Source organism: Cupressus sempervirens, chromosome 7, assembly GCF_028749045.1.
Source record: "Cupressus sempervirens isolate cs-2001-9-10 chromosome 7, ASM2874904v1, whole genome shotgun sequence".
In the NCBI taxonomy this organism is placed as follows: Eukaryota; Viridiplantae; Streptophyta; class Pinopsida; order Cupressales; family Cupressaceae; genus Cupressus; species Cupressus sempervirens.
The window spans coordinates 920,618,555-920,762,733 of record NC_143124.1 but is presented as its reverse complement, the minus strand read 5'-3'; the positions used below and the strand labels follow the sequence as shown (position 1 = coordinate 920,762,733).

At 35.7% G+C, this 144,179-nt stretch overlaps 2 protein-coding genes and 1 pseudogene across 2 annotated transcripts; 1 reads left to right on the top strand and 2 right to left on the bottom strand.

Moving 5' to 3' along the window:
* Window positions 1-788: 788 nt before the first annotated feature.
* On the top strand, window positions 789-5,166 carry LOC149550546 (pectinesterase-like). The gene is made up of 2 exons (XM_089793544.1): window positions 789-1,825; window positions 4,276-5,166. Exons 1-2 carry the CDS (start codon window positions 859-861, stop codon window positions 4,965-4,967), a joined length of 1,659 nt encoding a protein of 552 aa, XP_089649670.1. The 5' UTR covers window positions 789-858; the 3' UTR covers window positions 4,968-5,166.
* A 25,154-nt stretch (window positions 5,167-30,320) lies between these two features.
* On the bottom strand, window positions 30,321-35,782 carry LOC149550545 (pyruvate decarboxylase 2-like). The gene is made up of 7 exons (XM_089793543.1): window positions 35,126-35,782; window positions 34,893-35,056; window positions 32,926-33,487; window positions 32,473-32,561; window positions 32,077-32,194; window positions 31,659-31,847; window positions 30,321-30,853 (listed from the first exon to the last, which is right to left on the bottom strand). The coding sequence occupies exons 1-7, from the start codon at window positions 35,642-35,644 to the stop codon at window positions 30,683-30,685; spliced, it is 1,812 nt and encodes a 603-aa protein (XP_089649669.1). The 5' UTR covers window positions 35,645-35,782; the 3' UTR covers window positions 30,321-30,682.
* A 65-nt stretch (window positions 35,783-35,847) lies between these two features.
* On the bottom strand, window positions 35,848-98,044 carry LOC149550544 (DNA replication licensing factor MCM3-like; annotated as a pseudogene).
* Window positions 98,045-144,179: the final 46,135 nt, after the last annotated feature.

Genomic DNA, 144,179 nt, shown 5'->3' with positions numbered 1-144,179 from the left:
AATCTAATAATCCCTTGTTTTAAGCTTGACACTTTTAATATTCTTCTGACATTCTAATCTTCTTAAAATCTAATAATTCTTGATTTAAAAGATATCTTTATTCTTATTTTACTTGAAGAATTCTTAAACTTGACCACTTTAATATTCTTTCACCTTTATTTAGAGCATGATCCTAGAAGTTTTACAAATAAGCCTCTCCCATGTCTTATTTCTTCATTTTTATATTCTACTATATTTTATTATTCAACAAGGTTATAAGTGTACAAAATTATAGAAAAGTCATCCACAAAGCCTAAGAAAGCTTGTAGTTTATATACATGCTTACTTTATAAAAATAATAACAATATGACATTTCTATATTTAGACAAAATAATGATAGAAAATGCCATCAATCAAAGTCCAATCTCTAGAAGCATGTTTGGACTAAGTTTGATCGATATACCAAGCCTAAAGAGACCTCTAGTTTATATATATATATATATATATGGTTGCCCAAATTACTATATAAAAATAGTTTTAAAAACACTATCATTTATATACTCGGACAAGTTTCCATTAAAAATAAATATTCTCTTAAAATATACATTATCATTATCCGCAACAAGGCCAGCTTAAATTTTAGAGTTGTCTTCCTCGGAACTGAAGCTTAAACAATTTCATGGGACCCTCAGTCCCACCACAATCATGGTAATGCCGCGTGGCAGAGACTTTTAACTCTCTTATTTTCATGAACGTACATCGACTCTATGCTAGATGCTAGATGGACACGCGCCAAAACAAGTACCAGTGAAGCCAAACCATTTACCAGGCCTTTCCTCTGCACTTCTCTGCCATACTCACTCCCTGTTTTCAGCCTCCATGGTACCTTCAAAACCAGCTTTATTCACCACAACAATGGCGTCTCTTCTCCTTCCCCTGATAATACTCATAATTTCTCATCCTCTGCTATGCAGCAATTCCAAAACCCACCATGGCAGAAAGCTCTTCTCCTCAACCCCTGCAATAAACTCTGCCTGCCGAGCAACTCAACTCCCGCAGCTCTGCAAATCCTCTCTCTCAAATCTTCCACCAGACGCCACACCCCAACAGATTATAACATCAGCAATGGAGCTCTCATCTGATGCAGTGAAAAATAGCCATCTTCTGTCAACAGACCTACTCACAGCTTCTAGGGCAAACGCCAATGTGACGGCCGCAGCCAACAATTGTGTAGAATTCATGGAGTATTCCATTGAACTGATTGACAAGAGCAAAAATGGGGAAATAAAGCAGGGGATTAAGGATGTGAAAGCCTGGATGAGCGCCGCAGTGGCATACGCATATGACTGTGCCTCGGACCTCAGGTATGTTAACTACTCGGACGGCATAAATAGCGTCATTCGGAGTGTTGATTATGCCACCAATTTGAGCAGTAATGCTCTGAGCATGGTGGACGCCATGGATATCTATGGCGCCAACATGGCTCTCTGGAAGCCCCCTTCAACAGAGAGATCTTCAAGTGCTCATGGCAGGGTATTGTTGGAGTTTAATGGTTTAGAGGGGAATGAAGAGATAGATGTTGTACATCCTCATGTGACCGTGTCCAAGGGAGAAGGGGGCTCTGTTTCCAGCATTCAGGCGGCGGTGGATGCTGCGCCGGATTACTCTGCAAGGAAATTTGTGATTCATATTAGGGCTGGGGTTTATGAGGAAATTGTTCGGATACCTCGTAGCAAGACGAATTTGGCTTTTATTGGTGAAGGAATGGAGAAAACGGTCATCAGGGGCTCCAGATATGTGCCCTCTTTGCCCGGAGCAGTCACTGTTTATGACTCTGCAACTGTTGGTAAGAGCTCTTTTTTTCCCATATCTGTGTTCTACTTTACAGCCTAGTTTTCTAAGTTTCCTAAGAATTACATGTGTTTCGTTATCAGGTGCCAAGCCTTCCTTAATAACTTAGTATGCTGTTCACATTTTTGGTTCTGCTAAACAGATCTACAGGTCCCCAAAAACAATTCCTTGCAAAAGGGCCCATACTTCGTGTGATCGTTTCTCTTTAGTCAGATGATTTGTGTGGAATTGATAGTATCGGCACTCGAACTTGTGGCTATGCTTTTCCATATCTTAGTCTAGTACTCAATACCCTGCTCCTCAAGTTAAAAATGGTGTCCCTGTGCTTTCCTTCATTAGCAGCCGATAACCACCCAATCCCTGCATCTCTGTTCTTGAACTTTATAGCTTTCCCAATGAATGCACAGACGCTAGTTACACAAAGCTTCCTCCTAGAAAGTTCGTAGCTTGCTAAAAGGGGGCAATCCCGAACTTTTCAGCGAGTTCTGCTATTCAGTATCTTCTGCTTAAGTGCATGTGCAACTATGGTTGCATAGCAGCCACACAACCATTTAGAAAAAGTTGGAAAATTATTAAATTTGAGAATGTACAGTGTGCCAACGAAAAGTAATGCTCTTATGATACTGTAAACGTAAACTTCAAAAAGAAAATAATTTATCCTACATTTATAGTTCAATTGGTGCACTTGTCAGCTCTATACTGGAAACATCAACATAAACCCGTGTCCTCAATTATTCAATAGATGATATAAAATCTGGAGATAATTTCCACAGACTTTGTGTGATATTGCTATTCTGATATTACGATATAAAATATTTTATATAAAAATATCTTCACTAAAGAGTTATAATTCTGTTGGTAAAATGAAGGTATTTTTTTAATTGCACCATCTACAGAGATTCAAAATCTCAGATGTGCAATATAAGAAATGAGGCAGGTATGTATCCCCTATAATTTTGGTAAAACAGATAATCCTTAGTTCTGGTTCCTTGCCAGAAATATACCAATATAGAACCAAACCCCATTTCGAATAGTAAAACATATTCAATAGTAAATATAAAATTCTCCATTAAAATACGTCTTTAGCTTACCTGCAATTTTCTTTCTGCATTTTAGAGGAGGCATCTTTCCTTACCAGCTTATACGGATGTGCATATGTGAACCTGCTTGGGCTACTAGCAATAGCAGGTCGATGCCATTGTAGAGAGTCCGACTAACATTAAACATCCCACGGGCACAACGCATTCCACAAACATGAAAGGAATAATTGATTCCACCGAGAAGTAGTTTAAATATTGCACCCAGAGCTTATGTTACCGGTCTTTAGCAATATTTATAGTTGGTCAGTTCGGAAGAAATTCCAGCAATAGTTGTACACTCCTCATGAATCCTTGCCCTTATTTCTGCAACGATAACTTCAATGCATCCGTTGGGGTCGTTGCCTCTCCAATTCACAAACAATTTTGTTTCCTAAAATGCATTAAAATTAAATTTTGGAATTTTAGCTCAAATTAAACACTTGTGAATTTGAATTCACGCCAGATGATTAGACCGTTGTCCTTGGTAAGGAAAATCTTGTATACCAAGCAAGGCATACAAGTTGAATATCAATTTTTAGTGTAGCTTTGGTATAATCAAAATATTCACAAAATTGGATTGCACATAACAGATGGTGTCATATTGCTAGCTCAAAAACTACGCTCAAAAACTACAAAGTTAAATTCTGATAGTAATATCACAATTTAACTTGATGTAAAAAAATATCTCTTATTTATCAACTTACCAGACTACAGAATACCTTTCTAAACTATTTCCGACCACACCAATACAATACAAATACAATAGAATGGATGCAAACAAACATCAAATCCAAAAAGAATAACTTCAAATTTTTCTAAATTTTAATAAAAGAGCTTTGAAAGAAGAGGCAGCAATTGCAGTTGTACAAATTTCTTTTTCTGCTTTTCATTTGTCTTACTTCTTGCTCCAAAATTATTTGTACAAAATATATAAAAAATGAAATTTAATATAACTGCTTAAAAACACAAGCAGCAAAATTATATCAATAAGATCACCAGTTCTACAAATTCAATTCTTTTCTTCATCATCATAAGGTACAGACCTCAAATGCTTTTACCATACGCTTCAGTGGTAAAATTTCAACTAAATAACTATCCCACAGATTATAGAAAAGATTTTCAATTAGATCAAATTTGAAATTATAGAAAATTTGTACTAGTGAAAGAGATCATAAGCATCTTTCTAAATGCGTTTGTGTGTAACAACTTTTAATTTTTATAACCTTCAAGAGGGTTTACCCCCAACCAAATGTAAGTTACCTCAAATTTCCACTGTAAAATTCGTCCAAGAGTTGATGAATGCTTTCATTTTTTCAACCAAAACGTCAATGGCAGTAATCACTCACCACAGATTACCTTGGCGCAGGAGTAAACGGCGACGGCTTCGTAGCGAGGGATATAACGTTCGAGAACGCATTTCAGGGGCCACAAACTCACCAAGCCGTAGCCCTGCGAGTGGACAGCGATCTCTTGGCTTTCTACAGATGCGCATTCCTGAGCCACCAAGACACTCTGTACGCCCACACCCTCCGTCAATTTTACAAAAACTGCACAATCAAAGGCACTCACGATTTCATCTTCGGAAACGCTGCCGCCATTTTCGAAAAATGCACGATTCGTGTGCGGCCGCGGCAACTGAGATCCAAATCCGGCGAGAAAGACCCCGTCACTGCGCAGGGCCGCACAGATCCGGCTCAATCCACAGGATTTGTATTTTCGGGCTGCTCCGTCGATGGAACAGAGGATTATTTGAAGGATTTCCGTGCAAATCCCAGCGTTCATAGGGTTTATTTGGGGCGGCCATGGAAAATTTATTCGAGAACTGTTTTTCTGAATTCTTATTTGGGGAAAGTGATCCGGCCGGAGGGTTGGTTGGCTTGGAACGGGACTTTTGCTCTGGATACGCTGTTTTATGGCGAATTTGAGAATTATGGGCCTGGGGCAGACACTTCTGGAAGGGTTCCGTGGTGCAATCAGATTTCTGAGAAACGTGTAGGGATTTATTCGGTGCAGAGCTTCATACAGGGTCTACAATGGCTTCCCGCTACTCATATTTAAGTTATTGTTTTTTCACTGTTGTAAAGAAGAATTCCACCAGGCTGCCTGTGCATCTTTGGCGCCTTTGTTTCCTAGGTCGGTTAATTCTTGTAGAATTTGAACCATCTTTAAAAACTAGTTTAGATATTTTAAATAAATCTAGCTAAAAAATGTTCATAGATATCAATTATAAAATATATAAAATTTACTCTTATACAAATCATATTTTAATTTTTTATCTTTTAATAACATTTATGAAATTATTTTGTAAAGTACATTATGTTTATAACAAATATTGAAATTTTAAAATGGTCACACCATAATGTATACACTGTTTTTTAAAAAGTAGTTTTGTTAGTAATTTAATTTTATTTTTTATTAATATAATATAATATATTACAAAGTAGCTTTTTTTTAATCTAATCTTTAATGGAAGAAGGTTCATTTGTGCATCGGATATTTGAATTTGTTTTTATAAAAGATATGATTATTAAGGTATTTGTAAATAAGTGTTGGTCATATTGACAATTTCTAAGGTAGTTGTAGTGTACAATTATTAGGGTATTTTAAAGTAGATATCTCACAATATTTTGAAATGATCACCTTTTATTTCTTCTTGTGAATACAACAAATTTATTACAACAATAGCTATAAGTAGTTAAGTCACATAAAAAGACAATAAAAATTGTTCAAATTAATAGACGTGCAAAGTTAATTGTTTAATAGCTATGAATATTGAATAAAATTGAATGCTTAATTACATAATTTCAAAATGAATTTAAACATGCAAATACTAGATTTTTAGAATTAAACCAATCAAATGTCCCTCTTGTCATATTGACAAGACTGAAAATATTTATCTAAGGTTATTCTTGCATTAAAAAATAATTTAATTTTAGTATTCAAAGCTATGCCACTTTACTTGGGCAATGCTAATCAAAATAAAATTGATCTCCTTTTTGAATAGGTGATATTGTTGTTGATAGTGTTTCTTTTCCTACTCAACTCTTCTTTCCTACTTAACTCTTCTCAAGTGTTGAGTTCAAGCTTCTATAGAGCACTAGGATATGCTATTTCGCTCCTCATAATATTTATGATTGTTGAGTTGTTGGCTTTTATGGCATAGATTGTTGTAATGGCGACAATTAGAAGTGCTTCCATATATATTATTGTTAGATTGCTTTTAATTTACATCATTGATATGATATTATATGATAGATTTTAATGAAGTCCACGAGACTAAAGTAGTCTATGGGACCCATGCAATCACCCTCCCGAGTCAGGAGCAGAACTAGTCAGTTGCAAAGTTTTGGTTAACTTGTCTCTCCTTCTTTGAAGTTTGATAGTCAAATCTAATGTTCTCTTCACTTGATCTTCCTCAAATAAATAGTTGAAGTCATTGAATTGTTTCATTCATGAGAGTGTTTCTTATATGTCTATATGACACTTATATGCATATTAATTAATTGGTTGTTTTTATTTTATTTATCAATAAAATGTCTTAGAGTGTATTTTTTTTTTCCTAAAATTTAGTTATATAATTTGTAATAATTGAATATAAGAAATATAAATAAATAAGTATTTAGAGTAATAATTGAAGAATGAGACAAATTTAATATAGATTGTATTTGTTTTTTTTTTATTGGTAAGAGGTCAAAGACAAGGTTAATTATTTATTGTAATTAATTATTTCAATTATTGATTAATCTTAGATTTGAACCCAAGACCTCCTAATTAAGAGGTTCACAATTTACCATTGTGTTGTAGGCTCTTGCCTAATATAGATTATATTTGTTGGACCTAAAAATTTAGGACAATAGTTAGCAAACTAATAAATTCTTTAGCATTAGATTATTCAATTATAATTATAGAGGAGATGACTTTGATTGTTGGATGAATTTGAAACTACAAAATAGTCTTTGTTGTTTGCAAGTTACTTCAATTCATTTCATTTAGGCTACCATAATTTCTTGTGTCTGTTAGGGGAGGAAGATGATATCTTGTAAGATTTTCATAAGGTTACAATGAGTAATCGCCTAAATCAATCTTTTAAAATTGAAAAATATTTAAAACAAGAAGATTGTGTAATGTTTTTCAAATATAAAGCGACCAAAACAAGGGGGTCAGCCCTTACAAACAAAACGCTAGCAACCAGCACACTACCAGCAAAAACAAACATGAGACACCATTATAGCAGAGAACTACCCTAACAACCAAGAAACAACTAGCTAGTAGAGAATTAACCAAACTAAATTAACAGTTCTACTAACCATACTATGATTGTTCAAAGTATAATCTATTGGCATAAACAAACCAACCCATCCTAGAAACAACACACTACCATTTACATCTATTAGAGTAACATCAATTCTAGTATCAAAACCTATAATAGTTAACCTACTATTAAAGTTCAGAATGTAAAATTGTTGTCATGCAAGCCAACCCAAGTCTAAGTAACAGCTATAAACCAGCAAAACAAATAGCAACCGAAAACAAAAAACAACTAGGGACATAAAACCCCACTTTTATTTTTCATCCTTTTCCTTTCCTTTCCCAGCCAGGAGCACCCTAGCCCAGTCCTCAATAAGAAACTTATAGAGGAGCTTGTTATCCTCCATGTCCAGCCCCTTTTCGTCCTTCTCCTATGCTAGCAATTCGAGGGTTGTAGTAGCAACATGAGTAATCTTTAGTGCAAATTTAGAGGAGTAAAACCCCTCTTCTAAGGATTTGACCCTTTTTTCTAGCTGCACCTTCTTCTCGTCTTGTTCCTCCTCTTCCTTGTTTTCTTTTTCATCATTTTTATACACCTCCTTTGTCTTTGTTGAGGGTTGGTTCTCATCCTGCAAAACTTGAGGGTTAGTAAAAACATTGGTATTTTCCTTTACCAGGGAGGAGATGGTAATGGGAGAGGTGTCCACTTTGCTACTGTCCTCATAGAAGGTTATAGGTTGTAGGGTAAAGCTCGCAGACACATGTGTAGTCTTAGTGGTAATGGCATTACCAGCAAATGCTTGGGTAGTACGAGCAAACACCTAGGTCTTATCAACAGAGTTTTCACTTTGTTCTTTCTCCTTAGTCCCCTTTTCTCTCTTGGAGTTAGAATGTTCTCCTCCTCCAGTTCTCTTTCATTATTTTCAAAACTCTCCTCCTCCGCCTCATCTACCCTATATCTATTAGCTTTTTGTTTATACCTTGCTTGTGTTTTTGCAAGCCTTCCCAACCTTCTCCTACCCTTTCCACCTCCTTCCTCTTCTGACTCCTCAATTTCCACCTCCACTGGTTTTTCAATTTTAAGTTTTTTTACTACCCTTATGTTCAATGACTAGTTTAGGATTTTTCTTTTTCTTATTTTCTCTACTAGGGGAAGGGTGCGGAGTGTGGATTTTGGTACCAGTGCTGGTACTTGGCGAGAAATTCTAGTGGTGGCGTTATTTTCAACCACGACAACCCTAGGGGGCAGAGGGCAAGATGGAACTGATAGAGTCTAAAAATCAGGCCCTGGTGGATGATGGTAAAATTATTACCCTTACTCCTCTTCTCATAGATCATTAATCATATCCTCAAGGGAATGTAATAGAAAAAACAAAATAGAAATGAAGTCTCTATTTCTAAAATGGTTCAGAAGGGGGAAGTGATAATAATAATAAACTCCAAACCTGCTTTTGAATGTGAGGTACTTCATTAACACCAGATAGACATCCTCCCAAGGATTTGGTAGCTTATCCCTTTGGAAGCCTCCTCTATAGTGAACAGGTTCTTCATTTTCTACAAAAAAACTATTCATGCTAGATTGTGTAATGTTAGATTTCTTTACTTCCACCAATTTAATTAAGTAAAACGAATGGTTTCTCTATATGTGTGAATAAAATGAACATATTAAACAGAAGAAATAACAATGTATCACACAAAATAAAAAAGTGGAGAGGATAAAAGTGAGAATTCAATAATATGAGGATGATAGAATAACTACAAACTAGTCATGGAAAATAGATAGGTGTACATAATGAGAGTATGAGAAAAATAAAAAAGTGGATATGGTGAATATATGAGGACCCAATAACTACAAATTAGTCATGGAAAATAAACAAGTGACACTTAGTGGCTTATGTTTAATTGGATTTTAAGTGGAGAGGATAGAAATGAGAATTCAATAATTATGAGGATGACACAATAACTACAAACTAGTCATGGAAAATAGATAGGTGTGCATAATGAGAGTATGAGAAAAATAAATAAGTGGACAGGGTGAATATATGAGGACCCAATAACTACAAATTAGTCGCGGAAAATAAACAAGTGACACTTAGTGGCTTAGTACTTGCCATAGTATTAATTTTTGATTTTGATAGTAAATTTAATTGTATTTTTAATATATATTTATTATATGTATTAAATATATTAGTTTTTACTTGTATAAGCAACACATCAATGTCACATAAGTTTCACACAATATAATACAAATCTATATGATATAAGTGGAATAATGATTTTATTATTTCACAATATAATATTTTTCAATTATCTTTATTGTAGTAGTTGTCTTTTAGTTTATAAATCAATAGTCATTATAATATTTACTATAATGGTACTATAGTATTAAAAAAGAATGTGCTCATTTTAGTTTTAAATAAAAATAATTAATTAATAAATTTGATATGAGTAGATAAATTTGATATGGTTTTAATTTTTTAAATTTTATAAAACAATAATATATTCTAATTCATTCAAAAATAAAAATTGAATCAATTTTTGTTCCTTCTATTTAGAGATGGAGTGCAGGTTAAAAGATAGTTTATAAAATATAATATTTTACAAAGTTTTAAGAATTCAAATGATTCATCCATTAAAAGAGAGAAAAATAATTTATACAAATTATAAAGTTAAAAATTAACCATTAGAAAATATAATATTATTAATAAATGATAAAATATATAAAAAATTAATTAGTCAACTAAGTTAAGATGTGATACAATAGTACTTACAAGTGCTTATAAGTAAATATAGTGAATGCAAAGATGTGAAAGGGGATAAGTGGTAGGTGCACAAAAATGTGTGTTATGAAGTAGGTGGATATTGTATACACTAATATGTTAGCAAGAAAACACTAATCTATTGAAAGACCAAAGCATTAACCAACAACACTAATATAACCTTTAAGAGAGACAAAGAGGAAACAAACTCAAATGAAAATGTGAGCCATTGAGAGGCAGATTGTTCTCTTGATTTGGGGATAAGTCTATTATGTGGATGTGGGATGTATGCTCAAGATACTCAAACTATGCTTCAATGGAGATGGAAAATGGCAAATTGGTGTGGATGTATGTAAAAATCATGGATTTGGCTTCTCAAAAGGGCATTATAACTTTAGCTCAAAGATTGTGATGATATGGCTTGGGAGGGGATTCAATTTATAGGCTAAGGGCTTGGGGGATGGAAGGCTAAGATGTAAGGAGAGATGAAAGCTTAAGGAGGGTTAGGATGCACTCAAAGGGGAGCACATGGATTGTGCTTGTTTAGCACCAATCAGGGAGTAACACATGTCACAAGGTCAGTGGATGGAGGAAAGGGGATGGATGAGTCAACAAAGGAGGCTCAACGCCTTAAAGACCCTCATAAATGGATTGTAAGAGCAATGAATGGGCTTGTAAGAGTCTTTATGGCTTTGTAAGAGCAATGAAGGCTTGGTGGTTGGGATATTTTGGAGGGAGTTGAGATTGTTGACTTTGCTTGGCTTAGGAAAGTCTTAAGCTCACTTAGGGAATGTGACAAGGTTGGGGGGGGCGGGCGGGGGGAGGGATTAGAGGTGATTTAGGATTAGATTAAGCATGTTAGAGGGATGCAAGTGGATGTCATTCATGAGGGTGGGTGAGTTAGTGGCTAAGCTTGGTTAGCATGCGTGGATGGGGTGGATTAGGCTAACTGAATGGTTAGGGATAAGTTAGGGGCTATTAGATTTGAGGGATAGATTTATTTAATAAATGGAGATTTGAAATTAGATAGGAGAATAGGATTTAATTGATAAATAATAGGTTATTTGATTTATCAATTAGGACTATAGATGATTAATTAAATTAATCAGCTAGGGGATGGCAAAGGATTAATTAAATAAGGATTTAATTAATGATGCCTTTAGAGATAACTAAATAGGATTACCGAAGCGGTGTAATCAGATTTAGGTGTCTACAAATATGAGAGAAAGGAACCAATTCTATACAAGATTCCATCACTTGTTAAACAGGATGTATACCGAAAATAATTAACTTTATTAGTTGTTTAAAAGAGCATAAATTTTATCAATATAATATAAATATAATCATAAGATTTTTTAATTTAAATTTGAATAAATCAAAGGCATGATTGTAATCTAATATCAACCATGTAATGTCATGGGAGAGCTATATATATATATATATATATATATATATATATATATGTATATATATATATATATATGTATATATATATATATATATATGTACATATGTATATATATATATGTACATATGTATACATATATATGTACATATGTATACATATATATGTACATATATATACATATATATGTACATATATATATATATATATACATATATATATATATATATATACATATATATATATATATATACATATATATATATATATATATACATATATATATATATATATATATATATATATATATATATATATATGGGATGACATGACAAAAATAGGCTATGAAATTTCTCCCCTTCAAAAAGATATAAACATAAGAATATTTTGAGCATCTTTTGAATTGATTTTGAAGTTACAAAGATTCATTAGGTCCAATTTAGGTATTATGTCATAATTCATTTTTATCTATCAATTAACAATTTTGTCATTATAAAAATTAACAAATTTAAAAGGGTAGCAACAAAATATATTAACAATTAGAAAAATCTTATCAAATGAACAATTCTCCTCAATCTAGTAGTTTCTTTTGAGAGTAGAAGTACAACTATGTGTGTGTGTGTAGCTAGAATAATAACTATGTAATTATAATAGCTACACAAGTATAATTATTGTTAACAAATATAATATACTAACAAGTGCCACATAGTGGCTTGTATTTGTCGAATAGTTTAAGATTAAAAAATTAATAGTTAAGAAATAGCGAGTTGAGATAAGTTATAATAGTTGAAAAATAAAAATTTAATAGCGAGTTGTAATTATATTAATTAATATAATTTAATCAATATTTTTTAAGATTAAAAAAACTATCTTCATACATATTTAAATATTTGAAGAAAAATAATTTCTAAAAAAATTATAATTATAAAAAATAATCATAAAAGTGCAATGTTAGAATTAATTTATTCTCTTTAAATTATGGAGATTAAAAACAATTATCATTCAAACTACATAATAGTTTCTAATATAAAAATATTGTAAAAGTTTCTAACATAAATATAATTTTGAATTTATAATATGTAACCATTATAGCTAAAAAATTATTTCATAAGTTTTATGAGTTTGATATAAGTCTTATGTGTTTCATATTTTATATATTTCATCCTTAAATATAGCTAGTGGTTCATGATCCTATAAGACTCAAATAATATGAGCCCACTCAAACTAAATTAAAATATTTTTCATTATTTTAGAAATTAAGATTTGACATATAAACATTAAAAAAATCAAAGGATTAACTTAATTATAAAAGTACTTACATTTCATTAGTTGAAGTAGGAAGAATTAATCACTTGGGCAATAGTATGTGCCTCCAGAAAATACAATAATAGATAAGAGTTAACAAACGGAATAGCTAGTATCATAATTGATACATGTAATAACATAACAAATTATCCACCAAAGTAAGGTATTTTTATACTAACTAATGGTTTCATCTGAGTATAACATTGTATGCAGTAAACAAAAAATGTAGGGGAAACCAACTTGTATAACTAAAAGCTTCAAGGATTCGGAACAAGATGTCAATACGGACCCCCAATTATAAAAATCAAAACCTAACATAAGGAATATATAAGGAGTAAAGCAAGGATTATATTCCAAAACCCCAACAAAGTAGAGAAAGTGAAGAAATTGGGGCATGACCGTTTTAATTTTGTAATTTATTTATAAGATCTTGGTCGCATGCATGACTAAGGTTTTCTTTCTCCATTCTTTCCTACCAATGCCCCTACAACAGAGACTTTGTAATTTTCATTTATTAAAAGAATATAATCTATAATGCATGTAATAATCTATAGAATACTAATAATTGACATATAGTAACATTTTTTTGTAATATTAAGTATTATTAATGTCTACGAGTATTCATAGTAATTATTCTATGACTATTTATTATTAATGTCTACAATTATTCATAGTAATTTTTATATTGTGCATTGCATTGAAAAAGAAATTGGACAAAATTAGTTACTATTTAGATGCAAAGAAATTCAACCAATATATTTTAATTCTTCTTCTTAAATAGATTATAGCATAATTTTACACAATAGAAAATAGATTAAAATTTTTACTTAAAAATTAAATAAAATTAGAGAATTTAGTGAACATGTTTAATTATAGATATTGATTGGTTGATTGATGCTTCGAGATTTGAAATTGATTAGGTGAATGCATTAGTTGGGGAGGTAAAAATGTAAACAAACAAGCCATTTGATAGTTCTAGTTTAAAAAAAAATATTAGTACTTGTGGGTAGTGTAAATACTATTGCAATATTTTATAATTCTAATTATTTACTAGTGATTAAAATAACTACTTTGAACCAATCACAATTCACCACATTAATTTTTTTTATAAAAAAAATATCTTTAAACGGCCAAGGCCTTGATAAATTTTATTAAATTAAATTGAAATTACAATAGTTGTCCTCCATTCAAATGGGCATTGGTAGGAAAGAACGGGGAAGAAAACCTCCAGTCTAGCCCGGGACATCAGTCCTATATTATTACATTTTAAAAGGGGCATACCCCAATAAAATCTTTACAAATATTAAATTACAATGCTTATGGGAACATTCCCTTTTATATTACATCAATATCAAATAAAGGATCTTTGTTAAGCCTGCTCAATTCCACCTTTGAGCTATCCAAGCCTTTCGTGCTGAAAACATACTTCGTCTACTAAACTTATCAATCAAACATGTTAGCTATCACAAAGTTATAGGGAAATAACCAATTGTTAGCATAGGGATCATCACCCCCAAAATATCCTAAGTTAATAATTTCAACATAGAAGGAACATGCATCTAATGTTTCATAGCTAATAATACCAAAATAACATTTATTATACTGCTACCAAAAAAAGGAGTTTCTAGAGAAACTCCTCTGGAATCCTCAATGCTCATTAAATAATTAGGACGACATGCCACCTTTTAATCGAAGGAAAAATCATAAATCTTAAAATTCATAACACATAGGTAAAATCATTGCTATAAACTATAAAGCACATTTAGTCTATCATATTTAATCATCCTACAAATTTCATACTAGAAACACTTACGAATAGAGGAGCCGAATTAATCTACTTTACCAAATAAATAGAGATGTTAACTTAAAACATCAAGCTAATCTGTTGACAAACGAGCTTTAACTAATTATAGACTAACTGGAACCAAAAACAAATTCCATTCATTATATTCATCAACCAAAAAGATAAAACCTACTAAGTTGTAAATTATAAGGAAAACAAACCAATCATTCACATCTCTTAGTCAACCTATTGAATTTGCACTGGAGAGAGCCCACGAAACTCATCTTAATATAACTAGTATTATATTATCTATAAATTGCATAATTGTTTTACAGAGAGTTGATCCTATATAAAACCAGGAGTTATACAGAATATTGATCAAAATTTCTAAGCCCTATCCAACCTATTTATACAAAAAGATACAACCAAGGTTGTTATTATAACATCCAATACTGATACTGATATCTTCCATAAATACTATATTTTGACACATTTAAGCCTAAAATTATACTACAGGGCTATACCTATAAAATATACACAGAGAAAAATAGCCCTCGAACCATTTACGCTTCATAAAACTATAATGACTAAGACAACAAAAACGGCCAACTGCGTTATAGCCTCCATTACTTTTTCCAATATATCATTATCACTTCTACCACATTGCTTGGATTTTCTGCTCTAAAAAACGAAGGGAACTTGAACGATGTCTTCTCGCTACTAGTCTTCTCAATGTTTGGAGTACAAAAGTTTACTTTGTCAAGGTCTTCAAACGAAACCCCTAGATGGATATATGCCTTGTGAATTTTAAGGTAATTAACTAACCACCCATGCCCTAACACTAGAATTATCTTCCTCCACCTCATTAGAAAATGGAAACAGGGCTCCATTTTGGGCCATGCCAATTCGAAAGCTACCTTGTCTCTGATAACTAAAGCAGGACACCTCTGAATATTGACAATGATCAGACTCCTTGGGGAGTGCTTCATATACATCTCAGGGAGCAGAAGACACATATTTTCATCAATACCCATTATTGCCTCCTCTATGCCTTTACACCAAGTGGATTGAAATAAGTTTAGACACACATGAATCATAGCTTACTTTCTAAATCCAATCCTTGCCATGCAGCCTATAAAAGGTCCAATAACATCGTTGTTTGTCCTCCAAGTATGGTCATATTTGAACACTCCTCCTATTGCACGACTGACTGCAATTCTAGTCATTCCATCCACCGGTCTAAGTATGTTATTCTAGCGTTTTGGCTTCACATTCACCACATTAAATTAAATTTTATTACACTTAAATCCTATTTTTTTAGAAATTCTTTTAAAAAAAAAATTTACTCAATAATAATGAAAGTTTCCTTTATTTTTTAAAAAAATATTATCATATTCAGTTTTAATTCTATAAGTTTCTAATTTTTGAATTTAGAAATATTTTAAAATTATTTTTGAAAATTATTTTATATCATTACTTATTAGTTACTATTTTGTTTCATTATATTATTGAATTATTTGAACACTTTTTAAAAATTATGGTATCATATTGATAGATTGGAGTAACTCATATAAATGTTTTTGTATGAAATGTGATGTTTTTAAATATTTCTAAGATTTTTTTGTTAAACTTATGAGATTTGAACACTATTTAATTTTTTCAAAAGCAAGACAATATTTATAATTTATAATTTAATTAAATAACATTTATAGTAGCTACTTGTTAGTTTGGGATTTTTTAGTCCCATTTTTATTCTTTATTTTTGGTTCACTCCTACTTTCAAATGTTTATTTTGAACCATTCATTTTGCCAAGTGTCAAATACAATTTGAGGTCCGATAAACCCTTTTTTTAGTTGTCAATTTGCGTACCTCATCCTTTCAATCCTTTCTTTCCTCAAGCTTATTGTTGACCAACTCTAACCCCCATATTTCCTTGGTAAACATAGTGATTGAGGTTGTGTTCATAGATTTGATTTTTTTTAATAACTATTGAACCTCTTGTACCTGTTGTACCATTTGAACCAAGTTCAAAAGGTTCAATAGGTTCATCACTTCAACTCATTTTCGGTCTTCATGAAATATTATTAGTGGGCCCTAGCCTTACATGTCATGGAGTTCAGTTCTTAGAAGATGCACTACAATTGGATGCCTCATTGGGTCTAACGCATCCATATTTGACTTCATCATTTACAAAAGGGTAGTAAATTGAAGTAAGGAAATCATTAAATATCATGCCAATATTTATTTTTAAGAGGTAAAAGGGAAATTTAGCACATGTGGAGGCTACGTATCATTTAAGTTACTCGCTTTATATCTAATGATAGACACCATCTTGTCCCATCCTCCTTTTCCTACGACATGTGTAATTCATTGTGTCCTTCCCATGATTAATGCCCTATCTTTGATGCGAAGTGTATATGAGTAAAATTTCCCTTTTTTGAAGGCACAAATTTCTTCAGTTGGTTAAGGGAAGTCAACAACAAGAGTCTAAGGAAGGAGAATCCTCTTTCATAGTTGTCATAGTTTCTACTCTTCAGGTAACTCTTGTGTTCTTTAACTCTTTTTCTTTCACCTGTTAGCAAAAAGATTGTGTTTGCTTCTTTAATTTTCAAGCAACGAGAGGGAATTCTAAATCATGAGGCCCACTCTACACATTTTTGGGAATACTCGCAGTTATATAGTTAGTTACCCATTGTATTAGACATAGACCTTTTAAGAGTTGACCTAGGAGGAATAATAGAAAGGTTGTGTGAGAAACTTGCAGAGCCCTTTTCTACCAAAGTCGTGGATACTAATTTCCTTATGATCTCCACCTTCCCGTCAGCATACCCATGTCTAGAATTCATTCAGGAATGTATTCAAATATATGATATGCCTAGTGGAAATATTTTGAGGAAGGATAAAAGTATATTGTTGAGTATCACTAAGGAAACCATGTCCAAGTTGTTTCATCTCGAAGAGAAAGACTTTGTAGATTTGACACTTGTTTTATCACTAGCCAGATTTTCAGAAAAGTCTAATGTTTATAAAAATATCATTGCTAAGAGTTGGACTAAAACTCCTTACAAGTGTGGCTCTATGTTACCCAAAATCCTTAAGAAAGGTCAAATGACCTCACAGGTTCATGACGTAATGGTCTTGTTGCACCGAATTTGTGGTTCTCCAGATGTGTCCTCTTTTGAAGAATGGATGTACTTTTACATTCAGATCATTTTGAAAGGATCTCAATTCTTAGACTGGGTCGAATTGATTTCTAGTTCTCCGAGAAACTAGCTCTGAGGAGCTTTAAGAATGAAGAAGCATTTCTATATGTCTTCATACCTAACATATATGCTGGCCAGTACTCAAGATTTACAGTATCTATTTCATGAACCTTGGGCAAAAAATATCACTATATATAACTACTACCCTGTCTTACATAGAGACAAAGTTTTGGAAAACTTCAGGAAGGTTCATGATATTTTCTTAAGGAATTTGTGTTTTCTCCTCACCACAGATTCTCTCCTGAATCTCAGAAGTTTGTTAAAATTTTTGGTAGCATTTACATCCAATTCCCCAAGTTCACTTACGCAAGGATAGGTGGTTTTGATGAGGAACCTTTAAGACTGCCTATATTTTCCCTTGATTGTTTCATCTTGGCAGAGGTGTCATGGCAACTTATATTAGTCATAAATAAGTTTTACACTGCTGATGAAGCTTCTAATGTCATTTTTCCACTCAAGCTAGGTAAACTAACCTGTAGAATTATGGAGGATGCTACATGCATAAGTTTAGATTTAATCAATTTTCATCTTGGCTCCTATCATGCTAGATAGAACTTTGATAGCAAAGGGATAGCTCATAACTTGTTTGAATCTTGTGTGATTTTTATGCATGTTCCTAATATTGAATGCTTTTGGGAAGATTGTGGAGATGAACTGGAAGTTTGGAGGAGAGAATATAGCAGGCTCACCATTTCCCAAATTAAGCTCTTCCATTTAGATTTGGATATAGATGTTAAAGAAGACAAGAAGATTTAACATGCACCCAAATGACTGAGTCTTTGATTTCTAGAAAAGCCATTATAAACTAGGATTCTGAGGAAGAAGACAATACTCTTGAAAGAACAAAGACCGTGCTTGAGAGAACAAATTCTTGGTTAATAATGAAAAAGACCCAACATGTTGAAAAATCAATTGATTCTTGTTCTAATGGTCATTTCAAATCTGTAGTTAGTAGGAGATCCACAAGGATTAATAGGGCACAAAGCAATAACCCTCCTCTGGTGCAAAAATCTCAATCTAAGAGCCTGTTGGGCCTAGTGAAGCTATTCAGGTTAATAGTGGACCTGAAAAGGATGTAGGTGGTATACTCATTGATAATCTTGAGCATGTTCAAATGATTGTGAGAACCTCTCCTCAAAGTATAGAGAATTTGAATACTCCAGTTAAAGGCAATGACTCTCAAAAGTAAGTAATCAACAATATGTGCAAATTGCTCGAGTCTTAGAAAGAGAAGAAGAAATTGGTGAAAGACTGAGAGGTGTTCATGTGGTTCAAGAAGTTGTTGTGGTAGAGAGGTTAGCCCAAGAACTGATGAGAAATTAAATAAGAAAGGTTGAAAAAGCTGGCTGAGAGAAGATATACTAGGATAGATAGAGATAAAGGTCTAACTGATGACGACTTTGAAGCTTTGAAGTTGATTGATTTCAAACCCGATCATACTAAAAGAAGGAAAAAGAAAGTTCGATCAATTAGCAAGCCTACATCTCCACCACGTTCAATACAACCCTCTCTTGTTTTACAGGCCCTTGATATCCCTAATACGGTAGTTCCCTCCTTCATACACGTTCAACCTTTGAATGTCATCAATCCACATATGGCATTCTAGGGTCAACAAAATGCGCCTCTCCAGCTCGAAGCAAACCTTGGAGCCATGCCCAAGGGTGCTAAAGACTTCTTGCCCAAATTTAGTGGGGATGGTAAAACCTTAGCCGAAGATCATCTAAGCTCTTTCAATGCGGCTTGCGGGACTGTGGACGTCCCTATTGAAGATGTTGTTGTGTAACTCTTTGTCCAAACCTTTACTGATGCTACCACTATTTAATCATCTCCCGCATGCCTCCATAACAAATTGGGATACCAAATATCAACTAAATCTTTCTCCTACTAAAGTGGACACTTCTAAGTCCATGTCTAAGATGTGTTGCAAGCATTTAGGCATTGGTGCATTTTCTGTCGTATTCATGGTGGTTCTTTGTTTTGCAGTGTTATCAAATCCTAGTCAAGCATTCAATCTGAAACCACTGCATACTTTAAAATTTCATTCCTAACATTGTAGAGTTGTCGATTGAAGAAAAGATTATGAAATCTAGACATCAAACACTCTGTTGTTAAGATCTATGAAGAATTTGAAATTTTTGAAATCCCTACGATTTGTTAAGAAAATTATTTTCTATATTAATTCAATGAATGGTTTTCATATCCTCATCCTAAGTTCTAATAGGGTGAAGTTTATTTTCTATCATTTGCATGTCCACATACAATGGATTCATTACTAGCCACTAAACTGTAGGAGAGCACCAAACCTATATAAACTTTTCTTAAAGCTTAATTTAATTAATTTAATTAATATAGATTCTTGTTTATTTCGATTATTTACAATTCAAACTTTATTTTTTTATGTCATCAGTTAGAATAGATACAACATCTATCAAGTATAATCCTTTGATCAAAACCTCATTATTAATTATGTCATCTTTTCTTCCCCATCAAACATACCTATCAGCTTATCATTGCATGTACAAAAATTGTGTAACTTCTAGTCTTAATTATTGGAAAAATATAAAATTTAGATGATGAATTATTTTGTTTCTGGACTTGATTGTGCCTATGTTTTTGCATCAACATTTTTTATTACACTCTATGATCCATCATCAGGATGAGAGAATGCAAGAATAGTAAAATGCTTCTGAATTTGGCTGTGTCTATTTTTTTTCACTCTCATCTCGACGATGGATCATAGAGTCTAATCTGAAATGTTGATGCAAAAAAATAGACATAATCAAATCCAGAAGCATTTTATTATTCTTGCATTCACTCATCCTGATGATAGATCACAAAGTGTGATCCAAAACTTTGATAGAAAAAAGAGATAATCAAGAAACGAAAATATTCGTTTCAAATGGATTGTAGAAATCTAATAAGATTAATAAGATAGATGATAGAAAGACTAAATAGAAAACTAAAACACATTTCTTACCAAGTGAGACAGTTGAGCTTTTTTCCCCATTCTTCATTTTTTTTCCATCTCTAACTGAGTAGGTTGAAATGTGAAAAGCCAGTGGTCATTGGTACTGATATTTTCGTAAAAAATGCATCATAAAATTGTTGCCCATATATATCGACCTCTTTTTTCCATTTTGTAATATTTTTCTTAGCCATCTTCCATTCAATAATTTCCTCTTTTGTTGCCTTGGCAGTAGGTTGCAACAACATCTAAGACACTCTTTTTAGGATGCAGTCTTGTGGAAGGGTTGCAAGGAGCAAAAGATCTTATGTCATTTTTTTTTCCTTCTGCTATAGGATAAATAAGAAGCTTTTCCAAGTAAATTGGCTCCCCTATTTTGGTTTTCAGAATTAAGAGGGGTACATTGGGGTTTGGAGTGCAGATTTCCCTCAAAGATTAGAGATTTGATATTAAATTTAAATGTCCACCAATAAATTACAGAGTACTTTTTGGAGGAAAAACTCTTAGCAACCACCAAATTTTGAAAACTCAACTAATGAAAATTGACATTATATTCTACAACATCTCTCCACGATTTTAAAATTTGTGCAACCCTTGGTAACAAATGGTGACAACAATTCGACTTGGGTGAGGGAATCTCCAAAAATCTTGCTAGCCTATTCTAGATTCTGAATGCTGAAGTGAAAAGTCTTAGATAATGACAAAAATGAGGAAAAGTGACTAGATTGTGAAAGCAATCTTTCTTTATTTTAGAAAAAGAATAATTTTTATCTTCAAAAAGAAACTTTAAGTTTTTTGAAGAATAAATCTACTTTTATTCTATGTTGAGAGTTTTCTCTTTTTCTCAAGAGGTTGTATATCTTTCTTCTTTGTGAAGGCATATGATAATATTTTCAAGGGTATTATTGCAGCAACAACTGTGAAATTTGAGATGTAATTGTTTTTTCCTTTGAGAAATAAAATTACCAATACTTTCCCCGTGGATGTTTCCTTGACATATGGTCATGGTTTTACCATATATAGATGTGTATAACTTATGTTGTTTTGATTAAGTAAAAATAGGTTTTGAAAGGACCTAAAACCTTGTACAATGAGACAAGAAAGATATAACAATAAAGGATCTTAATACAACTGTGGAACACCACCTGACAAACTAGAGGGACACACCAAAGTTCCTGACAAGAGGGCTAACAACCTAGGAAGCCAAAGACCTGTGTTGTTATTGTTCATTATTTCTCTTATTATTTCTTTGCATCTAATTTATGTTGTAAGTTTATTATTTTTGGTTTATGCTTTCACTTTCATTACAAGTGGTATCAAAGCAATTTCTTTTTGTAGTAGCTATGTTAGAATTTGGTGTTGAGTTTTTGTAGCATCAACTGGAAGAGGTGTTCAAATGCAAGATTCAAGACGAAGAAATTTAATGGGAAGAATAAATTTGAGCTATGGAAGCTCAAGACACATGATGTTTTACTGCAACAGGGATTGCATAAGGCATTAGTTGGAAAGTCAAAGAAATCGATAAATATGATACACAATGATTGGGAAGATTTGGATATGAGAGCCCTAAGCACAATCCGGTTGTGTTTAGAAAATGAGGTTCTCTTTAATATTGTTGAAGAAGATGAAGTTGCATGTTTTTATGGGGTAGAATGGAGAGTCTTTATACAACAAAGTCCTTGACAAAAAGAGTCTACTTGAGCCTGCAAATGAAGGAAGGTATAAAAATTGTTGATCATTTAAATGTTTTCAATACTTTGATTTGTCAATTGGGTAGTATGGATGTAAGAATTGAAGATGAAGATGAAGTAGTTACATTGTCATGTTCTTTGCCTAAATCTTGGAATTAATTAGTTACTTTTATTAGTTTTAGCAAAATTGCCTCCCTAGAATTTGATTTTGTTGTGGGAGCTTTGTTGTCTAAAGAGGTGCGAAGGAAGTCTAATACATAAACCTCCGCACTAGAAGCAATGGTGGCTAGAGGTCGTTCCACAGAAAAAGGGGAAGGTTTGAGAGATAAATCCAAATCCAAGTCAAGAGACAAAAAGAGTAAAGGAAAATGTTGGTATCACAATAAAGCAAGGCATCTCAAGAAAGATTGTTGGAAGAGCAAGGAAGAGAATGATGAATCCATAAAGGAAGTGAGTCCAACCAAGGAAAATTCAAGTACAATTGGTGAAGTGTTATTTGTTTATAATATCTGACAACATCAAGATGAATGGACTTTAGATTCTAGTGATTTTGATCACATGTGTCCACAAATGCATTGGTTTTCTTCTTACCAGCCTATTGATGGCGGTGTTTTTTTTATGGGAAATAGTGCTTCTTGTAAGACTACTAGGATTAGGAGTATTAGAATCAAGATGTTTGATGGTACTGTAAAGATATTAACAAGGATAAGACATGTACCATAAATGAAAAAGAATTTAATTTCCTTGGGTGTTTTAGATTCTGGTGGTTATAAATTCTCTTTTCAAGGTGGAGTTCTTAAAGTGCCCAAGGGGATTTTAGTGGTAATGAAGGATACAAAATTCGGAAACCTTTATAGGCTTGAAGGAAGTGCAAATGTTATGTCATGCAACATTGGTATCTAAGGAAAGCAACGAATCTACTCATTTATGAAATCAACGATTGGGTCATATGAGCGAGAAAGGGCTAAAGGTATTGGTAAATCATAAATTGATTCCAAACTTAAAATATTTGAATTTGAATTTTTGCAAGCATTATGTCTTTGGAAAGCAATGTAGACATAAGTTAAAATTTGGTAGTCATACAAGAAAAGGTATTCTAGATTATGTCCATTCAAATGTTTGGGGTCCATCCCTTGTGATCTCTTTTGGAGGAGCATCATATTTTGACGTAGTGCAAAGAAGGAGAATCCCCAAAGGAGATGTTCTAGCCCCCAACAAATAACCACACAACGGAAACACAACAAAAATGCAAGATCTGATACCAAATCACAACTCTTTATTTATAAAACAATTCTTTACATACAATGTACCTAGCTGTAAGGCCTTCCAAGTTATGGCCAAATACATAAGCAATTACAATGACAGTCCAAAAATATCTCACAAGATCCAAACCCTAGCTAGCTTAAATTTGCAACTTGGTAGAGAACTCCAAGAAGAATCTAAACTCATGCTCACAAGCCACCAAGCAACTTCCCAAGCACACACTTAGCTACTAGCTTTGCTCCAACTTTGCTCTTCTTAGCTACTTATCTTCTCTATGATGGATGAATATTACTTAAGACTCCACAAGACCCCTTACTTATACCCAACTAAGCCACAAGTCGACCTAGCAAGTTACAAATTAAATAAACCCTTACATTAATACATGTTGAACCACAAGTCAACCTACAACAAATATTAAATACCAAATGCCTTAGAAGGGTTACAACATTCATTAAATACACCTAGGACACATAACCAAGACCCAAATAGGTCCACACAAAATCCCACGATCACTCCACATCACAATCTCAATCCTCTAGCAATAAATGCACCAAGTTAGCCAAGCGAATCCACAAAAACTCTATCCCAGAAGCCACACTATCGAGCATCAACAAAAACCACAAGTATCGTCAAGCTCACACAAGCATAGTTGTTTCCACCAACAACCAAGCTCCTTCATTAATTGAGCTACTTGGTCAATATTGCAACCAAGCATCACCGAGCTCCCAATGTATGTTGAGTTCCCATAAGCATCGATAATTACCTTCAGTGACCAAGCTCCATCAACTCCAAATCCAAAATCCCTCCAACATGCAGGATTGCTAACAACCCTAGGGTGCTCCTTCATCAAACACCCCAAGTGTGAAAAGATTTTCTCAGTAGCTGGAAGAACATCTTCTAAGATTAAACACATAAATTCCAAATTGGTTCTTTGTATGCATATCCTCCAAGTTTTTAACTTGCACATACTTTCCTTTGTTCCACTTTTGCTTCTTCACATCCATCCTCGATGTGCCACAAGTTTGCTTTCCATGCTGATATCTAACCCTCTCAAAATCCTTCAACTTAGCTCGGCTACCAATACTCAGGTTCCTTCTACCAAGTTTTTCATTCTGCAAAAGAATTAGGGAATGCTTCATGTCACCTTTCTCAATAGTAATCACATTCTTGACACAATCATGCATAGTGCTACAATCATACTACCAAGGTCTATTAGCAATATGTGACAACTACTCATGTCCACAATATCACACAACACTTGATCCTTATACTACACAATCTAAAAATCAACAAGACATTACTCCCTCACTTCTAAAACATGTTCACTTCGCAACCAGCCAATCTTATAAGGACAAGGATGTGTCGCTATTCTCAAACCAAGTTTTTGAACCATCTCCTTAGCAACAAGGTTGTTAGTACTACCACTATCCACAATCACATTGTAGACTTTACCACCAAACTTATAATGAGTCCTGAACAAATTAATCCTTTGACAAGATTCCAGTGTCCTCTGACCAACTAGTACTCGTCGAGCTAGTAAATTCTCTCCTTGCTTAGGTTCATGGATATGATTTTCAGCCTCATTCACAACAACAACTCTTCTATCACTAACCTTAGGACATTCATAAGCTCTATGTCCTTCTCCATGACATCTGAAATAAGTACCCTTAAACTCACCTCTACCTCTCCTTCTCTTATGATCAATAGGTTTTGGTTCATCTTTTGCACTCGGTTTAGCCTTTGTTGAGTAGTCCTGCTTCTCCTTCCCTCAGGAACTACCTTGATTCTTCCTCTTCAACTTGTCTTCTGCCTTCAAGGAATACTGATAAGCATCCTCAACCAAAGCAATATTCAACATACCAACCTCATCCTAAATATTGAATCTCAAACATTAATGTACTGAGCTACCTTCTCCTTAGACAATTCTCTATGTCCAAACTGAATAGTCAACTTGTAGAACTTCTCGGTATAATCCTTCACAGACATATCCTTCTGCTTTAGATTCTGCAATCTCTTAAACAACTCAAGTTCATAATCAATAGGTATGAACTTAGCCTTTAATTTTGTTGCCGTCAATCTCCATCTAGTGATCTTCATTTCACCTTCCTCTTCTCTATCTCTTTGCAATTCTTTCCACTATAAAGTTACATGTCCCTTCAACTTAGTTTGTGCCAACCTCACTCTGAGCAGATCTCCAATATCCTATAACTCAAAGTAGCCTTCCAATTCACCAATCCAGTTAAACAGGTCTTCGAGATCCAAAGTACTTGAGAAATTAGAAACACCCATCTTATGCTTCAGCTTCAAGTGGGATCTAGATCTAACCAACTGACTAGCCCTACCTCCCATTGGTCTGTCCACACAATCAGTTCTATCTTCACCACTCGATCCAGCAACCTCAAAGTCTTCAGCGACTTCCTCATAACCATTTTTAATACCCATATGCTGAGGTACACAACCTATAGCACTTATGATCTCAGTGATCATATCACTCTTCATCAACACCATCTCATATTTGAATTCTATTTTAATCTTCTCTGAGATCATCGCTTCCACAACATTGCAGAGATCTTCGATTGCCCTAGGGTCCAATTATCTCAAAGGCATCTTCCAAGATTTTTGCAAATCCTCTACAAAAAATCCACAAGATTAACTAGAGCCTTTCTCTAATGATCTTCACCCCAGGTCTTGGTGCAAATTGCCTCAACTTTGGTGATCTGTCTACACACTCAGGAAAACCTTCACTTTGATACCACTTGACGTAGTGCAAGATAGGAGAATCCTCAAAGGAGATGTTCTAGCCCCCAACAAATAACCACACAATGGAAACACAACAACAATGAAAGATTTGATACCAAATCACAACTCTTTATTTATAGATTAATTGTTTACATGCAATGTGCCCGACTATAAGGCCTTTCGGGTTACGACCAAATACATAAGCAATTACAATAAAGGTCCAACAAGATCTCGCAAGATCCAAAACCTAGCTAGCCCAAATCCACAACCTAGTAGAGAACTCCAAGAAGAATCTAAACTTGTGCTTGCGAGCCACCAAGCAACCTTCTTGTTTCCCAAGTCCACACTTAACTACTAGCTCTACTCCAACTTTTCTCTTCTCAGCTACTCATCTTCTCCATGATAGATGAATATTACTTAAGACTCCACAAGACCCCTTACTTATACCCAACTAAGCCACAAGTCGGCTTAGCAAATTACAAATTAAATAAACCCTTACATTAAATACATGTTGAGCCACAAGTCAGCCTACAACAGATATTAAATACCAAATGCCTTAGAAGGCTTACAATATTCATTAAATACACCTAGGACAAATAACCAAGACCCAAATAGGTCCACACAAACTCCCACGATTGCTCCACATCACGATCTCAATCCTCAAGCAATAAATGCACCAAGTCAGGCACGAAAATCCACAAGAACTTCATACTACAAACCACATTGTTGAGCGTCAAAAAAAACCACAAGCATCACCGAGCTTACACAAGCATAGCCAAGCATAGACAAGCATAGTGAACCACTAGTATGTGTCGATCCCACCAACAACTGAGCCCCTTCATTGACCAAGCTACTCGATCAATACTGCAACCAAACATCACCGAGTTCCCAGTGTATGCCGAGTTCCCATAAGCATCGCTAAATACCTTCAGTGACTGAGCTCCATCAACTCCAAATGCAAAATCCCTCCAACATGCAAGATTGCTAACAACCCTAGGGTGCTCCTGCATCATATTTTGTGATATTTATAGATGACTACTAAATAAAAGTATGAGTCTTTTTTATTAAAATTAAAGCTAATGTTTTTGGTATATTTAAACAATTAGAGTTTTTGTTGAAAAGAGTATTGATAGATCAAAGTATTCGAGAACAAATAATGGAGGTGAGTTCACATCTTTAGAGTTTGTGAGTTATTGCAAAGAAGTTAGGATTGTAAGACATAACACTACGGTTTACACTCTTCAACAAAATGGTGTTGTTGAATGCATGAATAGGACTCTTCTAGAGAGAGCAAGAAGTATGCTTAGCAATACCAAATTGCAGCAAGAGTTGTGGACACAAGCAATTAATACAACATGCTATATGGTAAATCAGTCACCATCAATTGCAAGATTCCTAAAGAGGTATGGACATGTCATTCATGTGATTTTTCAAATTTAAAAATATTTGGTTGTGATGCTTATGCTCTTCTTTCTAAAAAATAGTGTTCTAAGTTAGACCCCAAATCCGGGAAATACTCATTTGTTGGCTATGGTTATAGAGTTAAAGGGATATAGATTGTGAGATCCTACTACCCACAAAATCATCATTAGCAGAGATGTAGTATTTGATGAATCCTCTCTAACAAAATTAGATTTTGTAGAAAATAATTTGGAATAGGAACAAGTACCACAATATCAACAAGTTTAGTTGGAAACTCATCCTTCTACAGAGGGAAAAGGGCAAGAAGATCTCTCTAAAGAAGAAGGTGCGGATTTAGATATACATGAAACTAAAGAAATATCACAACCATCTCTTAGGAGATCTACATGAGTCAAGAATCCTTGTAAAAGGTATGATGATTTCATTTCAGTAGTTGCTTTGATTTTTAACGATGGGGAACCAAGTTGTTATCAGGAAGCAATGAATGATGCTAAACGAAAAATAACAATGAAAGAATAAATGGATGCCTTAGAGAAGAATAAGACATGGGACTTGGTAGAACTTCCAAAGGGTAGAAAAGTTGTTGGCTACAAGTGGGTCTACAAAGTAAAGAAGGGTGTTGATGATAAAATTGAAAGGTACAAGGCAAGGCTGGTAGCAAAAGAATAATCTTTTAAAAAATGTATTGATTTTCATGAGTTTTTTTCATCAGTTGTTAACCTTGTTTTATTTGAATTGTATTAGCATTAGTTGCATTACTTAATCTGGAGTTGGAGCAACTAGATGTTAAAACAACATTTCTATATGGAGATCTAGATGTGTGTGTGTGTGTGTGTGTGTGTGTGTATATAGAACAATCAAAAGGTTTTGTTCAAGATCACAACAGAGAATTTGTTTGCAAACTCAAGAAATTATTGTATCAAGAAATCATTGTATGCCCTGAAGTAGTCACTGAGGCAATGGTACAAGAAGTTTGATTCCTGCATGGTGATTCAAAACTTTGTAAGAAGTGAGTATGACCATTATGTTTACTTTAAAAGTTTAGAAAATGGAAAAGTGAGTATGACCATTGTGCGAGTTTGGAAAAGTGCAAGATAATGTGGTTATACTTTATGATAGTCAAAGTATTATCCATTTAGCTAAGAATCCAACTTATCACAATAAAACTAAGCATATTGAGATTATGAAGTACCATTTTGTAAGATATGTTATTGGAGAAGGTGGAATATCTATTGAAAAAGTCCATACACCTAATAATTGTGCATATATGTTTACTAAATCAATGTTGGTAGAGAAGCTGAAATGAAGTGTGGCTTCTCTTGGTTTGCAAAAAGGGTGATACACAGGCTTCGATAAGTATTAGGTAAATTGTTATCAAGGTGGAGATTGTTAGATAAAGACAACACTGAGGAAAAGTGGAAAGAACAAGATTGTGGAAGCAATCTTTCTTTATTTTAGAAATTTTGCAGTTTTTATGTTCAAAACGATTTTTTTTTTTTTTGAAGAATAACTCTAGTTTTATTCTATGTTGAGAGTTTTCTCTTGTTCTCAAGAGGCTGTATATCTTTCCTCTTTGTGAAGGCATATGATAATGTTTCCAAGAGTATTATTGCAGCAACTGTGTAGTTGGACATGTAATTGTTTTTTCCTTTCAACAATAAGATTACCAATACTTGCCCTGTGGACGTTTCAGGTTTTCCCACGTATATTTGTGTATAACTAGTTGAATTGTTATTGTTCATTATTTCTCTTAATATTTATTTCAATCTAATTTGTGTTTTATATTTATTTTTTCTGGTTAATACTTCCACTTTCATAAGAAAAAGAATATGCTTCCCCTTTTATAAGAAAAAGAATGTGCGAGGTCGCCCAGTTAAGTATTTTTTAATTAGTAATCTCTAATTCTTATTTATAACAGAAACTCAACTCATTGAAACAGTTATGCCCCTTGCAAAGTTTTGCTCTCTTATGCTTGTCCTCGTCTCTCGGTGTACATGTTGATTAGCACAGAAGGGCACCTAAGCACACATGCTTTGCTCTAATTTTATGCTCCGGCACATACATCCTCATCAAGAACTGCTAAATTGTTTTCTGGAGGCAAAAGGCTTTTTAAATTACAGCAAACCCCTAACTTACCGCCACATTCAACAATGCTCAAATCTCAGCTATTGTTAATCAACATAGAATGTGTGTATTTATTACATGTTATTAAGATTTGGATACCTTTCAATAATTTATCCTTAGTCAAGTTGTCATTGGTCCATTGGTCAAGTCAGATGATTAATAAAAAGCCCAGTACGCATTCCTATTAACTTTATGTCTTCCTAAGTTCGAAACATTTTGTTTTGCATATAGAAGGGTTCGATGTAACTTCGATTGTTTTGCACATAAATCTTTATCTTCAAAATTAAAACATCTAAATTACCAATATTAGTCGAAATTACACGCTTACAAACAAAAATACTAGTCATAAATCACCCTCTTCAAAGCTTCAGAAAAGAAAAGCAATTAAATTGTAGGGAATTGCTCTTTATAAAATTATATGACAGTGCCAAGTCTCACGCATGTGAATGAACGGTATCCATTATTTACTCTTATAACTTGATCTAACATTGTGAGAGTGCAAAATCTCTTGATAAATAAAGATGAAGTGGAGCAAAAGAAAAATTATTTGGAGAGCACAAAGATTCCTAGAAATGCCATTCACAGAATTTTAGTTAAGCCAGACATCTCTAGCTTGCAAACCCAGATGTCATAGAATAGTTATGTTGGACGTCCTATGTATCTTCATCAGGGTACTGCATTACCCACCTCATGTAACCCAATACTCAAATTCCACTTTTATTATTGTAAATACGAGTTTACGCCTCAGCAACAACTGGAAAATTTATACACTGTACATGTCCAATTACTCAGCTCTCCATAGTCTCTACTGAGGGTTTGGTGGCCTGCTGTTTGCTGCCGCTACCCTAGATCCCCATTCAAGCAACTCTTTGCTTGTGTCATCTTTGTGTACAATAACTTCAATGAAGCATAAACAATCCTTTTTAGGTCCCTGAGCAGTTTTAATAGCTTCAATAACCTCTTCTTCTATCTTAACCTACAAAATTAAGATAATAAAATTGATGATGAAAACCAAAAAGAGATGCGGCAAAACCTAAATTGAACTCCAATAAACTTTTGAGACTAATTACGTGCACCAAAGCGGCAACCTATGTTACAGGAAAAAATCCAACCACCCAAGGAAAACATGAAAGAGGATCTAATAATAATTACTTTCTAAATAGGGTCCGAATAAAACTGGCTGAAAAAGATATGAGTAGTTATCATTGATCAATAACTAAAATAAGTATGATAAAGATTTAGTTGATTCACTTCAACAAAGGGAAGTGAATGATTGCTCTCAATTCTCAAACTTTCTCCTTACATCAGTACCTCAACAGACCAAGTAATATGCACTCTCATTCTTTCACCAAAACAACTAATGAACAAATAAGCATTTTGCCAAAAACCAGTTTCCTCGTTAAAATAGACTCGACATTTTCTATTTCCTCACTTACCCCTCATCCACAACGTATGAGTGCCCAAGGCCAAAAAAAAGTTGAACATGGAATCAACCAACTCCAACAAAAGGTAAGATAGACCATCAACAACACAATACAATGAACAAGAGCCCCCTCAAGACATTCCATTTTAGCCTCGTTATTCATATACAATAGTAAGAGCAGTTCAAGAAGAACATTATAAGTTTTCTAGCCTCTCAAGAATTATAACAATCAAGAGAGGAAAATAAAATTGGAAAACAGGAAAATATCAGATGAAAAGTTAAAACCAAGGAATTAAAGCAATGATGAGCAGATCCATAGGACAAAGCAAACTCTAGCATTAGTACAAATAGCAAATACCTTGGTAGTCCAGCATTTTCCTTCGTCATTATGAATAGCATCTACTAAACCAGTGTAATTCCAATTCTTGATCACATTGTATGGTCCATCGTGAATTTCAACCTCTATAGTATATCCTCCATTATTAATCAGAAAAATTATACTTCTCTGCCCATATCGAATCATGGTAGAAATGTCCTGGGCTGTCACCTGAGCAATATGAGGAAAAAGGTTTATGGCGAATGCAGTCTAATTGCATTATGGAATTGCAAATTCATAGAATAATCACGAAATGAAAATAAGATATTCATTTCCAAGACAGCAGATAATCCATCATGATTCATGTTTTACAGATTTTACTAATTTTTTTTTGCAGAAACTCCTATTAAAGTTCAACGACAATTGCAGAATTATGATATAAAGGCCATTTCATCCACACCTGAAAGCTTCCATCACCAATACAGGCAATGACCCGCTTCTTTGGGGCTGCTTGAGCATATCCCAAAGTAGCACCTACAGACCAACCTATTGATCCGTACTGCATCTGGAACTCATACCTACAAAATCATCAGAGAATTATCATCTAATCATGCACTGCCCATAAAAGTCCCTAGAGTAACACTAACACTGACTGGTTCCGAGGTTGAAAAACTCTCATTTTACATCATGCAACAGGGCTTCAAAAACTAAACATGACAACTGGACATTGCAGTGAATTGTAAGCGCTATTGTCAGCGGAAAGTTAACCCCAAATCCAGAATATTAAAACTCCTCACAGTAACAAAAAGTTATCACTGTACTAATAAGCAAAATGTCAAAGGAAATATATTTTTACCCGCATTCCTCTGGCAGTTTAAGTTTCTGGCAATTGAACCAAGAGTCACCAGTTTCAGCAATTACAGCTGTATCATTTGTTAACATGGCCTGCAACCAATTAATTTTTAATAGTGAGTTTCCACAATCTGGAATTTTTTAATTACTGCTTCTGGATTCGATTGTGTAAGGATTTTTTCATCGACATTTCAAATCACACTCCATGATCCATCATCAGGATGAAAGAGAGAAAGCAAAAGGAGAAAATGATGGATGGATCATGGAGTGTGATCCAAAACATTGATGAAAAAATCCTTACACAATCGATTCTTGAACAATTCATTTTTAACTAAAAATATCATCAACAGCATATGGTGCTAGTGTACTCGTAGAATTATCAGAATCGAAACACTAATTGGATAATTCAATGATCTCAAGTCATTTTACAATTTGATGGGATTGTCTATAATCTTACCTGAATGTGTTTGAAGAGCACATTGACTCTTAGAGCCTCATGTGGAGCACCTCTCAAGGGAACGCCTTCAGGTACAAAGATACGCTGGTAATTCTCGAAGGCCGTTTTGTTGTGCTTTAACTTCTTTGCTAGGGCTTCGAAGAAATCTTTCATTAGCACGCAACCAAAAGTGGGTCCAGTTGATACCGTTACTCTATTAGGCTGTACTATTATAGCTTTCTCCTTCTTCAGGAGCAATGAATATCCCACTGAACTATAATCATTAAAACAAGGCCCTGCAAACAAATATGCATCTGCAGACTCAACTATTTCAGCACAGAACGGTGTACTGACTGCACCCCAGTAAGTCCCTATGAAATGTGGATGGGTCTCTATAACCTGCCCCTTAGCAGATGGCATCACAGCTACCGCATAACCTGAAGCATTTGCTAATTCTGCAAATGCAGATTTTGCATTTGCAGCCCTGAGCTTTGGACCTCCAACCAAGACTGGCTTAACCGCTGCATTTAGGATCTGGGCAGTCATTTCCACAGCTGCTTGCAAGCTTTGTGGATTGCTTTGCCTGCAATCCATGCGTCCGAGAGACAAAAGCACAAAATATTATTAAATATTGCAAAAGATATTGTCAAAGAAAAAATCAACTACTCAATGTTTATGAAATTAAACCAAGGCTCGGACTATATTAGAAATCTGGTGTGAACTGGAAGAAAAATAAATTAAAAACCAAGAATAATAACACAATTACGGAGAAACAGAGAGATGTCTCTGGTGTGAACTGGAAGAAAAATAAATTAAAAACCAAGAATAATAACACAATTACGGAGAAACAGAGAGATGCGCCAAGCAGAAAATGCAATAAGAGATCACAAAAGCAAATAATAACACAATTATGGATAAACAGAGAGATGTGTCAAGAAGAAAATAAAAGAAGAGATCACAAAAGTGGAGCTTCAGGAAATTTGTATGGTATCTGATGGCAAATTTCCAAGATCCTCTGATACATATATGACTAAATGGAATGATAAAAATTTACACATTTTCGATTACTTATACAAGGTATAGAACATAAGTTTGAAATATTTATAGAATGTTGAATTTCTATACTTTGATTTACAATGGTGATTTAAGTACGCCCGTGTGAGAACAATTATTTTATTTTATACTTCATTTTGTTTGTAATTTTTATATGTTATTTCATAAATCCTTAACTGAATAGCGCACCACTGTGATACAATATCTAGAAGTATTGGGTATGGTCCAATATCGAGTCATGTATGGATATGAGCCAACACACTGCTCCGACTATAATATCCGTATCTGCTAGTATCGGATCAGCTATACGGATACACAAGTATCTGGACAGGGGAGGAGAGATATCCAGCAACACAATACAAAAAGTACTTCACACAAACGTTCTTTTTATTCTAGTATGCTATAAACAAGTACTACCCCAAATTGACTAAATCCAGCAGCAAATTTCAATAGTGGTAAAATGCACTAAACCATCTTGAATAAATTTATGAAAGAATTTTAATGACATACATTAGAAAAGAATGATTAGTAGGAGATTTTGATATTGCTATCAGGATTTAACTCTGTAATTTTTGAATCGGACTCATTTGACCCATATTTCATGACTAGTGATTCGCATATACTAAACACTCATTAGATCTTATAGATCGAAGAGTAACAGTAACTGTAATCTATCCTCAAGAAATCCAACATTTTGGACAAACATTTAGAAGATAGACCTAATTTACTATTTCTAAACAGTTTAAGCCCTTAAATTCATCATTACATTTTCTGTCAACATAACCCAAACCAAAAAAAGAATCACAAAGCAGACATACCTCGACAAAAGACCTTTAAAAACAGAAAGTATAATGGTACACTTCGAAAATTATGATCACTGAAATGAGGTTAATTCAAGTTTCAGGAGAACAAAATAAAATAGAAAGAAAGCCCACCTGGGCGTCAGACTGTATGGAACAGGTTCATGAATGAACGTGTGATGGGGAATTGCAGGGAGATTACAGCTAACGCTGATGTACACTGGTTTGCTCTCCATAAGTGCCGTGGATATTGCATGATCAATCAGCTCGTTGGCATCATCCAAATTGTTCACAAGCACCTAAACAGGAAACACAGTTCACAATTGGGGAAACAAAAGATAAAAAAGACTGAAAGATCAGGGACCTACCTGAGCGCAAGTTACAGCCTGAAAGCATCGATACTCCTGGCTAAAGTCAGGAAGCCCAATGGTATGATGAAGAATACGGCTAGTGCCATAGTCGTTGGAATTAGGGCCCCCAACAATGCATATGACCGGCAGATTCTCGCTGTAAGCCCCTGCAATGGCATTTATCACAGAGAGGCCCCCAACGGTGAAGGTAACAACACAGGCTCCCACTCCTCTGGAGCGGGCATAGCCATCAGCAGCATAGCCGGCATTGAGCTCGTTGCAGCATCCCACCAAATTGAGCTCGGGCTCTGCAATGAGATGGTCCAGCAAGGTCAGATTGAAATCTCCTGGCACTGAGAAAACGTCATGAACGCCCACCTGGACAAGCCTCCGCGCCAGGTGGCGTCCCAGCGTGGCAGCCCCTACCGCATTACCAGCCCCTTGCAAACCGCCATTAACAGATTTGTTGCAGGGCGGAGACCCCACATCGTTGCTTGCAGGCCACTGCGAATTTACGTCTCCAATGCTTGAGTCCATCCAGATATAATTTGTAGGGCAAAAAATTCCAAACCCTCGGCTGAAGAACAGGCCACCTAAATTTTGATCTTGTTTATGATGTAACCGAAAATGGGATAGCTAGGAATTGTGGGAATTTTTCCAAAAACAATGTTCGACGGGGAATTGATTCGACAGGCTGAATTTAAAGAGGATAACGTTTTGGAACATGTGTCAGTAATTTTTTACTGTTTTCTAAAACCGGCGGAGCTTTGAAACCTCGGATGAATATGAAACCGCGGGAAGGTTGGAACCGTAGTTTTGTGGGGGCAATGTATAGAATATATAATTCGTGTGACTGCGTGAATGTCAAAAACAGGTTGGACGGGTTTTAATGGCAATACTTGGACAGGTTTTAATGACGGAAATTCCTCCTTGGAGAGGGGCCACTGCAGTGTTTCATTGAGTATTGTACTCTAAAAAATTGTTTCTCTGAAATGGTCTTCAAAATTTTTGGGGGCAAACTTGAGCTCTGCATTTATAGATGTCTTATAGATTGCCACATCAATCAAGCTAATAAAAGGTGTCAAAAATCCTTTTAAACAGGATAGCGATCTTTGGAAACTGACATTTGGACGCTCTTTGATCAATGGAAGGGGTGTTTAAAAGGTTCCAAGGCGATTGGTTTCAAAATCTGAGATGATAAGTTCAAGCCATGAAATTTATGCAAGTGGTCCACTTAGTCTAATATTTTAGTCAAATCAACGTTCAACGACCAGATACTAGAAGTGCACATAAATCTAATATCTTAGTCAAATCGTGGATTTTAATCATCAGTTATTATAAGCACGTATATTTATTGATTTATATTTGTTTCAATGATATAAATAAGTCGTATGATTGAAGTCCATCTAAATTTCAAATTGTTTATCAACATACCTAAGCCTTGCCAACATCTTTATGCATTTACACACAAAGAAGAGCTCCAACATCAACTCTATATAAGCCCATCTATTCCATCATTGAAATCTTCATACAGGCTTATAGGGGAAGAGACCTAATAACCATGATAGTTTGGTAGAAATAATCTTTAATTATTGTTCTCAAAATAGTTCAAAACAATAAAAACACATGTACTAACAGTGTATCATTTTTTCTAACTTTTTAAGCTTTTGGTTGATGATTGACCAATTTGTGCATTATTGTTGCGATCTATCATAAAGACTAGTGGGACATTTAACCACAAGTATTGGTGTTTTTTTAGCAAATGGCTATTGGCACAAGAACATAGTAGGTATCAATGGAGCATTTTGAAATGACACTTTTTGACCACTTTGCACTCCATGATCCCTACAGAGAGATCTGTGAATATCCAAAAGTCGAAACCTTAGCTTTAAGCTCTTCACTCACCTAAGAAGGTAGACTGAAAAATTGGCAAAATCTGACTTACAATTTAGGAGTTTTAAGTGTGCATAGTTAGCTTGGGTATAAGTTACTGGGTCATTTCCCTATACCCCATTTTCCCAATCAAAATGACCTCTAACACATATTAGCATCCCTTTGTCCCATATATCTAAGTCAACAACTAGTCACTTTAGTATGCAACAATTAGTCACTTCACTATAACTACTACATTCCATACCTATTGGTCACTTCACTTGTATCTATGACAAACGAACTATAAGGTCACCATTCTTACTATAAAAACAATTGAAAACAAAGAAAAGTGCATTTTGCCAAACCAATTAATTCATAAATTATTGGGAAAATATATCATATTTACAACTTAAGAGACCATAACCAATCAAGAATTAATGTCAAAAGTATATCATATTTGTAATTTAAGAAACATTCAAATTTGAAATTTGAAAACAACTAGACAAGAATTTATGACGCCATACCAAAAAAAACATTAAACAAATCATAATGTTTTCATATTTAAGTAAAGTAGAAATCCTTTCATTCATCATATATTTTGGATTCAATGACACAAGGAGGCATAGTTGTTTAAGAAGACTTGAAAACAACCAAAATATCTATGCAATATTCTATATTTTTTGAGTGTTTCATTTTTCATATTATCTATACAATGTAAATGTTGATCTTGGTTGCTTGTCCATATGTATGTGAATGCAATTTGCAAATGTTTTACTCATTCCAATGCGGTTCCATTTGCCCTATAGTATATCATTACTTTTAATTTGTTCGTCATTTGGTTCATAAGTTATGAGATTTGTTGGGTCATTCATTATTTTTTATCAATTTTATTTAATATTGTCCTAAATTATAAGTGTAGACACCTAAATTTGATTACAATGCTTTGGTAATCCTATTTAGTTATCTCTAAAGGCATCATTAATTAAATTCCTATTTAATTAATCCTTTGTCATCCCCTAGCTGATTAATTTAATTAATCATCTATAGTCCTAATTGATAAATCAAATAACCTATTATTTATCAATTAAATCTTATTCTCCTATCTAATTCCAAAAATCCTCATTTATTAAATAAATCTATTTGATAAATAAAATCCTCAAATCCAAAAACCCCTAACTATCCCTAATCCTCCATTTAGCCTAATCCACCCCACCCACCCATACTAACCAAGCTTAGCCACTAAATCACCCACCCTCATTAATGTCATCCACTTACACATCTCTAACATCCCTAATCTAAGCCTAAGCCCAAGCCTAATCCACCCCCTAATGTTGTTACATTCCCTAAACAAGTTTAAGACTTTCCTAAACCAAATCAAAGTCTCCCCTCAAAAATCTCAACCACCAAGTCATGAGTGCTCTTACAAACCATAAAAAGACTCTTACAAGCCCACTCATGACTCTGACATCCATCTTCCACACTCTTCCCTCTTCCACACCCATTCCTCTTACATCTCTCTTACATACTCAACCCCACTCATCATGTCTTTAACCAACCCTTTACCCTACCCTCTCACACTCATCCTCCTTGTGACAAGTGTCACCTTCCCATTGGTGCTAAACAAACACAATCCATGTGCTCTCCTTTGAGTGCATCCTAGCCCGCCTTAAGCTTTCATCTCTCCTTGCATCTTAGCCCTCCATCCCTCAAGCCCTTAGCCTATAAATTGGATCCCCTCCCAAGCCATATCATCACAATCCTTGAGTTAAAGTTATCATGCCCTTTTGAGAGCCAAAATCCATACCCATACCCTTATAATGCCAAATTGAGAGCTCACAAAGCTACCAATTTGCTATTACCCATCTCCACCATTGAAGCAACTTTGAGCATCTTGAGCATACATCCACATCAAAGGATGCATCTACAAAATCAAGAAAGCAATGAAGTGCTTCATCTTTTGAGGTTTGCATCTCTTGTTTGTTTTCTTTGTCTAAGCATATATGTGAACTTAGTTTTGGTTTGTGAATGCTTTCTTTAATGTTAATGTTCCTTGCACACTAAGATCTAGTTCTACATTTTGGCACGCCCGGTGGGACCACACTATGGGTCATTCCTTAATCTTTTTCAATCCATATTTTGTGCTTACAAACTAACCATCTAATGTTTGTTGAGATTTGAGTGGGTGCAAGGTGCTTTTGCTTGTTTTTGCAGGTTGAAGGATGCACTAGAGAGAAAGACGTACCCTTTTAAAATCTAAAAATAACCAAGAAAACAAATTTTTTTTTGGAAAAAACTCGCGTCCGTCGGTTCACTTCGCGCAGTGTCGTCTCCGCGGATTGGCGTCTCCGCAGACTGGCGTTTATGCCTGTTGTCTCCGTAGAACGTCGTCTGCGAAAGTTCAACCGTCGTCTTCGCCAATTCAAGCTGTCGTCTGCGAATTTTAGCGTCTCTTCCTGTTTGCTAGTAGTCTGCATCGAAACTTGAACTGTCGTCTGCAAATTTCGACGTCTGCGCAGATTAGCGTCTACGAGTTTTAACGTCTTCGCCTGGCTTCTGTCGTCTGCATCGCCTCCAGAGCTAGAACTTTCGTCTCCGCTGCCGCCAGCAGACAAATTGTTGTCTCCGCTGCTGCAATCTGTCAATTGTCGTCTCCGACGCTGCCAGCTGCCTTCTTCATCAGACTGTTGTCTGCGAGTTTTGACATCTCCACAGATTGGCGTCTTCGCAGATCAGCGTCTCCAAATTTTGGCGTCTTTGCCTGATGAAATGTCGTCTCTGCCTGTTTATGTTACATTTCTATTTTAGCATATCAATTCCTGCACTTTACCAAAAAAAAAGGAAAAAAAAAAGAGTATAAATCAAAATTTGACTTTTAGTGGTTCCGTAGGATTTAGACCATTTTAAGCATTTTTACGCGTAGGAAAAACAACAAAAAAAGTTTAAAAAAAAATTTCTCATAGTTAAGCTTTCATTTTGGAAGATTTTGGGTGACTAACCAAATTGCTTTTTTTGGTCTCATTGCAGATTGGAGCACATATGAAACCACTAACCATGTTTCTTGCAGGTTCTCATGTTGCTAAAAAATGAACTTGAATGTTTAATCATTTGTCTTTGAATGCATTTTGCTAAAATGAACTTGAATGTTTAATCATTTGTGTTTGAATGCATGTTGCTAAAATGAACTTGAATGGTTAAACACATTTTTCATTGAATATATGTTGTTCAAAACACACTCTTGAATGCCATAGATTAAAATCAATTTTGTTTAGAATGCATGCTTAAAACAAACAACTCAATCTTGAATACAAAGATCAATTAACCATTGCAATATCTCACACTTCAATTTTTGGTGCATTAAAAAGAACAAACAAATCTCTCTTTTGCATACAATTTAGGCAAAGTTTGATTTTTGGACAATTAAGAAACTTTGTTAAGTTAAATACAAATTTGCAAAAATCAATTTGAGTAGTTCCTTGGACTCACCTCTTTTCTAATCACCCATCAATTCAACCATTGGTTGCAATCTCAACGCCATTTATGGGGATGGGTCTACTTGAAAAAGGTGTTAAATGTTCCACAATCTAACTAACTCACTTGGTCTTTGAACATTTGCTTTAACTTTATCAAAATTCTTAAATGACCAAAACTCTAGATTAAATCGATCAAACTTCAAGTTTGGGCACTAAAATTGAACAACAATTGACGTGGAGAGCCTCCGGGCGCGCGCTTGAAATCGAATCTCACACACTTTTGTTTTGAGCTTAAAACAAACTCACACTCAATCTTGAATGCCTTAAAGAAAATTAATCGATACTTGACGTGGAGGGCCTCCGAGCGTGCGAGTTTACTTTTGTTGACCCTAACTCTTCTTCTTGTTTGCATTCTTCGATCGATTTACTTTTGTTGACGCTTCAAGTTGGAATTGAACATTGTCTCTTAAACATGAGTGCTTGCAAAGTCTAGATTAGCACATAAGAGTCAATTGGTAAAAGAACAAGCGTGTTTTTTAGCCCAAGGTCATCCAAGTCTTCTCTCCCCTTTTCGTCTTTCGAGGCCATCTTGGGTGCATAAGATTAGGATCCAAAACCTTGTTTCTTTTTAGGAGGCCTGCTTGGGGATTTCATCACCCCTTAGACGACCTCAACTCCAGCATTCCGACGGAGTATAAGAACCAGGAGGTGAATTGAAAGACACCTCTCTTGGAATCAAGATTTTGTCACTCGAGCTAAGCCTCAAGGAACTTTATACCCTTGAGAAATGAAAGAGGAGAAGTGGGTTACCGCTCCTCTTGGCTGTGTGACATCTTTTTGGTCCCATCTATGGATTTGGGCCTCACGTACCTTGGGTATATCGAGGACTCCCTAGCTAAACCAACTGTCAGCCTTGCAGACAACCATCTAGGATGTTAATGTGTTTGAAGTGACTGATCGAAACATTTGTAGAACATACACACTCCTCGACACAAATATCACATTCTGAGAACCACAAACTTCTATCTGGGTGTTCCTATCTATTGCTTGATTTTATTTTACGTGTAGAATGAATATTTTCTAAACTTGATCAATCCTAGTTTAGGGCACACTTAGCGTAGTCACTGCCTATTTTAGAAGTTGAACGAGTCGAAGCAAAACAACTGAGATCTCTTAAAGCCAAGCAGATTCAGGAATTTATGTCAGAACAACCCAAACCCAAACAAAAGTTTCACAAAGTCAAACTCAAGCCATCTCTGGCATACCAAGAACTTTCAGCCAAGAGAAAAGAAATAACACCAAGCTCACGAATTTCCAAACTCCACAAAGCAGAGGACAAAGCTGCTGACGAAGCACTTCAAGAGGCCTGGTTAGAGCACACCATCAAATTTAGCCAACATCCAGGAGTTAATCCCGTTTATGCCTTACCAACTAGGCATGATTTCTATGATTAGACACCCTTGTTTCTCCACATCTTCTTGGATAAGCTTCACTTTAGAGTCGTCTTTGTAGAAAAGCCAGCCATCTTAGGTTATCCTCGTAAGCATTATTAGCTCATCCATCTCATTTAGAACCAAACCATCTAGCCAACAATCCAAAAACTTCACATCTAAGCTTCCAAAATTGTTGTCACCTTGCCAAAAGTTTGTCATTCCTAAAATCTTCCAAATCCACCAATCTCACCAAGGTTATCCCTTTGACAAAGCTTTGTCTAGGGTAATCTAGATTTATCACTTGTTATCCCTCATCACCTTGAGCTAAAGGTTGGGATCCACAAGTGGTCAATCTTGTGTTCTTCCTAAAGGATCATCAGTCTGTCCTTAAGTTGACACAATCACCACCAAGCTTGCACATAGGAAGGCAAACCTTTCATACTTTGGCAACATATCTTTGAAAGTTAGAATTCCCAACCCAATCCTCACTTAGGTTAGGCATATAGCTTTGCCTCAACCTAGGAAATCATTTGCATAGAGAAGCCTTCCCCCTTTGCATCCATCAGCATTGTTGCATCTCATCCCTAGGAACATTCTGCATCTTCATGCCACTCGTCACTCGCTTAGCCAAGAAGAAAGAAACAATGGAGCCCTATCATTTAGATCGAACAACATCACCCCCCTTGAGCACTCAACCATCCTTCAGCCCAGAGAAAGCTATACCATCACCTACTGACATTGAAGCTTTCATGAACCAACCAGGAAATGCAGTATTGGTAAACGCTATTATAGACAAGAACAAAGAGACAATCATGGCTAATTTTCGAAGGGACAATGTAGGAACCTTTGACTTTGGAAGACCCCCTCCATTATCAGATCCATCTCACCCATTGTTTGGGCAGCTACCACCACCCATAGGCTCATATGATCCAAATTATCCTCAATATGTGCCAAAAGAAGAGCCTCAAGCCAATCCTTTTGATCCAACAGACCCAAACATACCATCCTCTAGCCAAGTCAAAATCTCCATTCCGCAAGCCAATCTAGCCACTACCATGCCATCCTTGGTTCATACCTCTCCACTCCAAACCCCCTTTACCCAAAACACCTCACCATTCACTCCCTTCACTATTGCTGCTACTGCTCCCCAACCCAGCCTTCCAAATCCACCCATCTCCCAAATCGGTGCTAGCATCTTTGGCCAACCTCAGCAATATACAATAGGGATGCCACCCATGGGGCCAAGTAATCAACCTTTCATCACCCCCAGCTTGTTCACCACAGCCCAAAGCACAATCCCATCATTTCCATTAGGTCTTGGGAGCTCAATACCATCAACCACAAATCCACAAGCTACTACCTTCACTCCACAAAGCTATCAAATCCCACAAGCTGCTACCAATTTTCTGCCAAGCTCCCAAGTGACCCTAGCTCCCACCACCACTCTACCAAGCTTCCAAATGCAGCCACATAGCTATCAAACCCCATCAGTTCCATTCCCAAGCTTTCAATTCCCACCACCTCCACCACCAACTAATCCATTACCTCCTATTAGCAACTACTTTTTAATGCCACTTCTAGGAGGAAATCCACCACCCTAGCCAACCACCAATTATTTGTAGATACCATCCCAAATGGGGGTGCAACCCACATATATTGGTCAAACTTCTCAAATCCAAAGTCAAGTTCCACAAGCTCCCCAATCCTTTCCCCAAGCTTCACAACCATCTTATACCTTACCTCCAAAAAGAAATTCATTTATCCCACGGCCAGCTTATGTTCCTCAATCCCAACCTCAAATCCCATATCAACAGCAAGCCTCGCAGCACATGCAGCAATATGTGCCACCTCCACCTCAGCAACCCATCATCCACCATGTAGTTGCCCAAACAATGTACAATCCCTATCGGCAAATCCCTCACAGCCATCCATATTTAGTGGCCCCATCTAGCGCATACCTACCTCAAGGCACTCCTACATTGGGGGCACCCCAGTCATCACCTATCAATTTAGAATGGGATCAAATGAAGACAGCTCTGAAAGCCATCCATGAAGGGAATGATCCGAAGACATTCAAGTTTGAGACTGTGTGTCCTTATCCATTTGATAGAGCCATTACTATGACTCCATTCCCCAAGCATTTTGAGGTACCTAAATTTGACAAATTTAGAGGAAAAGGAGACCCAGTCACCCACATCAAAGAATTTTACATGCACTACCAAGAAGTGGCATATAGTGGCGTCTTCCTCTTACGCCTCTTTCTCAAAAGCTTGGTCGGTCCAGCTCTTGAATGGTTTTATAGAATCCCATATGGCACAATTAAAAACTTCGCTGAATTCTCTGAGGCATTTGTAGCCCAATATGCCCATCTTGTTGAAACAGAGTTATCAATAGTTGACCTTGTCCACGCTAAGCAAAAAGGTGGAGAAGCCTTGTTGAATACCTGCAAAGATGGCAAACCCTTACCACTCGCATATCCTGCACCTTGCCAGAGCACCATGTGGTGAAAATGTTTATTGATAATGCCCATCCTAGCTTGGCTCACCACATGACCATGAACTGTTTGCAGACCTATAAAGATATCAAAGAGAAAGGAATGATCCTTGAGCAAGGACTCATTAAAGATGGCGTGGTCAAGATTTACAAGGAAACCAACCAAAATCAATCACATTCCAATGAAAATTCTAGGTATTGGAACAAAAACAAGCATGTTGCAACAGATGGCGTCACTGACACCAGACATGTGAATACTGTTGCTCCTTCCCAAAATCAATCTAACCCACCATATCAAACAAACAATCAACAAGCTATCAACTACCAACAACAGAGTAACCAAAGCTATCAAAACCACAATCCAAGACCCAACTTCCAAGCATCTAGCAATCAAGCTAATGCCATCAATGTAGCTGCAGGGCAAAAGCCCAGATTCCAACTTGCACTTAGAAACTATACACCCCTTGGTGAGCCATTGGATGTCATTTTTGAGAAATTATTCAAGGAAAACCTCATCCAATTTCCTCCTACCCAGCAAATTGACCCAAGCCAATCCAAAGCTGCATGGTACAAAGACAATGAGTACTACAAATTTCATAGGGTAAAAGGTCACACCACCCTCAGATGCATGAAACTGAAAGATTATGTGCAGGACCTCATTGATCGAAAAGAAATCACAGTTGGAGCACAAACCTCTCCCAATGCAGGCTTGCAAATTTATCAAAATGCATTTCCTCCTCACAATAACCAAAATCTTGGAAAAGCACCTATCCAAAACAACAAGAACACCAACAATCGCTAGCCAAACCAACAACATGGGAAGAACAATGACCACACTTCATCCTATATAGACTATGGTAGCCTTATAGGTTGTATATCCAAGAAAGAGCCTTCTATCAATGTTATCAATATCCGAGGACCAGACAATGAGCGTGCAGTCACCACTCGAAGAGCGCGATTTAACATTGCAGGCCCACCAGTTTCATCAGCACCATCCGCTCCATCAAAAAGCCAGTACAATATCTTGGAACCCCTTGGGAACATGCCAGCCCAAATCTCCATTTTAAACCTTCTCCGCACTAGTCCTGTGTACAAAGACATCCTTGACAGTGCTCTCATAGAATCCCGTGTCCCTTCTGATATCAATGCTACTAATTTTTGTAATCTTGTTGGACACCTTTCATCCTCATGTGCCCTATCTTTCAAACCCATCGACATACCCGTGGTCGAGCCAGATCACACCCTTCTGCTTCACATAGCCATCATGGTATCCAATTTTGTCGTGAAAAGAGTAATGATAGATAACGGATCAGCCTTGAATATTTGCACCCTAAAATTCATAAAACAAGCTGGGTATACTGAGGCAGATATGATCAGTGAGGTTATCACCATCAAAGCTTATGACAACTTGGGAAGAACCACAAAAGGAACTATTTTGCTGCCAATCAAGGTTGGGTCGGTCATCCAAGAGATGGTTTGCCATGTTATTTATCTAAACCTACCATTTAACATCCTCCTCGGCTGCCCATGGATTCATGCCATGAAAGCCGTTCCATCCACGTACCATCAGTGCATCAAATTTTTGCATCAAGGCACTGAGGTGACCATCCATGCCGATCCAGAACCCTTTGCTTACTGCAATGCGGTTGAAGCCTCATATACAAATCATTGCCCTGGAATTGATATTGGCACAGCCATCGCTAGCTCATCCCACACTTGTAATGACCCAGAAACCATCCTCGCCTCCACCCTATCTACCGTGAAGATCAATAACAAAGGCTGTGGACAGTATAGTCTGTTAGATGCATTTGTTGTCGGGGCATTCCCACTTGATCCACATGCCCATGGACGACTGACATATCACAAAGCTAAGGAGATTTCACCTTCTTGATACAAAAAGTTTGGCCCAACCACCTTTGTATCCTCAAAAACCCCTCTTCATGAAGAGCTCACTCCAGATATCAACAATTGGTTACATAAGGATGCACCTACAAGAAATCAAGTATGCCTTGACCACTTCAGCCAGAAGTATCCCCAAGAACATAAGCTCATCACTGAAAAATGGAACTATGAAGGAGGTGGTCTAGGACCAGAAGAAAGAGGCATACAGTGCCCCATCGATGCACACAAGTGGGAATCAAAGTCAAGTCTTGGCTTTGGCATACCCACAACTGGGGGCACCAATACAGACGGTCACACTTTTTCTAACATTCACCGTGACCTTGTCAAAATCGAAGACATTCCTAAGGAAGTTGAAAAGAGAGCCTATGACGATATCCTAGACCAAATCTCCCTCAGAGACTTTGTTCTCCAAGAACTATCCATCCACATCATTGACCTACCACTCGCCCATCCATAACTCATAGATTGGGACCAACGAAGCGTCATACACATTGATGAGTTCACATCAGAGGAAGCACTTTTGAGATTCATGGGAGTTGAAACTCCTCATAAGAAAACAAAGCCAGATTCTGCCTATATCTACAAGCTAGATCCCAAGGGGTATTTTGGAGAAAATCCCCAACCTAGTTTCAATACACCCAAAACTAGAACTAAGGTGAATCCGAGACTAGCTAAGGCAATCAAGAGAACCCCTTAGCAAGAAAATCCAGAGCCATAATCAGAACATGAGGATTTAGCATTGCCTCCTCAAGATAATCGACCAGAGGTGTCTTCTATTCTAATTGAGGATACTAGGGAAGTCAACATCGATTCTTTAGAGATCCCCAGACTTGTTCACATTGTTGCATCCCTATCACAAGACCAAGCTGACCTCCTCTTTGAGGTCTTAAGAGAGAATATTGGCCAATTTGCATGGTCATATCAGGACATGCCAGGACTTGATCCAAAGCTTGTAGTTCATCATCTTGCAGTCGATCCAAAGATCAAGCCCGTCAGACAAAAGCTTAGAAAAATGCACCCCAAGGTGGCATTACTGGTCAAAGCTGAATTAGAAAGATTGTTAGCTGCTAAGGTTATCCAACCTATCCACTACTCAGAGTGGATCTCCAACATCGTCCCTGTCACTAAGCCTTCCGGTGACATCAGAATCTACACTGATTTCAGAGATCTTAACAAAGCTTGTCCAAAGGATGATTTTTCCTTGCCCAACATAGATATGATTGTAGATCTTATAGCTGGACATGAAATTTTGTCCCTTATGAATGGATTTTATGGGTATAATCAGATCAAGACTGCAGAAGAGGATCAGCATAAGACAACATTCACTACCCCTCGGGGAACCTTTTGCTACACCATGATGCCTTTTGGCCTAAAGAATGCTGGGGCTACCTATCAAAGAGCTATGCCATCCATTTTACATGATTTTATCCATAGCATTTTGGAGGATTATGTGGACGATATCCTAGTCAAATCTCACACCTTCATGGATCATCTTGTTGACCCAGAGAAAGTCTTTGATAGGTTAGCCCAATATCATCTCATGCTAAATCCCAAGAAGTGTGCCTTTGGGGTCACATCTAGCAAGCTTCTAGGCTTCATAGTTTCTAAATGAGGTATAAAGATCGACCCCAAGAAGGTCAAGGCTATCTTAGACATGCCTCCTCCCCAAACATTGCGACAACTTCGCTCTCTTCAGGGAAAGCTCCAATCCATTCGGCGCTTCATCTCCCAGCTTGCAGATAAGTGCAACCCCTTTTCACATTTGCTAAAGAAGAATGAGAACTTCAAGTGGGATCCTTTATGTCAACATAGCTTTGATCAACTCAAGCAGTATCTAGCCAATCCCCCTATCTTGGTTCCACCAGTTCCTGGTCATCCCGTGATTTTGTACATATCAACAATGCCTACTTCTCTAGGGGCACTTCTAGCACAACACGATGATTATAGCAGAGAAAGAGCCATCTACTATATCAGTAGAACCCTAATTGGTTATGAACTCAATTATACTCCTATGGAAAAAGCTTGTTTGGAAGTTGTTTTCTCAGCTCAAAAGATTCGCCACTACATGCTAAGTCATACCATCCAACTAGTCTCCAAGATTGACCCTCTCAAGTATATGCTCTCCAGAATGGCACTTACAGGCTGTTTGGCCAAATGGGTTATGCTCCTTAGCGAATTTGACATCCAGTATGTGGACAAAAAGGCAATCAAAGGGCAAGCTATAGCAGATCACCTAGCTGATGCACCTCTAATAGATGCACATCCTTTGATCACAGAATTTCCAGATGAGCATATCTGTCTAATTGAAGAACAACCCCCATGGAAACTTTATTTTGATGGCTCATACACATCTCATGGATCAGGGGCAAGAATATTGTTGGTTACACCTCAAGAAGATTACATTCCAAAAGCCTTCAAGCTACAATTCCCTAGCACCAACAATATAGCAGAATATGAAGCTCTTATAGCAAGATTAAAGATAGCTGCAGAATGGAATATCACTAAGTTACAAATCTTTGGCGATTCTCAGCTCATCATCAAGCAAGTCCTAAATGAATATCAAACCAAAGATGAAAAGCTATTACCCTACAAAGAGCTAGTTGACAAATTTTACAAAGCTTCAGTTTACACAAGTACCTCGAATGCAGAACAAAGCAGCAGATGCTATGGCTACTATCAACTCGCTCTTGGAAATTCCCCAAGCAGCTACACAGTATGAGTTTTTAGTCGAGCAGCTCCTCACACCCGCCTATGTGAATAAGGATTCAAACCGTGTTTGTATCTTGGTTGGTCCCCAATCCCCTTGGTACCATGAAATTCACGCTTACCTTAACGATGGTATCATATCCCCTCACCTCACATGTACCCAACGCCAGAACCTCATCCAAAAATCTTCTCGCTATGTTATCATAGCCAATACCCTATATTGTCGGGGTTATCACGATACTCTCTCTCGATGTTTAGATGAAAATGAGGCCGCAATGGCATTAAAAGAAGTGCATTCCGGACTTTGCGGTGCCCACACGAGTGGTATTGTCCTAGCATGACAAATCCTTAGAGCAGGATACTATTGTCCTACCATTGAAGAAGACTCTAGTGACTTTGTCAGAAAGTGTCTCCCATGTCAGCAGCACACAAATCTTGTGCACGCTCCAGCACAGGATCTACAGCCTATTGCACCACCTTGGCCTTTCGCTTGTTGGGGCCTTGATCTAGTTGGAACTATCACACCCCTCTCATTTGATGGACATAAATGGATAATAATAGCTACAGACTATTTCACTAAGTGGGTGGAAGCAGTCCCCCTAGTCTCAGCTACAAGAGTTCAGGTCTCCAAGTTCATCTTGTACCACATTGTTTGTCGCTTCGGCATCCCATCCACCATCTTCACCAACCACGGAGGTAACTTTGAAAATCTCAACATGGAAGAATTATGCACTTCCCTCCGCATCCATCACCGCTTTTCTAGCCCATATTTCCCACAAGGTAACGGCCAGGCAGAGGAAACTAACAAAACCCTCCTCAAAATCCTAAAGAAAGTTGTCAATGATTCCAGCCGCGATTGGAACCTACAAATAAATCTAGCTCTATGGGCCTATTGAACCTCCTTTGGTACATCCACATGAACAACTCCATACTCCCTAGTCTATGGTGCCGAAGCGGTACTACCCATAGAGGTTGAACTTCCCTCATTGCACATATCTTTGCGAGGGCAAATATCAGATGAAGAATACAGAGTAGCTCGACTCACCTAGCTAGATCTCTTAGATGAGAAGAGACAACAAGCCTATGACCATCTCACAGTCTACCAAACTCGTCTCAAAAGGAATTTCAACAAGAAGGTGCTCTCACGACACTTTCAGCCAGGTGACATGGTCCTCAAAGAAAACATGATGGTCCAAACAGATCGAGAAAAGAAAGGCATGTTTGAACCTACATGGCTTGGTCCTTATGTTGTCATTGCATCCTTTAGCTCCGAAGCCTATCAGCTATCTACATCAGAAGGGGAATTATTGAATGATCCTACTAACATCATTCATCTCAAGAAGTTCTATTCTTGAAGATCCTTGGTATACCCAGCTTTTGAAAAATACAAAGAAAAAAATAGTAAAGAGAAATAAGCGTCCAATGGTGAAAATTTGGCAATTCAAGCACCTTGGATAGGTACCTTGGTGAAAACCTAGTAATTCAGGGGCCTTGTGTACTAAAGACTAATCCATTATCTATCACTATCCTATCCCTCATCCTTCCACCCACCATCCCATAAACAACTTGCTTGTTCCCTTGGTGTTCCAACCAAATATCCAAAATCTAATGGAGCTTGTAAATACCTCTTGTACAGCTTGTAAATCTTGTACCTCAGCTTGTAAATCTTGTACCAAAGCTTGTATTATACCTTGTAAATCCCTTGTATCATAGCTTGTATATCCGAATCTTGTCCAAAGCTTGTACCATATTCCAGCTTGTAAATAAGCTTGTATCTTAGCTTGTATACTATCACGTGCACACACAAAACCCCATTTTCACTTAAGCTTTTCGCAAACCATCTAACTATCTGCCCATCAACTATTACAAATATCCCACCCTTCATGAACATTTCCATCTCACAAAATGAAAACATGAACAAACTTGTACATTTGTAACATATGTTGGTCCGTCAGCTTATACATCCTCTTTAGCTTAGTACCATTGTATCTATCCAACGTTTGTGTCAGTTCATCCTTGATTAGCATCCTGCACACATCGCACATCTTGGTTAGCTATTCCAATGCATCCTTTAGCTAGATCTCTTGTCACCAAAGTGTTATCCTTCTTAGTTCAGCTTGCCAGATGCATCACTCATCCAAATCCACCAACTTAGGTGCTCTCCGATAGATCCTTGCAGGATATAGCTTTCCTCATGTTTGATCTTGGTCTGTTAGTACCTTTTCCTACCCATCTCATTGGCAAACAGCTCTATTTTGGATTTTCGCTGTCTTTTGATTTGGGATCTTCCCTTTTGGGTCTTGAAAATATCTTTTCCAAGCAATCTCCTTGTTCCCTCCTCAAGGTTGCCATGATCTTCCATATCATGGTATGTTTCGAATGGGGCAGTCAGAGCGTAAGGTCTTGATCATGTCTTTCGCTTGTTTTCTCTTTCTGCTTGTGGGTTACGTAGTGTCGTTTCCACGTTGCTTCCTCTAGGATTCATGTGTGATACTGGGGCAATCCTTGCGTGTTTGTTTTGAGTCAGTTTGTCAGTCCTTTGGATGGTTGGTGAAAATGCCTTGATGTTCTTGGTAACCTTGGAAATTAACCAACAGTCCTATAGAAAATCTAGTGCTCAACTACATGGTGGTACTTCTCTTTGAAGTATCCCCCCGCTCAAAAAGCTTCAATGGATTCCCTTCATCTCCATTATCCCCCATCCATATCCTAAATTTGTCGCTCCTACCCCAGCTTATGCATCAGTATCTCTTTGAATCACTCCTCACGCTTAGCTTTAGGGATCCACAATCCTAGTCTTAGGGATCCACCAATCAAATCAATCCACCAAGCCTCATCTTTCGAGATCCACAATCCTAGTCCTAGGGATCTCTGAAAACCATCTTCCATCAATCCGACTCTTTGAAATCCTATTGCATCAGCTTTATCATTCCATCATTCGTCTCCCTACCATGGATTCCTTTTATAGTGCTCTGCCCCTCCATCCTCCCCCCAATCCTGGCAAGTCTTAAGCTTGCTTTACTTTTCTGCCTCTAATTCTCCTTTATCATTCTCCCATAGTGCGAGTTTGAGCTGATTCAGCCCCTCCTCTTTGCCAATCTGTGTCTCTGCTCATCTCGATTTCTTGTACTTTTCAAGAAGCCATCGAGCCTCATTTCTCTCTCCACCGCCTTCTTGAGGGGGCATCATTTTAAGTCTAGTCTCTCCTCTTCTTATCCGAGACTAGGGCAACCTTGTTGCTCAAACATCTTCCTGATGTCGTCTTCACTCGAACTTCTTTGAAATAGTGTTGTCTCAACACTATGTCAAAGAGGGGCAAAATGTAGACACCTAAATTTGATTACACTACTTTGGAAATCCTATTTAGTTATCTCTAAAGACATCATTAATTAAATTTCTATTTAATTAATCCTTTGCCATCCCCTAGCTGATTAATTTAATTAATCATCTATAGTCCTAATTGATAAATCAAATAACCTATTATTTATCAATTAAATCTTATTCTCCTATCTAATTCCAAAAATCCCCATTTATTAAATAAATTTATTTGATAAATAAAATCCTCAAATCCAAAAACCCCTAACTTATCCCTAATCCTCGATTTAGCCTAATCCACCCCATCCACCCATACTAACCAAGCTTAGCCACTAAATCATCCACCCTCATTAATGTCATCCACTTGCACATCTCTAACATCCCTAATCTAAGCCTAAGCCCAAGCCTAATCCACCCCCTAATGTTGTCACATTCTCTAAACAAGTTTAAGACTTTCCTAAACCAAATCAAAGTCTCCCCTCAAAAATCCCAACCACCAAGTCATGAGTGCTCTTACAAACCATAAAAAGACTCTTACAAGCCCACTCATGACTCTTACATCCATCTTCTACACTCTTCCCTCTTCCACACTCATTCCTCTTACATCTCTCTTACATACTCAACCCCACTCATCATGCCTTTAACCAACCCTTTACCCTACCCTCTCACACTCATCCTCCTTGTGACAAGTGTCACCTTCCCATTGGTGCTAAACAAGCACAATCCATGTGCTCTCCTTTGAGTGCATCCTAGCCCTCCTTAAGCCTTCATCTCTCCTTGCATCTTAGCCCTCCATCCCTCAAGCCCTTAGCCTATAAATTGAATCCCCTCCCAAGCCATATCATCACAATCCTTGAGTTAAAGTTATCATGCCCTTTTGAGAGCCAAAATCCATACCCATACCCTTATAATGCCAAATTGAGAGCTCACAAAGCTACCAATTTGCTATTACCCATCTCCACCATTGAAGAAACTTTGAGCATCTTGAGCATACATCCACATCAAAGGACACATCTACAAAATCAAGAAAGCAATGAAGTGCTTCATCTTTTGAGGTTTGCATCTCTTGTTTGTTTTCTTTGTCTAAGCATATATGTGAACTTAGTTTTGGTTTGTGAATGCTTTCTTTAATGTTAATGTTCCTTGCACACTAAGATCTAGTTCTACAATAAGCACATAAAATTAGATAGTCTATTAGGCCCCATTTTAGTATTAATGAGCTCTCACATTGATTTTTGGCACTTCAGCCCTACACTGCTTTTATTTTCACTATGCATTCCTGACTCCTAAAACAAATTTCATTACCTATTGGTGGGAATAGGCCAGCTTGGGCAACCTCTTTTCGAACTGAGTCAACATCTTGATTTTTTTTTTTGAAACTCAAATCATTAGTTAAGTGAGATTTCTATATTCTCATCAGCCTCCTTCAAGTTTTGAGCTCCAAAATGTTGTGAGAAGTATAAGAGAAACCTATTTCTCCGTGTATAGATATACATAATCAAGAATTTCAAAAGCTCTCCTACAATTTTGCATCTCAAGAAGGATTTCAAGAATTCAAAAGTCATTTTCAAGGAAATCTTCTCTATCAAACTTATTTCTCATGTTAAAGGCCAAGAAAAGGAGTCCACCATCAACAAATAAGATCATAGCACAAACATCTATCTACATACCTTCAAGCATCCACAATCACTTAATCATTTAGATCTTCAATATTTCAAGTCCTCTCTCTCTCTCTCTCTCTCTCTCTCTCTCTCTCTCTCTCTCTCTCTCTCTCTCTCTCTCTCTCTCTCTCTCTCTCTCTCTCTCTCTCTCCATTAATTTTGGAAAATAGCAACATCCATTAAATAAGGTTTTACATTTTATGATTTCCTTTTGGGTATTTGAGTTAAGTCAAATATATATCAAGGACATACTTGATCATATTTAAAGAAGCATTCACATTACTAATGTATAATACACTTCATTTTTAGATGTAACCTCTACCATATGATAGTACACTTTCTATTATTTCAAGGTTGATTCTAGATTAAGGTTTGAATAATATAAATCCCTCTCTACACACAAAAATATCCTCTCCATGCATGTGTGCGCACACACATACACACATATTTGTTGTTGTGTTCTTGTTGTTTGTTTTAGCTTGTTTAGTGGTGCAGGAGCACCTTAAGGTATTCTTGGAAGATCTTTCCAATTTTGGCTTGTAGGGGGTTCTAGCCAACTCCCAAGGTAATAAGGACTAGCTATAAAGTCCCAAGGTTGTTCTAGTGTGTGTGGTGTTTAGAGTTTTGGGATTTGTGTTTTCAATTAGGCTCTAGAGTCAAAGTCCTAGGAAAGTCAACAAAAGGGTCAAAGGTTTACCAAAATCCCAAAATGGAGTGGCACTTATATTTTTGATTTTTTAAAGTGTTTTGGGGTTCAAGGAATGGATACTAGCTTGAGATATGCAAGTTAGGAGATGGAATTGTTGAATGACCAAAAGTTGCAAAAATTGCTCATGACAACTTTCCCTAAAAACTAGGAAATCATCTTAATGGTGTTTTAATCCCAACATAAGGGTCAAACTATGGGAATAGGGTATATAAGGTCATAAAAACCCTAACCTGACATGTGGGAGAGGCATTCTACGGATTGAGGTTTGGAAAGAGCAAGAACTAACTGCATTTTCTGAATAGAGCCTTCATCTAGTCACGTAATGGATTGAAATGACTAAAATAATAGATTGAGACTTCAATTTGTGTTTTTTTCTTTCCTTGTGCGGCATTGGTTTAACTATTTTGTATGACTGGTTAGCATCATGTTAATTTCTTGCGTTTTACTGGTTCACTGCTTGGTTCAAAGCCAATTTTGTAAATATGCATCCTACTTGAGTTCACGTAGCTGAACTTCCATGGTCTCTTGGAATCAAGTAGGAGACTATTTATATAGTGTACATATGGTTTTTGGAGTCATGGTTTGTAGGGGAGCCAATTTTTCCATCAAGCCCTAGGCAAGTGTTGATGCATTTTGGCTACAAGTTTGCACAACACAACAACAAGAAAGCTTGAAAGATGGATTGGTGTGTGCCAATAAATGGTGGGAGTGAGTAAGGTCATGTGTCCTTGGTAAATGAATACAAGGAGGATAGCAAGAGATTTTAGTAAAGCATCCAAAAGAAGCCAAGAACCTAGATAGGTTCACATGCCCTAGAAACCCTTAAAAATAGGGGTTTGGTGGAAGTCCTATATACAAACACTTTGGGAGACTAATACCTAGGAAATCTTGAAGCCTAGGAATATTTTAGGAAGAATCCCTAACTAGGTTGGGGGTTTGTTTGGGAAAATTGTGGGTTATTCCTAGAAACTTGATTTGAGGAGGCCTAATTGGGGCAAAAAGGCTACAAGGCCTAAAACTTGAGAAACAAGAACTCAATAGAGAAACCAAGGATGCTTCCAAAAAGAGGGATTAAAATGGATGGAAACTAGGTACGAAAGATTAAAAGAAACCCATTGCTAATCCCTAGATTGGGTTGGGAGAGAAAATGGTTGATTTGAGCCCATGAGTGTATAGAGGATTGTGGAGCATATTTGAGTGTTTGAAGTTGGTGAAGAGTTCTAAAAGTGGTTAGGGATCCTAGAAGTGATCTTTGAATACCCTAGCAAGACCAAAGTATGGGTCTTAGGGAGAGCCAAGGGGCTCTAGATAGTTAGTACTCCCCATCGAAGTGGTATCAAAGCCATTGAAAAGCTTGGGAAGTGAAGTGTGTATGTCAGAGGAAAGTAAATCCATAGGAGAAAGCACCATGGTGACCAATGCAAATCTGGAAAGAGAGTTGATAGGAAAACAAGAGAAGAATAGTCTTCTTGAGGAAGTTGTGGAAGAGATGAAGAAAAAACTAGAAGAAGTTGTTGAGACTGCATGAAAGACGAAAGCGCAACTAGAAGTAGACAAAGAAAAGGGTAAAAGTCAAGTTGAAGAGGAAATAGAACCTAAAATAGATCCTCCATTGGCTAAGGAACCTTTCCTCAAGGTCATAAAGGCACTAAGTTGTAAGGCACTAGAAGGCATCTCTATCTTCATTGGAAGGATGAATGCAGAGTTAGTTATCAAATGGATTGATGGTATGGAAAACACTTTGAATGTGATGTCATAATAGAGGCACAAAAGGTGAAGATAGCCAAATCAAGATTAAGAGGACAAGCATTGACTTGGTGGAAGTTCTTGCAGGAAGAAAGAGAGAAGGAAGGCAAGAATCCAAGAGTCAATTGAAAGAATATGGTGGCTAAAGTGAAGGAAAACCACTTACCAGAGGATTACAACATCCAACTACACAAGAAGAGACAAAACCTTAGATAGAGAGACCTAGAAGTGGTTGCCTATACTAGGGAGTTTCAAAAACTAAGCCTTGGGTATAGAGTGCAAGAAACTGAAAGCATCAAGGTTTCTAGGTGTCTAAATGGCCTTAGATGAAATATATAAGAAGAGTTGGGTCTCTTTACACTTACTACCCTCCATAGTTGTTATCATATGGCTATTAAAGTGGAAGAAAAGTTGAAAAAGAAATAAGACTCCAATACTAGGGGTAGAGGAAGAGGCAGAGATTCCAGAGGTGGACATAGATGAGGTTCTAGTGGGAGAAGCCATGAGAATAGAAGCCAAGGAGATGCCAAGTTTGTTGAACAAACATATGGACCTAGTAATAGGGGTCGTTATGGCAGAGGAAGGATTTTTCCCAGTGGTGGAAGAGGAAGATCGGGCGGATTTGGAAGAAGTCCTCATTTTGCTTCCATGAAGTGTTACAATTGTGGGCAATTGTGTCACCTTGCTTATAGGTCTTTTGACAAGCCATCATCTTCACAAGGGGAGAAAAATATAGCATATGTGCAAGAGGACTGTCCTAAACGCTCAGAGGTGAGTTTGAATTCAGAGAAAGGTGTGAATCTGATGCTTAGGAGGATGTTGATCAAAGAACCTACCAAGGATGAGCACAAGCAAAGGAGAGCACTTTTTAGGGTCAAGTGCAAGATATTAGGAAAAGTATGCAGGGTATAATTGATCTAGGGTCTACTAATAATGTCATCTCAAAGGAGGCAATCCAAAAGTTGAATCTCACCAAGATACCTCATGAATGTCCCTATAAAGTCACTTGGTTGAACAAGGGGAAAAACATATTAGTTAATTAGAAAGCGTGGGTTGAGTTCAACATAGGCAATTATCAAGATAGAATACTATGTGATGTGCTACCAATGGATGCATGCCATCTGTTGCTTGGAAGACCATGGTAATATGACATGGAGTTAGTACACCATGACAAGGAGAACAAGTACTCATTCAAGAAGAATGGAGTAACTTATAAGATTTAGTCTTTGATAGAATAAGATGCAATAGAGAAGGCAGAGTTCACTACACTTTTGATGAGTGGGAAGGAGTTCCTAAAAGATATGAAGAGAGAAGAAGGATTTGGCTATGCTATATTGGTCAAACCGAGGGAGGAGGAGTCATCTAAATAACCACATATGCTAGAAGAGGTAAAGAAATTGCTAGATCAGTTAAAAGACATTATTTGTGAAGGTACACCAACTAAATTACTACCAAAGAGAGCAAGTATGCATCAGATAGACTTTGTGCTAGAGGCATCATTACCTAGCAAGAAAACATACAAGAGGACACAAGAACAAAACAAGGAGATAGAAAGACAAGTGCAATAGCTATTAGAAGGGTTGATCAGAAAGAGCATAAGCCCATGTGTTGTTCTAGTAGTGTTGGCTCCTAAAAAGGGAGGTAAGTGGAGAATGTGTATTGATCCTAGGACAATAAATAGGATAACTATTAGATATAGATTTCCTATTCCTAGAATAGAAGACTTAATGGATTGCTTAGGAAGTGCTAAATACTTCTCCAAGATTGATTTAAAAAGTGGATACTACTAGATTAGAATGAAAGAGGGTGATGAGTGGAAGTCAACCTTTAAGATCATAGAGGAGTTATATGAGTGACTAGTAATGCCATTTGGGCTTACAAATGCACCTAGTACCTTTATAAGAGTGACGAATAAAGTTCTAAAGGAATATATAGGAGTCTTTGTGGTAGTCTACTTAGATGATATCCTCATCTTTAGTAAAACAAAGGAAGAACACATGAAACACCTATAACTTGTGTTGAAGAAACTCCAAGAGGAGAAGCCCATCATAAACCTTGAAAACAGTGAGTTTATTAAACAAGAACTAGTCTACCTAGGTTTTGTAGTATCACAAGGTAACTTGAAGATGGACAAGAGCAAGGTTGAAGCCATACCAAGTTGGCCTACTCCTAAGATGAGGACTAAAGTTAGAAGTTTTCATGGATTGGCTTAGTTTTGTAGGAAGTTTATAAGAAGATTTAGTGAAATTTATGCACCAGCCCTTGACACCATAAAAGGAGGACACATGAAAAAGTTTTTGTGGACCAAAGAAGCCAATGAAGGTTTTGAGAGATTGAAGAAGGAAGTGGCTACCCAACCTATATTGGTGTTGCTAAGTTTTTATAAGCCATTCATAGTGGAAGGTGATGCAAGTAACATCGCAGTGGGTGCAGTCTTAAGCCAAGAAGGTAGACTTTAGTTCAAACCCTTAAGAAGTGGAGGAACTACCTATTGCCTAATGAGTTTTTGGCTTACACTGATAACCAAGCCCTAAGCTACACTGACACTCAATACAAGCTAATTTTGAGGCATATCAAGTGGATGTAATTACTACAATTTTACACCTTCGCTATTAAGCACAAGAAGGGAGTCAACAATAAGGTAGCAGATGCACTTAGCAGGAGGTTGCTCACTGTCCAAGAAATACAATTGGAAAGCATCGAGGTTGAGGAATTGAAGTACCTCTACAAAGAAGATGCAGACTTCTCAGAGACCCACAAGGTATATTTTGAATTTGACAATCATTTTCATAGTGAATATGCTGACTACACATTACAAAATGGGTTATTGTTAAAAGGAAAAAATCTAGAGGCTCTATGAGGGAGAATCTCATTCAAGAGAAACACAATGGGAGTTTCAGTGTGCACTTTGGGTTAAACAAGACTCTAGACTTAGTAGAGAGATTCTATTATTGGCCTAAGATGCAAAAAGATGTAAGGAAATGTGTGCATCATGTCAGAAGGCAAAGCAAACATCTTCAAATGAAGGTCTCTACTAGCCATTTTCCATCCCAAATAGGCATTGGGAGTACATCAAAATGGATTTTTTAGTAGGGTTACCAAGGACACCAACTAGTTTGGATAGTGTGTTTGTGGTAGTGGACATATTTAGCAAGCTGAGTCACTTTATCCCATGCAAAACAACACATGATGCCAGTCACATTGCACACCTTTTCTTCAAAGAGATAGTAAGGATGCATGGGTTGCTAGTAAGTATAGTTGCAGACAAAGATATGAATTTCATGGGACACTTCTAGAAGACTCTTTGGAGGAGGCAAGGAACCAACTTGTCTCATATCTTTGCGTATCATCCCCAAACTGATGGGAGGATAGAGGTAATTAACACGGTACTTGGTAACCTACTGAGATGTTTGACTAAGGAGTTTGGACAAGGATGGGAGCAAATCATTCCTCAAGCATAGTTTTCTTATATTGATAGTATAAATAGTACTACTAGTAGAAGCCCATTTGAAGTGGTGTATGGATTAAATCCAAGAGGAGTCCTTGAGCTTAGAGACTTGAAAGGGTATGAAGGGATTGGTGGTCATGTTAATCACTTTTCTCAATCAATGAGAGAGGTAAATGAACAAGTAAAGAAGACACTAATGTAGACCAATCAGAAGTTGAAAGCTAGGAGAGATGAAGAGAGAAGAGATCTACAATTTGAGATAGGTGATTTGGTGATGGTATTCTTGAACAGGACTAGATTACAAAAGGGAATACTAAGTAAGCTATAGATGAAAAGGATTTGACCATTTAAAATGTTGGCTAAATATGGTCCAACAAGGTGGAATTACCCAAGGAGATGTCCATCTCTCCTATCTTCAATGTGAAGGACTTGATCAAATATAAAGGACCAGAGATGAATTATGAACATTATAGTAGTGAAGTGAGTAAGGATGTGAAAGAACTCGAGGCACTTGATCAGATCAAACCACAGGTTGACAAGATACTCGATTCAAGGGTGAAGAGGATGACTAGACACAAGACATACATTGAGCACCTATTGAAATGGAGACACCAACCAGATTCAAAGGCTACTTGGATAGTAGAAAGTACCTTCAAAAGGCATGGTATCAACAAGGTTTTCTTAACTCCACAAGGTCCTTAACTCCCTTGTTGCAGGGGGAGAATAGTGCAGGAGCACCTTAAAGTCTTCTCAGAAGATCTTTCCAATTTTGGCTTGTAGGAGGTTATATCCAACCCCCAAGGTAATAAGGACTAGCTATAAAGTCCCAAGGTTGTATTGGTGTGTGTGGTGTTTAGATTTTTGGGATTTGTGTGTTCAATTAGGCTTTAGAGTCAAAGTCCTAGGAAAGTCAAAACAAAGGGTCAAAGGTTGACTAAAATCCCAAAATGGAGTGGTACTTATATTTTTTAATATTTTACAGTGTTTTGGGATCCAAGGAGTGGATATTAGCTTGAGAAATGCAAGTTAGGAGATGGAATCGTTGAATGAGTAAAAGTTGTGAAAACTGCTCATGACATCTTTCCCTAAAAACTAGGAAATCTCCTTAAGCCCAACCTAAGGGTCAAAATATGTGGGAATAGAGTATATAAGGTTAGAAAAACTGAAAATTTATAGATGGGAGAGGCATTGTACAAATTGAGGTTTGGAAAGAGCAAGAATTGGCTACATTTTCTGAACAAAGCCTTCATCCAGTCACTTAATGGATTGAAAGCACTAAACTAATGGACTGAGACTTCAATTTTTATTTTTTACTTTCCTTGTGTGGCATTGGTTTAACTTTTTTGTATGACTGGTTAGCATCTTGTTAATTTCTTGTGTTTTACTGGTTCACTGCCTGGTTTAGAGCCAAGTTTGTAAATATGCATCCTACTTGAGTTCCCATGGCTAAACTTCCATGGCGTCTTCAAATAAATTTGGAGACTATGTATATAGTATTAATATGCTTTTTGGAGTCATGGTTTGTAGGGGAGATAATTTTCCCATCAATCCCTAAGCAAGTGCTAAGGCATTCTAGTTATAAGTTTACACAGTACAACAAGAAGAAAGCTTGTAAGATGGATTGGTTTGTACCAATAAATGATGGACGTGAGTAATGGCATCCCTTGGTAAAATACTCCAAGGAGGAGAGCATAAGAGTTGAATGGAGCATCCAAAAGAAGCCAAGAACCTAGATAGATTCACATGGCCTAGAAACCCTTAAAAATAGGGGCTTGGTGGAAATTCTATGTATAGACACTTTGGGAGACTATGACCTAGGAAATCTTGAATCCTAGGAAGATTTTAGGAAGAATCCCTAACTAGGTTGGGGGTTTGTTTGGGGGAATTGTGGGTTATTCCTAGAAACCTGATTTGAGGAGGCCTAATTGGGGCAAAAAGGCTACAAGGCCCAAAACTTGAGAAATAAGAACTCGATAGAGAAAACAAGGAGGATTCCAAAAAGAGGGATCAAAATGGATGGAAACTAGGTAGGGAAGAGTAGGGAAACCCATTCCTAGTCCCTAGACTAGTTTGGGAGAGAAAATGGCTAATTTGAGCCCAAGAGTGCATAGAGGATTGTGGAGCATATTTGAGTGTTTGAAGTTGGTGGAGAGTTCTGAAAGTAGTTAGGGATCCTAGAAGTGATATCTAAGTAGGAGAGTGAGGAATACCCCAACAAGACCAAAGAATAGGTCTTAGGAAGAGCCAGACTAGGGCTCTAGAGAGTTACTCCCCATCATTTAGCATCTTGTTTAGGCTTTTGTATGTGGATTTGTATTTGTTGTATATTTGGACATGTTTAGGCTTTTGTATTTTTGTTTAGTCTTACTTTTTACAGTCTCATTTCTTTCATTCACACACACACACACACACACACACACACACACACACACACACACACACACACACACACACACAGATGGAATCAACTACCCTAACCATAAATGAAGGGGGGATACAAGACTCACCTCTTAATATAGACTTGATTAACACAAAGGGGAGTGTCAATTCATAACCTAATGCAAAAGGGTGAATTATTGGGACTTACATCTCCCTTGCCTCCACCTTAAGAGGTTTTTAGGAAAGTAGATATTCAATATAAAGCTAAAATATATAGAAGAATATAAATGTGTATTGAAATGAAGAGGGAAAGGAAACACACTTAGCAAAATACAAACTTGTAAACAAATTGTCAAACAATCTCCAAAAATTTTGAATCCCACAATGTAGAATGGAAACTACAGGCTCTAAAAAAACCAAAAGTGTTCAATTTTTTGGTAGAGTTGACTTTCTCAAGAAGGGTTGAGTTGGTAGGACACGTACAGTGTATCCATGCTAAATAGTGTCTGATTGCAAAATAAATTTTAAATATGTAAAGTACAGTGAAGAGGGTATCTAAATATGTAACCTATTTTTCCTTTTGAGATTCGCAACCTACAAGTAAAAGGGTTTTTGCTTTGTTAATGGGGGGTTTTCCTTGGTCAAACCCTAGTTTAGGAATTAACCTTGAAATGAGATATAAAATATAGAATGCTAACAAGTAGTAGAGGTAGATCTAACGCGAAGTAATGCAAATCTAGGAATATAATCTTGAATTTATAATGTAATCATGTATGTAGATGCAATAGCTTTGACTCCCCTTCAAAAACCAAAGGAAAGGAAATCGAAGAAAATCAAAACCTTCATGAATGAATTTGCTTGAAATTCACCTTAGGAATTAATGTAGATCTTGAAGAGATGAATATAGAAGATGCAAAAAAGGACTCCAAGTGTACAAAGGGAGATCTTGAAAGTTTAAAATGCTAGATCTTGCATAAACTTCTACAATTGCTTGAATGCTTCAATCCTTGATCTTCAATGGATAACTTTCTTGAATGGCTTGAAGAATGCTTGAGTATTTGGGTGGATTGCTTGTGCATGTGAATTATGGATTGCTTGGATACTTGTGGATTGTATATGTGTGAATGGATCCAAAATGAGACAAATGGATGTGCTTTGTAATGCCCCACCTAGAGATACTTGGAACAAGGATGAAATACAAGCCACGATTATTTTTTACAAGTATAAGTGAACATGACACATCATACATAGATCACAAAGATCACAATGGAAGACTTAACCACCATCTCGGCAAACAAAAAATCTCCAAACACCACTACGCAAACTAACACACAAACAATAGGAAATGAAAACCCAAAATGACAACACAAAAAAACTAAGATCTATCAAGGCATGCAAAATTAAGTAAACCCAAAGGGTACTAGAATCACCAAAAATCAATCCTCGAAAACCAGTGGAGACAATCGCAATTTTTCACACGAGGACCACAGAATGACAAATTCTTGTGCGAGGATGTGGAACATGCCACATGAGAAAATGCCACATATGCAAAGATGTGCACCAAATGACATGAGAATGTACTTGGCCAAACAACCAATACACTCAAAACTAGCGTTGAGTTTCATGCAAGAAGGTCCCTAAGACCATGCTAGAAAACCCAACACACCATGCGAGATCTTGCATTCTCACATGAGAAAGTATGATTTTGTGGAGAATCCAAGACAACACACCAGAAAAAAAAAACGGAAAAAGCTAAGAAATAAAGTTCCTCCACACCGTAGAGTACTAGATCCAAATCTTGAGGCAAGGATGCTCGAACAATAATTGAAAAATAGAAAGTTAGAATCCAAATCTAAACATGTAAACATAAGAGTGAAGGGAAAGTATAGAAGGTAACATCACAGTGTACTAAAACAACATTGCAATAGACTGAAACAACATCGTAGTGTATAGAACAACCAAACTTAGTATGTGTATACTCCCAGCTATAATAGCATCATAAGACCATCGTGAGACCTAGCCATCCCCCGCATGTAACATCTCAAACTACCGATCAAATTGTGAGTACTATCTTATGAGGGCGTCACTACTAAAATGTACTACAACATAAGCATAAGGAAATCTAATATGTTAGAAGTAAAGCATAAGATACTTCTAAAAATCAACTCATCATCTACATATGCTAAGCATCATAATAATGAAATGCGTCAATACTAAGATCATCTAATTATAATATACAAGCATTCCAATGAAAGCATAAATCACAAGAAAGCATACTCCAGAACCCGAAGTACCAAGTAAAAACATCCAGTAGTGGTCACACTAGGACAAAATACTATCTCTGTACACTGGTCCCTAGTAGTGGTATAGTTAGCTATGCCTCCCATCCACGTGGAAATCATAGGCCCACTCCTGCCATGCTGATGGAGATAATGATCCAACCACAAACAGACACAAAGTAAACGTCCATGGCTAACACTCACGCCAGACAGTATGATGATTGAAACCAAGAACATAGACAATGCATAAGCTACAGGTCCTGGTCAAACACTCAATGGGCTACTAAGTAGCGGCTGACATCATGTATAGTTGCTTGGCATCCAAAAGCCCAAACTACTACTCTCAGATGCTCTTCTCAACAAAAGATGCATAGCCTAGGCAACAACTCTTCTCAACAGAAGTCACACAACCCAAACATTTTAATTATCTTATATTTATTACCACCCAATATTTTAGTTTAGTTATCACTTATATAAAACTTCCTCTGCCAACCAATGAGAAATAGTCACCAAGTTGTGAGATAGAAGCCCCTCCATGTGCTACCCTACCCTACCCATGCTCATCCAATGATGAGTGCTCGTAGGCATGCAAAATTCCCAACACATCTCCAATGATCATAACTTCTAGAAATGCCACGAAAGGTTGAGCCTCACAAGTCACCTGACAAATATACACACATGTACTCGTGTGTGGTGCACCACCATCACGAAGATCATGACACAAGGACTAGATGAGAACACAAGTAGAAAGTCACTCAACCAAAAATAGAATTGGGAGGATGGATGTGGCACACATCCTAATGTAACATAAAAGTGCAACAATGGTAGGACTAACATCCAAATGTATGATCCAAGTCCACGACCAAACTCATGCCAAGAAAGCTCGAGAAAATAGGGCAGCATACAAAACGAGGTAAAAACCCCTAAAATTGGAAAACTTTGAAATTAAAACCCATTTGGTCTTTGGGTACAAAACTATTGAAAATCCAATAATATTTAGGTTCAGACACCGTATGCAAAAATGACTAGCATAATAATGTGAAACCCTAAACCCCCATCCCAAAAAAAGGGAAAATGTTCATACCTAACCAACTAGGCAGAACCAACAAACATAAATGGAAGGGAACACTAGTTCTTAGCCTCCTAACAAATTGCTACCTGAAATAGAACTTGAAATGAAGTAGAAATAAGAGAACATGAAAGCCCTACCTAACACCAAAAGGGGTAGAAACTAAAATCAGCCTGATAAAATAAATAACTTATCGATAGTGCCAAAAGTGATGGCAAAGCAAGGTATCCCCGAGCCAGATCCAATGAGACTGATCTTGTGAAAATCCCACATTCACAACTCTCAGAATGAGTAGAAAACCAATCCTTTAGAAAGGGGATTTCAAAAAAGCTCTCCAATTTCTAAATTGTAAAATTGAAAAGTGAGAAAACAAATCACTTTTCCAATACTTATTCACTTTTCAAGTGAATAGTCGATTAGGGATAATAGCTAGTTAGAACAGCTAGACTCTGATTTGACCCAAATGAAAATAGGTTATTCCTTGTAATGGGAGTTCACCTAAGGCAAAGTTTCTAGAAATTAAATTCGAGAAGATTTAAAGCCCGAAAATTCAAAATCATAGAAAAACCCTTAACAACTTTTGCAACAATGTGAACCTCTAAATGCACAGACACGCTCATTGGTTTAATCACATAATGTAGATGAGTTCGGACTTAATTATCACCGAAAGGTTCAATTAAACAATTAAAATAAGGATATGTCGATCATATAGAGACAACATTGGTAAAATATGAACAACTGAATCACTAACTCCATGTGCCACTGCCAGGGATATAATTCCTGCACACTAAAACACATGATCAAGTGCAATTTTATATAATAACATAACTGAAGAAATAAATGCATTAAATAACTAATTTAACCATTTATTCAGTTATACATAAATAATCCATTTACATCACTCAGGCTTGCATAAAGTATAAGGAGACAAGAATGAAGTAAATAACCATAGCATAAAATCCATCACATGATAAAATCAGAGATATGTCCAAATACTAGATAATCAGATATCATCATAGACCTACTGTCATCTCAAAACGACATCAACATGCAAATATGATAAATTGAACATCATAGTAGTATAGCATCTATGATACTTAATCAAAGTATAACATTTGACCCTCAAGTCATGTCAAAGTACATATAATAAGAGTATTAAGTATCTCTCGAATAAAAAATAGACAAGGTACAAACTGTAAACATGAGAGGCACTACATCCTCCTCCATTAGCATAGGCTTACTCTTGGAAGCCAACAAAAAGATAGAGGTACAATCCCCTCAATTGTGTAGCATCTTCCCAAGTCACAGAGGTCTCATCGCTCGAGTCCCATTAGACCCTTACCTACTCGATGTCCTAACCTCACAAGGTCATCCTTCAATGCTGTAAGATAAAAATGGGCTCCAAAGTAAGTTGTCCATCCACTTACTAGCAAAGCATCCCAATCAAGAACATGGGTGACATCCAGAATATACTACCTCAAAATAGAAACATGAAAAATATTGTGGATGCGCGATAGTCTAGGTAGCAATACTAGTCGATAAGAAATAGGATCAATCCTCTCTAGGTACTCAAATGGTTCAAAAAATATGACACCAGCTTAGAGCATTTCCCATAACAGATGGGGCTCTTCCTTGACCGCACTCTCAAAAACACCCAATCACCTATAGAAAAGTGACTATCCAACCTATGGGCATCTGCATACTTGTTTTCATTGTCCTGAGCAGTAACCAAATGCTCTCTAATGCAAACAATGTGCTGTTCCTTATCCTAAAGCATCTTTGGACCCAAAAGAACTTGGTCCTCTAAGCAATCCCAACTCAAAGGGTATGACATGGTCTACCATACAAGGCCTGAAAAGGTGACATGTCAAGAGGACTATAATACCCATTTTTGTATGAAAAATCAACAAGGTACAAATAGTCCTCCCAATTCACCTACCTGTCCATAACATACATGTGAAGAATATCCTCCAAAACCTGATTCACTCTCTTAGTCTGACCATCGGTCTTTGGGTGATAAGCTAAACTAAAATTTAGTTGTTGCCCAAAGCATGATGGAGAGATGTCCATAGTGTAGAAGTAAACATTGGATCTCTATCTGAAATAATCAACGAGGAACCCCATGCAAACGTACAATATCCTCCAAGAAAACATGCACTATAGAAGCTGTGTAGGATGCTTTCATGGGTGAAAAATGTGCTACCTTGGACAACTTGTCCAATGTCACCATGACACAATCATGTCTCTGTGATGACATAGACAACCCTATGATAAAATCTATAGATATTGTATCCCATTTTTACTCTAGAATGGTATGTGGCTGCAAGAGACTTGTCAGATACCGATGCTCTACCTTCACTCTCTGGCACTCAAGGCATCTAGTAACAAAATCAATAACATTGTGTCTCATCCTTGCCCAGAAGTACATCTGTTTAAGATCAACATGCATCTTCTTAACACTGGGATGTGCAAAATACGGTGCACGATGCACTTCTGACAAAACCAAGGTATGAAGATCACTTGACATAGGTACATAGATATGCCCTAAGTGTCATAGTAGTCCATCAAACTCAAGAAAATAACCTAAAAATCTCCCCTCAAGGGTATGTCCAAACTCGATCTCCACCGTCAACTCCTGATACCAAGTGTCACTAGGCAAAGTCTCCAAGATACAACCTCACAAAGTCACTCCCAATGACAACACTAATACCTCATGTCTCCTTCTACTCAAGGCATCTGCGATGACATTCTCCTTCCCTTTAATATAATGAACATCAAAATAATACTCACACAAGAACTCCATCCAACAACGTTGTCATCCATTTAGGTTTGGATGAGTAAACATACACTACAAGCTCCTATGATTGCTATGCAACTCAAACCTATGTCCCAAAAGAACATGCCTCAAATGGACAAGGGCATGCACTATGACCACAAGTTCCAAATCATGAGTGGGGTAGTTAAGCTCATGATCCTTGAGTTTTCTAGACTCATATGCAATCACTCGACCATCTTGCATCAACAACGCACCCACACCTTTTAACAAAGCATCTTTGCAAACCATGAAATATACTTCTTCCCTTTCCGCTAAAGAGAAGTGATGTGATGAGCTACTCGTGAGAAATCCTTCACGAAGCGATGATAGTAACCCACCAATCCCATAAAGCTACAAACTTTTGAGACATTAGTGGGTACCTACCAATCCATGATAGCACAAACCTTCTTTGGATCCACTACAATTCCATCGTTAATGATGATGTGTCCTAAATACTTCACCTCTGACTGGAAGAACCCACATTTACTCAAGTTTCCATACACCTTATGATCTCTCAAGCACTACAATACCTGACATAAATGGACTTCATGCTCCTCCATAGTCTTCGAATAAATCAATATGTCATCCAAGAATACAATGACACACTAATTGAGGTAAGTGTGAAATACACCATTCATCAAACTCATAAGCATTGATGGCATATTGGTTATCCCAAGGGGTATGACCATGAACTCATAATGCCCATTCCATGTATGAAAAGTTGTTTGATTAATTTCAACTTATTGGATATGAAGCTGATGGTATCCCAACATAAGATCAATCTTTGAGAACACTCATGATCCCTTCATCTGATCAAACAAGTCATTTATCCTCAACAAAGGATAATGGTTCTTCACCATCACCTTATTTAGCTTTCGGTAGTCGATGCACAAATGCAAAGATCCATCCTTCTTCACAAAGATGACTGGTGCACCCCATGGGGATACACTAGGATGAATATGGCCCTTGGCCAACAATTCCTCCAATTGCAATCTAAGCTCACTCAAATTTTGAGTAGTCATGCAATAAGGAGCTCATGAAATTGGCTCTACTTCTAGTACAAGATCAATCTAAAAGTCAATGTCATGCTATGGTGGCATACCTGGAATCTCATCAAGAAACACATCTGCATACTCACAAAAGAGTGGGTGATCATCAAGTGTCACCATACAGCTCTCAGCTTCCTCAAGATCATTGACAGACATAAGAAACAACTGACAACCCTTTCACACACTTTTCTTTAGCTAATTAGCTAAGATCATCCGAAGTGAGACTGGTCTCGAGACTCCCAAAAGTTCCACCTACCCACTTGTGTCATCAATACATTGTACCATCTTATGAAGACAATCAATATTTTCCTCATGGGTGGCTAAGCAATCCTTGCCCAAAACAATGTCATACGATCCTAGAGTAGAATGCGTAGATCCACTGTGGTGGTGAAGATTCCCAAATTTAGAAAACAACCTTTGACCAACAAGTCTACAACCACTTTAGAACTCGTGGCTAACTCAACTTGCCACCTATCAATCTAACGCACTACCACTAGCCCACATCGCTAAACAAGAGATGGTGTTATAAAAGAATTAGAAGCATTTGAGTCAAATAAAATTGAAGATGAAATACCATGCAATATACATATAGCCTTGACTACTGTACCTTGATGATTTTCTTGACGATTGTCAACCACCTCAAAGACTCGATGATTCCTACCAATATCTCCTATAGTAGGCTCAAATCTTGTTGTGCCCTTACTAGGTCCTATATATGGTTTGATGGAACACTCAAAAGACCTATGGCGAGGCTGACCACAAAAATAATAGTTCCTTGCAAAGCAAGAACTTATACTGCGACCACCTTGAATAGCACTAAGATAAGGTGCACTACCCCTACTAGAATTTTGCCGAACACTCTAAGGAAGATGATCCTGATGAGATTTCTAGCCATGACTTTGGTCACCTCCCTTCTTACCTAAAGTACCAAAAAATTTCCCCCCTTTAGCCCTATGCAAATAATGACCTTTATTACCTCCTCAAGAGGGTTCTGATTAGGCTTGGCCCTTCCCAGAGGATTGGGTAAACTGAGCATTCTATCCTAAATATCGAGCACCTTCATTTTGAGAACTAGATCTGCTTCTAAAACCTCTAGCCAAATTCTCCTCTACAATACATGCCTTCTCAACAACGAGAACAAGAGTCCTAGGTTGATGCATACATACTTCTCTAATAAGGGCATCTTTAAGGCCTTGGATGAAATGATGAGCTAGGAGTAAATCATTATGGTTGTAACATGAGTACTTCCTAAGCTAAAAGAACTAGATTTCATAGTAATCCACTATCATGTTCCCTTGTTGGATCACATGGAACTCATTAGCACAGACCTCCCTGAACTGAGGAGATAAGAATCTCTCTCAGAGCCTCTCCTCGAAGATCTCCCAAGTGAGATCTGCAGTGTTGATATGGAGCTTTTGCCCCTCAATATTCCACCATATAGACACATGGTCTCACAACTGCATAATCGCACAATGTACCCTCAAATTGTTTGCATATGGGTACATGATGAAGCAACGCTTCATGTCCAATAACCAAGTTTCTACCTTTAGGCCACCTCCCTTTCCATCATACAATGATAGTTTGGATTGATGAAGAGACTTCATGATATCCAACAGGATGGAATCTTCATTGTTGCGGTCATTACTACCCTGACGGTGCCCTTGGCCACCTAGTGGAGTATGGGAATGTTCACGTTCACATTCATCCTCTCTATGCTCTGAATGATGGGAATCCCCATGATGAGATCCCTCTTCCTGGTTATGATCCTATAGGCATTCCTCTACACAAGGGTCCAATCAAGTGAGAATCTCCTGAAGCACTAACATCAATGCCCTCATGAAATTTTGATTAGCATTATTACCCTATTCTCCCTCTCCTTATGACGTCCCTCTTCTTGGTGTTCTCCATGGTTACCGCTACAAGCACCCCGATCACCAAGTCTACTTGCAAGAGGCATCACTATGGGAACAAAAAGACAATGTTAGAACAAACGGATCATAAGTACCAGAGTCAAAACCATGAACTAACAAGATATAAAATTAGCAACCATAATATAATAATACACAACGGAAAACAAAACCATAGTGGAAGCAGAACACAAAGATCCCAATGTTGCAACATGGGCTCTGATACCAGATGTAATGCCTTGCCCAGAGATCCTTGGAACAAGGATGAAATACAAGCCAATATTTTATTTTATGAGTGAACATGACATATCATACACAAATCACAAAGATCACAACATAAGACTTAACCACCATCTTGACAACCAGCGAATCTCCAAAGGCCAGTACCCAAACTGACACACACAAAATAAGAAGCATAATCCTAGAATGACAAAAACACAAAGAAACTAAGATCTATCAAGGCACGGAAAATTAATTAAACCCAAAGGGCACTAGAATCACCAAAAATTGATCCCTGAAAACTAGTGGAGATGCCCCTATTTTTTGTGTGAGGACCACAGACCGACAAATTCTCACTCGAGGATGTGCAACATGCCATGCAAGAACATACCTTCTGTGTGAGGATGTGCACCAAACAACGTGAGAATGTACTTGGCCAAACAACCAATACACTCAAAATTGGTGTTAAGTTTCACACGAGAAGTTGCCCAAGGCCATGCAAGAAAACCCAACACATCATGCGAGATCTTGCATTCTCGCATGAGAAAGTACAATTTAATGTGAGAATCCAAGACAACATGCCAAAAAAGAGAGGGAAAAAGCTAAGAAATAAAGTTCCTCCACACCACGGAGTATCAGATCCACATCTTTAGGCAAGGACTCTTGAACAATAACTAAAAGATAGAAAGCCAAAATCTGAATCTAAACATTTAAACATAGCAGTAAAGGGAAAGTACAAAAGGTAACATCATAGTGTACTAAAACAACATCGCAATAAACTGAAACATCACAATGTACATAACAACCAAGCTAAGTAACTGATTCCTCCTAACCATAATAACATCATAAGACCATTGTGGGCCCTAGCCATCCTTTGCATGTAACATCCCAAACTATTGATTAGATTTTCGGTACTGTCTTATGAGGGTGTGACTACTAAAACACCCTACAACATAAGCCTAAAGAAATTTAACATGCTAGAAGTAAAGCATAAGATACTCCTACAAATCAACTTATCATCTCAATATGCTAAGAATCATAATAAGGAAATGTGTCAATACTAACATCATCTAAACATGATATACATGTATTCCAATGAAAGCATAAATCACAAGAAAGCATACTCTGGAACCTGAAGTACCAAGTGAAAACATACATCAACAGTCACACTAGGACAATAGACCATTTTTGTACACTAGTCCCCAGTAGTGGTATAGGTAGCTATGCCTCCTGACTGCATGGAACTTGTAGGCCCACTCCCACCATGCTGATGGAGATAATGATCCAACCACAAACACACACAAAGCAAACATCCATGGCTAACACTCATGCCAAATAGTATGATGGCTGGAACCAAGAACATAAACAATACATAAGCTAGAGGTCCTGGTCAAACACTCAATGGGCTACTAAGTAGGGGCTAACATCATGGAGAGTTGCTTGGAATCCAAAAGCCCAAGCTAGTACTAGCAGCTACTCTTCTCAACATAAGGCACACAACCTAGTCAACAACTCTTCTCGACAGAAGGTGCACAACCCAAACATTTTAATTATCTTATATTTATTACCACCTAATATCTTAGTTTAGTTATCACTTATATAAAACCCCCTCTGCCAACCAATAGGAAATAGTCATCAGGTTGTGAGATAGAAACCCCTCCATTTGCTACCCTACCCTACCCATGCTCATTCAATGATGAGTGCCCATAAGCATGCAAAATTCCCAACCCAACCCCTGTGTGGTGCACCACCATCACGAAGATCATAACACAAGGACTATATGAGAACACAAGCAGAAAGTCACTCAACCAAAAAAAAACTTGGGAGGACGGATGTAACACGCATCCCAATGTAACATAAAAGTACAAAAATGGTTCGACTGAGATCCACAACCAAACTTATGCCAAAAAAACATAAGAAAATAGAGTGGCACACAAAACGTAAAAATGCCAAAAATGGGAAAACTTTGAAATTAAAACCCATTTGGTCTTTGGGTACAAAACCCTCAAAAATCTAATAATATTTGGGTTTGGACATTGTATGCAAAAATAGATAGCATAATGGTGTGAAACCCCAAATCCCCATCCCAAAAATAGGGAAAATGTTCATACTTGACTAACCGAGTAGAACCAACAACTAAAAATGTAGGGGAACACTAGTTCTCAGCCTCCTAACAAATTGCTACCAGAAATAGAAGTTGAAACAAAGCAAAAACAAGAAAACGAGAAATCCCTACCTGACAGCAAAAGGGGCAGAAACTTAAATCAGCCTGATAAAATAAATAACCCGCTGATACTGCCAAAAGTGATAGCAAAGCAAGGTCTCCCCGAGCTAGATCCAATGAGACTGATCTCACAAAAATCTCACGCTCATAGCTCTCAGAACAAGCAAAAAATCAATCCTTCAAAACAAGGATTTTAGAAAAGCTCTTCAATTTCTAAATTGTAAAATTGAAAAGTGAGAAAAAAAATCCCTTTTTCAATATTTATTCACTTTTTGAGTGAATAGTCAATTAGAGGAAATAGCTAGTTAGACTAGCTAGATTTCGATTCGATCGAAATAAAAATAGGTTATTCCTCGTAATGGGAATTCACCTAAGGTAAAGCTGCCATAAATTAAATTTAGGAAGATTTAAAGCTCAAAAACTCAAAATCATAGAAAAACCATTAACAACTTTTGCGACAATGCAAACTTCTAAATGCACATACACACTCATTGGTCTAAACACATAATGTAGATGAGTTCATATTTAATAATCACCAAAAGGTTTAATTAAACAATTAAAATAAGGATACCTTGACCATACATGGACAACATTGGTAAAATATGAATAGTTGAATCACTAACTCCATGTTTCACTGCCAAGGATATAATTCCTACACACTAAAACACACGATCAAGTGCAATTGCATATAATAACATAGCCATAGCGATAAATGCATTAAACAACTAATTTAACCGTTTATTCAATTATACCTAAATAATCCATTTACATCACTCGCATTCGCATAAATTATAAGGAGACAAGAATGAAGTAAATAACCATAGCATAAAATCCATCACATGATAAAATCAGAGATATGTCCAAATACCAGATAATCAGATATCATCATAGACCTATTATCCTCTCAAAATGGCATGAACAAGCAAATACGATTTACTGAACAACATAGCAGTATAGCATCTATGATACTAAATCAAAGTATATCATCTAACCCTCAAGTCATCTCAAAGTACGTATAATAAGAGTATCAAGTATCTCTCAAATAAAAAATAGACAAGGTACAGACTACAAACATGAGAGTCACTACATGCTTATAAATGGTTTGGAATAAACTTTCTTGAGCAGGGTGATTGTACTTCTAATTTTGCACCTTGGATTAACCCAAATTCAAAACTTGAGAAGCGGAACCAAAATAATTGACAAGTAGGGACACACTATGTACCTCATTAGGCTAGTAGGAACACACTAAGTCCTTGCTAACCAAGTCCTAAAACATCTGAGAGTCTCTTAGAGTCCTGAAATAGGTCCCAATCTTAAAAAATCAGGTATTGTTTTCATGAAAAGTTTAGTTTAATGCAAAATATAGATTCCAAGTTATTGGATGAAGGAAAGGGAGGACCCAAGTGGTTAGATCCTACCTTGAGTTTTGTGTCATAAAATAGGAATACTGAGGAGCATCTATTACGTCTTCTACAACACTAATTTCCAAAAGGAATGATCCAAATTGTTTAAGCACAAGAAAGTGTTCAATGTAGAAATGGATCAAGTGATGGAAAATAGGGAGAAAGGAGGTTATATGATCTTTCTATTGTGGGAGAGTATGTGCTTAAATCCTTAAATAAATAAAAGACAAATACGAACCTTGAATTTGGAAAAAGATATTTTCTGATGTCTATATGTAGTTTTTGGAAAACCTACAACCTTTATTGGACTAGAAATGTCAAGATGAAGAAAATCTAGAAATGTTTTGTCTTTTTGAAGGGAGGTCAACTTTGACCTTGTTGGCAGGGCACAATCTTACCTCGGGGCACACTTCACTTCATGTAGGTGGATACACTTCATAAAATGTAGCTTCTATCTCATATAAAAGTAGATCACTTGTAGATATGCGTGGATAAAAAAGAGATATGAACTTTCCTCATAGAATAGTGGATGTCAAAATGAGGGAAGAAGGCTTCCTTGTATAGAGATCTAGGAAAATAACTCCTAGAGAAGGCCGACATAGGAGCATTAAATCCCATTTAACCTTAACCCCTACACTAGTACATTTGGGCTCATTTTTCAACCATTATTGGTCAAAATTTTGACCCAAGTTGGTCAAAATTTGGACCAACCAATTGGTCAAAAAAATTTGTGTCAAAATTTCGACCAACATACTGTTTGGTCAAAATTTTGACCAATCCATTGGTTGAAAACTTTCCAGAGCCCCTAGTGCAATTTCCACCAGGCATTAGTTAAAATTTTGACCAATGCTTGGTTAGGTATTGGTCAAAATTTGGTCGAAAACCACCAAGTGTTGGTCAAAATTTTGACCAAGGCTTGGTGGAAAACACCCAAGTGTTGGTCAAAATTTTGGCCAATGATGGTGGAAAGCACCCAGGCATTGGTCGAAATTTTGACCAATGCTGGTAGAAAAATACCAAGCATCGGTCAAAATTTCAACCAACGCCCGGGTGTAATTTTTTTTTAGGCATTCTATTAAACAGTTCACATGCCTTGCGTATGATTTGACATTTTGCATCATCATTTCAAATCACTATCTATAATCCATCATCAGCCAGATGAGAGTGCAAGATGCATGTGAAATATCAAATCATATGCAAGGCATGTGAACTGTTTTATAGAATGCCTAAAAAAGACCAATAGGAACATTTAAATAGTTTTTATACACAAGGCATATGAACTGTTTTAAATAGGTTCCCAAGGAAAATTTATGCATGTTCTACCATTATAACATACTAAAAACAATATATTTGATGTAACAATGATGCATGATTCATATTAGAATCATTAGCAATAGATTTGTGTTTGTAATCACTTATTTCATTGGAGATCTATATTTCCTTTAAGCAAGATACGACACAAATTGAGAACCCAAATCAGATTTCAAGTAATATCCTAGTTTGGGATATTTCACATTTCTAGAATCATGAAAATCAGTTTCATAACAAAACACTGGAAATTAACATTTACAACAGAAACAAAGGTAGTCATATTGATAAACTTTTAATTGCAAAACATTGAGAAGAGAGAAAAAACTTTATTACCTAGTGAATTATCTTTGGTGTGAGGTTAAACGTCACTCTATTTTCTGTAAAAGCAATCAAATATAAAGATAGAAAAATTTCAGAGGTAAAACTTGCACTTAGAACTCTCTGCAAAATTGTTCATCAAGGAGACTCTTCTTATAAAATAAGTGTAAAATTTACAAGAAGCAAACATGCCAATTATGATTTAATGAGAAACAATGATAAGTCATTTTCTTCAAGGACATTAAAAAAATTTACTCATCTTTTTTCCTACACAAATGTTGAGAAAAATCTAAAATGATGCATTTACAATCATAATAGTCGCAATGTACATCAATTCCTCTCTACCAAAAATGTAATAGGAGGTTGAAAAAAATGCAGTTGAGCAAAAATTGCAAGAATATAAAGATCATAGAAGCATATTGAAAGCAAATGTTATACACGACCTTCAGTCATTGGTTGGACATCTGCAAGCATTGCACTTTTTAATCCAGTCTATTGCTTTGTGCCTGTGAATGCTCCTTCCTCTAGCATACTCTGCACACAAATGCCATTATCATTCTACAGTGGGAACATGGCCATTCATAAAACATGATTAAAAGAAATGCTAATTATTCCAAAATAAAAATGACTCAAAATAAGATAATTTAAAAGCCACTACATGATAATATAAGTCAATTTCATGTACTGCAAGACAAAGATTAAAAATCACAGAAACATGCAAATATTCATAGCCAAACTTAAATTCTCCAAACCTTTCTTGTAGACCAAAATTCAGCTTCCGTGATAACACTACCAAAAACAAGTTCTTTGTGCAATTTATACAACTCGCTGTCAAAAAAAAAGAAAGCCCCAATTATAGCAAATCACAAAGCCCTTGTAAGGGTCAATGAACAATGGGACAGTGACAAGAATATTTATTACCTTCTAAAATTAAAATTCATGAAAAAATAATAAAAGAATTTATGGTTTCAACTTGTTAGAAATGAAATAAATATCATTCTTCATGAGCATTTTCTGAATCACTGAAGCTCCAGGGATTATGCATACTGGTCATAACAACTGTCAACTCCAATTAAGCACCAACATCTAAATATTTTCACACCCAACAAATTAACATTAAAAAATAAATGATATTAGAATACTTCTATAGGCTCACTCAATTTGTAGAACAAAAATTCAGTATGGGAATGCGAAGAACTCTTCTCATAATGAGGTACTCACAAACTAGGGATCATTGCTAGGCTTCAAAATATAAAAACTTGCATGGACAAAAGGTAAAAATAGATGCACTTGTGTACTTTGTTATGAAAGCAAGTAGTGGTATTCTTCACAAATTTGAATTACTAGCTCATATCATCCACAAAGATAAATGCAAAAAAGAGAATACACAAATGAAAAAACTCATGAAATTAGATATAGTGCTTCTCCCACCTCAATATGATGTGATAAATTGTAAGAGAATTGGAATCTTTATTACCAAATTTTAAATCAATTCTTGCATATGAAAGACTATCAACAAGAATGCACTACACAAAAAGCCTGTATCAAATGAAAGTGTAGAGAGCGATTTGCATTTCTAGAGGATGTCAAGTCATCTGCCCTCACTAAGTAACTTCATCCTACATTCCATTTCTTCCTTACTGAGTTGCCCCCCATGGGTAATTGTTGAGGCCTATTCAAACCTCTAAGAGGCACCATGTGTACCTTGTACATCTGTCACTGGAGGCTGATGCTTTGCAAGAATGTTAGTTGCACATTAAAAAAGAAAAATAATTAATCAATTGATAGGCTTAACCATCACCAAACTACATAAAATTGCTCGTTACTACAAAACTGCAAATGATTTGGGTGTGCATCAGTGTGAAATAAACAACAATAAAACTCATTCCAAAGACAAGTTTATATCCCAAGCAACTATTATACGTGTTGTCTCTTATGTACTGTTAAAAACAATTAAGCTCCATACTTATAGAGTAAAAGCTACAACCATACATGTCATTAAAGAAAAAAGGAAAATTGCATATAGATGTAAAGAATTAACACTTGATGTAATCTACATTATCCAACATATCTCTCCCAATGTTCATACCTTATTACTTCCTTACACCCCAACACCATGTTTGACATTAACTACCAAATAGATTACTTTATCTTATTCTTACTACATTGACATCCTCACACTAAGCATGTGATAAAATCCTCTTGCTTGAGATGCATGAGAACAATATAGATGATAGTTGGTTCAGGAAATTGATTTAATAAAAAAGAAGTTAGAACCATTGATTTGCATCATGTTAAATGAGAAAACTTGAATATTGTTGATACCAACTAAAGAAAGAAATTATACCAATGTCTAGTAGAAATAACTAGAAATAGATTAAAAGCAGCCAAATGTATAGCAGGTACAATAGCAAGGGAATGAAGAAAAATAGCTATAGCCACGGGGCAAAGAGAATAGGAAAAAAGTGGGCTTAATTAAAGAATGGGGTGAACCTGAGAAGAGTAATAGCTAAGCCAGTACAACGATAAATAGAAAGGTAAGGGAAGAGCCCAAAAAATGGTCAAAACAAAAAAAGACCACTCTAAATGGGTGTGTGTATAATAGTAGTGTTGTGACCTTTTCATATATTTCCCCATTGGAAATGGGGACCGCCTCACTTGCTTTGTGGTATGGTCATTTTAGGCTTAGTTGTGGTAGTTGCTTTGGCCTTGCTTTGGCCTCTAGGTCCTCTCCTTAGGAAGTGAGTGAGTCATTAACCCACGATCTAAGATTCATCAAGGATTGGAAGAAAATGGTAGAAAGTATCAAGCAAATCGCCAAGGAAGTTGTTAACAAGTTGCCCACAAAGTATCATGGAGACATTGATAAGAGAGTCGTTAAGGTGGGTCATGGAAATTTAGAAATCATGAACCAAGTCAAATTGAAAGCACGAGTAGTGGTGGAAATTCCTTTAGTTTGTAAGTCAAGTGGAATAGAAAGATGAAAATGTTAAAGACAAAAAGTGTTTAAGAATCTTATATAGAACAAGGGAATTCTTAAGGATTCTTGCACATTCAATTGAAAAATCAAGTTAAGTTCTAGACAAATGAATGTCTTAGGCAAAAACCTTCCACATTTCTAGCTCATTTCCTAAAATTTGGTCAAGCTAAGAAGCATTTCCAGCTCCCCTTCTAAATTCCAACCTCCTTGAGAGCCTACTTCTAGCTCCTTGTCCAATTTCTGACCTTAGTATTGCATTTCAAGCTTGTGTATGAAATCCTGGTCTTTCTCATCAACCATTTCCAACTCCATCACTAGAATCCACCTAAGGAATAAGAGGAAAATTTAAAGCATAGAGATTTGAAGTTAAAACAACAAATTTTGAGTTTATAGTTCAAGTTTTAAAAAGTAAAACAGGAAATTTTCATGTTTCAACAAAGAGGTGAAGATTTTATAGGCAAAATGTGGAAGGTTTATGTAAATCTGTTAGCTCATTTCTAGCTCGAAGCTGAAATCGACCTCTGTGAGGAGCATTTCTAGCTCTCTTGTGGAATTTGAACCTTGAGGGAAGCATTATATTTTAAGATAAAGTAACGAAGTCAAGTTGAAGTCCAATTCAAGATGAAGGCGGCATTGAGAGTGGTCTGAAGTATTGTTGGAAAGCAACAATAAATTGTTAGATAAATCAAAACCTATCCTATTTTTCATCTCATTAATGTGACTTCTGAAATGCCCACCAAATTTTTTTAAGCTTCAAAATAATGTAAGTATATGCATTCTCAACATAACCAATTTAAGCAGACACAAAAAGCAATACTAATATTATGACCCATAAGCCTCAGTCCAAATTTAACCTTGCAAGTTCCCAACCAGAATATAAAGAACCCTAATAAATGAAAAGGATAGATTCAGTCATTTCTAAGCATTTTTCAAATTTCAAGATGCCCTATAGCTCTCCTTGAAAGTACTTTCCACAAAATAAGTAGAGTCACTTAGAATTGGATTTAGCAAAAATTTATTTAGGCTTTACTCAAAAACAAGAAAAATATCCCCAGCACATTTTAGGCCCTCTATGATTGCAAGCACACAAAGGTTGCCCTGGCATAACTTTATTTCAAGAGATGCTTTGGTTCAAATAATGACAAAAATAGGTAGCTTAAAAGCAAAGTAACTACTTAAAGCTATATGCATACATCCTAAAAATATAGAGAGATAACCACATGATTAAAGTTATAAAGAAGATGAACATGGATTCAAGTGATCTTTTCAAAGGCCTCAGAAGGCTAAAAGACATTTTTGGTTACAGTAGTGTAAAACCCAGGATTTATAATTAAAGGGTTTCTCACCTGATCTCTCAACTTCATCTTTGCATGAGTAGTTGAAAGATGAATTATAGTCTCCAGTGTACAGGCAGTAACTGGTAATGTGCCTCCTCCAGACTGCAGCCCAAACATTAAAAAGATTAAATCAAGAGTGTACAAAAAAGAACAGATTGTTCTAAAACTACTGACTAACATCAGGAATAAAACTAAACATTTCAAAATGACTAGGCACACTTATTACAAACCTTAGCTTCTACACCTGCATTATGCAGTTTAACATATGTAGTTGCAATATGTTTTGATGTCTGTAAATTATCATCATTAGCACACAATTGTGAACATGATTTTTTACTTCCATGTGGGTTTGGCAAACAAAGAAACATAAGAATATAAAACAATTTACACAAAAGCAACGTAAAAAATTTAAAACCTGAGAAAAATCATCTCATCTGTTAGCACAGGTTGATGCCTACTCTTAGCATAATGAATGTATTTCTTCAAGAATTTTATAGTTAGCATTTCATTTTTGACATGTCTGGTCTTTTTCTTGCCATGCAGCACACAATTGTATTTCACAAAAATGGATGCAGAAGTCTCTACTTCATCTTCTTCCATGTTTCTTGAATTTTCATTAGCAATCACCATTCCTGTAGAATATTTTAGTCAATCATATCAACTATCAAACATGAATACATATTCCAATTATATTCAATGAGCAATGAGTAGAGATGTATACCACTATCTTCTGCTGAAGACCTATAATGATGCATACATAAAACATGCTCAGATATCCTACGATCAATATTAAGATCCATTTGATCTAGTACAATATAGAACAGATCAAAATGAGAGAGTAAAGAATCTAGAAGTCCAATATTCTTGGTTGGAGTAAGTGAGTGATCATACTGCACAAATGAGATTTTGAAGATCATATTTAGCATCAAATATGCCCAGAAAACACAACTTTGTGTTGTATAAAATTATAGGCAATACGCATTACCTAGGGGTAAATAGTACTAAAGCAAAGAAAGCCTATAATCCTAGAGTAGAGGTAAATATTGGTGTGAAAGGCTTGGGAAGTTGAAAACACTTACAGTTCCATAGGTAGGATTTGTAGTAGCAACCACACTACATCGTGCATTGAGAGATACATGAATTCCTGCTTTAGTAATTGTTACTGTCTATTGCTCCATAACCTCATGTTTAGACACAGGGTCGTGATCGCTCATCTTGTCAAATTCATCAATGCAAACAACAACATGGTCTGCTAAAACCTGTTGTGAGGTTTTCACACATCGCCCCAAATCTTTGGGGACCCCCCTTTTTTTAATTCCTTGGCAAATTTTTGGATTATCCAACAATTTTGATTTTTTGAAAATTTTGCGCCTTGGCACCTTTAGGAAAAATGTGGGGAGGCTTAGCTTATGTTTACCCAGTTTCAACTTGATTTTCTAGAGCCACCAATTCTGTCCCTAGGCTGAATAATTTTCTAAGTTAATTTCAACTTGGCAAGATAAAATTGTAAATTTTGTACTTAGACATTTTCTTTTGAAAATTTGGATATAATTGTGTAAATTTGGATAATTTTCAAAAATGAAAATTTTGTTAAATTTGGTCTTTTGGAAAATCTTAATTATTTTTTTGGTGAAGAAAATTAATTTTGTGATGGTGAAATAAAATTGCAAAATCGATTTTAGGCTCTAGAGAAATAATTTTATCTGTGTTAAAAAGCTAAAATTGCTTAGCTAAATTGATTTGGAGAGAAATTGCAAAAATTTGATTTTAATAAATTAAAATTGTCTTAAAAACTTTTTGCCTTTAATGAAATTGGTAATTTAATATTGAAAAATGGCTTTTGGTTAGCCAAAATCCAATTTTAATGATGTATTAGGACATCACAGCTCAAGTGTCAACACTTCTATTTCAACCATGATGAGCAACGTTGGGGTGGCACTTGATTTTGAGGATATCAGAGAGGAGGATGTCAACGAGATAGATTTTGGATTGAGGTTGGGTGAGTTAGGAAAGGTTGCTATCAAGAAGAAGCATTTGGGCATCCTTTCCTCTCTCAATGCTTTTATTGGATTTGCAAAGAATATGAGAAGGATCATGAAAGGATACTACAAGCAGTAAGCAGTGTGGCAAAGTCAGCAAAACTTAAGGCGAAGCACACACCTTGTCCTCCTATGGAAGAGGTTAATGAAAGGCTAGCTAAGTTCATTTCCATAGCTAAGAAAATGAAAGAAAAGGGAAGATTTATACTAGAAGATCATTTAATGTAAGCCCAAGTGGGAATTTCCGTTTCTTCTAGAATAGGACAAGTGTTTATTTTTGATTGGCCACCATTTTGGTGCCTTCCCATTGGTTGCCACTTTTTGCACTTTTTTCTTTGGTCCATTGATGAGGTGGTAGCTTCTCATTGGCCGATGGGGTGGCAACTCTAATTCATTGATCTTGTTTTGATCTCCACCATCTGTTGTATTTTTGGCCCCTATAAAAGGCCATTTGCTCTCATTTGTAAAGTGTCGGAGAAATTATTGCGAAGATAATACCAAAATTGCTCTCTTTTTCATTGTTGTGATTTTCATGTTGATTAAGAACATTGGGTGTTATTGCATGTTTTCTACTTCCACTTAGTTAGATTTCCTTTCAAGTTGTTAAAGTTGGTTGCATTTGAAGTTGTTTAAGTGAAGTTAAAGTAGATGGATAGTTGTATGGTAGCATTGCTAAATGTTTGATAGGGATCAATAATAGGTCACTAGCATCCTAGCAATTGGTTGGGAATCTTTGTGTGGTAAGCTAGTTTATTATTCCTTTGAATCATTGCACCTATGGAGGTGAGGCCACTGGTCATCTCTCATTAGGTTCAATCCCCATCCATTTTCTAATCTTCCATTCATAGGAGTAGGAGTAGAATAGTGAATATTTGGGTAGTTGAAGTTTAGAGAGAAGGAAGTTAGAGTAGGTAGAGTATTAGAACACATCCACTCACCTTCCACCACCATCACTTTACCATCAACATCACCATTGGCAAACACATCCTCCATCATCACCACCATCAACATTATTTGCCTCCGCACATTTCACAAATTGAGCCACCATCACCTTCATCCCACCAAAGTCCAAGTCATCCTCAACAATTTGCGTAAGGCCGCCTATGTGATTATCAACAAATCACATCGATAAAATTGAGCGAGTATCCAATGGTGTAACGAACATTAGAGCTATTGCTTATGTCTACACAGGTAATAACTTTTCAAGAGAGAAATTGTATGTTTGATACTTCGCATCAAATGTTCAATTGCTAATATATTATGTAAGTGATACAAAAGTCGCATCTACATTATCTGGCACTAGAAGGATGGCCCAAAATTTTTATTTTGAGGATTTTTTGGCATTTAATTATGAAGAAGAATGGTACTCCCTAGATCAAATAAGCCTAGAGCAATTTGGAGAACACTTCAAGATCACATTGTAGCAAGTTTGTGATCAACTACTTGGGAGGAAAGTGAGAACACTAGAGAGTACCTGAACACCATTGATGTGCTAAATCAAGAGGAAAGAAAAGCAAGAGCTATCAAAAGGAGAATTCAAAGGAGGTTAGAACATCAAAGAAAATTGGAAAGGGAGCTTGAGAGAGAAAGGAAAGCACAAAGACAAGCTCAAGCTATTGTTGAAGAGAACTCAAATTAGAGACAATCAAGTTGGAATCATTTTCAAGCTAGATAGGAAGATTGGGTCTTTTTCCCTCGAAAGATTTGAGAGATTGATATCTGATAGGAGGCAAAGGATATTGAGAATTACATCACACCAAGAGAAAGAATTACTTGTGTTAGAATCTCCCAAGAAACCAAGGAATCATCGGGTGGCTGATACCTCAAACTTAGGTAGCCCCTCAAGTAATCTACCAGTTCAAGCTCCAAGCAGTCCACTGGTTTGAGCTCAAGTTAATCCACCAATTCAGACCCTAGTCAATCATCCAATTCAAGATCAAATCAATCAACCAACAATGGCTCAACCACCATGGATCTAAAAAAATGCCTCACCACTCTTATTCCAACAATACCATGATCTACCAAAGAATCCGACGGTATTCTGCTCCAAGTTTTTTGTCAATGATCCTAATCGTACAACAGACGAGCATATCAAGGTATTCCAAGAGGCATTATGCAATAGAAGAATTCAAGAGGAAGATGTCACGTGCAGGCTTTTTCCTTATTCACTAAGTGAAGAACCTTATTACTGGTTTGTCAATTTACCAACATCATCAATAACAAGATGGGTTCAACTCGAGGAAGCTTTTCTCACAAAGTTTGGTATGCCCATCACACCAATGAAGTTACATAGAAGGTTTGTGGACATAAGGAGGCATGATAGGGAGATGATAAGTTACTTCACTGATCATTTCCATAAGGCTTACATGAGATTGCAAGCCCCTTACACAATGACATAAGCTGGTGCATTTCAAGCATACTATAGTGCCTTAGAAAACTAGACGACTATGTTCACGAGAATGGAAAATCCTACTCCCAATATGTTAACTAAGGCCTACACTAAAGCAATTGAGATAGGAAGGCAATTAGGACAACAAGGAATGGAACCCCAAGGTGCAAGATACCTAAACAATTTGGTTCCATAGCTTGCATACCAAGCACCTGCAAATCAGTTAGTAGTACACCCAAGGCCTCCATTATCTCAAGAACCACCATCAGTACCAATTTATCTACAATGAGCAAGTTCCTCCACAAGTACGCAAGAAGAAAATGATGAAATGAAAGAGTTGATTGACCAATTCAAGAAGCTATCTACGGAAGTCACCCATTTGAGAAACTAGAACAACCAGCTCCAAAGTTCCCAAAGAAATAATCAAGGGAATAATTACCTAAATCAAGGTGGAGGTTATCAAGGAGGATATCAAAGAAATTATCAAGATAGAGATTACCAAAGGAATAACCAAGGTGGTAGCTACCAAAGGAACTACCAAAACAATAACTATCAAGGTAATAACCAGTCACAAGACCAAGGATACAACAATTAGTCCAACCAGAGAAGAACTTGGAATACGGGTCCAAACAATGGAAATGTGGTGTCACCACTTGATAATCAAGCTTTAGCAGACAATAGACCAGTGGACCGAATATTCTTGGCCAAGTCCTCCATGTCCAAGTATTGTAGATTCTATGAGACAGATTAACATTCAGAGTTAGCATGTGCAGAATTCAAGAGAGCATCTAACCTGTTCCAAAACATAATAGATGAATTAAGTAACCAGAAAGATGTTAAGGTTATAGGGTATGAGATTGTCCCTTCCTTGGGATATGATCAATGTCTAACTTTCAAGGAATTTTCATTCCCACCAAAATTTGAGGCTTATGAAGAACCCCAAGGGAGATTTCCTCCTGAGTCAGAAAATGAGCCAATTGATGAGGTAGTAGATCAGAAAGGATATGAAAATGGGTCAAATTTTTCTTTCCCACCTGTGGAAGATACTATTTTAGTTCAAGGAACAGGAGGAAAGCAAACATTTCAACAATCGATTAGCAATGCTATTTTATTAGAGGAATAATAAGAGAAATGACGGACCCCTCACATCTTCCATACCCCCAAACAATTTCAATACACCTCCACACCCAGATGTGAGTAATATACCGAATTCTTTGAGGGATGCACCTGAATATAGACAAGGCAACCTTGGAAGTGGGAATGGACAACCAAGCTTTCAACAAAACACACAACAGAACAATCAAGGTACTCAAAGAATGCAGAATGTCCAGTCGACACAAGAAGCAAGCAAAGGAAGGACTGGAAAAAATGTCGTGAACAATGAAGAGTTGAAGAGATTAGGACAAAGCATGATAGAAGAGTTGAATAAGGTTAAACTTAGTCTCCCTTTGTTTGAATTATTGAAGGTAGCGAAGATTAGAGACACATTCCTTGATAGTTTGAAAGATAATAAATCACAAGGATTCTGCACTCAAGGTGCAACAACACAGACTCAAGGGAGGTCTCCTCCTAATCCAGTGCATGTAATCCAAGAAGCTCTAGGAGTGAATATGAAAACCTCATCTCAAGACATTCCATCCAGAGAAATAGGAAGTTCTACATAGGAAATTGTAGATGGTGATATCAGTGAATTCAATAGACCGTTGGGACCTCAACTAGTTTACGTGGCTCAAGGATCAACACTTGTAGAACAAAAAACTCAAAGGAATCAAGACTCGATAAACAATAAAGAAAAAGTGAAGAAAAAAGAGGTTGCTCAACAAACAAATTTCAGAGTGAAGCCAAAGAAAATACATAAGACACCTGTAGTGTATTACCAAGGAAAGGATGAGCCAACCCCATTTTTGCTATTAGTAAGGATGTTCGAGAAATTGCTTCACAATTGCTTAATAGATTCAGGAGCATCAAGTAACGTTATGCCTTTGAACATTTGTAGAAGATTAGGAGTTGTGCCTTTGGGATCAAATAGAAGAGTTACTCAATTGGATAAAACTAAAGTACCAGTAGTAGGTGAGCTACACAACATACATATGCAGTTGGCACTGATCCAAGAATGGAACACATGGTAGAGATTTTCGTGGTAGATGTGGCTGATACCTATGGATTGATCCTAGGTAGAGATTGGGCTAGAAGGTTGAATGGATATATGGCAACAGACTTCTCTCACATGTGGCTCCCATGGAAGGGACTAGAAAATCAAATAAGAATCGATAGCACCCCAAGGTTAAGATTGAAAATCATAGAAAAGGATGAACCAAATGAAATATTGTTCGTGGAAATAAATATGAGCACCTAAAGATCAAAGAAAGTAGAAGTATTGACTATGAACATCATGAGCGAAGGAAAAGATTCCACCGAGATCCTGATTGAGTTAGATCTAGATGCTTTGTCCGATGAGGGTGAAGGCATGTTTGAAAACTTCAAGAACTTTTTGACTAGAACTGTACAACAAGGAATGGAGTTGGGTAACCAAACACCAGTAAGAGACTTATTATTACCCAACTGGTGCATAATTCACAATGCATTCCACTCAGAATTATCTTGCTCTTTGTGTACAGTGGCCTTAGAACAAGTGGAAAAAAGGATCCTAGGGGCCCTAAAACATGAGAATCAACATGGTAAACAAAAAGTTGAGATTTAACAAGTTGAGGAAGCTAAAAGTAGCGTGATGGGAGAAACGAAGAACCAAGTTACACCACCAGATGAAGAAATGAAAGAAGATGATGAATTAGATAAGTTGAAGAATTTATAAGAGGAAAAGTATTTAGAAAGAAATGAAATATGGAATCTAAGGTTTGATGGCTCCAAAACCAAGGAAGGAGCCAGAGTTGGGTTCAAGTTAGTCAGCCCAACAGGGGCAACATATTTGGAGGTGCAAAAATTGTAATTCTCATGCACCAACAACATGGCAAAATATGAAGCATTGATTCTAGGCTTGTTGTGTGCTATTAAGAAAGGTGCCAAAATACTTCATGTACTGTGGGACTCATATCTAATAATTGAAAAAATAAAGCAAAAATTTGCTTGCCATGACAGAAGGTTGAAAAATTATAGAAACCAAGTTTGGGATTTGATAGAAAGCTTTGATGCCTTCAACATCAAGTTTAGCTATAGAGCACACAATCAGGTGACAAATGCCCTTGTGTAGACTGCAAGCTTGCTAGCACCAATAAAGTTGGATGGCTTGAAGAATTTTAGAGTGGAATTGGCATCGGTTCAATCAGTACCAGACAACGTCAAGAATTTCCAAGTGTTCGAAGATGATAGGCATATTCTTAAATTCTTGACCAATTTAGATATCTTCACAGCACAGATCATAGATGGGGAAGTGGATGAAGAAGTGGAGATTGACATAGAAGGAATTATGAGCCTAAAAACCAACACTATTCCAAAAGGAATGATCAAATTAGAAAGAATATTTGACATGGACCAATTCGACAAAATATAGTATCAACCTACAAGAGATGATGAGTGTGAAAAGGTTAATTTGGGAACAAAGGATTGTCCCAAGATTGTCCACATTGGAAAAGTTTGCACACCTAAAGAGAAGACGAATATATTGAATTTGATGAGGGAATTCCCTGATGTGATTGCTTGGGGATATGAGGATTTGAAGACATATGATGCCACCATCATTACACACATGATTCCACTGAAGGAAGGGAGTAAGCCATTCAGGCAGCGACAAAAGGCTAGCCAACCCCTTGTTATAACCATTGATATATCAAGAAGTGAAGAAGCTACTTGATGCACGAATCATCTTCCCAGTGAGACACTCAACGTGGGTCGCCAATCTTGTCCTAGTTAGGAAGAAGAATAGAGAGATAAGGTTGTGTGTGGATTTCAAAAACCTAAATAGAGCATCAAAAAAGGACAATTACCCATTGCCATCATCAGATGAGGTTTTGTAGATTGTGAATGGAGCTAATATGATGTCATTTATGGATGGATACTCAGGATACAATCAAGTGATAGTCAAAGAAGAAGACAAATTGAAAATGACCTTCACCACGAAATGGGGTACATTTGCATACAGAAGGATGCCTTTTGGCTTGATCAATGCCGACGCAACATTTCAAAGAGCTATGGACTATGCCTTTAAGGACTTAAAAGATAAATGTATTATCATTTACATGGATGACATAATAGGATTTTCAAAGAACATAGAGGATCACATAATGGACTTAAGGAAAGTTTTCACAAGATGTAAAAGGTTTGGGATCTCTTTGAATCCGAAGAAATGTATGTTTGGAGTTACTGAAGGGAAACTTCTGGGACATGTGATTTTAGAAAAGGGTATAATGATAGATCTAGAGAGGGTGGAAGCAATTTCCAAACTTGGCATGCCAGGTAGTAAGAAAGAGCTCAAATCTTTCTTTGGAAAGATCAACTTTGTGAGGAAGTTCATATCTGCGTTTGCTAAGATTGTGAAACCAATGAATGACATGTTGAAGAAGGATGCAAAAGTAGATTGGACTCTAGTAGTGAAAAATGCATTTGAGGAAATAAAGCATTCTATTATCAATGCACCAGTCTTGGTAAGCCTAAATTATGAGAGGCCATTCAACATATATTCTTTTGCCTCTGATCACGCATGTGCGACCATTCTAACACAAGAATAAGGAAGGTGAAGAGAAATCGATTGCATTCATGAGTGCACCTTTTAAGGAGGTCAAATTGAACTACCCAAATGTGGAGAAACAAGCCTATGCCTTGGTGAAAGCCGTGAAGAAATTTAGGTATTACATCTTGAGAAGAAAAGTACACGCGATCGTGCCAGACATAGTAGTAAAGACTTTGCTAATGCAAAGAAAACTTAGAGAAAGAAGAGGCAAGTGGGTCGCCACTATTTAGGAATATGACATAGAGATTCAACCAATGCAACTAGTCAGAGGACAATAATTAGCGCAGACCATGGCATCAGAAGGACCTGGACTTGTACAACAAGTTTTTGAGTTGGAGGAGGTACATCCCAATGAATGGTACCAAGACATAATCAACTATCTTTTAAATCATCAATGTCCTTCACATTTGAACCCAATGCAGAAATGAGCACTAAGATTTAAGAGCAGAAAATATATGCTACAAGGAGCAGTGTTGTACAAGAAGAATCATGAAGGGGTATATTTGAGATGCATTGGAAAGGAAGAAGCAAGGAACATTTTAGAACATTTTCATGACAAATGGGGAACAGGACATGGATCAGATTTGGCCACAACACATTGGATAATAAGAGCTGGATACTATTGGCCAACTTTGTTCAAAGACACTCATGAGCATGTGAAGACTTGTCATGTTTGCCAAATTGTGACGAAGAGACAGAGGAACCCAGCAATGCCTTTGCGGCCAATCATCGAGGTGAGACCTTTTGAAATGTGGGGACTTGACTTCATTGGTCCCATCAATTCAACTTCCTTAGCACAACACAGGTATATTCTAACCGCAACTGACTACTGTACTTGGTGGTCAGAAGCCCAAGCTTTCAAGAATTGCACTGCTGAGATTGTCATTAAGTTCTTAGAGGAAAAGATCGCCACCAAGTTTGGTTGTCCTTCTACTTTTGTATGTGATAATGGTTCTACTTTTACTTCTTTGAAATTTCATACTTGGGCATTTGACCATGGGATTATTTTAAAATTTTCATCAGGATATTATCCCCAGGGTAATGGGCTAGCAGAATCTACAAATAAGAACCTTTTGACTTTGATTGGAAAACTCTTAGATAGGAACCCAAAAGATTGGCACACACAACTACGATATGCCTTGTGGGTGGATAGAACTAGAGTGAAAGAGTCCATAGGAAACACACCTTATCATTTGGTTTATGGACAAGATCTTGTATTCTCGATCCAATTTAAAATTCCAACTTTGAGGTTCATACAGGAACACTATAATGAGAATGAAGACCGAGTCCAGGCTAGGTTGACTCAACTGATGCAATTGGATGAGAAAAGGGATGAAGCCCTAGATAAATTTGCAAAACATTAGGGGGTAGTGAAACGTTGGTTCGATAGAAGAGCGCAAAATAAGGCCTTCAAGATTTCAGACTTGGTCTTATATTGGGACAAAGCCCATGAGAAAAAAGGACAACATGAAAAATTTGACAAATTATGGAAGGGTCCTTTCTAGATATCCGAGATCATTGGAGATAATGCGTTTAGACTAAAGACACTCACTATAGAGGATGTCCCATTGCCCATCAATGGAAAATTCCTCAAGCATTATTTCCAAGCCTAGGACTCCACTCAGAGCCCTTTTGTACATAGTTAGAATAGGTTTTCCCTTTCAGTTTTTTAGAGTAGTTTTCTTTTAGTTGTGTAGTTCCCTTTTTTGTTCTTTAGGGTAGTTTTCTTTCAGTTGTTTAGTTTAGATGTTGTGAGGGAGCTTAAATTTGATTTGCATCAAGTCATTTGACTTGAGATCTTTTAGCTTCCTTAGTTTGAGCGAATTTTGGTTTTGCGTCTTTGCAAGTGCAAAAGGGGATCCATGTTATCACTCATGCACGAGGTGTGTAGATTTTACATTTTTGGTAAAAAAATGGAGTCCATCTTGTTCATTTCGTGAGTATATTTGACAAGGTTCAGAGATTAAAGGATGTGTTTAGTCATTGGTCTATGGTAGGACTTGTACTAAATTTGGGTTTAACTTGATAGAGGTTCCTAAGTTATCCTTGACATGGTTACAACATTCTACTCACACTTAATTGCTCTGAGTTCTTGATGTTTTGAAGTGAAATTGGACTTAGTAAAAATCATATGCCTACTTCAGCACCACTGCGGTCTTCCAAACCCTCCACAAGCTTCATTGCCTACAAACAAAACAAAATATTGAAAGAAAAAGAAAAAAGAGAAAATATCATGAGAAAAGAGAAAAATTATTATCAAAGTAAAAATAAAGATAGAATTTGCTTCAAGGGTGTGCAATCATCTCTATCGGTGCTATAAAAATAATCACTAAAGGTAGAACCATGATTGTGGTGCCATAACGATAACTCCATCAAGGCTATCGATGCTTGACTAGCAGTGGGGCTCTATCTAGGTTGCTTTTGAAGTAAGGATATTATAATAGCTAAGTTTAATGGATCTGAGAAATTGTCAAGTTCTTGTGGAGAGAAGAATAAATCATTTGCACACACATGAGTAACTTATGGTCAGAGTGCTTAGTTTCAACTTGCGAGTTTTTTCCCTTGTTGAGTGCTCGCCCTTAAGTAGATTTGTAGATAGGCCATCCTAAGATTTTTGTTCTAAGTTACTTGTTTCTTGAAATGTTTAGGAACATTTCACCCGTGGAGTCGCAAGATGTTGTGAGGTTTTCACACATCGCCCCAAATCTTTGGGGACCCCCCTTTTTTGATTGCCTTGAAATTTTTTTGGATTGTCCAACAATTTTGATTTTTTGAAAATTTCACGCCTTGGCACCTTCAGGACAAATGTGGGGAGGCTTAGGTTATTTTCACCTGGTTTCAACTTGATTTTCCAGAGCCACCAATTCTATCCCTAGGCCGAATAATTTTCTAAGTTAATTTCAACTTGGCAGGGTAAAATTGTGAATTTTGTACTCAGACATTTTCTTTTGAAAATTTGGATATAATTGTGTAAATTTGGATAATTTTCAAAAATGAAAATTTTGTTAAATTTGGTCTGTTGGAAAATCTTAATTATTTTTTTGGTGAAGAAAATTAATTTTGTGATGGTGAAATAAAATTGCAAAATCGATTTTAGGCTCTAGAGAAATAATTTTATCTGTGTTAAAAAGCTAAAATTGCTTAGTAAATCGATTTGGAGAGAAATTGCAAAAATTTGATTTTAATAAATTAAAATTGTCTTGAAAACTTTTTTCCTTTAATGAACTTGGTAATTTAATATTGAAAAATGGCTTTTGGTTAGCCAAAATCTAATTTTAATGACGTATTAATTATTAAATCCTCATTAAATCGAAATATTTAACATCTCCAAGGCACCATTTAATTTATTTTTGCAATTTAGAACTAATTGGCAATTTTAAAAGTTAATTTTCATCATGGCAAAATTAATTTTGGTTAAGTATTTAATTGTGGGGCATAATTTTGCATTAATTATTTGTTTTTCTTTCTCCCAGGGTCCAAGAAGAAAGTTGGGTATAAGAGGAGGCCTCTCTCCCATTCCTTCCTCACTTCTCACTTCTCCTTCTCAAGGCGTTGGTGATTTTGCAAGAGTAGTTCTGCACTCTTCTTGCTTGGTAAATTTTGTGGAGGGCCAAAATTTGTAGAAGCCATTATGGAGGCCAAATTTTGTGGGAGATAAAATTCTGATTTTTGCAAGTGGCTGTGATTTTGGCCCTAGGTTGGGAAATTTTATTTGGAGGTGAATTGCATGATAAATTTTTGATTTGCAAGAGGATTTGGAGTTCTTGAGGTCTTGTCCTAGGTTTTGAAAAGTCGCTATAAGATTATTGGTTAAGGTGATTTTTTATCATCTAGAGTTGCAAGGGGTCCTTAAGTTGACATCCTTCTTTTGTTATAGTTTAAGGATTGCTCCTCTTGGTTCTTCTTGCCTTATGGTCCATTACTTTACCATTCCGTAATAGGGTGACGAGCATGGAGGATGTTAGTGCAAGTAAGAATCCCAAGCAGGCAAACACTAAGAAAGACAAAGAGGATATGATGCCCAAAACTCCCTTCTTCTCAAAAATGAAGAGAATAACCGACACCAATATCACTACAACGGACATGATATGGATGAAGGATAGACTAAAGGAAAGACAATCCCCCTTGGCTATAGGTAGAGGTAATTTCAAATCATTTAGAGTTGCAAGGGGTCCTTAAGCTAACATCCATCTTCACTCTAGTCTAAGGATTTCTCCTCTTGGTTCTTCTTGCCATCTGGTCCACCACTCTACAGAATCCCAAGCGGGCAAACACTGAGAAAGAAAAAGAGGATATGATTTCCAAAACACCCTTCTTCTTGAAAATGAGGCAAATAATTGATACCAATGGTGGTACAATAAAAGGATATACAAAAGGCAGTTGCACATCAAAACCCAAGCGTCAACACTTCTATTTCAACCATGATGAGCAATGTTGGGGTGGCACTTGATTTTGAGGATATTAGAGAAGAGGATGTCAATGAGACAAATTTTGGATTGAGGTTGGGTGAGTTAGGAAAGGTTGCTATCAAGAAGAAGCATTTGGGCATCCTTTCCTCTCTCAATGCTTTTATTGGATTTGCAAAAGAATATGAGAAGGATCATGAAAGGATACTACAAGCAGCAAGAAGCATGGCAAAGTCAACAGAACTCAGGGTGAAGCATATACCTTGTCCTCCTATGGAAGAGGTTAATGAAAGGCTAGCTAAGTTCATTTCCATAGCTAAGAAAATGAAAGAAAAGGGAAGATTTATATTAGAATATCATTTGATGTAAGACCAAGTGGGAATTTCCCTTTCTTCTAGAATAGGACAAGTGTCTATTTCTGATTGGCCACCATTTTGGTGCCTTCTCATTGGTTGCCACTTTTTGCACTTTTTTCATTGGTCCATTAATGAGGTGGTGGCCGATGGGGTGGAAACCCTAATTGGGGTTTTGAGGATCCAATCTAGATCATTGATCTTGTTTTGATCTCCACCGTCCGTTGTATTTCTGGCTCCTATAAAAGACCATTTGCTCTCATTTGTAAAGTGTCAGAGAAATTGTTGTGAAGATAATACCAAAATTTCTCTCTTTTTCATTGTTGTGATTTGCATGTTGATTAAGAACATTGGGTGTTATTGCATGTTTTCTACTTCCACTTAGTTAGATTTCCTTTCAAGTTGTTAAAGTTGGTTGCATTTGAAGTTGTTTACGTGAAGTTAAAGTAGATGGATCATTGTATGGTAGCATTGGTAAATGTTTGATAGGGATCAATACTAGGCCACTATAATTCTAGCGGTTGGTTGGGAAGCTTTGTGTGGTAAGCTAGTTTATTATTCCTTCGAATCATTGCACCTGTGGAAGTGAGGCTGAAGGTCAGCTCTCATTAGGTTCGATCCCCATCCATTTTCTAATCTTCCATTCATAGGAGTAGGAGTAGAATAGTGAATAGCTAGGTAGTTGAAGTTTAGAGAGAAGGAAGTTAGAGTAGGTTCGATCCCCATCCATTTGCTAATCTTCCATTCATATGGCCATGACAAACTAGGCATCTTAATAACAACAAACATATAGATAATAGTCAAGCACATACATAAAATCTCTAAAAACTAATTACTTGTCTCTTGGTTAGAGGTGACAACGACTGTCAAACCAACAACAAAATACCCTCATTCTGTAGTTGATATTGTGAGGGGAGAAATATTCATGATGGCTCTCAGGAGTTGAGATTTGGCAATAGAAGGATCATCAACCATCAGCATGTTTATATCCCTGCAACAAAATTGATAGAAATGCGTGAGCTCAACAACCATTAGAAAGAGAAGTACATAGAAAGTATGAAATTAAGGGTTTTACCCTCTCAAATGAGTTCCATTCTTCCGATTCTTCTCAACACCCCCTAGTAGCTACAATACAACAACTTTCTTTTTCCAAGTATGCCCATAGATTGAAGGTGCAAGTGACTTTGCTAGTAGACTAAATATATCCTGCTTATTTCCTATTTTCTTGATGTTTTTTATGTCATCACTTGTAAAAATAGGGGTATTTATCTCTTTATTGAGCTAAAACACATTATTGGCAACAATAATAGTCCTGCATTGAATGGAACACTAAATATGTCAAACATGCCTGAATTGGAAAAAAGTTCCAAACTAAAAGGGGGCTACCATGAATGAATTGTGCCACTTGTGATTGATTATTCAAAAGGCAAGGTACCTGAAGACACCATTGACACTGCCTTTTCTTTTGCCAAGAATTGCCTTGTAAATTCCCACCACTATTATACGATCTCCAGGCTTGCAAGTGTCAACAAATCATCCTCTACAATAATATCTATTGATCTAGGTATCTGACCAGGAGCAAAGTTCTCAGGTACTTCCTGCATAGATATTGTCTAATTATCTCTATAGTTGCACATACCAAACTCAGTAACTAAGAGATTCCCTTGATCATCCTATCATAACATTAACAAATTAACTTGATTTAATCCCTTAAAATTGTATGACATCAATAGCTACTACACAAAATATTACCTTGTGAAAAAGCACTAGAAATATTATGGTAGAAATGTATGGAATACTTACTTGTGTAGAATAAACAGACCTTGTGGGTAGGGTAGTCGTTGATGTTATATCTTGATATTCATGACCTTGAAATTCTCCAATGATAGGGCAATAATGGACACTTTTAACAACCTTTGGCCTTACTAAAGAACCTATTGGTCATAAATAGGCAACTTCTATCACATAGATGCCCTTGAAGAATTGATCTTAGTCGCAAAATTAAACAGGTATAAAACCTACAATCCTAAGACAAAAACACAGCTAAAAAGTTGGCCTTGACAATTAAACCAAATGAGAACATATCAAAAATCCAGTGATGCCGTCATGTTAAGAAATTAGTTAATCATACATTGTAGAATCCCTGGGGCAAGGTAAAACAATTTAAGACACCAAATCTTGTGCAAGGAAATTATCACACAACCTGACAATAATCAAAATTTTTCTTCATCTAGTCACAAGTTCAACAACATAAAATAGACAAAAGAAAAAGATGGAATGCAGTGTTTTAAACATCCTTCTCGTACCCTAGTATTTAGAACTCCAATCTTCTAACATAGTAACAAGTGAACTCTGTTTGTTGTTTTAACACCTTTTTTAACTATTCACTCAAAAGTATCAATTCTTTACATAACAATGTATATAGTCATAGCCAACAGATAAGGCTAATAAAGGGCATTTGATGTTCATCAATCTATCAAGCATTTTCAAACTAATTTAAATAGGGGGATCATGCCCTCAACGCTAACCATGGTACCAAGAAATGGAGAAAGGAGCTCCTGAGGAGTAAGCTTGTGAAAGCCAAAATGACCTTCAAAACCAACTTAAATTTATTGGCCTTCCTGCAGATACTTGGGATCCACATTTCTTATCACCTCCCACAGTGCATCAAATAAGGGTTGAATGTACTCACTGGGACTCCTTATCACCCTGCGAGCTAAATAATGGCTGAAATTCCTTAGATCAGCCATGTCTTTAAGTAGGTGATGGTGACCCTGAGTGATCATGCCTTTGATCTTGTCCATGTACACACCTTGCCCCACCTGCAAAATATTGCCACAAACATGTTAAAAGGCTATGTCATGCATTAATGGCTTCTACCATAGTACATTTGACTGGTAAATCTTTTAAAAGGCTGATGAGATGAAATGAGAGGAGAGCAAAGAAGAAATTTACATCTTGGTCTAGAAAGTCCATGAAAGTGCACTTGTGCACCAAACTGGCTTCGTCACTGATATCCATCACCGTAGCTTCCTACAGTGGGAAAATGAGGTGCTGCAAACTATCGATCCAAAACCCACTTATAAACACCAAAATAGTACTGAGCTGAAAAAATATATACAAGATTATTATTGTAGTTGTTCTACTACTTTAAAATTTTGACTACAATATATACAAGATTAATATTGTAGTTGTTCTACTGTTTTTGTATTTTGACTCCCTTATGTCTTCTGTAGCTTGTTCTACTCATTGTAAAACAACAAATATATTTGTAGCTCTCTTGAAAATCTACTGTCTTCTCATCTTATTCTCTTTGCATTTTTTCAATTAGAAACAATAGAGAAAATGTAATAACTAATAATTACATAAGCTTGTTGTATGCCCAAATTAAATGTAGCTTTTGAAGTGATTGATTAAAAATTATTTATGTAGCCTTTAGTAGGGATTCGAATTGCATTCCATTTGCTCAATAATGAACATCTATATCTTTCAATGCCCAAAAGACAAAGCTTAGTACAAGTCTTGATGAAATTTGATAGAATAAGTAGAGCTAGCCATCATACTTCTGAGAACAAAATTTTGAGGCTTGATAGGCTACTCCCTTTGATGTTGAAGAATTTGGTGAGCGGGACTATTACGTAATTTCCAAAGCAAAAGAAAGGAAAATAACATTTATATTTAAAATGACCTGTGTCAATTTAACCTTAAAGACCTAGCTTTCTGGCTATTACAATAGTTGATGGCCAAATCTAGTTATTCTCTAAGTCTATAATATCTTCAAGTCATGGAGCTTTCTCAACATGATAGAGATTATGAATGGCTTTCTGTTGCAAATTTAACAGATCTGGTTTTGACATATTCGATATATCTATTTTTGGTGTGGTCTAATATATTTAGCTTACATTTTACCTACACAGTAAACATTTCTGTGAAAACAAGTGGCTATTCCTTTCACAAATATCACTTCAAGAAAACACGCAACTACAGTGAGTTGAAATATTCTTTAGCATAGGCATTTCATCAAACAGTTAAAAGCCTTAGCTAAGTTTCCTCATTTTGTTAAGTACAACTATCCATCAATCCAAAGACACTTAAAATGTCTTCTAATTTCCTTTAATGACATTTCTTTGATGCAATTAAAAAACTTTGAGTGCATTGCCTACAATTCCATAATTTTGAATGAATTTTTTCAAAACATTTCCAGCTATGAAGGTTGACACAACTCTCCACCGACAATCTTGCATGAATACTCATAACTTGTTGCAAGTTTCCCTCTTTTTGATAGATAATGAGGATATTAGAAAAGGATTACAGAACTTTACTTTACACCTGCCAAGTGCATCTACTTGAAATTTTCTTAAATCCTTTTCAAGCTCCATTGTGTAATTCCCTGCACCTTCCAAGTCCATTTGACCACAATTCTTTGAGGCATTTTGTCAAAAAGTTACTGAGCCTTGTCTAATTCATCATTGAAAACTATGGGCAAGATGATAATAACAAAGGTGGATTTTAAATTTACTGAACATTAATGGCACACCTTTTTAAGTTTCTTTACTTTACAATCTCCTTTCACTTGAGCATGTATCCTGCAATCATTTCATTCCATGAGAGAAGCAATCATTTACATGTGCAGATGATTGTCCATATCATAGGTGTGTTCTTTCAAGATACAAGAAATTTTCAAAACAATTTTGCATGTACCTTTGAATGCTTTTTAGATAGGTAGCGATTGATTTTAGTAGGTTAATGTATCCTCTCAAAATACTTGATTTTGAAAGATTGCTTAACCTTGAGAAGGTTAAACAATCTTTTTAATTCATGTGTTTTATACAATTTCGTTAACCTCTCTCTTTATATTTTAATTTTGAAAACTAGGTGAGGTCAATGAATTGATTAAGAATATTTATTTTGAGGAGATTTTTAAGCTTTTAGGTTGATTAATCCAATAGAAAAATGTTAGAAGGGACATATGGTTAAGGTTAGATTATTTCTGACTCGAAAGTCCATTTTTGAAAATTCAAAATGTAGGACAGAGCTGAGGAACAACTAGGGACACTTAACAGATAAAACCAATCGAATTTTGAAAGCAAAATAACCTTTTCTAAGAAAAAAAGTTGATGTTTTATCCCTTTCCGTAGACCAAAAAAAATGAGGTTTTAAGGCACTGGATACTTGAAGACTATGAAAACTGGAGGCAATTACATAGGGAAAATGAACTCACAGGCAACTTCACTTGGTACGAACAAACATTTTCAAAATTTTGTCTGGACTAAATATGAAGGCAACATGTCTCATCTTGTGGCCCACAAAAACTGGCCTTCCCACTTCATTGGGCTCTACCTAAATGCAGTCATTGTGATTTTTCTCTCATAAAAACATGGCAAGTTCACAACCTTCACTTTAAAATATAAATTGGAAGAACAAGATGCATGATTAAACAACGCAAGTTTGTGCTATTTTGTGCTATTTTTTATACTACAACAAAGCCACAATAGAAGAATTTAATCACAACATTAATCTTTACAAGGAACAGATCAAGGGCACCTAGTCCACATAACCTAAGTAGATTGTTGCTCAAAAAAGAAAACCCAAATACAAAGTCAATTGTAGAAGGGCACAAAATAATAATAATGCAAGATTTGATGAATTATATTATTGAATGGGTTGAAAAAAGAAATGAATTACACACTAATCGACTTTCTAGCTACTTTGAATGGTTATGTGTACAAAGGCAATGAATTACACACTCAACCTCAACAAGGATTTATTATTTGCTAACACCTTTGAAGCTCAATTAAAGAGCCAATGGTGGATGGATTTTTCCTTTTTGAAAGAGATAAATGGAAAAGAGCTGCAAAGACAACCTTTTATAATGTCTTCACAATGTGTTTTATAAGAACATCAAGGTGACTTCAAATTTCTAGTTTAGCTTTAGATATTATAAATTTTTGTTTTAGTTTTATTATTAATTGAAAGTTTTTTGCAAGTTTTGATGCCTTTAGACAAGATTGTGTATTAGTGCACTTCAATTGTTAAAATTTTAAAAGACATCACCTATTTAAGGAGGTAGGGTGTTGAAGTAGCAGATTTCTTGTAGTTGTAAGATAGACATTGAGTGGAGAACAAGTTGGAGTAGAGATATCAAACCAACAAAAAAATGGTGATCTCAAGAGAAGAAAGAAAACGTCAAATTTGAGACATACCAACGTCTTATCTAGAGTGAAGAGAGAATTCAAGGGGATGTGTTTAATAAATTGAAACAAAAGAGATTCAGACCATATATTTTTTTTGGAAAAACTAACAATATAAATGAAATTGAGCTATGTGGGCAAAGAATATTTCTCCATTTTTTAAATTAGTAGATCTGTATGAGTTTAATGACTAGATTCTTTGTAATTAGGAAAAATCAAGTTGACATTGCATACAATATTTGGAATGCATAGTTAAGTGGAAGGATGAGACCACAGAGATTTCCACATGGTTAAATCCCACAAAGATTAGCTCACTTTGGTCACTCTGTTGAAGAATTTAAATCTCATCAAAAGTTCTTTTTAGTAACGCAACTTGTGAAACTTTTTAGTAACACTTTGGACACAACAGGTTTCCCAACATCCAACAGAGCAGATAGCAAGATCCTGGACTCTTACATGTTTACTGTCCTTATGGAAAAATAGAAATAATGTTATTCATATATTAAGCCACACCCATGGATAATTCCTCTATTTTTTTAAGGTGGGCATTGATTTACTGTTCACATTATCAATTTCACATTAAGTGGAGCAATAGACTACTGATTTAAAGGTCCCTTCACATATATTGTCACTAAGCATGTTGAATCATTTCCCGGATTAAAACACCGTACTGCTTTCCTATGCTGCAAACTTGTGTTTTAACTAACTTTAATGCCCACTTAACACCTGTAACACTCATTAAACAATAGTATTCATTAAAACATTTTGTTTGGTGATATAAATCTGCGTGATGGAAATTTTGATATTGCAGTTCACCTTGATCACAATATCATGTGACTATGGCTAACATTGTAGAATCGCTGTTCAAAAGATTACCACAAATAAAAAACATATAAAAAATAACCGTATACCTTGCAAAAAAAATTCAATTCTAGGGTGTCTTATAAATTTGCATAAAACTCAAAAGCAAGAAATGCCTTGAACAATTCAACTTAACTCATAATTTTTGAATCCTCAAACGTGTTCATCTAATTGTGAGGCCTCGCCCTGATCCATCGTAGCTTAGTTGATACTTTATTATTTTGATACTTATGACTCGATATGTCAGGACATTATTTGATGCACTGAACATTATTATGCTATTTTATGATGAGTGATGCTTTACTTTCAGATATTTGATTTAGTCATTTAATGCTTTATGAACATGTATGATGACGAAGTAAATGAATGTAGAACTAACACTTTGATTATGCAATGTTAAGGGTGAAAATATGAGTAGAATGAGATAAACAATTGATTATTAGAAAGATGGATGTTTTAAATTTACATGATTTTCTTGATACGTAATTTACATGTATGCATGAGATTCTTGAATTACTGATGTGTGCAATTAGTGTGCAAGATATTTAACCGGGAAACCTAATGGAAAGACGGAACATAACCCCTTGTTAATTTGTGTTATTTTTGCATTGTCTTTCTTTGAAGGTTGTTATATAGTCTTAAAATTCTCCTAGCTTTTTTTTGGGTTCTATTAAGTCTTTAAGTCCTAAAAACATTAAAATTAAGTACCCTAGGGGTAATGGTAGGGGTTGGGAGTAATTTCCATCCCCTTAGCCTCTTTGGTTGACTTTTAGGGTCACTCAAAAACCCTACTTTTGGTTGATTGAGAAAATTGGTTTGTCTCCTTCATGAGTTGGTGACTCAACTCCACCTTGGGGTTACCTAAAGTCTAGTTGAATTAGGATCATATTTAGAAGCATTTTGGGAAAGTTTTGGTTTTTTTACCCAATCTCTAGTTTTTTAGAGAGAAGTTGAAGATTGAAGGAAAGGAAGGATAAGCTCTTCTTAACTTGTCATTTTACCATAACTTTTTGTGAAAGTAGGGTTCTTCACTCTTTTGATCATGTTTTCTCTTATTGTTCATGCTTGATTCATGCATAAGGCATTATGATGATAATTGTATTGCTTGTATGTGTGTTGAGGGTGTTTTGGGAGGAATCTTAAATTGTTCTTGGATGTCATTCTTATGCTTTTCTTTGAAATTTTGAGGGGATTTCATGGGGATTGTTTCAGCATTACTCACCCTTGGATAGGGAAGAAGTGGCAAAGTATGGGGGAAGGGCCTTAGTTGGACCTCAATAGTGTAGAGTCTCCTCTCATGGTGAGAGGAGGGAAATAGGGTAGGGTGTATGGGCCCCTACTTGTCATCACATACCTTGTATGAAAATTGGAATTCTTGTAGAAGGGAAGGAATGAAAATCCTTGCTGCATTGGCCTCGAAAGGGCATTTGTAGAAGAACGGAAGTTCTTGAATTTTAGCCCCGAAAGGTGTATGTTATGGTATGGTGATTGATGTCTCCTATTGAGAAAATCCACCTCCCCCCTATTTTGGTTCAATGTTGAATCATTTGTACAAAAATGGGTTGGGAATGTATCCTTGAATTGTTTATCATAATATGTTATTTTACCTCTGGGTCAGTCCTTGTTTTCCCATGGTTCCCTTGGTGCATTGTAGATATTGAAAAAGACCTCTTGTGAAGACCTAGAAGAAAAATCAATTGAATTGTAACATTATGTAAAAAAATGAATTTAAATTTGGATGTATTTGGCAAAGATGTCAGATTTTTGTATTGGTTCTTTCCTGATGGAGCCTTGAACCAGGTTGACTAATAGAGAGAAATGATTGAGAAACTTTCTTGCATTGTAGTTTATGTTATTTCAGTTCTTTCATATGTGCATTGATGAGTAAATAGAATGATGATGATAAATTACGTATTTTCAAGTTCAATCTTGCTAAGGAAGAAACTATATTATGTTGCAATTCTCAATTCAATCCGTGCTTAATTAGAATTAAAATAAATCTTGTATTATTGCTTAAATACACATTATTCGATTTCTTGATTAACTTGGCATTTTGGAAATACAATTAGAAAGGAGTAAGATAGCATACACCCTAGGTATTAGATCAATTGATAAACATAAGTAATTATATACATATTTACCCATGTATGACAATGCAAGTCCAAAGGAAATCATGTCTTAAAACAAAAAGGAGTTCATGCAAGTTAGATATAAACCAATCAAATACTAGATAACACTTAGGGAGAAAACATGGCTTAAAAAAAAATGTCCATCCCCAGGAGCAATTTGCTCTCTGGAATTTGTATGAGAAACAAAATTTAGTCCTTGGGAAACCATAGAGTATATTCCAGTTTGATTCCTTTCTTAAAAAAGAATAAGGTATTATCAATTTCTTAAAATATAAAAATAAGTATGTTTGGTTTTGAAAGAAAATATTATACATGAAAAATACCTCATTTCATAAACTCACCTAATAAAGTTTTTACTCTTAATACTCCTTTCCCCCTTTCCAAGTCTTCACCTAGGACATCTCATTCATTACCTTCATGACCCTAGTGCATGGAAAAAAAAGAAAACCATTAAATTATCTATGCATAAGTACAACTCTGGGCACCAAGTTGGTCCTACAAGATAGGGGAGTCATGGCTTCAAGTAATAATGAATTATAAAGGTGTACATAAAACTTAAAAGAACTTGGCCACCCTCGATTTGACCATCACTTCCAACAAGCGTTGACAAGGCTTCCTTCAACTATGAATTTCCTCCACCAAGCGACCTTGGGATCCCGTGCCCATGTACAGACTGTCCTAAGATCATGTCAGTGTTGGGGATTGGTGCAGCTTGGGGTGGAGTGCAAGAATTGGATGTTTGGCATAAACCTCTCTTTTTACCCTTTATGTACTTCTTCCTGATCAGGCATACCATCCTCTCACTTCCTTTAACCTGCGCTCCTTGTCTTGAGCTGCATGGTAGTTGCCTTGGAAGGTGCTCATGTGTTGGGAAGGGGTATTATGACATGTGTCACATGGAATGGAGGGCTAGGCTAGATAAGCATAGAGTAGATTAGATTAGTTGATTAGTGGGTTATATATATTGTTAAATTTAAGTTAGTGGTAGGTTAATGGTCATTCTGGTATAGTTGTTAGGATTTTTGGGGATGGGGTGTAGTAAAGGTTAGAAATTTGTATTTTAAATTTCATTATTAATGTTTTGTTAGAAAGAAGGTTACTTTAGTTAGTGTAGTTATTAGATTGTGTTAGTTTAATTTAAGTGATTGTTGGGTAAGAAAGTTTTAAATAATGTTGGTTATAAATTTATATTAGTTTTAGTTAAGAATTGGTTTAATTTTTAACTTAGTTAAATTTGATTTAGTCTTTAGTTTAAATAGGGTAGTTGTGATTGGAGATTTGTATAAATTAGATTTATAATAAGTATGTGTTAGATTATTTTTTTAAAAGTTTAAGTGTAGTTAGTTTAATTTATAAAAAGGCTATATCTCTATTGTGCATAACTAAAGGTTAGCTTGGATTTTAGATTAAAGTTTTAAGACTCAGTTAGCATTTGTTAGATAAGTTTATTTAGGATGGATTGTAGATCTGAATGTAATTATTTTAGAAAGAAGTTGAAAGTTGTCATTTTATTACATTAAGCTTAGAGTTAAATGATTAAATTTTTTTTGGTATTCAAGTTAGGAAGTTAATTGAAGGGGGTAGTTAATTAGTTCATTTCAAGGGTTGCAGTATATTGTTCTTAAAGAAATTATTACTAAAGTAAAGTTTATGGAATTAAGTGCAGGATGCTACCTAGTTAAAAATGTTATTTTAAACTAGTCGAACATTTAGTTTTATAATAGTTGAATATCCAAACCAATCAAGTAAGTTGTTCATTTACTTTTGCTTTAACGGGTTGCAATTGAATTAAAGATAATAGGACTTCAAATTGTTGTAAATTATGGATGCCATCATCCTAAGAACATATTAATAAGAGAGTATTTAAAATTAATAAAATACTAAGTCCTTTAACTAATTGAACTAATTAATTAATTTAGCAATGAACGTTAATCAACCTATTCCTTATGAGGCTTTCAACTGTGTCATAGCCTTAAAGTTTGATCAGAGACCTTGTGTCTACCTTGGATGTATTTTAGTTTCCTCATTTTCGAACTTGTCATCTTAGGGAATTTAGTTTCTTTAAAAAAAAATTAAAAAAAATTTGTGGGTTTTTTTTTTCTCTTAATTTTGGGCATGACACTAATTCAACACCTAATTTTTGAAACCTTGGAAAAAATATCAATGATTACCTATTACATTATGAAGCTCCCTATAGCATTTCTTGCTAACAAAAGTACCATTGTTTTGAGCATACGAACAAAATGACTTAGATATACAAGATTATAGAAACACAACATGGCCTAAAGAAAGTGAGGTAATCACAGGCACTAAAGAACAATTTGCATGTGTAATAATTTGGGGCTTCCTACTATGCTCCTAAAGCTAAACCAGTATAGACGGCAAAACTTACATGGCTCAAAAACACGATGGGGACTTGTACATTTCCTGCTTGAAACCCTTCAAACTGTAATTCCTCATTCACCATTTTCACATGATCAATTCACAAAAGAGGAGATAGACACCCAACCAGAGCATAAAAATGAAATAGGGTGTGACCTTTTTCATTTTAACATTATGAAGCCTGTGTTGGTCTATATATATATATATATATATATATATTTCAATTTCAACCAACACAGGCATGGATTTAATTTTTTTTTTTTTTTTTGTTTGCATATTTCAACCAATTTAAAACATTTTAATGGATGGTCAAATATTTTGGTCTAAAAATGGAGTCAAATGTACTAGTGCTAGGAATGGACCTAGATTAAAAGTAATTAAAGAGTCTATCATTTTGAAACTTAAAATAGTCGACCTAGATGTGGGAAAATAAACTTTCTAAAGCCCAATATCCCAAATTGCCAAAAATTGAAAATGGGACCTAGGGTTAGTGATCAGGTTGAACCTTCCCTAGGTCAGGGTCAAGGTCAACCTTGACCCAAAAGGTCATCCTTGACCCAAATGCCAAAGTCCTCAATTTCATATAGCAGTTTGTCAAAAATAGACTATAAATAGAGAGAGAAAAGCATAACAGGGGGAAAGCTACCAAATTTGTGCAAAGACCCATTCAAGGCACTTGACATGACCCCATACCACTTACTCAGAGGGATAAACACTCTTAATGCAAAAGTGCTTCCATTTTAAGATGATACATTAAGCCCCAATTTTAGTAAGAGTATGAACTTGATGCAAAATCTTGGTAAAGTATACCGTAACAAAAAAATAATCTTATTAAAATAAAAAGGACAAAGAAATCCTCAAGCCCCTAGAGACTCAATTCTTCATCAACTCCATGATCATAATAAGAGACATCTCTAAAAAAAGATAAAAATAAAAAGAGTGTGATTATCTTGCCCAATGAGCACTTATGTCCCATTGTGAACCATACAAGCAAATTATGCAACTGGAAAGATAGAATTGAACCGCCTAGTTAATGTGCTACTCACTAGTCAACCCATCAAGGATTTACCTTCAAGAATATTCTATTATATAAGAGTAAAACCAAAAGAGATCCAATCTTAAGGATACCTTTGACTTTAAGGGATCAACAATATTTGAGACTAGAGGGATCAAGAAATCCTAAAATATAAATCCATGCTTTAAGGATTAGTCACTAATCCAAAAAGGGAGAAAAATTATCTTGGAAATTAATATATATGTATTGAAAAGTGTGTGTGCGCAATAAGTGAGAAGAGTGTATAACCCCATGTTAAAGTTATTGCTAAAAATTTAATAGGAGCAATGACTTTGACGAAAATATAAATAACTCCACTGATTATGTTTCCACTACGAGATGCCCCCAGACAAAGACAAATCAAGGGAAATAGTACATAAACATATAGAGAACACAGAAGGGATCTAACAACTATGGGGTTAGTATGATCATAAGATTACATATATATATATATATATATAAAATTGCAAATGAAATGACATCATTCCCCAAAGAAAGTAGAACAACAATCACAAAGGAAGAAATATCACATAAGAAATACAAAGAAGAATCTTTTCAGACCATAACCTAGAGACCAAAATGAATCATTGCTATCGAGTTGCAGATCCAAGCAGATTACACAAGGAAACATGTACGAACAATAGCACAAGTAAAACATAACATGAAACAACATATGGAAGAATAGAGATACATATAGAGGAATACTAACATAAATTCGATTCTTTTATCACTTACACCAATGAAGCAACAAATATCGTATAAAAGAATCTAAATTTTTTTAGCAAACATATTATGGGAGAAGCATAATACAACAAACAAACACTCAATAGAGACTACCATGAAGGACTAGCCAATCAAGCACACCACCTACTCTCCCCATCTCATTTTTTAATGACTTAGGGAAGATGGGTAACTCACAAGAGAGACCATATCCAACACAATAGGAATGATATCCAGTTCCAAACAAGGATCCTCTTGAGAATCACAATGTTCAATACTAGTTATAAGTGTTAATTGTGAAGAATGAATTTTAGGTAAATCAATGTCAATATCAATAGTTTCATATTCATCATTGACATCATCAGTATCATCAAGAGTATCTTTATCATCTAAATTAATCAAAATAGGATCTAAGATATTAATATAATCATCAGAATCATGCAACTTTACAACATCATTAGTAACAACTTCTTTTAACAAATCATGCATATTTGTATCTAATGTGTTTTGAAGAATAGAATTATAGGCTTTAGCTTGAGCACGACGCTTTTTACATCATTCATTAGTAGATCAGTTACGTTTTGTTTTACTTGAAATTTGTTGAGAACTAGGAGGAACAATTACTAAATCCTTCACAGGTTCTATAGGAGGATTAACAAAATTACTAGTAGAGTGACAAGCAATAAAAGGAGCTTGATCAACAGTTGTAGAAGCCATGGATAAAGGAGGTAGAGAAGGTGTAAGCAAAAGACCATGGTTAAGATCCCTAGGAGGTAAGCTTAACTCAAGAATCTTTCGCTACTTATAGACTTGATATGAATGGGAAAGATGATCAGGTTGAGAAAGACATGAATTAGGTAATGAAGGCCAAAAGAAGTCAATGATAGCAACATCCTTGGGCCTAGAAGTATTGTATAAGCTATGATTAACTATCTTTACTTCATCATCATAAATAAACTTAAGACATTTATGAATAGGTGAAGCAACAACATGCATGGCATTCAACCATGGTAAACCAAGCTTAACTTGAAATGGATTAGAAGTAGGAACAACAACAAAGGTGGTGTTCAAAATCTTTCCACAAAGTTCAACTAGTAAATTAATAGAACCAAATGATCGATAAAGAAAACCATTACAAGTTTGAATCCACACATCTTATTTATCATAAAAATCACGTTGCAAACTTTTCATAAAATTATTTTGTTTTCTAATAACATTGACTAAGGAGGTAGGATCAACAAGAAAAACATAAGTAGGTATCTCAACAATATTAGCATAAATATAAAGGGGACCATCAAGAGCTTTAAAGTCTACGAATCATCAAAGGTAATCAGAAGTTCCCAAGGTCATTTTTTCTTAGGTTGTTGTCAAGGTTTAGTTTGTGGTTTCAATTTAGGTTTAGGTTTCAGTTGAGATAAAGCTAAAAATTGAGATTGAAGTAGAGGTTGAGATTGAGGTGGAGATATAGATTGAACCACATGATCCACTTGATTAACAACATGATTAAGATCATCCATCTTTGGATCATACACAATATCTATAGAAGATGGCCAAGCAATAGTATTAGTATCATGTGTAGGTAAAGGATTCGTATAGATTTGAAAATTTTTATTAGGAGGAGAAACAAACTTGTTCCCAATACCATCAAAATTATCAACGAATAAGGCATTAAAATCAATTAAATCCTGAACCTTATGTTTTAAAGAATAACATTTCTCAATATTATGACCATTTTGGTGATGATATTGACAAAAGCTTTCGGATCAAAAGATTTAGCCGCCATTGTAGCAGGTAAAAGAAGACAAATAGAGGTAAAATAATCATATTAGCAATTTAAAAACTATTCATAATAGAATGTAAAGATTTAGAGACAGGAGTAAATGTACGATTTAATTGAATAGCAGTGGATGCAGAAGTGGCATTGTGAGATGCAACAACAACTTGATTAGCAACTACATTTTCTTGTTTATTTATCTTGATGTATAGTTGTTAAAATTTTTAACTTTATTTGGATTGGAGTAACATCACTTTTATCAATAGGAATAGGAGTCATTGGAGTGGTGCTCTCAAATTGGCTCTCTTGTAATTGATAATGATGAAGCGTGCACAAAGTTGTTCAAAAGAAGTAAATTTAGTAAGCAAAATCTTATCTCTAATATCCTTTTGAAAATTTGATATAAACATACATTGAATATCAATATCAGGAACATGATAGGAAATCTGAGCATGTAAATGCTTAAATCTACCAATAAATTTAGTCAATTATTCCTTAGAATTTTGTTTACAATACATCAAATTAGTCAAAGGCACTTGCGGGCCAATGTTGTTTTGAAATTGTTGAATAAAAGCATTAGCAAGTTGAGAAAATGAATAAATAGAATAAGGAGTTAAAGAACAAAACCATTGTAAGGCCTTGTCACAAAAAGTTTGAGAAAATAACTTCACTAAAATCCTATGATCATGAGCATAATCATTACAAAGGATTTGAAATGTTTTAACATGATGAACAGGGTCTCCCTTACCATTATAATTCTCAAGATGGGGCATATTAGCTTGTTGAGGAATGGGAGTACAAATAATATCCTGAGACAAAGGACTTCTTATGTCACAAATAGGAATACTAAACTTGTTTTGAGTCAAGGATTCAAGTTGTTGTAGTAAAGATGACATGATTTGAGCCAAAATAATAATTTTAGAATCATGAGAAGAAATAGTAGGAATAAAAACATTAGAAACACTAGATAAAGTGTATGAATCTACATGAATAGAAGACACAACTAGAGGAACACTAGGAACTACTGTTGGCATAGGAGTAGAATAAGTAAAAGGAACATAATGATAAGAAGGTTTTGAAGTAGGAAGGGGCATAGGAGGAACACTCATAGGAATAGAGGGAACCATCGTAGTCACCAAATAAGGAGTATAGGTAGGAACACTAGGGAAATGAACAAAAGAAGGTTCCACACTAGTGATAGGAGGAGTCAACCCTAAATCTTGAGCTTCCTTAGCTAAAGGTTTAATGTTGGAATGTACAAGGTGAGTAATAGCACACAAGAAATTAACATCTTGGTCACTATCAAGAAGAACTTTCTTAAGAGCCTCTATAGCTTGAATAGATTCTTGGTTATGGGTTTCTTGAAGAAGCCATTTACCCATTTTATCAAAGTTCATTTGAAAATTTTTGGACTTGTTCAGGACGAACTCTTAAAGCATCATGCTCATCATGAGATGAGTGAGAAGATTTTTTCTCCATGAGAGGATTAGAAGCAGGAAGAATCGAAGTTTCATCTGTAATCGTAAGGAAAGGAGAAGAAGACTTAGGCTCAAAAGTATCCATAAGTCTACGACTATGTCTAACCCTAAGATTAGAAGTAGTACTAGAAGTAATAAAGCTCATAAACCAATGAAATGTAAATGAACTAAACTATAAAACAACAACAAAAAATTGTATTTTGAAAGAGATTTTGCAAATAATATTATATTTTTGAATTTAAAATGCAAGAGCATAAACAAATTTTAATCTTAATGCAAGAAAAGACCTAATAAAATTAAAGGAAATATAACAACACAAATCAAAATAGGGCATCTAATTCCACAAAAGAAAATATGGTAAGCATGTTGGGTTCACCGAAATGAATAGAAAAAAAATGGAAACCTCTTCTACAACCCTAATTTCCAAAAGAAATGATCCAAATTGTTTAAGCACAAGATAGTGTTCAATGCAAAAATGGATCAAGTTATGGAAAATAGGGAGAAAGGAGCTTATATGATCATTCTATTGTGGGAAAGCGTGTTCTTAAATCTTAAAATAGATAAAAGACAAATAATAACCTTGAATTTGGAAAAAGCTATTTTCTAATGTATGTATGTAGTTTCTAGAAAGCCTACAAGCTCCTCTAGACTAAAAAAGTCAAGATGAAACAAACCCAAAAATCTTTTGTCTTTTTGAAGGGAGGTCGACCTTGACCCTGTTGGTAGGGCACAATCCTACCCTAGGGCACAATTGTACCCCAAAAATTTGACCATCATCTGCGCTACTCCAATAAAATTTATGGTCGCAGATCTCACAAGTGTGACAAAAAGGGTATCTGAATATGTACTCCAATTTGATGTTCCACACCTATATTTGCAAGAAAAATGGTTTTGATTGTTGGATGGGGGGTTTTCCGTAGTCAAACCCCAATTTGGAATTAACCTTGAAATATAATTGAAACAATATATGCATAAACAAAGTAAATGGAACTATTCATCTTGCTTATGTGGACATTCTTATGGAGGATTCAAATCCTTAAATCCACAAGTATGGATGCTCCAAATATATGTAGAAATGCATATAGGATATCTCAAATCAATGTCATTAGATCTTCAACACCAATCTTGAATCTATCTTTGCATAGAAGAAGGCTAGATGAATGTGGATGAAATCTTCAACAAGAGGGTTTCATGGAGATTGAATCCTTCAATGACTAACAATGGATCTCCTTGATGAATTGGACACTTGAAAACTTGAATGCTTGATAGAAATTCACTTCATGTAGGTGGATACACTTCATAAAGTGTATCTCCTAGCTCATAGAAAAGTATATCACTTGTAGATATGCATGGATAGAAAGGAGATAGGAACTTCACTCATAGAATAGTGGATGTCAAAATAAGGGAAGAAGACTTCCTTATATAGAGATCTAGGGCACTAAGTCCTAGGGTAGGTTAACATAGGAGCATTAAATCCCATTTATTCTTAACCTCTAGGAATGGACCTAGATTAAATATAATTTAAGAGTCTACCATTCTGAAACCTAAAACAGTCGAATCAAAAGCGGGAAAGGAAACTTTCTGAAGCCCGAGATCCCAAAACTCCTAGAAATTGAAAATGGGACTTGGGGTCAAGGTCAAGGTCATCCTTGACCTAGGTTAGGGTCACACTTTTGTGTTAAGAGTGTTTATCCCTCTAAGTAAGTGGTCTAGGGTCATGTCAAGCACCTTGAATGGGTCTATGCATGAATCTAGCAGTTTTCTCCCTATTATACTTTTCTCTCTCTATTTCTAGTCTATTTCTGCCAAACTATTATGTGAAACTGAGGAATTTGGCCTCAGGGTCAAGGTCAACCTTAACCCAAAAGGTCATCCTTTACCCAAAGGCCAAAGTCCTTAGTTTCACATAGTAGTTTGGCAAAAATAGATTGGAAATAGAGAGAGAAAAGTATAATAGGGAGAAAATTGCTAGATTCATGCAAAGACCCATTCAAGGTGCTTGACATGACCCTAGACCACTTACTTAGAGGGATAAACACTCTTAACATGAAAGTGCTTCCATTTTAAGACTATAAAACTACGTACTCGATTGGGCTAGTAGGGATGCACTGAGTCCCTGCTAACCAAGTCCTAAAATATCTAAGAGTCCCTCATGGTCCTAACAGAGGTCCCAATCTTAAAAAATCAGGTATTATTTTTTAGAAAAGTTTGGTTTAGTGTAGAATATAGATTCCAATTGATTGGAGGAAGGCAAGGGCGGACCCAAGTGGTTAGATCCTACCTTGATATTTATGGCATGAAATAGGAATACTAAGTAGGATCTATTAGGTCTTACCCCATTATGCCTAGGAGGAATGATAAGAAAGGGGATACATAAAAATAAATGGTGATGTCACATTAAATAAGTGATAAACCATTATTAAGATAAAGTGCCTCCAATTTAAGATGGTTCATTTAGCCCCAAATTTAGCGAGATTATGGATCAACCCATACTCACAGTAAAGTAGAGAAGAATGAGAAGAGAAGAATCAAACAAATCACAACAAGATAGAACATAACTTAGTCAAAGGTCCATGAGATCCCAAGATAAAGGATTCTAACTCCACATCCATTCACAATCATGCAAAAGCAAAGAAGAGAAACAAAAAAGGGGATTAGTACTAAAAGAAACCCAAATCAACCAGTAAAAGAGACCTCACTTGAAGAAATCCCTTACCTACTTATATCATATTTGGAAGGCTAATACAAAAGCATAAGTGACAACATAAAAAATGCAAGAGCAACATTAACAACATAGTTTAAATATCTATTCCTAACACACACAGAGAGAGAGAGAGAGAGAGAGAGAGAGAGAGAGAGAGAGAGAGAGAGAGAGAGAGAGAGAGAGAGAATTTATTACCTCACCTAGTAAGGTGGCCACCCTACTATGAATAATAGGGAAATATTCTTGAAAAAGATGGCATTGAATATTCTAACGGGGTCGTGATCCTCTAATCAACCCACCAAAGTTCCACCCATAGATAAACATCCTTGTATCACCATGACACGGTCCTTTAAAAATGTGTTACATGTATATGAGACTTAGCATTTTGTGCTTGAATGTGTTACCTATATGTGAGATTTAGAAAATTAGTATGCATTACCCATATATAAGATTTAATATACGTGTTTGGATGTGTTACCATGTATGAAATTTAGCATATACAAATGCATTACCTAATTTAGCAAATTCGTATGCGTTACCCATTTATGAGATTTTGCATATATCTCAATATGTAAAAGAGATGAAACAATAGTGCATATATTTGAGGATACCCTAGAAAGCATACAAAGTCCCCAAGCTAAAGTACTCTAATCCATACTCACAATTTCAATTTACTACTACATGATTACATGTAAAAACTCTGTATAATGAGGGCATGAGAGGGAAGAGAAAGAGGATACCTACTTCAGACAAAAAGGAGATATTCTTCAGGCAACAATGCAAACTATTTTATTAGCAAAGAGTCTTAACCCTTACAATCTAAAAATCTAGTCAATCATGAAAATAATATATCACTTATGGAAAGAGCATACTCAAAAGGAAGAAATATTAATGACATGACATCAACCTAAGAGGAGTGCTTAATCAAGATAATATCTCCAAAAGAAAGAAGAGAAGAAGAAGAACAAGAATGCACCTATTCAACCCCTCATGTATAGGTGGAATAGGGATCTTTGGATGAAGGATGACAAATTTAAACTCAAAGAAAGGGAAAATGTTTATAATGGGCATAGATTTTCTTGATAAAGAAGAGGTGATGACATAAGACATACACCTCCTTAAAAAGAGAGAATCCTTATAAATCAAAAAAGACGTCTTTCCCCCCGAGCATGAGGCAAAAAAGAAAAGCTATGATGAATTATATAAAAAAATCTCATAGGATACAAAGATGAGTTGTAGAAAGAAACCTATAGCCACCCAGAAAACACAAACACCCTATATCCAACAAGAAATATCATAGAATAATGAAACACCATAGAGAAATTTAAAGCAAGAAACATCATATAATAATCAATTCCAAACAAACTGAGATTCCAGAAAAGATTGTTGGAATTCTTTAGAATAACTGGGGGGTGAATGAGTTATCCAAGGTCCATATGTACAAATAAAAATTTTCAATTCTTAGTAGATCCATATCCATAAAACCTTATTATGCATGCATCCATTAGATCATACAACACTTAAAATTTGGAGGTTACTGTCCTAGGTCAAAACAACTTTGCAGAAATGTAAACATGAAAAATAATAGAATCAATAACACATTTGACACAAGGATTTTATGTGAAAACCCAATTTGGGAAAAACTACCAGTAACATGCTACTAATTCTCACTCTTCTGAAGTGATTCCATGTGAAAGGCCAGCCCTATTAAAGGTTACAATACACATTGTTCAATGTGACCTGGTTAGAGGATTTCAATCACCTTGTTAGGTGTGAGCCTTGTTAGAGGACTTTAGATCATTCACTTGGAATTCCACGTGGTTAAAGGATTTACAAATGACTATTAGGTCAAACTTAATCCAAATGATTTACCTAGACTGATACAATGATTATAAAGTAACAATAAGGCTTGATTTGATCAAAAATTACAACTCACTTGCAGATTATATATCTCTATTTCACTCCTCCAATCTTCTTGACGTTCACACACATCAGCTTTGATATCTTGTTAACCCTTCAAGCATTCAAACTCTTAATACTTCTTGCTTTGCACGCTAATTTTAGTTTGTATTATTTAGCCACTGAATGAAGCAATACTCTAGACTCCTTATCTTCCTTAGGTTCTCACACATGACAACCTTTGCTTTAGACCAACTCTCTATAAATAGAGATTTAAGATCGTCTTTTGCTTGACCACAATCATCCATTTTAGGGTTAAGTAAGATTAGGTAGGATACAATGAATATACCCACTTTTCCATTTAGTTCCTCTAGAAAATTCTTCTTCAATCCTCCTTGAATTTACCACAAAATAGTTTAACTTGAATTTTGTATCACCAACTCATCATAGTTATCTTCTACATGCTTCATACAATTCAAGAAAACAAAATAGTCAACTTAGATTCATCAAATCTATGATTTAACATGAATATTGACACTGAACATCAATATGCTATCACTCAGCTTCCATGTTATTCTTGCTCTCGGCTTCCACTAGTTTATTGATGAACACTAAAGTTTATTAATTCTTGACACCAACTAAACTTTACTCAGCTTACACTATGTTCACTCAACATACACTAAATTTTCACTTTTCTTGGCTCCAACTGATTTTCTTCTCAGTTTGCACTAACTTTGCTTAGCACCTACTATGCACTCAGTCAAGCTTAGTTGACACAATTCTTCTTACTTGTTCTTCTAGACTTAATTAGTATATCCAACCTTTATAGCCTTAAGTAGATAAATAATACACTATATTATCATTGCCTTAACTGGTCTTTATACTCCTATTTCATACCATAACTCAACCTTTCCTCTAGGTGCTCTTGTTATCTCATTTGATCAAATCTGCTTCATCAATCAAACAAATGATAGTACTCAAATCAACTAAGTAGTTGTCTTACCAGCAAGTAGCAGGTTTGACATCAGTGACAAAATAATGATTGTTCCATTACAGGTTCTTCACTTCAAAACAATCTCATATCAATAATCTCCCTCTTTGGCATTTGTGGCAAACCAATACCAATAACAATACCAAAAAGAAAATAATTCCTTATGTTGAAATCGATTCCTCTATCAACAACTTGCATCTTTTGTATAGGCTACAAAATTCTATTCTAATCAACAGACAATCAACTCTTCCTTATGATTCCCTTCATCTATCATGTTTAAGGGCTTCTACTTTTGACTTTCTTCGATCACTCCCTCTTTCTAATATTCAGATATCTATCTCTTTGTGTATACTTATTTCTCCCTATGGAGTATATCTCCCTCTTTCTCACTTTGTTTGGTAATCTTTATTTCTCCCTCTTTAATAAAAATGCCAAAGACTTGTCATCTCTATATGAAAATGTTAACAATTTTAGATTCTCCCTCTATCACCTAACTTGTGACTCTAAACTTCTAATTTGATTCCTTCATTACTTTAGGTAGCTCCCAAAGTACTATCCACTACATCAAGTTGTAAGATACAACATAAAGCTTGGTTGATGCAGGGCACTACTCATGCTTCTTAAGTAGCTTTGGATAGGGATATTACCCTTAGTTTACCTCTTAGATACTCATTATAATCCTTAGGTAAATATTTTGTGAAGATATATGTTATTTTCTCGTTTGTATTCACATATTCCATCCTCACTTCTTTGTTTTGAACTAACTCTCTCAAGTAATGATACTTGATTGCATTGTGCTTAGTCTTTGTGTGCATCAGAGTGTTTTTTGATATATTTATAGCACTTGTATTATCATAATAAAGAACCAAAAGTTCAGTGGTTTCCTCCCTCGTACCTTTGAGTAGTTCTTTGATCCATACAATTTTTGTACAATTTATTGTAGCAACCACATATTCAGCTTCGATAGTAGACTGAGATATGTAATTTTGTTTCTTGCTGGTCCAAGTAACCAACCTCTTTCCTAAGAAAAATGCTCCTCTAGTAGTACTCTTTCTGTCATCAATATTTCCAGCCCAATCATCATCAGTGTAGGCTATCAACTCAAATTTCTCATTTTTCTTGTAGTATAGGCCATAGTCTTCTTTTCCTTTTATATATCTCATAATTCTCTTAATAGTCATCAAATGATTCTCCTTAGGATTATTAGAGAATCTTGCAACAATCCCAACAAACAATGCGATGTCAGGTCTACTATGTATTATATATTACAATTTTCCAATCATAGACCTGTACAATGTTTGATTCACATAAGTTGAATCATCAATCTTTGACAACTTGTATCCTATCACTGTAGGTGTGCTAACTAGTTTTGAATCTTCTAATCCAATTTTTTAAAATATTTCCTTTACATACTTAGATTGAGTTATGTATATACCATATTGCATCTAATATACTTGCAAACCTTGATCTCTCCAAACATAGATATCTCAAAACAAATTTCATTTCATTTGCAAATGGCTCACATAATCCGTCTTGACCTCCAAATATAATATCATCAACAAAAAATTCAGCTAGAAAAATACCTTTAACTCATTCTGTCTTCAAGTACGTATTGTTGTTATCGTCAGTCTTCTCAAATCCAATCTTTATAAGATAATTATGAAGCCTTTCATACCATGCTCTTGGGACTTGCTTTAAACCATATAAAGTTTTGTGTAGTCTACATACTATGTTCTTGTTGTTAGCATCAACAAATCCTTTTGGCTATTCTATAAGGACCTCTTCTTCTAATATGCCATTTAGAAATGCTGACTTCACATCCATTTGATAAACTTTGAAACCTTTGTATGGAGGGTAAGCAAGTAGAGTTCATACTCCTTCCAACCTTGCAATAGGGGCAAATGTTTCTCCATATTCAATTCCTTCTTCTTGTGCATACCCCTTGTAAACTAATCTTTCCTTGTTTTTTGCGACTTAACCATTTTCATCTAACTTGTTTCTATACACCCACTTGGTTCCTATCACATTCTTGTCCTCTGATCTAGGAACTAGAGTCCATGTCTTGTTCTTCTTAATCTACTCAATCTCTTCTTTCATGGATTTACTCTAGTCCACATTTTCTAAGGCATATTTCACTATCTTAGGCTCATGCATTCTTAGAAAACATGTATCACTTCTTAGCCTATTTCTTGTCATTGATCTAGCATCTTTATCTCCAATAATTTTTTCAACAAGGTGATGTCTTCATACATTGACAATCTTGGTTCTGCTCTACCTTCCTCATTAGGTCTATCAATTTCTGGATCATTATGTACTTCTCTATCAAGTAATTCAACATTTCTTTCATGTACACTAATCTTAGAATCAAAATGTGCCTTAGCTTCTATCTGCAGCTCGGATTCTGACTATAGCTCAGTTCCTAAATGCAACTCGACATTCATTGTATGTGACTCAACACTCACTGAAACTTGCTATTGATTTGCAACTTGGTTTACAACATCTTCATCAATAGACATACCTTCATAAAAGTATATAAAAGATTACTATTCCTCTGGTTCCTTCATAGGTTTAGCCTCATGTACCTCTATATATTCATCAAACTTCAGATTTGCAATTTCCACAACTTTGTTAATGTTAGTATTTAAACACTTTACTTATTGTGGAATATCCAAGGAATATACCTTCTTCACTTTTAGCATCTAATTTACCATTCCCTAAATATTTAAGAATGTAGCACTTGCTTCTAAATACCTTAAAATATTTTACATTGGGTGAGTATCTATATGATAATTCCAAAGGTGTTGAATGAGTACCTTTCTTGACTTGCACATGGTTCAAGGTATAGAAATTTGTACTTATAACCTCTCTCCAATATTTTAAAGCAAAATTCTTCTCTATCATTAGTGTCCTAGGACAATCCATTACAGATCTATTCCTTCTTTTACCAATTCCATTTTGTGGAGGGGTCCTAGGTGTAGATGTCTGACCTTTGATTCCTCTGTCATTACAAAATATCTCAAACTCATTTGATGTAAATTCTCCACCTCTCTTAGATCTCAGACATTTTAGACTTTTGCATCTCTCCTTCTCAACTCTTTCTAAATACCACTTAAACATTTGGAAAGCATCATATTTCTATTTTAGAAACATAACTGTTATCATCCTAGAGTATGCTGTCCTAGTTTTTCACGTGTTAAAATCTCTAAAATATTTTAGTGAAAAGTCCAATTTTCCTTTAGAAATTAGGGCTATGTGCTTTTGAATCATTTTTTTCCCTATTAAAATCCCTAATTTTGTGTCATTGTTCCAATGTTTGGTTTTGCCCTAAATCCCTAAGCTAGGTTTACATGGTTTGCATTTTAAAGAAATGCATGAGAATTTTTAGAAAACCTTTTAAAATCCTCTTTTTATAAAATTTTCCCACTTGCCTTTTAGGTTTTGTTGTGTTACCTTACCTTACCCTAATTCTCAATTCATAAATGTAACCCAAGCTTTTATTTTTATCCTTTAACCTTACGTGGGTTACTTTTTGTACTTGAAAAATAACCAAGTCACGATTTCCCTTGATCTTTTGGTTATGTCACTTTGAAAAGGTAAGCAAGTTTTAACTACAGTGACATGGCGACAAGGTGACACCTATCCATAGGACCCAGTGACTGATAAAGTTTCAACATAGATGCATCACTATAGATCATATGAAAGATCAATTAACATCATTATGTCACTAGCAAAAGTTGCTCGTTCTTTATTTATAGCGACATAGCGACAATTTGATATGTGGAAGGTGGTAGGACTAGCCCTTGCAAGAAGTTGCCATAGGTTTTAGTCAAGAATGGGTTTCCAGCTATCAAATTTTCATTTGCCACAGAGGTGAACATTATGGAGAAAAAGTGTTTTGTTAGAGCCATTGGATCCTTTCAAGATCAATATTCATAGCAACAAAGCGAAAGATGGACACATGGAACAAGTGGGTCCACTTATTTGGAGCTAGGCATAGCAATCAACGAGAACATGGAGGATTGTAGATCTCAGAGTAGATGTGTGGCCGTTGTCATGTCACTATGAAAAGATGAAAGTTTTTTACTCTTGGTGACATAGCAATGATGAAACACGCGTCCAATAGGCCCATCACAGTTATAATATAGTTAATTTATTTCCACTATCAAATTGAAGGTTGATCGATGGATTTTGTTATGTTGCTATCTAGAGTTGCAAGGTTTTTACTTATCATTAGATGCACGAAAGATCAAAGGCTATCATTATGTTGCTAACTGGAACTACTTGATCTTTAGCCATAGCAACATAACGACAAGGCGACGTGTGTCTTATGACATGAAACTATTACATAGGGAGAACCAACAAGGTACAAAGATATCCATGTGTCAAGGTTTGTTTGGTTTGATTGCTAGGTCATATTTTTGAAGGTGAATCACTATTGTGAAGGTGTGACAAAAAAGTAAGAATCATGAGATCACATGTTTGAGGGTCAACCTAGTCAAAAAAGAAATACAATTGTGAGGTTATGAAAAGATGACAAGGAGAAAAGTCCAAATAGTTAGGACACATGGTTTTCAGTGGGAAATCAGCTGAGTTGACCTTGAGGTGGCAGAAATATTTTGAAATGCAGATTGTAGAGCTAGACATGAATGAAATGGAGCCAAAATATGAACATTGAGTTGATTTCTTGATCTTATACAACCTTAATGGAGATTTTATTTATAGGTGAAGTATGATAGTAATAAGATCAGATAAAGTTAGATTTCAGGAACAACCACCAAGAAAGAAGTAAATATTTTGAAGGCAGTTGTAGATATTAAGGTTATACCAGTGGAGGCAGTTGAAGAATTTCATGATTAAGGATAGTAGAAGATAAAAAGAATTAAAGTTAAAGTTGCTATAGCAAAGTGCCAACTGCTAATTTTTCAACTACCTTCTTATTTTTGGTTTAAGCACAAAATAATGTTTTTTCATCTTTTTATATGTCTTGCCACCTTTTCTATCTAGTTAAGTTTTGACATGTGTCCTCCTCCCATTTGTAGCTTGTTGCAATCCTATATTTGGATTTCCAAGATGGGGAGTAGAGGTTGGAAGTCTATAGAATTTTCTTGTTTTATGTCTTTTTTACAGTCTGTCTAGTTTTGTAGTTATATGAATGTAATCTGTTTTGTATACTTGAATATACAATTAATACCAAGTATTAGTTGTCAAGTTTTGAGTTGTATTTCGAGTCTTTATCAGTATTGTACTCAATTTCCAAGGAAATCAATACAAGGAGGAAATCGTACATATATGTGTCTTTGGCTTTTGTCTCCTTCCTTATACATCTATAATCTTGAGATTGAAATGAACAAGTTTCTTTCAATTTAATGCAATTTAGGTAAATTATATATCTCTTACTGATTGTTGTTGATTCAAAGAATTAAGTAATTGCTTTTGTGTTAGTGATAGGGTTTAGGGTTAATGGAAAGTGTTGGTCTAAATTTTTGCATGATAAAATTCTTTTGTCTAGGTATTAAAATTCAGATTGCGTCCATTAATGGTGAATAGGGTTTATGGTCTTTGCTCATCCAGATTTGTTAACCTTTGAAAAAATTTGTTAAAACCTTTTCCCATTCCATTTGTAATTTTCGGGCGCGAAACCTTTTTCAAAAAAAAAAAAAATTGGGTGAATATTCTATTTTCTTTTAAAATTTTCTCGTGCCCTGAAGTAGCCTTTCTTCTTAGGTTCCTCACCATCCGATTTGAATAGATCTATTATTTTCGCTACCTCACTATAAAAGGATGAGCACTTTTTACACATAGCAAGGTAGTGAGTGCCAAAAAGTTTACAAAATAGGATAGTAAAACAAAGGTATGACAGTCAGGGATTTGTTTACTGATCGAATTTTTGATCATGTGCACCTTGTAAGTACCATCAGAATAGGAAAAGGGACCCAGTAGAAGGAGCCAAAAGTCAGTGCCATAATAAAGGTCTTTCAGATGCCTCACTATCGGAGAAACTAAGCATCTTGCAGTTAGCGAAGTAGCGAGGTGTCGTAAAATCAAAGACACAGTGGCCTCCAAGTTTCTCGGTAACTGTAGTCTGTCAAGGTGGCATGACGAGTAATAATTGCTATTGTTAGAAGTAGTTAGTAGGAATGATGGTGATTTGATGGGTTTTTATTCTTTTGACGTCGAGTTTTATTAAAGTCACTGGAGCTCGCTACCTCGCTATTAGAAAAACTAAGCATCTTGCCATTAGCGAAGTAGCGAGGCACCCTGAAAAGAACAACCAATGTGACCTCAAGAAATGTGGAAGGTGACTAGGATTAAAAGTAAGGTCTTGTTGGATGCCAGAAGTGCAAAAATTTCCTATGTCATTAGTGCCCCAGACCCACATCCCATTCATAAAGCATATAAGGGATCTTGATTGTCAGATTAGCTTAAATCGACGATACTCACTAATTCGCTATGGAAAGATGTGCGAAAGTTATGTATAGCGAGGTAGTGAGTGAGGGACCCACCATTGTTCTCTTAAGGGTTGTATCAAATTTCTGCCATAGGATCAAAGCAAAATCAATGGTTATCGCTAGCTTGCTATAGAAAGGTGCTCGAAAGTTGTGCATAGCAAGGTAGCGATTTGATGACATGTGTCCCCAGTCATAAGTGGGGCCCGCCAGAGTGATGAGCAGCGAATCTGAGATTGGCATGTGGTAAAGGGGGATGATTCTCCAATGCTCAGATTTTAAATTTGAAATATTTGAATAGTTTGACTATATGAGTTTTTAAAAATTTTCAATTTTAAATATGCTCTGTTCAGTCTGGGAGGCATATTTTTCAAAATGGTCTCAGGGGGGTATTTTTTGTCCAAGTTGTATGGTGTAACGTACCATTGGAATTGGAAAAGAGTGAATTTTCCATTTTTGAAGTCAAATTTTGTGTGGGTATCAGCCAGTAATAGCTACTGGAGGTTTTTTTGATTTTGGGGGCTTCACAGTGAATTGTGAAATTTAATGTTGTAGATGAAATTGCAATCAGATTTAGATATATTTTCATCTAATTTGGCTTCTCCAGCAATTTTAAGGATCAATTGAATGTTTGTAAAGGTGGTTGAAGCAATTATTTTTTCTAGCAACTGCACAATGTTGAATTTCACGGCAAAGCAAATGTGGCATGTTGAGATTAGATTTTTGGAGCCTCAGTACAGATTGTGATGATTTCTTGATATTCCTTCATGAGATATTTGCATATTTTAAGTGGGGATATATTAGATATTTTGGCATCATTTATGGTTTTCAAAGTGTAGGTAGATGAGGAAGTTCAGTTTCAACAACTCCAGATTGAAGACTCTTTTAGTGGGACACTTGTCAAATTCAGATTAGAGACCCAGAAAGATTTTCTCTCCTATATATCTTCCTTTTATGCTCATTGTAAGGGTTCCATTTCTTTGAAGATTTTAGGTTGATTGTGAGGCCAGTTTGGTTCCAATTTCCTGAGATTTTCTCATAATTGTGATACCATTTTTCTTAGTGCTCTTTTGTTATGAACATCAGTATTGTATTTCTTTTGAAGCATTCATATGTCACAGTCAGTTCTTTGTGTATTTTTTGAATTTTGATATGCAGATGATGTGTTGGTTTCAAGGAAATTAATGTAAGAGCTTCATTTCTTTAGTTTCTTTATGGTTCTTGTCTCCTTCTTCTGTTATTTGCAATCTTTTGTGTTTAAGAACTAAGAGCTTGAACTCAGTTGCAATCCTTTCAAATTGTATGTTAGGATAAACTTGCTATTGGAACAAAGAAGCCAAGTAAATGCTTGTTTACACTGATAGGGTTGTGGGTTACACCAGGAGGATATTACCATAAGTATGAGAGTTTTTATGAAGACTGATGTCTATTTGCAAGTCAATAGATAGATCGCATGCCTGAATATATGAGTATAATTTAGGTATCCATCTGCATGTTAAGGTTTAGTTGATGCCCAATAAATAAGGGATTGGTCAGCTTGAGGGATGCATGTTCTTTGTTTTTGCATACTCGGGTTATGCTGAGATACAAATCTTAATCAAATATCTTTCCTTTGTGTTTAAGAATTAAAAGAGCTTTCCCTCACTTAGTTTATCAGGCTCATGTGCTCTGTTAAGTAGCTATTCATCCATGGATGCTTGCATAAACATAGAAGATTAAGGGATTTTATTTGTTTTTCCAGATTTAGTTGTATGCCTCTACATTGTTACCATATAAAGAATTTGAGGTCTGCCCACCTAGGTCTAACAGACCCTGAAGAAGAAGAAGGATTTATCCTTATAGTTGGCCTAAGACTACAGTCAGGTGCATTCATCATAGGAATTTTCTAGCCTTAGCTGCATTTTTCTGGTTTCTTGATTGTTTGTAAAACTGTTAAATCAGGAGCCAACAAAATGGTGACTCCACTGGGGAATTACACTTTGTGTTGTCATAAATAGTGAATTATTAGAGATCCGTTTTCCCTTGGGTAGAGTTGTAGATATTTCATGAGAAGATTTTGGTGGGTTTGAAAGTTGTTCACATTTTGCTTGAAACTATTAAGTGAAGTAATTGTGATTATCCACTCAACAAATTTATTCCCATTCTGATAGGGCAGTTGGTGACTCAAACGGTTAACCAGTGTTAATTTTTTGAAAATTGTTGTCCCAAATTATGGAGAATAAAAGAAATACATGGGAAAATGTGAGGAAAAACCTGGGAATCAAATTACAAACTGATCTCCCTCCTAGAGGAAGATACAATTGAGTTGTGAAAGGAAATCAAATGAAAAAAGGAAGCTATTCACAGGAGCAAATAGTAGGGAAAGATAACATTCACCATTCTACTATTGAAAAGGTGCCTTTCTCCAAAGGTCTGAGATCTCACCCAATTTTGTTTGATGATGATTTCTATAATACCCCTGAAATGATATGTTAGGAAAAGGTTGTGCAACCACATACATTTGGTCTTGGGGATAGGACTAGTAATAATCTTTTCCAGTGTAGCACAAACCCTTTCATGTCAGATTATTCCCCTAAAAAGGTCAGACCTAGACACTTAGAACCTGAATGTTTTAATGATGAGAAAACATCTGGGTTTGAATTCACTATCCCTGATCCTGATGAGATTGAAATTTTGAAAGCACAACTTGATAAGAAAGAAGTTATAAATAGGAGATTTCAAAAGGAAAGGGAAGAAAAGATCATGAAGGCTTATGAAAAAAAAAAGAATTACTTAGGCAAATCACTGCTCTAAAGAAGAAAAATGAGATAGAAACTAGTGCTTGGCAGCCTGAGATTGTGGGACAAGTTGAATAACTTAAGAGGCAAGAGAAAATTTTGTTGGAAACTTAGATAATGAATATAGAGGGACCTGTAATATAGTAAATTAGGAACTATATTGCTCTAGAAGTTGATAACAATAGAGTAAAAAATGTAGAGCCTGTGGTAGGGGCTAAGGACAAAGGAAAACAAAAGGAGATTGGTATTAAGATCAATGAGCCAGTAAAGACAGTTTAGATCCATGATTCTATGTCACTCTCTGATATTGAATTAGAAAAGAGAAGGAAAGAAAGGGATGCTTTAACCAAGAGATTGGAGATTGCAGAAAGTGAGGCTACTATAGCTGAGATGAACAATAAGATCAAATTCTTGGAAATTACCAAGAAGCAGTCGACATCTATGCCTAAAGATGATGATGGATCTAATGATGCAAATCAGAATACTACTAAGGTACCTATTTCTTTCTTGTCTTCATCTTCACTAAAGGTAGATCTTAACAAATCTTTTGGTGATGCTAGCACTAGTAATACTATGAATAATACTAAGAAAAATAGTGCTAATCACCCCAAGATTGATTTACAAAGAAGACCTATTCAATTAGAAGGCTATAGAAAAATATGTTTTGATGGAATCCCTAGTTTTCCAAATCCTGTCCCACAAGAAATGAGGAAAAGATTGCCTAAATTTGATGGAAATAATGCTATCTTTTGTGAAGACCATTTAAGGAGTTTTCTTGATATGATGAGTGATTATGAGGTTGAAGCTGAAGATGTCATTATGAAGTTGTTGGTGCAGTCACTAACTAAAGATGCTAGAGAGTGGTTCAAGAGACTTCTTGAATTGTCTATTGTTGATTGGAAAGATATTGAGTATTGTTTCAAAGAGCAATATGGTGACAAGAAAAATCAGAGCTATATTTTGAGTGAATTCAATAATATCAAGAGGTTGCCTAATGAATCTATTATTGAATTTAACACTCGATTTCAGAAAAGGATGTACAAGCTAATACAAGCCATGCGAATTGATGACAAGGTATGTCTGATCACTTATCTAAATGCTTTTGATGGTAAAATGGCATACCAACTTAGGGATAAAGAACCTAGGACCTTGAGAGATGCTTTCAGGATTGCCATTAATATAGAGAATAATTTGAGGATATCAGGGAGAGTCGAAAGAAAAAGAGACGATCCTAGGTTATTTGGGAATAAGGGGAATAGAAAGGAAGAAAATAAAGCCATAGGAGGAAAAAAGCAAGAGCCTACTGAAATGAGTCAGATTCTAAATGCTATAAAAGGTCTGAATCTTCCTCAGATGAAGAATGATAGGAAGCTCACTGATAATAGGGTCCCTTATCAATCAAATTTCAATAGACAAAATAGGCTACAAAATTTCCCTTATAACACTACTTGGAAGGATGGTCAGCCTAGTATCCCTCCTCCCAAGAACAACAACAACAAGGTGACCCCTGATCCTTTGTCAAATTTTTTTGTAAATTTGGTAGATGATCTTGAGTTTGTTGCTGAACCTACATGGTGCTCTGCATGTCAATTACCCCATTCTCTTGAATTTTGTGCAGTAGCATTGTCTTTCCTAGGGAATCAAGCTATAATAGAAAAATGTCATGAGTAGGGAGAAAATAATGATGATGTAGCATGCAATATGTTTGAATCACATTATTTTGACTGTGAAGACTATGATAGAGATGTATATGACCAAAGATTGTTTCAGAATGTCATACAACAACAAGTATTTTTTGATGAAAGTGATCTGGAAGACAATGTGGGTAACATGGTAAATGCAAAGGAAGAAGTAACACTGAGAAAACCTTCTAAGGAAGAGATTGATCAAATTACTGCTAATATGATAGCTCAAGTTTAGACTAGAAACATGGCACAGAGAGATGAAAGTAATAAGGTAGCTAGTATCTTCATAAAAGGGGCTGATCCTAAGAAGAGGGAAATTGTGAAACCTAAAGAGGCTCCTGCTGTGAAGGTTAAAATTACTAATAGAAGATGGGAACAAAAGAAAGGAGGAAATCCTAAAGATATGGAGTTTTCAAATAATGTCCCCAGAAAAATAGATGAGAAGGTATCAAAGATCATCACAAAACATGATAAGAATCATCAAAATGCTTTGAACATTTTGGATAAACAAGATGAGAAAAGGAATGTGAATAATGATGATCCTGTTGGTTCTTCCATAGATATGCTTGTTATTTTGTCTCAAATTACTATTAAGATTCCATTGTCTGAATTGCTAAGAATCCCTGAACACCGAAATAAAGCTATAGCATGGTTGGGAAATACTGATGTAAAGGTAAGTCAAGATTGTAATGAAAATCATAGTCCCAAAGAAAGCAGTAAAGAAGAAGTAAAGAAAAATGAAGTTGAAGGAGTTGTCTCTCAAATTCCTCAAATATTTTTAGATAATTCTATAAATCAATGTTTGGGAAATGTTGAACCATTTTTCTTAAGCATTTTAGTAAATGGTAAAACATTAAAAAATTGCATGATTGATTTTGGTGCTTCCAACACTGTGATGCCTTTTGAAATAATAAAAGAATTAGGTTTAAAGGTGGATACAACTCAAGGAAGATGTTGTGCTATGGATAAAAGAGAAGTGACAGTTATAGGCATTATAAACTCTTTGCCATATAGATTAACAACCTGCCCTGACAAAAAACTTACTATGAGTGTATTGGTTGTTGACGTTCCACCTTAGTATGGCATGTTGTTATCAAGAAAGTGGAGTGCTGCTATGAGTGGGAGTTTACACTGTGATTTGTCATTTGCTACTTTTAATATTGAGGGAAACCTGATAAAAGTAAATAGGGAGCCTAAGAGTATATACATGATAGAGGAAGATGACAACATGAAAAATTTTGTGGATATAGACATTAATGCATTTAGAGCTGAGGTTTTGACTTTGAAGAAATCTAAGCATAAGTCTCAGTTAGAAGTGGAAGTTGACATAAAAACAGACAAGGGTGATCTATGGACTATGTTTTTTGATGGTGCATGTTGCAAAGATGGATCTGGTGCAGGAATTTTGTTGATATCTCTAGTAGCGATAACATACAAATTTTCCTTTACTTTGAGTTTCCCTTGTACTAACAATATAATAGAATATGAGACTTTATTGTTAGGTCTTAGATTAGCTCATAAGCATGGGATAAAGTGTTTACAAGTTGTACGAGATTTTGAATTTTTGGTATCCCAAGTAAGAAATGCTTATGTGTCAAAGAATAAAAGATTGAAATAGTATATAAATGTAGTGTGGAACATGTTTGAATGTTTTGATGCATTTGGAATAATTTGGAAGGATAGGACAAATAATAAAATGGTAGATTTACTAGAAAATATAGCAATAAAACCTGATGATATCACATTTGCTGGTGTGTCTAAAATTAAGATTCAAACTAGACCTTCTGTCCCTAATAATGTTCAAAATTGGAAAGTGTTTGAAGATGATAAAGATATTTTGGGATTTTTGAATTGTGAGCATATGTTGTCAGGACAAGAAATTGATTGTGCAGCCTATGCGAAAAATATAGATGGAAAAGATACTGCTTTTGGGCAGGAAGTTGTGCAATTGAAGAAAAATAAAATTTCAATGGGTTTGGTTGTTTTAGAAACCATTTTTGACAACCAAGATAGGTCACAAATGGACACTAATGGATATAGTGCCAAGGATTTAGAGGAGGTGAACATGAGAACTCAGGAAACACCTAAAAAGGTATATATTGGTAAGAAATTGCCTCCTAAAATTAGGAAAGATTTAATAAACCTATTGGAAATGATTGAAATAATTATAAGAAAAGTTGAGGGAGATTGTTGGAATAAAATATGGAACTAGTAAAGAATGTCCTCAATCATTGTTTTGTCATTGATGTCAAACTTGCTACTTGCAGGGATGACAATTGCTTTAGTGATCCAAATACTATCAATTAGTTTATTGTCAAGGTGGAGGCAATTAATAAGATGTAACTAAAATACCTAGAGAAAGGTTGAAGTTATGATGTTGGAATGAAGTACAAGGATCAGCTAAGCCATTGATGAAAGAACGTATTTGATGACATACTACAAAGAATGGGCACACTGAAACATATCAAAGATTTAAGGTTTTAACTAAGTCTTTTGTAAAGCTCAAACTAAGTTCATTAGAGAGAAGGAGCCAGGCAAGCTAGTAAGAGCCAAGCAAGTTCTAGTTAATGCCAAGTAAACTGCAGATGCCGAGTGGTGCCAAGTAAGTTCAAGTGCCAAGTAAGTTCAAGTGCTGAGTAAGTTCAAGTATCGAGCAAGTTCAAGTGTCGAGCTGGTATAGGTGCTGAGTAACACAGAGGTGCCGAGCACCAGTAACTCAATAATGCCGAGTTGCTGCATTATTTAGGAAATCGAAGATTCACCAGATCTAAGCTGACAAGGTTGTTATCTAGAAATCTGTGAATTAGAAGAAAGATAAGAATGATGAGTTGGTGGCACAGAACACCATGTAGAACATTTTTAAGATACAACTAGCAAAGTTTCAAGAAGAAAACAAGATATGGGGTAGATACATTGTATCCTACCTAATTAATTTTGAAACCCTAAAATTGAAGAGGGAAAATTGAGCGGTAAAGGCAAATCAGACTTCTATATAAGAAGACATAAGTTAATAAAATAAAAAGAGAGAGCGAGAGGGGATAGAAGAAAAGAAGACAGTGGTCAAGCATAAAAGCATGAAATGCTGAAGAATGTGACTAGGAGAAGATAGCACAAAAATTCTATTTGTATAGATGACCACAAAGATGATTGCATTGGCAGAATGAGTGAGAAGACTCAAGAAGATGAAGCTTGAGAGGAAGACAAGCAGTCAGAGCTAAAGAGATTAAAGCCAAGCATAAGGATTGAACTGAAAGTGTGATCTGAAATCTGCAAAGTATGTTGTAAGTTATATCAGATCGAAAGACCACTATTGTTACTTTCTAGCAATTGTAACTGTAAGTCTAAATCTTATGGACTTAGGTTGGTTTAATAGCCATTAGAAAAATCCTTTAATAGGGTGACATTCCAAGTGAATGTTCTAAAGACCTTTAACCAGGCCCATTCCTAATAGTTTGGTGAAATCCTCTAACAAGGTCACATTTAACAATGTGTTGTAAGCCTTTAACAGGGCAGGCTTTTAACAGGGCATCACTTCAGAAGAGTGAGAATCAAGTAGCATGTTACTGGTGGTTTTTCCCAAATTGGGTTCCACGTAAATCATTGTGTCATGTGTTGATCTTGAGTGTTTTATCTTTGCATGTTGATTTACTGTAACTTGCTTATATAATTGATTTAAGTTTCTCAGTTATTCTAAAGAATTCTAACAATTGGTATCAGAGCCTGACTGCTGATTCAGTTTAAAGGGACTACTAGCAGAAAAGATCAAAATGCCAAAAAGAGAAGTTCCCAAGCTCAACAAAGACAACTTTGTTGCATGGAAAAGTTTGATGAAGCTACATCTAATCCATAGGAGATTATGCCCAAAATTCAATTGTCACTAAACATATAGATCCAACAGGTGCTCCTACTGCAGAAGACATGAAAAAAAAAACAAGAACACAATCAGACAATGCTGGAAATTGCGTCTGCACTCAGCTATGCTGAATTTGATGATATCAAAGGATGTGACACTGCATTCAAAATGTGGAAAGCACTATCAGACATCTATGGAGGAGATCAGAATGTACAAAGAGCAAAAAGAGAAATTCTCAGAGGAAATTTTGACGACATGAAAATGGAGGAAAATGAGAATGCTGCTCAGTATGGTGCAAGAATAAAGGAAGTGGTAAGTGCAATAAGATGCCTGAATGGTCAACTGGATGAGGATACTGTTAATTGTAAGTTCTTAAGAACCTTGCTCCCTATCTATGCTATTAGAGTATCAACAATACAATAACTAAGATGTATACCAGGAAATAATCTAAGCTTTGAAGGTATAATAGGTAGACTCACAGCATTTGAGTTATCTAACTTTGACAACTACAAACTTGAAAATGTTGAATCTGCTTTTAAGGAAAAGTTATCACTGAAAGATGCTGAATAGGTAAAATCAAAGAAAGGAAGAAAAATGAAGTATGTATCTAGTGATAGTAGCACTGATGAGGAAGATGTGGAACAATTGGAAGCATTGCTCGCTAGAAGATTTCACAGGGGCAAAGGAAAATACAAAGGTAAGATGCCTATCATCTATTTCAATTGCAATGAAGTAGGTCATATTGCTGCAAGATTTCCACAGAAAACGGATTCCAAGGAAAGCAATAAATACAAGAACAGAAGAGATGATGACAAAAGAGATTACAAAGAAAAAGGTAAGAAGTGTTATATTGTTGAAGAAAATTCTGATGACAATGATGATGAAGTTTTTTATGTAGCCATGAAGGACCAATCTAACGAAGAAGAAGCCACAACACTAGTGACTTGTATAAACAAGAATGACAAATGGATCATAGACAGTGGATGCACAAATCACATGATAGGAGACAAAAGTAAGTTTGTCAACTTTACTCAGTATGATGGAAATAGTGTTAGATTTGGTAATGATGCTCCATGTCAAATCAAAGGAAAAGGTTCCATTAAGCTCACAGAACAGATCTCATGTGATAATGCATACTATGTTGAAGGATTAAACTACAATTTACTAAGTGTCTCACAATTAGGCAATATAGGTTGCAAAGTGGAATTTGGAAACAAAACTACAAAAATCTATGATACTGATGGTAAACTAATAGGAAAAGGAGATCAAACAAAGAGTAACTTGTTTTACCTTGATATGGATGATGCTTCTTGTCTATTTGCAAAATTTGATGATGAATGGTTATGGCACAGAAGATGATGTCATGTCAATTTTGATAATCTAGTCAACATTAGTAAAATGAAGAAAGTCAGAGGTCTACCAAAACTGAAAAAGCCTGATAATATCATGTGCAAACAATGTCAGCTAGGAAAGATGAAAAAATCAAGTTTCAAGAGCAAGAACTATACATCTAAAGAGATACTTGAGTTAGTTCACACTGACTTATGTGGCCCAATGGAAATACAAATCTATAGAGGAGATAAATACATAATGCTATTTGTTGATGACTATTCCAAGATGATGACTGTTATGTTCTTAAAACAAAAATCTGATGCTTTTCAAATGTTTAAGTGGTATGTGGCTAGAATTGAAAAGGAAACTGGAAAAAGCCTAAAATGTCTAAGATCAGATAGAGGTGGTGAATTTACATCAAAAGAATTTGAGATATTCTGTAATGACAATGGAATCAAAAGAAAAATGTCAGCTCCTAGAACTCCCCCACAGTAGATCTGTGATTGAGTATGCCAGAACATTAATGATGGAAAAGAATGTTGCTCTAAAATACTGGAGAGAAGTTGTTAGTGTTGTTTTTCATACACTGAACCGAGTAAAAGTCAAGAAAGGTACAAACACAACACCTTTTGAATTATGGTATGGTTACTCACCCAATGTAAAACATTTCAAAGTGTTTGGTTGCAAATGTTTTATCCTGAAGGATACTAGAAATGGAAAATTTGATGCAAAAAGTGATGAAGGTATATTTCTTGGTTACTCCACTAGAAGTAAGGCCTATAAGTGTTTGAATGTTAACACTAACAAAATTGTGGAGAGTGCAAATGTAAATTTTGATGAGCACACAGAAGTCCAAGCTGAAAAACCAAAGAGAATGGAAGAATACAGAACCTTTGTATATTCTTATGAAGGAATGACTACTGATGAGGATGATGACAATCAAATTGAAAATCAACAACAAGTATCAGTTTCAGCCGATTCACAACCAGTGAATGCCGAGTTGCATTCAGAAGCTGAGTTACAAAATGAAGAAAATGTACAATCTGATTCGGAAGATAGTACACATAATGAAGAACAACTTGACAATGAAGTACATAGTAATCCTGAATCCAAAAGATCAAACATGGAAACAAGGATAGAGCCAAGATTATCAAAATATGTAAAAAGACATCACCCTGTTGAACAGATAATTGGTGATAAAGATGCAAGACCAATGACAAGGAATAGACTAAGACAAGAATCATGTTTGATCAGCAAATATGAACCCAAGACAGTATATGGTGCATTATAGGATGATGACTAGTATAAAGCTATGGAAGAAGAAATTAATCAAATAAGGAGAAACAAAACCTGGAGTTTGGTTCCCAGATCAACTGACAAGAATGTGATTGGTACCAAATGGGTATTCAGAAACAAACTAGATGAGAATGGTGAGGTTACCAGAAATAAAGCCAGATTAGTATGCAAGGGTTATGCTCAAGAAGAAGGAATAGATTATGGAGAAACATTCACTCCTGTTGCTAGAATGGAAGGAGTAAGAACTTTACTTGCATATGCTACCTACAAAGATTTCAAAGTCTATTAGATGGATGTAAAATCTGCCTTCTTAAATGGTATACTAGAAGAAGAAGTCTACATTGAACAACCAGAAGGATTTGTTGATGAGAACAACATGGATATGGTGTGTAAGCTACATAAAGCACTCTATGGTTTGAAACAAGCACCTAGAGCATGGTATGAGAGACTTCACAAGTATCTAGTGCAAATTGGATTTGAAAGAACTGATGATAACATCAACATGTACATCAAAGCTGAAGAAGGTAAAGACATTATTGTATCTAAAATTTTTGTGGATGACATAGTATTGAGTGGTAAGGAAGTACTTTGCAAAAGTTTTGCTGACAAAATGAAACATGAATTTGAAATGTCCATGTTTGGAGAAATCAAAATTTTTGTTGGATTGCAAGTACATCAACTCAAACATGGAATATTTATTACAAAATCAAAATACATCAAAGAAATTCTTAAAACATTTGGATTGGAGGAATCGAAACTAGTCAACACACCAATGGCCACAGGAAATAAGCTATCCAAAAATGATGAGTCAACTAAAGTCAATCAAACAATGTACAGATCCATGTTGGAAAACTACAATATGTTGTGCATAGTAGACCAGACATATCATTAGCAGTTGGAATAGTGGCTAGGTTTTCTGCTAATCCTAAAGAAAATCATCTCATAGCAGTAAAGAGAATAATGAGATATCTCAAAGGGACTAATGATTTTAGTCTATACTACAAAAAGAATGGAAAATTTGAACTCAATGTATATATAGATGCAGACTGGGGAGGAAACATTGATGACAGAAAAAGCACAAGTGGAGGTGCATTATTTCTAGGCAAAAGGCTGGTTACCTGGACTAGCAAGAAACAAACATGTATATCTCAATCCACTGTAGAATCAGAATATGTGGCAGCTGCAGTCAATTGTACAAACATTGTATGGCTCACACATCTATTGAATGGAATGAAAGAAGAAGTAACAAAACTGGTGATATTGTATTGCGATAATACAAGTGCTATAAACATATTCAAAAATCCAGTGATGCATGTAAAAACCAAGCATATCGCAATCAAGTATCATTATGTCAAAGAATTGGTAGAAGAAAAACAAGTGAAGTTGGAATACATTCACACAAAGGAACAATCTGTAGATATCTTCACCAAACCATTGCCCAAGGATGCCTATGAATATCTTAGAGGCAAATTAGGGGTCATACCCCTAACCCAAGCAGTTTAAGGTAATAAGGAAGTTGCCTTGCATCAACAGGAATAAATCATTGAAATATTAATAGGTTGATGCAAAGGATGACAGCAGGTACAGAAACTCCAAATTAGTCACAAGCATGGTGACAGAGGGAGAAAAACAAGAAGAAGCCAAAGCTTATATTTTGCATGATAAAAATGCTACATCTTTGGCATTTATGTCAAAGAGGGAGAAATATGCAGGAAAATTGATCAATGCAAAGAAAGAGGGAGATATATATATGAAAGAGGGAGATATATGAGATCAGTAGTGAAATACAGCAAGACAACATATACAATCTTGGTGCTAACTGAATTGATTACTTGATCAGTTTGGTTTTCCATCAATGCCAAAGAGAGAGATTGTTGGAAATGATTGAAATAATTATAAGAAAAGTTGAGGGAGATTGTTGGAATAAAAGATGGAACTAGTAAAGAATGTCCTCAATCATTGTTTTGTCATTGATGTTAAACTTGCTACTTGCAGGGATGACAATTGCTTTAGTGATCCAAATACTATCAATTAGTTGATTGTCAAGGTGGAGGCAATTAATAAGATGTAACTAAAATACCTAGAGAAAGGTTGAAGTTATGATGTTGGAATGAAGTACAAGGATCAACTAAGCCATTGATGAAAGAACATATTTGATGACATACTACAAAGAATGGGCACACTGAAACATATCAAAGATTTAAGGTTTTAACTAAGTCTTTTGTAAAGCTCAAACTAAGTTCATTAGAGAGAAGGAGCCGGGCAAGCTAGTAAGAGCCGAGCAAGTTTTAGTTAATGCCGAGTAAAATTTAGATGCCGAGTGGTGCCGAGTAAGTTCAAGTGCCGAGTAAGTTCAAGTGCCAAGCTAGTATAGGTGCCGAGTAACACAGAGGTGTTGAGCACTAGTAACTCAATAATGCCGAGTTGCTGCATTATTTAGGAAATCAAAGATTCGCCAGATCTAAGCCGACAAGGTTGTTATCTAGAAATCTGTGAATTAGAAGAAAGATAAGAATGATGAGTTGGTGGCACAGAACACCATGTAGAACATTTTTAAGATACAATTGGCAAAGTTTCAAGAAGAAAACAAGATATGGGGTAGATACATTGTATCCTACCTAATTAATTTTGAAACCCTAAAATTGAAGAGGGAAAATTGAGTGGTAAAGGCAAATCAGACTTCTATATAAGAAGACATAAGTTAATAAAATAAAAAGAGAGAGCGAGAGGGGATAGAAGAAAAGAAGACAGTGGTCAAGCATAAAAGCATGAAATGCTGAAGAAAGTGACTAGGAGAAGATAGAACAGAAATTCTATTTGTATAGACGACCACAAAGATGATTGCATTGGAAGAATGAGTGAGAAGACTCAAGAAGATGAAGCTTGAGAGGAAGACAAGCAATCAGAGCTAAAGATATTAAAGCCAAGCATAAGGATTGAATTGAAAGTGTGATCTAAAATCTGCAAAGTATGTTGTAAGTTATATCAGATCGAAAGACAATTATTGTTACTTTCTAGCAATTGTAACTGTAAGTCTAAATCCTATGGACTTAGGTTGGTTTAACAACCATTAGAAAAATCCTTTAACAGGGTGACATTCCAAGTGAATGTTCTAAAGACCTTTAACCAGGCCCATTCCTAATAGTTTGGTGAAATCCTCTAACAAGGTCACATTTAACAGTGTGTTGTAAGCCTTTAACAAGGTAGGCTTTTAACAGGGCATCACTTCAGAAGAGTGAGAATCAAGTAGCATGTTACTGGTGGTTTTTCCCAAATTTGGTTTTCACGTAAATCATTGTGTCATGTGTTGATCTTGAGTGTTTTATCTTTGCATGTTGATTTACTGTAACTTGCTTATATAATTGATTTAATTTTGATCAGATGAAAAGGATATGGATTCATTAAAAGTAGTAAAAAGGTATTAATAGGGCATTTGGACCTTGAATAACTGATTCACCCCTCCCCCCCCCTTCTCAGTTATTCTAAAGAATTCTAACAAAACTTACTAAGGAAATATAGACATGTATTTGCATGGTCATATGATGATCTTAAGGCCTATAGGGAAGATATTTTTCAACATGAAGTCCCTTTGAAACCAGATGCTAAGCCTTTTAGACAAAAATAAAGGCCAATAAATCCAACCTTGGCTCCCAAAATGCAAGAAGAATTGATTAAGTTAAGAGATGCTAGGATCATAAAACCTATTAGACATTCTTCTTGGGTATCCAATTTAGTTCATGTCAGGAAAAAAAATGGAGACATAAGGTTATGTGTTGACTTCAAGAATCTCAATATATCTTCCTTAAAAGATAATTATGGATTTCCAAATATGGAAGCTATGTTGCAAAGGGTCACTGGTTTAGAATTGATGTCCATGATGGATGGGTTTTCAGGATATAATCAAGTAGTTGTCAAACAATCAAAATAGTTTAAGACTACTTTCACTACGTCATGGGGTACTTATGTTTATGTCAGGATGCCATTTGGGCTTACCAATGCTAGAGCTACTTTTCAAAGGGCTATGGATATGGCTTTTGCTGATATTATTGACAAGTTTTTGGTTTTGTATCAAGATAACCTTACTGCTTATTCCAAGGATGAAAATGATCATTGCATGCACCTAGAAAAGGTATTTATCAGAGCCCTTAAATATGGAATATCTTTAAATCCAAGGAAATATAACTTTGGTTTCACTAAATGAAAATTGTTAGGACATCTAGTTGGCAAGCATGGAGTAAGGATTGACCCTAAAAGGGTAGAAGCAATAGATAAGATTTAGAAACCTAAGAGTGTTAAAGGCATCCAATCATTCTTTTGATAGATCAAATTTCTTAGGAGATTTGTGACAAATTTTGCAAAAATTAGTAGGCCTATATCAAGAATGCTAAAGAAAGGATCTGAGATAAAATGGGATGCTGAACCTAGTATTGCATTTAAAAAAATTAAACAAGCTATTAAAGATTGAAATGTCCCTTTCTCTAATTTTATATGATATTTCAAGCCTCTAATCAGATCTTTAAGATCAAACAACCAATATTTCAAAGATCCACCAATTTCTCAATAAACCCCAAATCGGGTATGCCGAAAATAGTGCCAAAAACTTCACAGCTTCACATATTATTAATAAATCTGAAAGTGGAAATTTTTATAGAAATTTCAGCAGAATAACAGCCTACAAAATGAAATTTCCAGATCTATATAAAATTTACACAACAGCTCCCAAACGGAGGACAAAAACAATGCTCATCGAGCTCCCAAAAACAACACAAAATAGTCGGAAACACCACAAAAGCACCGATAATCTATCAAAAAACTATAATCATGACCAAATATATATATATTCAACTCTATTTTAACATCTAAATGTCTGATATACAGTATCAACCCAAACTGATATGAAATACTCAACTGGAAACACTAAAATCTTACAAAAAACACACTCGAAAACTGACAAATCTGCAATGTTCAGCACAAAGGCAAACTCTGCATGAGCATGCACATGGAATGGATTCAAAATCCCATCCTTAGCCTTCTTGGAAACCTCCAAACTACCATACATGGGTCTCCTTCTCCACAGGTTTGGCAACCTCTGAAGAACAACAAAGAAATGAGCAAAAATCAAGTTTTGGAATGAGCCCAAAATGCCTCCAAATTCCTTAAAAGGGGGCATAACCCTAACTTATGTCCAAGAGAGTTTAATAAAACATATTTTAATAATAATTTTCATTTATTAGTCCAGTAGATTCCAAAGATTATCCCCTTTTTCTGAAACTTCACCTTTTTGGGCCTGCCTGCCTTAGAAAAGATTATTATTTTTAATTATTTGAAAAGGGGACATGAAAAAGATGCCCATGTTCTCAAAGCTCTAGATTATGAGAAACCAATGCATATATTTTATTTTTCCTCATTTCACACTATTGCTGCAGTATTGTTACAGAAAAATGAAGAAGGTTATGAGCAACCTATTGCATTCTTCAGGAAGTCTTTGCAAGTAGTAGAGCTTAAGTATGAAATCAATGAAAAATAGGCATATGCACTGGTGAAAGGAGTTAAGGCTTTTATATGTTACTTAATAGGAGCTACTATCATTGCTTTTGTTCCTACTACTACTGTGAAGGACATCTTTTCACAACAGGAGGTATCTAGTAGGAGGTGTAGATGGATTAATAGGATACAAGAGTTTAACATTGATATTCAGATTACTAAACTGGTTAGGGGTCAAGGTTTGGCTAAGTTGATGACATAAGCTAATCTAGAGGCAACCCAAATTAATCAACTTGATGACAGTTGTAAAGACAATCTTTGTGATATGGATACTTCTGATTGGTACAGACACATAATTTGTTATCTACAAAATATGAAGTCCCCACCAAAATTAACAGACAATCAAAAAAGATCCCTCAAGTTGCAGGCTATAAGATATGTTATAGTGCAGGGTCAATTATGGTAGAGAAATATGGAAGGTGTACTTTTGAAGTGTGTAGATGAAAGTGAATCTAAAAGGATCCTAAAAGAAATGCATGAAGGTGTATGTGGTGGTCACTATATGGAAAAAACTACTACCCATAAAATCTTGAGAGTTGGTTTTTGGTGGCCTACACTCTTGAGAGATACTCATGAGTTTGTAAAAGTTTGTGATGCTTGTCAAAGGTTTAGTAGAAAGTTAAAATTCTCTAGGAATACTCCACTAAAGCTTGTTGAGGTCCAAGCACCTTTTCAACAATGGGGTATGGATTTCATAGGTGAAATTTTTCCCAAATCTAGCACTGGTTATTCCTAGATCTTAGTTGCTACTGACTATTTTACAAAGTGGGTAGAGGCTATCCCCACAAGGAATGCAACAAGTAAAGTTGTCAACAATTTCTTGCTGAATAACATTATTTCTAGATTTGGTTGTCCTCAGAAGATTGTAACAGATAATGCAATGTGATTTAGGTCTGAAGAATTCAAGAAATTATGTGACAAATATGGAATAACTAGATCAACATCTTCCCCAAATCATCCACAAGGAAATGGACAAGTTGAGTCCACAAATAAGAGTTTTTTGAAAATAATAAAAAGGACATTGGATGATAATAAGAAAGCCTGGGATTCTAAATTGCAATTAGCCATATGGGTTGATAGGGTGACTATTTAAAATGCTATTGGTGTGGCACCATTTGATCTGGTATATGGAATCCAGGCCAGGATGCCTCAGAACAACTTGGTAGGACTCTACAATTACATTCAGTTATATGATGAAGATATTACTGATGACATGCAAGAAAGGCTGGATGAACTTGTAGGATTAGCAAAAACTAGAAAGGAACCATCTCTCCATAACCAAAGGTTGCAATTACAAGTTAAGACACTCTATGATAAAAGGACAGTAAGTAGAAAGTTTGAAGATGGAGAACTAGTCTTAATGTGGAATGCTAGAATGGAGGATAAAGGAAAACATGGTAAATTTGATCCTATTTGGTTAGGTCCTTATCTAATTGTAAATTCATGGGGAGAAGACTCCTATATTCTTAAAGATTTATCGAACAATATTCTTGAACTGCTAGTTCATGGACAGTTCTTGAAGAGGTATTTTTGATGAAATACTTGTTTTTCCATGAACAGTAGTTTAGGGTTTCTTGTACATATGTGTAAATCCTTTTGTCTTTGTATAGTTTCTTGTGCATAGTTTTCCTATGTGTGTTCTACTCTTAGTAGTGGTTGGTTTGTAGGGAGCCTAGTTGCTTTGCTTCCCCCAAAAATTCTGAGCCCTCATTTGAATCCAAAGAATTCAATGTCCCTAGATAGAGCCATTGTTGGTCTAAATTTTCACATGATAAAATTCCTTTGTCCAGGTGTAAAAATTCAGATTGCATCCATTAATGGTGAATAGGGTTTATGGTCTTTGGTCATCCAGATTTGTTAACCTTTCAAAAAATTTGTTAAAACCCTTTCTCATTCCTTTTGTAATTTTTAGGTGTGAAACCTTTTTTTATAAAAAAATTGGGTGAATATTCTATTTTCTTTTAAAAATTTCCCGCGCCCTCAAGTAGCCTTTCTTCTCAGGTTCCTCACCATTCGATTTAAATAGGTCTACTATTGTCACTACCTCGCTATAAAAGGATGAGCAATTTTTATACATAGCGAGGTAGCGATGCCAAAATGTTTATAAAATGGGACCGTAAAATAAAGGTACAGTGGTCGAGGATTTATTTTCTGGCCTACTTTTTGGTCACGTGCACCTTGTAAGTACCATCAGAATAGGAAAAGGGACCTAGTAGCAGCAGCCAAAATTTGGCAACAGAATAAAGGTCTTTTCGATGCCTCGCTACATTGCTATCAGAGAAACTAAGCATCTTGTTGTTAGCTAAGTAGCGAGGTGCCGTGAAATCAAAGACACGGTGGCCTCCAAGTTTCTCAATAATTGTAGTCTATCCAGGTGGCATGACAACTAATAAGTACTATTGTTAGAAGTAGTTAGTAGGAGTGATGGTGGTTTGATGGGTTTTTATTCTTCTGGTGTCAAGTTTTATTAAAGTCACCGAAGCTCGCTACCTCACTATCAGAAAAACTAAGCATCTTGCCATTAGCGAAGTAGCGAGGTGTTGTGAAAAGAATAGATAGTGGGACCTCAAGCAACATGGAAGGGTGACTAGGATTTAAAGTAAGGTCTTTTTGGATGCCAACAGTGCAAAAATTTCCTACGTCATTAGTGCCCTAGACCCACGTCCCATTCATAAAGCATATAAGGGATCTCGATCGTTAGATCAGCTTAAATCGACAATACTCACTAATTCACTATGGAAAGATGTGCAAATGTTATGTATAGCGAGGTAGTGAGTGAAGGACCCACCATTGTTCTCTTAAGGGTTGTATCAAATGTCTGCCATAGGATCAAAGAAAAATCAATGGTTATTGCTAGCTCGCTATAGAAAGGTGCTCGAAAGTTATGCATAGCGAGGTAGCAATTTGATGACATGTGTCCCCAGTCATAAGTGGCGCTCGTCGGAGTGATGAGCAGCAAATCTAAGACTGACATGTGGCAAAGGGGGGAGGAGAGAGAAAAGGAAATGATTTAAAAATCAAATTTCAAATGATTCTCCAATGCTTAGATTTTAAATTTGAAATATTTGAATAGTTTGACTATATGAGTTTTTAAAAATTTTAATATAGTCTGTTCAGTCTGGGAGGCATATTTTTCAAAATGGTTTTAGGGGGACATTTTTCATCAAAAGTGTATAGTTTAGTATACTGTTGGAACTAGAAAAGAGTGAATTTTCCATTTTTGAAGTTAGATTTTGTGTACGTGTCAGCCGGTAATAGCTACTGGAGGTTTTTTGATTTTGGGGGCTTCACAATGAATTGTGAAAATTTAATGTTGTAGATGAAATTGCAATTAGATTTAGATATATTTTCATTTGATTTGACTTCTCCAATAATTGTAAGGATGAATTGAATATTTCTGGAGGTGGTTGAAGCAATTATTTTTTTTGGCAACTGCACAATGTTGAATTTCACGGCAAAGCAAATGTGGCATGTTGAGATTAGATTTTTGGAGCCTCAGTACAGATTGTGATGATTTTCTGATATTGCTTCATGAGATATTTGCATATTTTAAGTGGGGATATATCAGATATTTTGGCATCATTTATGGTTTTCAAAGTGCAGGTAGATGAGGAAGTTCAGTTTCAACAACTCCAGATTGAAGACTCTTTTAGTGGGACACTTGTCAAATTCAGATTAGAGATCGAGAAAGATTTTCTCTCCTATATATCTCCCTTTTCTACTTATTGTAAGGGTTCCAATTCTTTGAAGATTTTAGGTGGATTATGAGGCCAATTTGGTTCCAATTTCCCGAGATTTTCTCATAATTGTGATACCATTTTTCTCAGTGTTCTTCTATTATGAACATCAGTATTTTATTTCTTTTGAAGTATTCATATGTCATAGTCAGTTCTTTGTGTATTTTTTGAATTTTGATATGTAGATGATGTGTTGGTTTCAAGGAAATTAATGCAAGAGCTTCATTTCTTTAGTTTCATTCTGATTCTTGTCTCCTTCTTCTATTATTTGCAATCTTTTGTGTTTAAGAACTAAGAGCTTGA

Excerpts from the sequence above, each read along its gene's own strand:
- LOC149550546 (XM_089793544.1), top strand. The coding sequence starts at position 859 with ATGGTACCTTCAAAACCAGCTTTATTCACCACAACAATGGCGTCTCTT. Across the intron at positions 1,826-4,275 it reads TTATGACTCTGCAACTGTTG|GAGTAAACGGCGACGGCTTC; the intron begins GTAAGAGCTCTT and ends ACCTTGGCGCAG.
- LOC149550545 (XM_089793543.1), bottom strand. The coding sequence starts at position 35,644 with ATGGACTCAAGCATTGGAGACGTAAATTCGCAGTGGCCTGCAAGCAAC. Across the intron at positions 32,562-32,925 it reads TGCTCTTCAAACACATTCAG|GCCATGTTAACAAATGATAC; the intron begins GTAAGATTATAG and ends AATTGGTTGCAG. Across the intron at positions 32,195-32,472 it reads AAACTGCCAGAGGAATGCGG|GTATGAGTTCCAGATGCAGT; the intron begins GTAAAAATATAT and ends ATGATTTTGTAG.